General features: G+C 44.4%; 1 protein-coding gene across 1 annotated transcript; it reads left to right on the top strand.

Moving 5' to 3' along the window:
* The first annotated feature begins 47940 nt into the window (after positions 1 to 47940).
* Positions 47941 to 120573, top strand: TWIST2 (twist family bHLH transcription factor 2). The gene is made up of 2 exons (XM_039495305.1): positions 47941 to 48664; positions 119915 to 120573. Exon 1 carries the CDS (start codon positions 48144 to 48146, stop codon positions 48624 to 48626), a length of 483 nt encoding a protein of 160 aa, XP_039351239.1. The 5' UTR covers positions 47941 to 48143; the 3' UTR covers positions 48627 to 48664; positions 119915 to 120573.
* Positions 120574 to 144179: the final 23606 nt, after the last annotated feature.

The raw sequence follows: 144179 nt of genomic DNA, 5'->3' as shown, positions 1-144179 counted from the left end.
CCACCAAGACCCATGCATCTGCCCTGCATAACGTGACCTTCTTCAGCAAACATATTCTTAAGGATACAGGTCAGTCTGCAGTAAATCCTGGGCACATGGGTGGGAGATGGGCAACATAGTGCTGGCTTCTTTTTCACCTGGGGTCAAGTAATTAACGAAGACCACTGTGGTGGTATCAGTCTCTAAGTTCTTGTGCTTAGTCTCGCGTCAGTACCAGAAAGGCACTGATGCCTAGAGCTGCTGCAGCACATAGCATTTGTGGACAATGCTACTGTTCAACCTGAGCAAATTAATCACAGCCCAGGGTGTGAGCGCACACTGGAACTGCACACTACATTGCTGCACCACTTGTTAGAGCTAAATGGGGTCTTCACCACATATCTATGGAGCATGACCTAGGAATGCCAAGCCCCCAGCAGGGGATCTGGAGGGGGGATGCATCCTTGTAAAACACAGGGCATCACTGACACAAGTTTCCACTGCAGCGTGTATATGCTCAGATTGCCGCATCTCATTTTCTGAAGCGGGACTTTCTTCACTGACGCAACAGCCTCCTGACGACTGGCATCATGATTGTCTGTCTTTCTGGGAGAGCTGCTCTAGGAATGATTGTGGGGCAGGCAGTCAGACCAGATGATCACAGTCATCCCTTCTGGCCTTGGAAGCGAGGCATCGATGGATATTCCACCATGTCACCCAGAGCCATCCGGCCTTAGGAAGATGTTTCACTAGCTCCAGCCTTGACTCTAGAGCCCTCAATGTTGGCCTCCAGTTGTCTCTACCCAGAAGTATGAAGATTCCTTGGTAGGGCCTGTCCATCCAGCAATCTGCCCCTGTAACTTGGGTTGTCAGCCCTGCACACTCCGTCAGGTGGACCTGCAAAATCTTGCCTGCCTGCCCCCGACTCATGGGTCTCTGCAAATTGCACTCTCGGAGCCTGTGGGAGTGAATCAAATCTGCTATTTCCAAAGTGGGTTTCCTGGCAAAAACAGACTGAACAAGGAGTTCTTACAGTTTCCCTGGGCATACGGGTTCGATCAACGGAGGATGTTATTGAGCCTGCATATTGCCTGGGGTCTTTGTCCTGAGATCAGTGATCCAGCTCTCTCTCTCTTTCCGCAGGTCTCTCTGGGTATGTCTACACTACAATTAAACACCTGGGGCTGGCTTAGCAAGGGGGGCGAGGGGGGCATCTCTCCACTTTGTTTGTTTTGTAGTTGTATAAAGCAGCACATTGCCAGCCTTCATTAGGTGTGGTCCCTTTCCAAAAGCAGGCTCTTTATTTGCCCAGATGTCTCTGGTGGGGCACCAGTGCTGAGGTGAGTGGGAGGTCACATGGCTAGACACACACTGAATCTGGTTTATAGGATGGGATGGGGTTGTGTGCAGTGGGGGTGCTGCCTCTGCCGTGAGCCAACCACCATACCGTGTATTGTGTCTGGGCGCACCTGGCCCTTTCCCAACAGCTGACCTCAGTGGTAGATGGAACCAGATCAGTTCCATTCAATCAGTCCTCTGATGGGAAGTTATAACAATCTGGTGTCTGGTTATCCAGAGGGTGTGTCTCCCATACCCTTTTCCTCAGCCTCCCAGGTCACTTTGCTACACAAGTAGCCTGAGAAGGATGGAGCAGGAAGGAGGAAGGCTGGTGCATGGAAAGCCTCTGTCTGAGCCTGGTCAGTCATGACAGAGAGGTTTTAGAATTATAAAATCATAGAATATCAGGGTTGGAAGGGACCTCAGGAGGTCATCTAGTCCAACCCCCTGCTCAAAGCAGGACCAATCCCCAACTAAATCATCCCAGCCAGGGCTTCATCAAGCCTGACCTTAAAAACCTCTAAGGAAGGAGATTCCACCACCTCCCTAGGTAACCCATTCCAGTGCTTCCTAGTGAAAGTTTTTATCTCACATGCAGCAGCTGTGCAAGAAGATAAGGGGCTTGTTTGCTTCCAGTTTTGCATCCACAACATGCTGGTGATTGGATCTGCATTGAACTCGTCAAACCCTCACAGCCTCCAAGTAGATACACCGTCAAGGGTTTCACAGCAGTGAGGAGTTTTCAAGGTGTTTTGCAGAAACAATTGCTTGGGTTTGGACAGCAGGGGACAAAAGCAGGGGGTTCTCTGCTGGGGTTGCAGCCAGCGTCCCTCAGTGAAGTGCAGGGGAGCTTTAGGTGACTGCCTGGAAGCTGAACCTCATCCCTCCTGGTTGGTAAAGTCCACTGGCAAGTCAGCAGATCTGCTGCTGGACTATGCCACCTTTGTTCAGGAAGAGGGGTTAGAGCTCCACCCAAGAAACCATCCCTGGACTCTGCCTCTCTCACTCAGTGTCGCCAAGTCTCTGATTTCCTCTGGTGGGGAAGGGGCTAGGGGAGGTGGTGGTGAAGCCACTCTGGACATCTTGGAATTTCTCTGATTTCATCAACTTTGGTCCATCAGCCTGTAGGCCTCAGTGTGGTACAGACGTGGCCTGGTTTCACAGACGGATGGGCTCCTGTTAGCCCTGGATGAGAAACATACATCCTCGCTGACCTCGGTAGACCTACCAGCTGTCGTTGCTATGGGTGAGCATGGAGCATTTCTGGCATGGTGACTGTTCCTCCCTATGGTGGTTCACCTCTGCCAAGGGACCTCTCTTGCCAGCTACCACAAGGTTCCCCTCTGGCCCATCCATTCATCTGTGGGGTGGTTGGTTGAGGCAATGAGGCGAGATGATCTGTGTATTGGAGATACCACAGCCCAACAGCTTGCTCTGTCCCTCTAATGCATTGGACACCGAGGAGCCTCAATCCAGGAGTTACTGAGGTTAAGCTGATGGAGTGGGTGGAGCAGCCTCCACCACCCACTGGAGGAGTTTGCCTGCTGTTTGTTATCCACATTTCGAACCCATGGTCCTGTTGGCTCCATGGCTGCTCCTGGATGACCAGGCGGTGCAGTGATCAAGGTGGATGTTTGTCTTTTACGCTGGGCCAAGAGGTGACAGCCCTTCCTTTCAGATGCAGAGCTTTCAGCCGCGGTCCACATCCTTGTCACTTCTAGACTGGAGCGCTGTGAGGCACTCTCCAGGGGACCTGGCTCTGGAAGACCACTCAGAAAGCTCAGCTGGGGCAGAACACAGTAGCCTGTGTGCTGAGAGGTGTTTCTTGTAGGGCTGGCATTACACCAATGCTCTGTGATCTGCAATGGCTGTCAGTTTATTCCTGTGCACTATTGCAGTTATTGGTTTTAACCTATAAAGCCTATGGGGCAGAGGCAAGGAGTGAGGGGGGACTGGTGAGAAAGCTGCTCGCCTTGCATGACCCTACAAGAGCTTCCACTACCAAGCCCTACAGTACAGTGTGCAGACATCCTATTCTCCTTTGCTAAAGAGTCAGAGATGGAAGTTGGACAAGCTGGGCTTTGATATTAGGAAATTCTTGTGGATGGGAAGGTCAGTCCAACAGCGGTGCAGCTTGCGCAAGTAGGTAATTAGGGCACCGCTTCTCAGAGCTTTAAGGAGAACATTAAATGCATTGTTCCTGGAAAGATCATTACAGGATACTTCATGCTTGATGCAACAGGATGGAGCCGATGATCAAGAAACCCTCCTTTTCAAGCAGCTCCCTTCAATAATTTCATGCCTGGAAATCATAGGTGGGTTTCTGAATGTATATTCTGAAACCACAGCAACTTCTTCCATTAGATCATTTTACAATTGAATTAATTGTGTCTAATTTAAAGATAACCACACTTAACACTCAATGAGCTTGCTTGGGTCTCAGTGTATGCTTGAAAGAGGAACAACAAAGACGATCAAAGTCGGTGAGAGAATCTTTGAAGAAAAACAGACTGTTTTTGTACAAGGAAAGAAAACCATGGAAAGGTTAGACTGGCATGCTATGAATTGGAATGTTGATTGAAATCTAGTTGCAAGCACTGCCCTCTTGCGGTAAAAGGAGAAAGTGCTCTAATGTTGAGAAATAGAAAAGCGACAAGAGTCCTGTGGCATAACAGAAGTATTGGAGCATAAGCTCGTCTGAGGAAGTGGGTATCCACCCACGAAAGCTCATGCTCCAATACTTCTGTTAGTCTATAAGGTGTCACAGGACTCTTTGTCGCTTTTTACAGATCCAGACTAACACGGCTACCCCTCTGATACTTGAGAAATAGAAAGCGATTCACGAAATAGGATCAAAATTCCTCAGCCAGAAACTTGCAAATTTGTGAAAAGTGTCTTGTGTCCAAAAAATAAAGCATATAAAATATATCTCCATGCAATTAGACAGAGAAACAAAGAAGCACATATAACATAATAAACATAAGTTAATGTCTGTGTCCACACATACATATATCTAATTGCACAGAGCTAACCATGAGTTTGTATACTTTGTCTTTCTGATACAAGACACTTTTTATATAATCTCTTCCTCCTTTCCTATTCCACATATCCCATATTTTATATATAGTACACACACACACACACACACACACACATACACACACACACACTTAAAAGACCATTGAGGTTACAAAGTCAAGCATTCAAAAGTTAGAAAATGACAGAATGAAGGTTCCTGTGCAACCATCATTCAGCCCCCTTGTTTTAATTACATGATCACATACTATTTTTTCCACAGGACTCCTGCCTCACTGAGTGCAGAGAATGGTTGCTCACTTAATGAGTACCTGTTTAGTGTTTTATTTTCTTCTTCTTGTTCAATGCATGGCCCTGGGCCTTATTTACTGCATGCCTTTCAAACCCCGCTCTGAATACAAAATTATTAATTGCCTCCTGGGCTTTTCCCTGGTGCTTTGGCATTGGGGCACTTCACAAATATTAATGAACTTATTTTCACAGGACCCCCTGGGAAACTGAGGCACATGGGAAACTGAGGCACAAAGATGGCCACAAGCCTCCATTAAGCTTGAGTGTCCTTCAGACAGCAGACTCATTTACTACACAACCCTGATTCATTCTCAGAGAAGTCTATCCTATAGCAATGTATTTGTCCCTCATCTCATTCTCACAAATAGTTTAACCATTTTGGCTGAAACTTTCCAAAAATATTTAGCCGGAGGCAGACATCCAGCATGGAAAGTTTCAGCCAAAACAGTTATAATTTGGCAAAGTTATAAGTAACTAAAAACTGGGGTTTATAATGGGAACTGTCAGGCAATCTTACCAGCTCCATCTATTATGTATGCATGTGCATCAATCTCTAACTATATAGAGATACCATATATAAGCGAGAAGGGGTGGGAAAAAGAGGGAGGGACATGAGCTAGATATTTGTTATTATTGGACTTGGAGAATGGGTGAGGATTCTGTCAAGGTTTTCATGAGTGACTATAACCTCTTACTCTTAAAATGTTTCAATGTCTCTTTCTAATTATTCTCTTTCTTGCCTGGAGCTCTAATGACCTTTATCATCAGGAGGCCAAACTCAGGATTTCAGCACAGGATCCTTTTCCGTCTCCTTTGGAGTGAAAGATTTCAGTTCTGATTCCTAATTAGACATTTTTTTATTTTAATAAGGCTCCTTACCATGGAATCAGACCACAATAAACTAAACTAAACTAAAATGTATCATTTTTGGCTGCAGAAGAGACGTTTTTCCAAGCTAACCTTTACCCAAATCTCTGGAGGAAAACAAAACTAAATGACGTGGAGCAATCATTATTAGGCATTAGAGCACTAGACCCAGTTATAAGCTAACTTGAGACTTGGTTGTCAACAAATATCAAATTATCCCTTTATTTGTACTCATTCCATTTTGACCCTGTTTCCCCCTTTCTAATAAGGTTTTTGACTTCTGTCTTCCTTAAGTTTACCGTTCCTCACACTGACTGCTTTGTCCAGCATGCAGGAGATACTCCGGAGGGGTTGGTAATGATCAATAAAGTGTGCTGCTCTCCCCTCCCGTTTTTTCCTCTGGAAAATAAATCCAGTCTCCTTTACCCCATTTAGGAGTCTCAGCTGATGCAGTAACACCTGCACCTGCATTTTCAATGGCTAGCTAAGTGAGCCTTGAGCCGACTTTCTCCAATGCATCTTTTGTTCAAATTCTTTGCATCCATATTTTCAAACCCACCAGCTGGCTTGCAATGCCACAACAATAATTCTGCGATTTTAAATCACATTGTTTTCATTGCATAGCCTAGATTTTCCTTACTTTTAAAGTGCCTGACTCACATCCCACTGAAGTCAATGAGAAGACACCCATTGATTTCAATCACCTTTGGATCAGGCCCTAAAATACTTGGGGGCTCTGATTCAGGAAAGCATTTTACTTACGTCTCATCAACTTCATTGGGACTTAAGCATCTACTTATAGTTAAACTTATAGTTAAAGAATAAGAATATGCTTAAGTGTTTTCTAGAATTGGGGCTTCTATAGGGAAAACATTGTTGCCTCAAGTACAGTGGCTTATTAATTGACTCAGCAAGTCAATCCCAGATACTCTGTTTCTAATACTGTCTATACATGCCTTTTTTGGTGGTTATCGACTGTGATTTATGCCTAGAAGCAACGGTATGAAAACACGACTTGGCAACAGTGCAGAGGTCCAGCAGAACGACAATCTGCACATTAAAGCTGTGTCAGAAAAAGAAACAGAACAGGTTGTTCAGTAAATGATTTTTTCCTTCCCAAATTATTTGCTTTTACTGACTCTTAAGTATTCATGGCATGGAAAGATTAGCAGATTGTGCAGAGAATATCAAGGCAAAATATTAATATTTGGGGTAAATCCTTACAACACGCAACTCTGGCCTCACATTGAAGTTGAGTTCCTTCACAAAATGAAAGTAATGCACACTTGGTATCTTACCAAGGAACTGATTCAATAAAGTTGAAATGAAAAGTAACCCAACAATCCTATCAAACTGGTAAATTAAATCAGTGAAAGAAGCTTGGAAATATTTAAAAAAATGTTAGTAATAGAACAACTAGGTCAGATGTTACCAGTTTGAGACATATTTAAATGTGCACATACAAAATGTGCGATTGTTTGATAAACTGCACACTATCCAAATTATTTCTTATTAAAAACTTTCTCTCTCGATCCAGTAATTAACTGATTTCAGAATATGAGCAATTTTGTAGCAAACAGAATTTGTTTTCATTCTCTTTTGATTTATATACATTTTAAATTGTAAAAATGTTTACCACGTGGAGGGTCTACTGCTCTACTTCTGAGAACACTTAAAATATTTTTCAAAGAATGAGAGAGAGTTCATAACTTATATAAATATTGAGTTTTTCAAAACTAATAAAGAATTCAGTTAAAAAACTGCATAGAAGACTATTCAGTGAGCTCACCTGAATCCAAAACATTCTTTGCTATCATAGCAATTTTGTATAAGTATCTTTTAAGCCACTCTCTGTCACTGCTCGAATAAATTAAAGACCCCGAATAAATAGGGAGAAAAGTGATTTTTGGCTTAATTTCATTTGGCAATTTCTGTTATTTTGCCACCGATCTCTAGCACACGTCTTAGCTACGGCTTTTTTCCTGCTTTGCGGGCAGCTCTTCGCAGTGCAGATCTTTGTGGGGAATTTCATAGTTCTGAGCCAAATCTCTCTGCCTCAACAGATGAGAGAGACAACCACGTCCAATGTCCTTCGATAAAATATACCAGAGCTGATCAGTGCATTTCAATCTTGAATGAAAAAAGCCTCTGCCAAGTTCATAAACTCATCCAGATGCTTTTGATGGGCAAAGATCTAGTTCATCTTTAAGGAAAAGGTATAGAGAATAAAAACCTGGTTTTAATAAACAGCAGAAAAAATAGGACATTATCAGTTCAAGCCACTCTGTGGTGGAGAATTTATTTTTCATTGTATTTTTGGAATGTGGTGAATATCAGTCTAGATAAAATACATACTTCTATGTTTATACAAAGAGAATTCAGTACACATTTATATCAATGTATTTATCCACACAAAGGCATACACAGGGCCAAATCCTAAGCTGGTGAGGATCTGGCCTCGTTATGTTCAGTACATATTGGTGTCTGCTGTACCGTGTCTGTGTTCATAAGGGAAAACGTTCACACAAACGTTCACGAGCAAGCAGTTCGCAGCCACATTTTGCCTTTATTACACACCCTTGGAAACATGCAGTACTTTATTACTGTTACTGCAGCATTTAATACATTTCTAAAAATGTATTATTCTAGTAATAGTTTTCATTCTGCAATTGTTTTACCACTGACACAACAGAGCACTGTTTATGTGGCCGTGTGTTATTCCATAGAACAACTTAACTGATCCAAAGTCCACTGATGTTCATAGAAAGAATCCCCTTGACTTCAAATGGGCTTCGGATCAGATTCTATAAGCAGCTCACAGTGAACACTGCTACTCTGCATACATTGCAGTGCATTGAAATAACTTGGGGCTTACATTCTGCTACACTTACCATAGCAGAGTTCCCTCTATGGAGTGGAGAGGCTACCCCGTTATATATTATTATACTCTATAGTTTAGAGTGCACTTTTTTGTTATTAACAATCTTGCTCTTGAAGCTGTTATTCATTTCATGTGGTTAATAAATTATCTGGCTGGACTTAAAAAAAAAAAGAGAGAGAGAGAGAGAGAGAGACAGGGTGGGTTTAGCATGAAAGCTGGTCTCTCACCAGCAAAAGTTGCTCTAATAAAAGATTACCTCACCCACCTCGTCTATGTAATATCCTACAACACTAAATTGGCCCGAATTCTCCTCTCATTTCCAGTGATGTAAATCTGAAGTAAATCCATTGAAGTCAATGGAGTTATACCTGTGTAAAATCAGGTCCATTATTTTAGCATGGAGAGGTTATGTAAGTCTGTTACACATTTATTCTCCATTGTGTATCTAAATCGATAGCTGCATTTTCCAAATAGCCGAAATGATTTAGAAGTACAAGTCTCATTGGCTTTCATTCAGACTTGTGCTCCTATATCATTTGGGAACCTTAGAAAAACCCACCCAATTTCTTAAGTACTGTATGTATTTGCCTAGTATGCCATTTGCAACATCTGCAAAGCTGCTACTGTATTTTGAGGGAAAGCGAGTTTATGAACTTGTCTGGATTCATAGTAGGGTTAAGACTCTGGGCTTGTTTCCAACAGAATGGCACCTCAATCCAAGATCATGCCTGCTTGTAAAATAATGCAGGTGTGTTTGCTGTAATCATCTCAGCCAAAAAGAAACGGATTGAGGGATTTTAAATATAATTAGTATGGTTGACAGTCCTGCCTTTAATCAGTACTTCACTGTTTAATATAATCAAGAAGGTAAATAAACAAATTATATATATATATATATATATATATATATATATATATATATATATATATATTCTACTGGGAAACATGCACTATTTCTATTCATTGCAAAATAATTTCATTTCATTATACTGCTACCTGCGTCTGTTCCCTTTTGCATTATGAATTATTTTTAATACAAAAATATTTGAATTGAAGTAAGTCTCGATCACATATTTTTCTTGCATTTATTCTCCTGCTTTAGTTGACTAGATCTGATCAGCAACCACTAAATATGCCCTTTCTCCCTCTGCCTGTAAGCAGTATCTCAAAGCTATTCAATTTATTTTTCTTAAATATTGTCTTTATACAGTGCATAGTAATAACAATTTACATGCTTATAGAACCTTTCAGTTGAAGATCTCCAAGCCCTTTACAAAATTATTTCACGCATCAAATGAAAGTGTTCAAAGAACACACCTGATTTTTACTTATTCTTCCAAACTGTAAATTAGAGATGAGCATGAATTACAATACCAGGATCAAGCTCCTCAAATTGTTTCTATGTAGGAGATCTTTGTAGTGTCTATAATGGGTCAGAGCAAAAATCTGAATCCAAACCCCTCTGAATTTTTGGCCAATTCAGATACAGCTCAGAATCTGAATTTTGCAACTGAATCCTATGACCTCATACACCCCTTAGGAATCTGTTTTTTCTTTATTTAAAGCTAAAGATTAGTTGTAACTCACAATTTTTATAAGGGCAATCTTGCAATCAACATAACCATTCTAATCTCTCTCTCTCTCTCTCTCTTTTCCTCCTTCTTCTTCTTTGTATTTATCCAATCAAATGGGGTCTGAGCACAGAGTCTCCCCCCTCCAAAGTGCTCTGTTCAGTGTCACCCTCTCTCCATCCATCCAAATTAGGATTAGCGACATTGCTTATAAAGTTGCCCATATAAAATATTATACATACAGTGTGATATATTATATATATAATATTTTTATATGAACAACTTATATATATGTTACTATATTTACACTAATACATAGTAAATGTATCAGAGTAAATACCTCATTCATTTTCTACTTATCACTACACACACTAAGAACCCCCCCTCCCCTTTGTTCTATTGTAAAGGAAATCTTGGGAATTTCTCATAGATGGGTTTAAAAAAACTCCATCTCTTACTGAGAGGAGAAAGTCAACTCTACCAACTTGTTTATTGATACAGAATGTTAAATACATGACTGACATGCCTTTGCTTATAATAAAGATACTTTTTGTGCAAATTTCATGGAATGTGGCATGCTAGAGCTTAAAGGAAAGAAGAAGATTGCCATGGTAACAGCACATGGGGGCTGCGAATTGGAGGGGTCCCTCTGGGAACTAGAATACCAACAGAATTTTAAGCATCTGCAACTTTTTTAAAAAATTACTTCAGAGCTGTGCCAAAAACATCTAGAAAAATGTAAAATAACATAGTATTCTCCACTGCTTTGCAAATAAACGTACGTCCTTTACAATCTAAACCAGAAAGACAGCAAAGGGTGGGGCAGAGGGAAGATGTTGAAGAAAACTTTGAGGAGACCAGCAACACTGCTTTCACTTGATCATGTTTGAGAGAGAACTTATCAATATAGCTTAAAAAGGAGCTGGGTGTATAATGGCAATTAACTGAGACCATGATTCTGAAAAGTGTCACTCTTAGGACAGTACTTTAGCACATAGGCCCTGATCCTGCAAAGACTTATGTACATGCTTAACTTATGCAACATGCACTGTACGTTATTTGCCTGCATAAGGCTCTGCAGGTTAGCATGCTCAATAAGTCAGAAGTCAATGATTTAAGTACAAACTTGAAGTTCACCACATGCTTAAGTTTTGTCCTCAACTGGAATCATGATAAGTCAATGAATGAACAAGAGACCAAAGTGGCTTGAAAAAATTGCATTTTTTTTCTTGTGAATTTTTTTTCTCAAATAGAAAGTGAAAATTCCAAAAATTCAGTTTCCAAAAAACAAAAATTAATATTTTTACTGAAAACCAAAAATGTTTACTTAAAAACAGAATTTTTACTTTTTTGTTGTTTAGTTTTCAGTTTCGGGGGGGGGGGGTTGGGGGGAATGGAAAATTTCAACCACAAAGGATATTTTTGAGCAAAATTAAATTTTCCCTGGACAAATACATTTTTGCCAAAAAACATTTCTATAAAAATGTTACCACCTCTACATAAGATTCAACTATATAGAGAGATTAATGAGCTACAGGATAGGGCCCATTCCTGCATTTCTTAAACAATCCAAACTCCCATTGAAGTCAAGGAATGCAGGGGAATGTCTATTGTACTTAGCATAAATGTATCTTTATAACATCTGTCCAGAAACAGATTCCAACAGAGGAAACTCTTTTCCACGGTCACAGATTTACATGTTGAATGCCTTTTGAATGTAAACTCTTACAGTTAGGGAAAACAATGAAAAATTTGACAACTCCTCAACGGTAACTAAAATCCACTTTGAATGGGAAAAGCTCACACTATATTTTTTAATTAAAAAGGGAGAAAGTTTTTATATTAGAGGCTAATCAAATTAAATTCATTTTTAAAAAAAATACGGCAATCCTAAAGGGCTAGTTTCAGTTCCTGCGCTTTGAAAATTACTATGGGACTTGTGGACTTTTTCATGTGCTATGTAGGTTCTTGGTGATCTGGTTACTTGTGACAGCTCACTTTGTCGGAGACACAGTTTGTTTTTCTACTAAATTATTTATTATTGTATTTGAAAGGTTTCTTGCTGGGACAGACTTATAAGAGCCACGTCTCATATTCATGAGGGGCCCAGAAGAACAGCTGACATATTGTCTTAGTCCTTATGGCCTATTTCAGCACAGAACAACCAATATCATAATACTGGACTCTCGGGACCAGATACTCGGCTAATGTATAGCAGCGTAGCTCCATTGAAGTCAATGGGACTATCTTAATTTAACTGAGGATCTGACCTTCAGTCTTAAACAGTCTGAGGCAATGGCACAGCTGTGAAATACAGTATGCTCCCATTTATGCGAAACCTCTGCATTATCAACATCCCTTCCTTGCTCTCCAGCATGAGATACATGAGATACACCCCTTCTACAGCATGTATCTCATGCTGGGGAGCAAGGAAGGGGTTCGAACAATGCAGAGGATCAGATAACAGTGCTCGTTATAGCTTCACAAAGAATATCACCTCTCAAAGGGGGGTAACCTCATCTGTATTAATATCATGCTTTTTCCCTGAAAAGTCACTACACCATCTTGGGAGAGCTTACCAACTGATTCGCCCAAGCACAGAAGCATGTGGTTAACTCCCACTGGGACTTAAGAACGTGGTTGAAGCTGTGAATGTGTTTTGCTGTATTAATGCCTATTATGGGGTGACCGTACTTCCCAACATTTCAAGTGGCTAAAGCGGGACACAGCACCACTTAAATTTGGCCCATCTGCCCCTTCATAGATGGAGATGAAGGCGTGGATGGGCCAGCTTTGATTGCCATTGTAACCTAGCACATATTGTTGCAGAGCCATTCTGATCTGGTCTGGTCGCCCCTCTAAAAACAGAGGGGCCCTGCAACCCCATGTGCTCTCAGATTACACCACTACTTGGATTGGGGGCCCTCTTTGCCCCCCACACCAGCGCTGCCCTGAAAGCAGGAAATGTTCTGCTTCAGGACAGGAGTGTTGGGAGGATTCATGACTAAGTATCAGCTAGGCCTCGCTGATGTCCGACTTTGGGCATATAAAAAGGGTGTCATGGGTGCCTTGGCTTTGCGTAGGTCTCGGCATGGGGTGAATTACACCCAGGCAGATGATACACTCGGAAAAAGTTTACTTTACAGGAGGAAGCACATTCAATATTTTTCCTCATTGAGCTTCAGGCCAAGACAATGAATAGGAAAGTGTCCCTCCCCAAGCAGGAGCTTCTACACAGCTAGTTTTAGCTCCACAGTCCAAGCCAATTGACCAGGCTCTGAAACTGTGTGCCACAGGGTTTTTATTGCAGTGCAGACGTACCCTAAGGGCTAGTCTACACTTACCTGCCGGGTCGACTCAGTGAGTTCGACTTCTCGGAGTTCGAACTATCGCGTCTAATCTAGACGCGATAGTTCGAACTCCCCGCGCGCTCCGGTCGACTCCGGTACTCCACCACTGCAAACGGCGGTGGTGGAGTCGACCTTGGAGCTGCAGACTTCGATCCTGCGGCGTCTGGACGGGTAAGTAGTTCGAACTAGGGTACTTCGAGTTCAGCTACGCTATTCACATAGCTGAACTTGCGTACCCTAGTTCGACCCCTGCCCTTAGTGTAGACCTGCCCTAAGTGTGCAGCCTTACAGGGTTTGTTTACGCAGCAGCTGGGAGCAAGCCTCCTCGCCACATGGACATTTTGGTTTGGGCTGCGGCTCAGGCTCTGGAGTCAAGGGGATTGGGTGGGCTTTAGCACCTGAGCTGCAGCCCGAGGTGCAACAGCCCCACTGGTAATTATAGGGTGCTAGCTTGAGCCCTGTAAATGCAAGTCTGTCTATCGGGGGGGGGGGCAGACGCAGACACGGAGATCATGGAGGCAAAGAAGAGACTATGAGGCTGAAGTCACAAGCACAATGTTGGGATTATTGGTAAAAGAACATATAATTATAGTTTATTTGCATGTGAAGATATAAAGAGCAGGATTCAAATCTTTTATCTGCACAAACAGTTTTGAAAACAGGTATTTTGACATCTCTGAAGATGGTTCCATTCTGCAGGGTGTGTAAATGGACCGTTGTTTTATTTTTTTAAATTTCCACAATTTTTAATCAAATTTCTGTTTCAAATTTTGAAATGGAAAACTTTCATTTTCAATTTCTCCCCCCCCCCATTCTAAAGCATCCCCACAATGTGGTTTAATTGATCAATATTAGCAATGTAAAAAAAGTCCCAAGAAGCAGAAAATAAAAAGTGAACCAAAAAAAAGAGACAAAAAAGATTTTGTTGAAAAAAATTGAGAAAATCAAAATGTGTTTGTGAAAATTCCATTTTTAATAAAATTCCATTTTGACAAAAGATTTCAGATGAAAAATTCTCTAGTACAACTGTCTGTTTGTTGGGTGTTTGCTCAGAATTTAGCACTCTCGGGTCCTTTCCCAGAATTGGGCCCTTGAGCACTCCCACAATACCACTGAACGACAGTCATAACAATAACTATGATAATAATTCCTTCTATTATGGTACTGCCTAGCGGTACCAACAAAGAACAGGGCCCCATTGTGCTTTACAAACACATAGTGAGAGTTAAATATAGTCTCACTATTATTAGAAAACAGGAGCTCCTGGCTTGTGCAAAGATATTTAATTACCCACCAAAAATTGTAGGAAGCCAAATTTTCTCCCTTGATTCCTCTGTCCACTAGATTAAACCATCCAATTCTTCATTTCTGGGGTTTCTGTTTTCTGCTGTTCGTACCCAGAGTTTTACTTTCCTCCCTAACATCAATATCAGAGAAGAACATACAGAGATCCTAATCCCAGCAAGACTAGGAGATCTGTCTTGGCTCTTCACTGGCTCTTAAACCGTGTGAGTGTGGTTGGGGAGATGGAAAATAATATGAAATATTCAGTAACAGCATGTAGCATAGAAACTAAGAAAACCACTGTAGTCATTGACTCACAGATGGTCAAATGAACAAACATGTTTCTATTCCTGTATTTAATTAAATCTTAGCTATGCCACCAACCGGGTTCAAAACAGTATTATGAAACAGCTTGCATGACTACTGCAATATGATTGGCCAAAGAGACTTTGAACTCGTGTAATTATCTTCCAAAAAGTACACCCGTTGGGTCTATAAAGCGTCTTTGCGAGCCAACCCATTATGCCATAGCACATAATTAAAAGTAAATTAATATCAAATAAAGTCAGTTAAAGAAATTGATCAAATAAATCAAAATGTCTTTTTTCAAATTAATTGGGAGCCACATCCAAAGACCACTGAAATGAATGGGAGTCATTCCAGAATTCCAGTGGGCTTTGGATCAGGTCACTAGAGGGATCTTATCCCCCACTACACTGGTTTATGAGTGTAATGGATCATTAATACAATCAACCAGCTCTAATTTAATTTTTCCATCAGCTGATCTGGTTGAAATTTTTCTTTCTTTTTTTTTCTTTTTCTGAAAAATGGTCTTTTATTGAAAAAAAACCTATTATTTTCTGAGCACTTTTTCGGATATGTTTAAAACCCGTTTAATTATTTTTTAAACTGTTTTTTAGTTTTCTAATATTTGTTCCTAGCTCCCCTTTCCAGGGGTAAAATGAAAAAGAAAGTGGGGGAAGGGGGGGAGTGAGGAGAGACATGGAGGGGAAAATGAAAAACCAAAAAAATATTCAGTTTCTAAACTGAAAAAAAAATGTTTTGTGTTTTTTTCATTGAAAATGTTTGAAATTTCATCAGCTCTGGATAAAAATAGGATTGCCTCCATCTGCTGGACGCTGATGTGATGCTGCCATTTGCACACAGGTTAGGGTGACCTGACAGCAAATGTGAAAAATCGGGACAGGGTAGGGGAGTAATAGGAGCCTATATAAGAAAAAGACCCAAAAATCGGGACTGTCGCTATAAAATCGGGACATCTGGTCACCCTAGCACAGGTAGGAGCAGGAGGAGTTAAGCAAAGGGGTTCCAACTCAAAGTGACCTCTGCTTCCGCCACTACATTCAAATCAAGTGGCTGCTAGTCACTGCATCTTCATTCCTTCTCTGGGGGAAGTTCTGTGGCCTGTGTTGAGAAGATTAGACTATCTTTGTGGTCCCTTCTGTCCTCAAATTCTATGTATCTCTGGAATGGAAGAGATTTCTTAAACTGCTCCTAGCCACTTCTTCTACTTGTTTAAGCAGCTCCAAGCTGCTGCTCAATATTGCTGCCCTTCTCCCAGCTGGCCATGGCACAGGGCATGGCCACACTACACGAATTGGGGGTGAGAACACATGTGGCTTCATTTGGCATGTGCCTCCCCAGGCATGTCTGCACTGCAATAAAAGTCCAACAGCACGGCCGCAGCTGGCTCAGATCAGCTCAGTCGGGTTCATAGGCTGTGGGGCTATAAAACTGCAGTGTAGACGTTTGCACTTGGGCGGGAGCCTGGGCTCTCAGACCCCATGAGGGGGAGGGTATCAGAGCCCAGACTCTAGCTCAAGCCTGAGCAGCTACACTGCAGTTTTATAGCCCTGCAGCCAAAGCCCTATAAGCCTGAGTCAGCTGACCCCAGGGGTGAAAGGGAGCCTGTACGGACCGGTATTCCGTACCGGTAAGAACCCGCTACGGCCCATAACCAGCCCTGCCCCTTTTGCCTCCCCCGTCGGGGGCCCTGCTGGTATGGACCCTACTGGCAGGGCCACCGACGGCGGGCGGGGAAGGGGTATCAATGTTAAAGCGCTGCCGCAGCAGCACTTCAAGGACGGTCCTTTGCTGCAGCAGCGCTTTAACATTGCTGCGCATAGACTCACCATTTGCTGACAACCTGTATTAAAATGGCAACCTTCCTTATCAATAATAAACATACACATAAATCAATGGCCCATACCACAGGGAGATGGCTGAGATCCGACCTCGCCTTTATTTCTAAATCTCTCCCAAGCTGCAGGTAAAGGCTGAGTGTAACAGACTAGAAAAACATGTTTCAAACTTTTCAATGGACAGTGCTGAGGAAAGCTAAACAGTTACAAAAATGCAGCCTCTCCATCTGTCACACCGAGAGACCTCAACCATGACCTGGAGAGGTACTGCTTCTAACCAGAGCAGACTGAAAAGCAGGAAAAGAAATATTCTTTACATTTTTTTTCTGAAAATTCTCCCTCCACGCTTTTTTTTCATTGAAATTTGAAAAATTCCAACCAGTCTGTAGAAAAATGAGCAGGAAATTTATTTCCCATATTTCCTCAGTCCTCCATCTCTTCATATTGGTATTTCAATTCACTTGTCTCTTTTCATCTTCAAGAGAACTGTTCAGAAGAAAAAATCAGAGTTTTCTGCAGAAAATTATCACCAAACAAAACAAAAAACATTGTTGAAATTTTCCACAAAAAAACCCTGACTTCTGATCAAAAACCCCAAACTAAAAATTTTTTTGGCCAAAATCTTGTTGGTTTCCAGTTTTTTTGACAAAAACCTCACAATTTTCCATGGAAAGCAGATCCTTTTCATGAACAATTTCATTTAGTCAAAAACTCGGGTTGGGAAAAACCATTTAGAAGGAAAATTTTCAGCCACTGCTAATCTACAGCCATGCATCCTATATTCAACAGATTTTATCCTTGAAAGCACAAAGTTCTGGTCCAACAAAATTATCTCATGTACTTGTGATAATTGCACAGAAGAGATTTAAGGTCAAATTATCAAAGAACTCACAGCCTGGTTTGCCACTGCCTCACACCTTGCACAGGCATTGACATCTGTGCATGGCCTCTGGTTGAGAGGAAGGCACGTGACTCTTGCATGCCTGCTGAGGTCACCTCCCTGTGCCTTGCTCTGAGCAAAGCTGAGAGCCCTAAAGAACAGGAAAATCCTGGATGATGATTAGTCATCATCCTGCCTGTCAGAGCGAGGAAGAGGAACACAGCATGTGTGCTGTCTCAACCTTGCCACAGAAGCAGCTAATGGCTTGCTCCTGATCAGATGGGCTACATCCTATATGCTTTATACCACTCTGTATTCCCCTTAAGGGTGCCTATGTTTGGACATCAAAGCCATCTTCTCTACAGTGACTTTTATGAACTAATGAAAGTGGTTTGAGAAATGCACATCCAAGCTTTTACTCCCTTGAATTTTAACACAGTTTGTGTTGAATTCTAAAAAGAAATCTGAGACAGACACACATTAAATGGTTGCCAAGGCTCATGATTTCTATAAAAGTCCACCAAATGTGCTGAGAGGCTGTCTTTTCACGCCCTTTATGTGCACATTTTGATATTCACTCTAATTTGATTATTGATTAATTTTAAAGGAGTGGGGTTTTTTTCCCCACTACAGCCTATTCACTCACAGACTCTGAAATGTGAAAAATAGCCAGCACTGTTTGCTTCTCCAAGAATTTATGATCTTCCCCAGTAAGTTACAAGCTGCCAAGAAACCAATCAGGAGTCTATATTATAACAAGAGAAGTTATTGAACACTAATATATCCTGCTGTAGGCAGAACACTGGAAACTACCATGAAATGTGCATTATCAGAGATTCATTTGTTGATGGTTGCAATCGACTTATGTAGCAAATTTCCAGTTGATACGTAACATTCCATAGAACACAACAGAGGCTTAGCAACTGTGATGCAGCCAGTGTCTGTATTTTCTTGGCATTGGCCCTGGGACTTAATATCTTAATAATAACTTAGCCTCCTATGAGTCACTGTAGCAACAGAGCCAGAACTGCCTTTGTCACATTTGGGAAGAGAACTGAAATGTAGCCATGGCCAGCAAGCCATGGCCAATGCAATGACTCAAAATGGGGTTGGATGAAACATTGATACTACTGCTAAAGGACTGTCATCTGCAAGAGACCTAACTGGGATAATTAAACAAATACAACTGAATCTCCGTTGGTGACAGAAAAGATCATCAACCCCAAACTTCCTTTGTGAAACACAAGAGGCCTCCATGGAATCATGTCAGCAGTTTGGATTGACAGAGTATTTAATTTATAATACTGATACTAACACTACAAGAACAGAACCTAGTGGAATGGTAAGACTCTGGTACAGCTAGGGGACGCGGGAGGCCAGAATTCACCAGGGCCGGCTCCAGGCACCAGCATTCCAAGCAGATGCTTGGGGCAGCAATCTCCAAGGGGCAGCAGTCTGTGTGTTTTTGCCCCCAAGCAGCATGCCGAATTGCCGCCACAGACGGCGGGGGCAGTCTGTGTGCCGTTAGGGCAGCACGCGCATTTCCACAGCGGCAGCAATTCGGCGGCAGCTTCTATGTTCAGCTGTCCGCGGCGGCACAGCTTCTGTCTTCCAGCTGAAGACGGAAGCTGCCGCCGAATTGACGCCGCTGCGGAAATGCGCGTGCCACCCTAACAGCACACGGACTGCCCCCACCATCCGCGGTGGCAATTTGGCGCGCTACTTGGGGCGGCGAAAAAAGTAGAGCCGGCCCTGGAATCCACTGAGCGCAGGGAAACTGCAGCACAGCTAGACGAGCCTGTGGCCCAGGATCTGCTAGGAGTCACTGGTACAGCTAAGAAATGCTCTAGCCAGGACTGGGAGCAGGAGAAAACTGCTGGATGGGGTGAGACACTGACACAGCTAAGCATAGCTGTAGGCCAAAACTTCACTGGGAGCAGGGAAGACTCTGGCTGGTAAAGTGTCTGATTTCACACCTCTGGGGTGACAGAAGCTTTTACTGGTCTGGGTGACCCTGAGGGATGTGAGCCTAGCACTGAGGAAAGTATGGATGCTAAGAATGGGGAAAGGTGCCCCTGATTCTTTGTGATCAGAGGACTTTGAACAGACACCTTCAGAGTAGCCCTTGTCTAATCATTGTCAGGGGTCAGGTTTGACACAGAAGCCTGTTGATGGATCAATTATGTCAACAATTTTATCAGGCCGGACAAACTCACCACACCTAACACACTGCTGTCTTAGTGTTGGTCTGTAAAGAAAGTTGTGAGAGATATCAAATGAAAGCTCATATTATACTGGCCCTTATAGGCATTGCATGAGGCATGCACAGGGAATAATCAAGAAGTTGTATGTATGTTCTAAATGTACACTTAAGCCATGTAACCAGGCAAGGTTAAAAAACAAGTTTGACCTAGAGAAGGGTTAAAATCCATGTGCATTTTATATAACAACCTGGCATATGGATTGTGCCAGCTCTTTTCCAGACCCAAAGTCCAGAGTATGGTCAAGGGACCAGAGGCCTAGCAAGTAGTGATTAGCTAAGAGAAGCATAATAAACAAAAGATAACCTTGCTTTGCTAAAATAAGCCTAGGCAGCAAATTGCCAGGTGTTGGAGCTGAGAACTAAATAATTGTGTCTTGTTCAGAGTTGCAAATTGAATAAAGAATCCCTGTTCCTATTGCGTTAGTTTCTTCTGTAGGAAGATGTTCTTCCCACAGATCCAACCTTGAGTTTATGAAAGGTTGGCACATGTCATTATAAGATATGGCTTCCTCCCACCTCCCTTTCCCAGGGACCAATGCCTGCCTTAAAACACAAAGGAGACAATCTTTATTGCCATAGACTGTTTCTTTGTTTTAATCCTTAGGAATGTATCTGCTGAACAATCAGAGGAGCGACTTCATTCCTATGGACCCCCAAATCAGAATTCAACATATATATTTTATACTAATAACATTTTATCAAAGTATTAATTAAATGTTAACTTGCTAACTTGAGACCATGGGTGGAGCCATTATGTAGCCTGTTAACCATTGGTTAATGTGCTATCCTGTCTTGCGGCTAAATGTATCCCAGGGTGTGGAACTGCCTATCCCGTCACTTTCCCGTGTCCATGGAAAATCTATATATTCTATTGTAATCAATTAATTAACAGTGTCTCTGAGCCTAATAAGCGAGGTGACACTCCATCAGCCCTGTACGTAATAAACTCCTATGCTTGACTTCTACACTGTGTGGATTTATGTTCCTTCACCTAGGCAAAGGAATGTTGATTTACCTGCCTGCCTAGATCTCACATGTAAATCGAGTGTTGCAAAAGCCAAAACACAACAGGAGCTACATTTGCATGTGAGTTAACAAGAAAAGCCAGGCTGAAGGGGGATGTGAAACCAGGGATTACAGGCTAGCGTCTTGTCACTGGGGTCAAAACAATGAGTTTGGGGGAGATATAAAGAGGAGACATTTTGTTATACATTTCACTGAGGAACACTCTTAGCGCAAGGGAGTGATTCCGGACCATTATGGATCCTGGTTGTAACTGAAAACCAACAAGCTCTGCAGACAGACATTGAGAGTGAGAAAACTTCTCCAGCCCAAAGATTGTAACCTGCTAAAGTGATGTTTAGTCTCTTAGAAGAGTGTTATGCTTGGGTTTTATTTGTAACCAATTGTGTTTCCGCTATCCTTCCTCAGTATCACTTACATCTCTGTCTTTGTTAATAAGCTTTTCTTGGTTTTATCCTAAGTACATCGCCATGCTAGAATATTAAACAAAGTATGACTCCTTAGTTGAATCAAACAGGCTGAAGCGTATCTACATTGTCTCTTTGGAGACAGCGAACTTGGTAATTTCGGTGAGCATTCAGTGACAGAGACTGGCCGCTACAGAGGGATGCTTCTGGGAAGTCTGGGAACTGGGGTACACCAACCTGCAAGATGTAGTAAAGGCTGGCAGAATCCCGAGTAATTTGTCTGGGGTGGCTAACAGAACGGGTTGGGTGGGAGCTATCACCCAGTTTAGCACCAGCAAATCCTAAAGCAGGCGGGTAATATGGGTGACCTACAGTTCTGGGTGCCCTGAGAAAGCATCACACCTAGCTGCTGTTTTCTCTGTAAGTGGAGTCATGATATAGAGAACACTCCATCGATTGCCCCTGAGGGCCAATGTACATTCACCGTGGGAGTGTGTTGGATTTGCAGAGGGAAGGGATGAAGTTGTGTCACTCTCAGAGGACCCTGCCAGCTAAATAAAGATCAAGAAATAACTTGATTACAGTGAGATTGGTGAGAAAACACCAGGTACTAAAGGTCTCTTTCATCTGGCAGAGAAAGGTAGCACAAGAACCAATGGTTGGAATCAAAAGTCAGACAAATTCAAATTAGAAATATGCAATTTTTTAATAGTGAGGGTGATCAACTACTGGAACCAGCTACCAAGGGAACTGCTGGATTCTCTGTCTTTGGAGTCTTCAGATCAAGACTGGAGGCCTTTCTGGAATACTCTGTAGTCAAACACAGGGACAAAATGAAATTCTCTGACCTGTGCTATACAGGCATTCAGAGTGGATGATGTAATGGTCCCTTCTAGCCTTAAAATTCTCTGGATCTACGAATAAATCAGTGGGCAACACTGGTCATCATCCAGAGAACAGCCTAAGTTTCTCCATTTCCCCTAAACCAGAATCATTTTGCCCGTCCCTGATCCCTGGAGCAAGGGTGTTAACTTCACAGAGATTGAAAATACCAACCAAGCAACCGCTGTTTTTTCTAGCAGCTAGCCCTAAACGTGCAACCTGGGATCTGAACATTAAGGTGGTTTCTTTCCTTCCCCTCTTCTAAATCACCACCAGCACTAAAGGTTCTACAGCCCAAAATGTGGCCTCTTAGTTACTGCGCAAGCACATGACTGCCAGTCCATTTGCACTGGTTTATCTGAATGGAGCCTAGTAAAAAGAAGAAATAGAATCCAGCTGGTAGCCAGGATGAGATTTGTGAAAGGGCCCAAGGGAGTTGGGCACTGAACGCCAATTGAATTTCAATAAGTTTTGGGCCCCTAACTCCCTTAGTTCCTTTGAAAATCCCAGCATTCGTTTTGTTGACTCTGCAGTTCTAACAGGAATAATGAGGAGTTAAAAGGGAAGGAAGGTGACACCAGCGTGAACAAAAGCAGAGAACAGATCAAGATAACACCAACTGACACACTATTTTTGCAGAGTAGAACTGCACTCTACAGTGACTTTGTGATCAAAAGGTGTCTTCATTAAAAATGCAACTTCTTATTCATCAGATTGGCTCCCTATGTTCATCCATGGTCATATCTGCCAACTATAGCAACAAAAGTAGGGTTCACTGCTTTGTGCTCCTGTAGACACGGCACGGTCAGGACAGCTCAGAGAGTGAGCTACATCGTCTTCTGGCTCATGTGTCATCACAAGAATTGTTAACTAAGGCCACATCTACACTCCGTAGTTAAGTCAACCCAGCTGTCACTCAGGGGTGTGAAAAATCCACACCCCCTGAGCGACGTAGTTAAGCTGACTTAACCCTTGGTGTAGACAGAGCTAGGGCAATGGAAGACTTCTTCCGTCGACCTAGCTACCGCCTCTCTGGGAGGGAGATTACCTATGGCAATGGGAGAACTGTGCTGCTGTAGTGTTTCAAGTTAGACTAGCCCAGTGGTTCTCAATTTTTCCCGACCACTGCGGCGCTTTCAGGAGTCTGATTTGTCTTGCGTATCCCAAGTTTCACCTCACTTAAAAACGACTTGCTTAAAAATCAGACATAAAAATACAAAAGAGTCACAGCACACTATTACTGACAAATTGCTGACTTTCTCATCTTTACCATATAATTTATAAAATAAATCCATTGGAATATAAATATTGCTCTTACATTTCAGTGGATAGTATATAGAGCAGTATAAATAAGTCAATGTCTGTATGAAATTTTAGTTTGTACTGACTTTGCTAGGGTTTTTTATGTAGCCTGTTGTAAAACTAGGCAAATCTCTAGATGAGTCGATGTACGCCACAGAAAATCTCTATGTGTACCCATGGTTGAGAACTACAGAACTAGCCCACAGTTCTACTTCCAGAGTCTGATTACTGGCAAAGATGCAGGATGGACTAGAAGAAACCCAGTCTGATGTTCAGATTTCAGCTTGCATTGGGTGGGGGGAATAGAGCTGGTTGAAAAATATCAAACATTTTCCCCACAAAAGGTTGATTTGAAGCTATTCAATTAGTTCAAAATTCTTCTTGTGATTCCATTGCAAGAAATATTTTTAAAAAATTGGGGTGTTTTCCCACCACCTTTCCCACTTATTTATTCCCCTCATTTTCACTCCACTGTAAAAGGGGGAAAAGTGAAAAAGGAAGAAAAATTGAGGGAAAAATGGAAAGAAGGTCCCAAGTTTCTCTAAAAAAAAACAGGAGTACTTGTGGCACCTTAAAGACTAACAAATTTATTTTAGCATGAGCTTTCTGTGTGTTCCATTCTATGCATCCGAAGAAGTGAGCTGCAGCTCACGAAAGCTCATGCTAAAATAAATTTGTTAGTCTTTAAGGTGCCACAAGTACTCCTGTGTTTTTTTTTTTTTTTTGGCGGATACAGACTAACACGGCTGCTACTCTGAAACCAATTTTCTCTGCCTTTTCTACTTGGTCCCCTGTTGCAGTGGGAACAGTGGGAGTGTGGGAGGGGAGTAAATTAATGACAGAAAGTGTTTTCCCCTATTTTCTCCCCACTGGAAATGTGCACGTGAGGGGATTTGTTTTAAATTTAAAAAAATTCTCTCATTTTTTTAAACTGTTTTTTAAATGTTTCAAGTGGGAAACGTATCTTAAAAAGTGATTTTCCCCAATTCCTTTCAGTTTTTCATCTTTCCCCCCATTTTTCCAGTGGCAACAAAAAAGAAGAGGGAACCTGAGAGAAAGTGAGAATTGTACAAAAATTTCAAAACAAAACATCAAAAATATCAACATTTCAGTATTTTTCCATTTTTTTAAAAAGTGAAACATTCTTTTAAATGATTTGTTCAAAAAAATATTTTCAACTAAACCCTTTTTTTGATTAAAATATATCAAACAATTTTTGTTGAGCAGCCCTACTCCCCCAGAAAGGGTTTTTGTAAACTAAGGAAGTTGTATATGGATCAACTGTGTGATGATGAATGTGGATCCACCACAATGCATATTTACATAGTCACTTTTCAGATTAGAACTGCACTTACATTTTTTTTAAAGTTCTATATGGATCAGAGACTCGGCTGAGATTAAAGCCAATTCATATTCCAGCTGAATTGGTTTGCCCATCCCTAGTGACAATAGCTAGAATATCAAATATACTGCAAAACGGGCCAGTTTTCATGATATTTAAAACATATGGCATAACAATATAGTGTATATATTGTTGTGTGTGTTACTGATACATCTATGGCATTATAATGAAAATATAGTACATGTTGGATTTTCCCTTCTATAGGAGAGGATTTTACCATACATCTGTGCTGTAGTTTTCATTAATCTATACTGGGTGCTTAGGATTGCCAATTTTGGTTGGACGTATTCCTGGAGGTTTCATCACGTGAGCTAATCTTTAAAGATTAATCTTTAATTCCTGGAGACTCTAGGTCAATCCTGGAGGGTTGGCAACCTTATGGGTGCTTGACAGCCTTAGGGTGGGATTTTCAAAATCACTTAGTATTGGCCTAAGGGCTCCTACTGAATTCAATGGAAGTTTTACTATTGACTATACTGGGAGTGGAGTTAGGCCAATGCTTTGTGCTTTTGAAAATTCCACTCTCAGCCCATCTACTTCCCTCTCTTGCACATAGTAACTAAGTAGATGGGCATAGCTAAAGTGAGAAAAAACTGGAGGGCATGCAGTGGGAAAAGACTTCACAGTATAATTCCTACCACTTCGTAGCTGCCTCCTGCTACATGGCAAAATAAATGCACCAGAGTATGCACAGATTGATAAATTTTCAGGCCAGAAAGGACCATCTAGTCTGACCTCCTGTGTAACACAGGCCATATAATTTCAGCCAGTGATTTCTGCATCATGTCCATAGCTGGTGGTTTAAGCTAGAGCACATTTTTAGAAAGACAGATTAAATGTGGGTATTGGACAGGGAGAAGAGTGAAGAACCAGACTTACCTGACATGGACCCTCTCCCATTACTCATAGACACAAAAGACACTGCCAGCAATAACCCTGCAGGCATGCTCTGTGATCTCTTCTCTCAGCAACTGAGTATTTCCATTGTGGTGTGACAATGGAACAATCCATTCTCCCTGGATGGTAGAAATCTGACTGTCACAAGAAAGGACAACTATAAAACGTATCTGGGCTGGGATCCACTCAGTTTGGGAAATCTTTAACCATGGATTACCTTCTATGCAAATCTGACAGGCAATGCCCCCGACATGAAGTTTATAAGTAAATTCTCCCTTCATCCACTTCCACACAAAACAAAAACCTACACACAACCAGTCTTGTGCCACACTAACGCTCAATTTGGGGTCTGCAAATTATTTGACTCCACCAGAGAGACAAGGGGGAGGGGGATTAATAACTTTTATAGACCCAGCTTCTGTGGATAAGCTTTAGAGCTTATCTTGCTAATATCCTGGGACCGACGTCGCTACAACAACATTGTGTACAACAACACTGCGTACAACAATGAATTTAATCCACCAGGTCAGACTGAAGAATGGTGGTGAAATGAGTGAGCTTCCCAATCATGTTGTCTTATAGTGTAAATTGAGATGGTTGGGAAATAATATTTCTTCCCCCAACCCCATGAAAAATTCAGGAATTTAAAAAAAAAATAAATTTTCTGTCCCTTTTTTCCTGGTTTTCAATTAAAACAGATTTTCTTTCCCCATGCAAATTTTTTTTGTTTGTTTTGCTGAAAACCGAAGAATATTTGGCTTTTGATGAAAATCCATTTGTACAAAACCCACATTTTTAAAGAAAATTTCTGTTTTAATTTTAAAAAAGCCATTTTTTAAAAATGTGCCACATTGAGGTGGCTTTAAAAAAGCCATATTTAGGTTGCAGGAACAAACCATCCCGATGTGTAGGAAGAAAAGTAAATATGGCAGGCGACCAACTTGGCTTAACAGTGAAATCCTTGCTCGTCTTAAACACAAAAAAACAGCTTACAAGAAGTGGAAGATTGGACAAATAACCAGGGATGAGTATAAAAGTATTGCTCAGGCATGCAGGAGTGAAATTAGGAAGGCCAAATCACACTTGGAGTTGCAGCTAGTCGGAGATGTTAGGAGTAACAAGAAGGATTTCTTCAGGTATGTTAGCAACAAGAAGAAAGTCAAGGAAAGTGTGGGCCCCTTGCTAAATGAGGGAGGGAACCTAATGACAGAGGATGTGGAGAAAGCTAGTGTACTCAATGCTTTTTTTGCCTCTGTCTTCACAGACAAGGTCAGCTCCCAGACAGCTGCACTCTGCAGCACGGTATGGGGTGACCAGCTCTCTGTGGAGAAAGAAGTAGTTCGGGACTATTTAGAAAAGCTGGACGAGCACAAGTCCATGGGGCCGGATGCGCTGCATCCAAGGGTGCTAAAGGAGTTGGTTGATGAGATTGCAGAGCCATTGGCCATTATCTTTGAAAAATCATGGCGATCGGGGGAGATCCCGGATGACTGGAAAAAAGCTAATGTAGTGCCCATCTTTAAAAAAGGGAAGAAGGAAGATCCAGGGAACTACAGGCCAGTCAGTCTCACCTCAGTCCCTGGAAAAATCATGGAACAGGTCCTCAAGGAATCAATTCTGAACCACTTAAAGGAGGGGAAAGTGATCAGGAACAGTCAGCATGGATTCACCAAGGGCAAGTCATGCCTGGCTAACCTAATTGCCTTCTATGAGGAGATAACCGGTTCTGTGGATGAGGGGAAAGCAGTGGATGTGCTATTTCTGGACTTTAGCAAAGCTTTTCATACAGTCTCCCACAGTATTCTTGCCAGCAAGTTAAAGAAGTATGGGCAGGATGAATGGACAGAGTAAGGTGGATAGAAAACTGGCTAGATGGTCGGGCTCAACGGGTAGTGATCAATGGATCCATGTCTAGTTGGCAGCCGGTATCAAGTGGAGTGCCCCAAGGGTCGGTGCTGGGGCCTGTTTTGTTCAATATCTTCATTAACGATCTGGAGGATGGTGTGGACTGCACCCTTAGCAAGTTTGCAGATGACACTAAACTGGGAGGAGTGGTTGATACGCTGGAGGGTAGGGATAGGATACAGAGGGACCTAGACAAATTAGAGGATTGGGCCAAAAGAAATATGATGAGGTTCAACAAGGACAAGTGCAGAGACCTGCACTTAGGACGGAAGAATCCCATGCACTGCTACAGACTAGGGACCGAATGGCTGGGCAGCAGTTCTGCAGAAAAGGACCTAGGGGTTACGGTGGACGAAAAGCTGAATATGAGTCAACAGTGTGCCCTTGTTGCCAAGAAGGCTAATGGCATTTTGGGTTGTATAAGTAGGGGCATTTCCAGCAGATCATTCCCCTCAATTCAGCACTGGTGAGGCCTCATTTGGAGTACTGTGTCCAGTTTTGGTCCCCACACTACAAGAAGGATGTGGATAAATTGGAGAGAGTCCAGCGGAGGGCAACAAAAATGATTAGGGGGCTGGAGCACATGACTTATGAGGAGAGGCTGAGGGAACTGGGATTGTTTAGCCTGCAGAAGAGAAGAATGAGGGGGGATTTGATAGCTGCTTTCAACTACCTGAAAGGGGGTTCCAAAGAGGATGGATCTAGACTGTTCTCAGTGGTAGAAGATGACAGAAGAAGGAGTAATGGTCTCAAGTTGCAGAGGGGGAGGTTTAGGTTGGACATTAGGAAAAACTTTTTCACTAGTAGGGTGGTGAAGCACTGGAATGGATTACCTAGGGAGGTGTTGGAATCTCCTTCCTTAGAGGTTTTTAAGGTCAGGCTTGACAAAGCCCTGGCTGGGATGATTTAGTTGGGTTTGGTCCTGCTTTGAGCAGGGGGTTGGACTAGATGACCTCCTGAGGTCCCTTCCAACCCTGAGATTCTATGATTCTATGATTTTGCTTTGAATAAACATTTTGATGGAAAACTGTTGACCGGCTTTAGATGCAATGCGTCATGTGACACTAACTCCGCTACACTGAATTCCATTAAATTCCATTAGAACTTTACCTTTAAACTGAGATTTTCAATTGTACACTATTATGTACACACAGAGATTCAGAAATCACTTCCTGCCTAATGTGCGGCCAAAACAGCTAAGGAGCACTGGGGCCATCTCAGTTATCAATACTGGATATTCTGCTTTCCAAAGTCAGTGTCAGGGCAGTCTCAGTGTTTGGGACTTGATCCTTTCTATCCATCTGAACCTGGTTTTGGTAATCTTGGGACTAATTCAATGCATATTGAAGTCAATGGGAGTCTCTTGACTTCAGTGGGCATTGATATAGTATGCTTTTTTGTTCAATCAGGGTTTTGTAGAACATTATTTCTTCTTCTCTATTCTGTTTGGTTTTCCTTTTCTGCTGAGTTGATGTCTTGGCACAGGCAAGTTTTTATGTAGAGAAGGACTTTACTTGAACTATAATATTGTTGTTTGCAGGCTGTGCTGCACAAATAGATTTTCTACAGTCGTTTCTCTCGCTCCTGTATGTGGCATTACAGGCCAGTGACAAACCCTGATTCCCTTTCTCTCATGAGTAGGCCCATCAAAGGATTTAGCCCAAAATGTGTGGTGATGATTTTAATATTAATAGGCTACTTTCAATAAGAAAATATTTGCCCTTCAACTACCTTAAAAAATCAGTGTTGGCATCATATGGAAAGCAGGAGAGGTTATTGAACATTAATCTGCTTCTTGGCTTGATTCCATCAATGTATCATGGTTGCCTGGATGTGTTTCTGTGATTTCATAGCTGAATATTTGGGTCTGTGTGCTTTCTTTAACATTTAGTGTTTTCTTCCCATTTTCACTCAAATTTGGGGAAGTGGGGGGAGGGGCGGCTGGCTTAACTATTTTAAAATATATTTTAAACAAACTGATACATTTGAAGAGAAAATCTCCAATAAATAGTTAAGTAAACAAAATAATTTAAAAGTCTGTGTAGGTAGTAGGAACGAGTGATTTTGTCTGCAGGTGTCCAGTTTAAGATACCTTAAAGCAACCTGATTTTCAGGATGTACGGAGCACCAACCCTCTGACAATCCAGCCCTTTTAAGGCGTGGCAGTCTGGGCACCTCAAAATTAAGGGACCCAAAACTATTTGCCATTTTTAATATCTTGGCCAATGTTTGTCTCTGACAAAAGTCAGTCTATGAAAACACTTGTTTTTTCTGACGGAATTTTGATTTCTTTCCCATGCTCTCTTCCCCAAAGGTTTTCAGAGCGACAGTCACAAACTTGTGAGTTGAGAGTTTAACTTTAGCGACTGCTTGTGAAATTTGCTAAGTGTCTTCCACTCTGATCTCTACTCCCCCCCCCCTTAAGAAAATGGTCTATCTTTCCCTTTCATTCAGCTGTGGAATCTCGGGTACCTCCATTTTTCCCCCCGATCTTAGAATAATGACATTCCAGTGAGTATAGAACTGGAGAGGGGCTATGCCAAATTTCCACAAGGAACATATCTGATCTGAGCCAATGGCCATTTCTGTGCCTACATCCTCCTAATGCTAATTCTTTCTAAATGGAATACTGAACATTGAAGACTCTGCTTTGTCCATTGGATGCCAGGACATAACTCCCACTATCTTTTATTACTTTTTCAGATATTCTCTACTGTATCAAAATCAAACATATGGTTTTGTCACAAATACGCTCAATTTCTTGCCCATATACAAAATTTAAGCCAGTTCCTATGAAGCATCTCCCATTTTTATTTCCTGCAGGTATTGTTTCCAGTGAAATGCAACTGGAAAAATTTAATTTAATAAAAGTGGGATATGATTAGGTTTGGCAGAATTCTACTTTTTAAACAATTTTAATGGACAATATATATGTTTGTTTTTTAAGCATTTTCCCCAATTTTTATCAATTTAAATGTTCACAGTTGTGAAAATTATGGGACGGTCAGACAATTATTGAATTAGAGTAAATGTTGACATTCAGAAAGTTAAAGTTCTATAACCATTAAAACACAAAGTGTCAACATCACATCAAAATATGCAAAGTAAAAATCCTTAAATCAAACTCCAATAAGTTCTCAAGTAGCAGTTTTCTTTCTTTGACTATCTGTATATTTCAGTTGTCATCGATAGATATATTTTTTTTCAGTTTGTGTGGGTATGGTAAAATCAACGTTCACCGATATATACCAATACAAATTTAATCCTTCCAAGCCTAAATATGATGCACTATTAAGTCTTCAAGGAGATGAGTAAACAAATGTGTGGAATCAGAGGTCTAAAAGCAAATTGCAAAAACCAAGTGGTCCTTTAGGAACATGGTGCATAGACATGAAAAAGGCCTGTTAGAGCCTTCCTTGTGTCCCTATGCAAGTGCAAGATTAAAGTCCTGATCCAAAGTTCATGGAGATCAATTGAATGACTCCTATGGACTTCACTAGGCTTTCGATCAGACTCAGTCACCTGACAGAGGAATGTAGCAGCATGAGGCACAGGACTGGGTTATCAAGGCCATTTCCCTGCTATCGCAGACAACCCTGTCATATAATGCCATTCATAAACTTATCAACACAGTGAAACTGACAGTAAAGTGATAGTTCTCTTTCCCTTTTATCTAAGATAAAGTTAAGTAAATGAAACAGCAGCAGAAATGCTCCCCTCCCCCCCAAAAAAATCACTACATTTAATCAATATGAAAAATATGTGGCCCAGCTGAGGACAACCCTTCTGTTTGAACAATTAAATAGAAGAGCTAGAAGAACTCAAAGTAAAAACACACAAAAAATGTAATAACGACCCATATTTGAAATCTTGCAAATCCATTACTGACCAGATTCTGCCACCTTTACTCATGGTGAACACTACCTGTGTTATTCTTTGCATTAAAGCAATGAGCGCTTGCATTTAATGATATAGTTCCTATTCAAGCATTGCATAACACAGAAACTAAAGCCTGCGATAAGCTGCAGCCTGCTACTTTCTGATCTGCCCCTGCAATGCATAGCCCCATCTTCCAAAATGGAGGATGACTTCTGCTCTCTGCGGACACCCCACATCCTCAGGAAATGATGTCTGTTGCACATACTACCTCGTGAGTTGATTTCAGTGAGCCTACTCCCAGAACAAGGTATTACTAAATAGGAATAATGGCATCTGAACCTGGACACACCACATTCTACCAGAAAAGACAAAGTTGCTAAACAAAGAACATAGATTCTAACAGGGCACATAGGCCCCAATTCAACAAAGCACTCAAACATGTGCTTTGCAGAATCGGGACCAACATTCCTTGTATATATCAAACAATATTATTACATCCATCTCTTTGGGCATATTCCATATTCAGAGCCATGTAAAGGGGGTAGTTGAGAAGAGGGGTCTGGGTAGTCCCCATGCCATCATGCCTAATGGCTGCTTCAGAAAGAAACAATGTAAGTTCCCTCTTCTAGTTTGGGCTGCTGGTGGCAGCATGTGAATGGAAGGGATAGGAACTTGTCTTAAGTGCAAGTCAGCAGACGAGGCCTCTTTGGGGCCTGGTCTCTAAGGCCTGGTCTACACTAGGAGTTTATGTTGAATTTAGCAGCATTAATTCGACTTAACCATGCACCAGTCCACACCAGGAAGCTAATTAGTTCGACATAGAGGGCTCTTTAGTTCGAATTCTGTACTCCTCCCCGACGAGGGGAGTAGCGCTAAATTCGACATGGCTATGTCGAATTAGGCTATGTGTGGACGGAAATCGACCTTAGTAGCTCCGGGAGCTATCCCACAGTGCACCACTCTGTTGACGCTCTGGACAGCAGTCCAAGCTTGGATGTTCTGACCAGCCACACAGGAAATGCCCAGGGAAAATTTGACACGCTCCAGCGCCTTGTGGATGTTCTGCAGGACCACAGGCAGGAGGACAGAGCCCCCCTGCACTGTATCTGCAACCGCCCTCCACCGCCACAAAGTCCCAAACCCCCCTCACCCAAAGTAACAAGAAGGAGGGGCGACAGGGGCCGTGAAACCTGTCACTGCACCCCTGCAGAGTGCACAAATACAAGAAGGCTCTCATTCCCTAAATATTGAGAAGTCCTTCCCTTCCTGGCTCACCGAAGCCCCAATCCCAGTTTCATCCCCTAACTGTGTAGCTGATTATTAAAAGTAGTTTGCTGTTAATTACTATTTCCGTCAAGTTTTTCTACAGAAGACTGTCTGTGAAGGGGGGGGGGAGGGGGTTGTTAATTGCATAGGACAGTCACCTTTACCAGGGTACAGACACGGGGGCAGGATCAACAGGACTGCACACACACAGTGCAGTCAGTAGGCACCCTGGTCAGTCTGGGAGGTGTTTTCCATGTTCTGTGTGGGTGGGGGATACGTGACTTTGTGGCATGGGAGGCCGGTTACAAAACTTATGCAGCGGTCCTTGTCCCGGACCACAGAGCCACGCAGCAGGGGAATCTGTAACCGTCCTCCCCCACCACAAGGTCATGTAGCCCCCGCACACAGAGTCCCGAAAAGGAGGGATGGCAGGCTTTGTTGAAACAACCAGTCTGGCACTGCAGACCGCTCTAGGAGCAGGAGCCTATCATTCCTCGAGTGTAGAAGTGGTGTTAACATCACTGCACACCCTACCCACCACAGTCTGCGTCCCTGTTTCAACCCTTTAACGCGAATTCATTAATAAAGAAAACGTTGTTAATTAACAATGTTCCATTAACTTTATTTTTAAACGTGTGTTGGAAGGGGGGAAACATGGTGAACGGGGTATGTAACCGCAGAAGAAAGTCAACAGTAACTGAAGCAGGGGCAGGTTCAGCTTCTCTGTAAAGAAACTGAACAGTCACAGGTTACCCTGCTCCCTGAGGAACCTAGCTTTCAAAGCCTCCCGGATGCACAGCGCTTCCCGCTGGGCTCTTCTAATTGCACGACTGTCTGGCTGAGCGTAATCAGCAGCCAGGCGATTTGCCTCAACCTCCCATCCCGCCATAAAGGTCTCCCTCTTGCTCTCACAGAGATTGTGGAGCACACAGCAAGCTGCAATAGCAATGGGGATATTGGTTTCGCTGAGATCCGAGCGAGTCAGTAAGCTCCTCCATCTCCCCTTGAGACGTCCAAAAGCATGTTGAATGATGACAGTTACCCAAGACCACCCTCGACACATTTTTTCCCCCAGCATGCATTGTGGGGAAATCCCAGAATTCAAATGGGCAGCGGGGACTGCGGGAACTGTGGGATAGCTTCCCACAGTGCACCGCTTCCAATGTCGATGCTTGCCCCGTTAGTGTGGACTCACAAAGTCGAATTAGTGTCCTTAGTGTGGACACACAAATTCGACTTTGTAAGGTCGATTCCACAAATTCGAATTAAGTTAAATTGAACTAATCTGGTAGTGTAGACATACCCTAAGGAAAACAACATCCCCCTGCATCAGTCTTACCCACATGTGTTTGTAAATGTTGGCCAACATGCTCATCCCTTTAAGCAAAGGGGAGTTGGGGCTTGCCAGTCCAGCCCGGGAATATGCAGAAGAGGAGAGTGCTGACTTTTCAGCTTCTCCATCCTCTGCCCGGGGGAAGCCACTCTGTGGTGCTCCAAAGTACTCAGGCTTTGCAGAGCCAGGAGTAGGTGGGTCAATGAGGTAAAGCTGCTGCAGCATCTCCCTCCTCCCAACAGCCACCTAGCACAAGATAAATGTTGAGCAAGTCTGAAAGCTTTATCCCTTCAAGGGTTGGAACCCTGCATACATCTGAAGGGAGGGCAGCAGCTAATGGAGGAGCACCAGGAGCAGCTGGAAGTGTTGAACAGAAGCCAGCGTGGAGTACAGAGTACCCTGTGCAGAACACCCTGGCTCAGGCAGGTCTTAAGGGATCCAGGGACTTCCAGGGCTGAGCCCCCTGCCCTTTCCACAGAGCAGGGGCCAAACCCGACCCAACAGAAGAATTTTATATCAATTCTACAAAGGCAAACTTTGGAATCAGGAATCAGGGCCTGCAGCAGAGCCAGTCTCCAGGCCACCTAATGCGCACAGCTGGGCCTGGCCTGTAGTGGGCTGCCTAATTGGTTACACCGCCTGATTGGGTGGAAGACTTAGGAGCCCAGCAGCAGTCATCAGCTACTCAAAGCATTTGCCCATGGCTGTGTTAGTCCCTGCTTGCTCCCAGTCTTGTCCCAGATATTAACAGAGACAAACAAAACAGAAACGTTTTACTCAGTCTGAGTAACAGTAATTTCCCTTCTTAGAATTAGGTTTAGTTGTATAGCTTCTCTGATGTCACACATATAGCTAGTCATAACAACTCCTTTTTGTCATCCAATGGAAAATGTGACTTCTCAGCAAAAAATCAAGTACCAAAACCCTTCAGTCTTTTTTGGCCAAAAGCTGAAAATTTCAATTTGGAAATGCTTTGGGGAGTTAACCTCACTGTGCTGGACTCCCTGCTGGACAACATCTCCCATAATGCACCACAGTCTCTCCACTTGTTGAGATGCTGTGGTGCATCACCGGAGTCTGTAGATGCCTGTAGTAGAGAATGGAGACATGAGGCAGCTGAACAACAATGCCCATGAATTGAGTTTAAATCAAAACTTGGTGGTTTTCACTTACTCAGGTTTGGACAAAAAATAGAAATTTTCCATGGAAAGTGGGCACTTTTCATGACAAAAATTGTTTAGCTGAAAATCCAATTTTCCATGAAAAATAATAGTGATGGAAATTTTTTGACCAGCTCCAGTCGTAAGTTTTCCAGTCATCCATAGTTCTTTCAGGAGCAGAACCCCAGTCAGGCCTCCTTATACATCACAAAGCAGCGAAAGAAGGGTACCTACCCACTGATTTTCCTTTGCAGTTGAGGGCCAGAGATTCATGATCAGATTACACTATTTGAAAAGGTAAACCCCAGATTACTTGGTTTTAAATTCCACTGAGATGCTAAATCAGTATCCACGGAATAAACAGGAATCTTTCCACTGATTTCAATGGGCTTTGTATCAGTCCCAAAGTATATAGACTTAAAAAAACAAACACAAAACCTTATGTATACCAAATGATTGCACCTTAAAACAAAAATACCGTATTTAAAAATCAGCACTTTAGCCCGCTCTTAACTAACAAGGTTTGAGTCCAGGATACTGTATTATTCCACAAGAGCTGGTGATGGCACTAATACTTAAAGCTGTGCAGTGAGCACAGAGAAATGCAAGAAGGAAGATAAAAATAGAATGGGAAAGTATTTTTAAATAAAGAAAATACGTTAAAGAGATGAATGGGGAAGGAAGGGTGAGCATGAGAATCTCCCCAAATGCATGCTTTTGAAGATAGTGTTTCCGTCACTGTAATGCACCTAGGTAAGAGAAGACAAATGATAATGTGTTTTTTTCACTGAGCTATGAAGCCTTGCAAAAGTACAGAGTAACAGCTGTAACTTGGTTCTCCATGGCCTTGAGGTTTTTTTTCTGTTATGTGTCTCTGAATAGTGAGGCAAATCACATGGAGATGTAAGCCAATCTCTTGAGTTAGTGCAGTGATCTATCCGATAGGCAGTGCTCTTAAATTCTGGGCAGGAAACTAAGATTCCATTTATGGTCTCTTACTACACCGGCCAGTGGGATTTGGGCACACTTTGGAGGAAGCACTGTCGACCCCAGGGACATGGGATAAATGACTTGTCACTTAGTAGGGACGCATCTGACCAATCAATGAATGAGTAACCCTAATGAGCTGTGCAGACTTTGTTAGCTAGAAGAATGGAACGTGATATGCGGCCTCAAGTGTGGATTAAACCATGAGAGAACTGGTTAGAGAATTAAGTTCTGTGGGAAGAGGAGAGAAAGATGCTGTGGTGTCATTACAGCTCTAGTTGACTAAAAAATGGGGAACATTTTTGTCCAAAATTGTCCCATTTATAATCTGAATTCTGTCATCTTTAAATCGAAAAAAATTGAAACTAGCGTTAGTGAAATTCTTGTTGAGCTCTTTTTGCTAGAGCTATTTACAACACATACTGACACTGTGAACCAGATTCTACTCTTAGGTTCTCCCATCTACTCTAAATACCACTGTAGTCTAAAAATTAAAAGGAATTAAATTAAGCTGCTTCTGACCCTGCCTTTGTTTACATCACACATTCATATTTCAGGTCATTTCCCTCAGTGACGAACTCAAGGCACCACAAACAGTAGGAGACTGACCTGTTGTTGATGACATGCATCTTCCTGAAGTGGTCTTGAAATTGGTTTAATTGCTAGTGTTGGCACAACTGGTTTTAACACCATCTCAAAAAGCATGGTCACACTTCTATGGCTACTGCAATGTGAATGTAGTTTTGCCTACACTAGCGATTAAACCAGTTTCAACACTACTTCAGGAAGATGCATGGCAACAGGGCTTTATTTTTCAGTATATAATTACTACTAATTCACATAACCAGAAGGCTGACTACAAGACTCATTTACTTACTGTTCTTTTGTTGCTTTATTTAATCCTTAATACTATTAGCATTAACTAAATTGTATTCACACTAATTATTCCCAGTGAACTTTAAAGTTACATCAATTAGTGGTGATTACAGGTATCAAAAGGAGTTACCAATTTAATTGCACTGTAACTACACTGTAATCACAGAACCCTTATTATAATATGTGATCAAAAGGCTGATTGAATCCAAATTTAGGTGTTTATGTGCTCTTGTACCATTAAAGTCAACAGAAGTTTAATCTCAAGAGCATGGTTTGAGTTCATTGTGGAGTAGGGTGACCACCCCTCCCGAATTGGACGGGACAGTCCTGAAATGCAGAGTTCAAGTCCCAGTTCTGGGCTGAATGACTCTGGGACAGCATTTGTCCTGGATTCCCTGTGGCACTACTCTGCAGCTGCCAAAGGCTCAGGGGTGGCGCCAGCCTCTTCCCAGTGGCTGTAGAGATTGAGATGGCCCTTAGCCCCACCCCCACTCCATGAGGCATCCTTTTCCCCCTGGACAGGCCAGAACCAGAAGCTGGAGCCGGGTAGTAGTAAGAGCTGCCCAGGGAACCTGGGTTGCTGTGGGAAGCCCTAGATCCTCCACCTGCCCTGAACAGCGCACCTAGGGGTGGCGACAGGGGCTGGAAGCTGCTCTCGGATATCCTGGCCCTCCACCCAGGGCAGGTAGAGGGTCAGGGGCTCCCCACAGAACCCTGAGCTCTCTGGGCAGCTCTTACCTCTGCCTGGCTCCAGCTTCCAGCCTTGCCAGGGGGCGGCGCATCAGGGGAAAGAGGACCAGGGGATGGGGCCACAGAGGGGGCAGGGCTTCTGCATGTGTCATGCTTTTGCCTTTTGAAAAGGTGGTCACCCTATTGTGGAGGGATGTTCTCCTTCTTCTGAAGTAGCAAGCATTGCCCACGGCCAGAGGCACGATACTCAGTTTAATGGCTCAGTGCTCCTATTTATATATACTTGCACTAAATAATGAGGTTTACTTATTGTTTCAATCCAAAAATTGATGTAAGCCAGGCTGTCACCCCACAGTATCCCCCCTCCCATTTTAATCAGAAAAAAAATCAAGGAAAACTAAATACTTTGCATACTTTGCTTTTTCAGCTCATGAAATAATATTTTCATTTTTTCCAGCCAAGTTTTTAGCTACCGTACTCTCAATGTTGCAGCCATAATTAATATTCTACATGCCAGAAAAAGAGGAAAAAAGTTGTCTTCCCTGTGGATTTTCAGAGAGGCATTCAGTTTTGATCTGCAGCTTGTAGTAGGCTAAGGTAAATGATCTGTAATAGAAGGGTTATTTTTGGAATTGTGATCATTTCTACTTTTTGTCCCACAAATACTGGTTATACTTTTTGTTTTGCACAACCATTAAAAAGCATGATTCCAGAGTCAAAGTGACACATTGCATCCCCACGTGGTAGAGAGAGAAACGGTCTTCCCAATGTTACTGGGATAGGGAATTATATGGATTTCAGACAGCGAGGCTTGAACTACGGCCCTAAAGATCTAAAGGCAAATCTGCAGCTGGAGTAAATTGTAATAGCTCCATTAACAACTGAGCTATGATAATTCATACCAACTGACGATCTGACCTTTGTCCAGTAGATTGATAGGCTAAGGCCTGATCCAAAGCCCATTGAAATCAACCTCGCTCTTTCCACCAACTTCAGGGAGCTCTGGATCATGTATTTGGACCCTGATTTAGTACAGCACTTGAGCATGTGCTTAACTTCAAACACCTGCTTAAATCCTATTGAAGTCAATGAGACATATTTCACTTTAAGCACATGCATATGTGCTTTACTGAATCGGGGCCTGATTTAGTGAAGCCATTATACATACAATATGTTACCCATTTAATTCGATTGTACTCTTTTGAGAATGTTATTTACAATTTACATTTATCACTATTTACATTGGCAACAATATGTTCAGCATCCGTTGTACAAGGTAAATAAGTGAAGGCAGTCACTGCCCCCAAAGATTTTATAATGAAAAAGAGAGAAACAGAGAAGGTGTGTCTTAGGAATCACGAGGAAGAGTGCCTTGGAAGAATGTATCCATTTGCTAACATTTGGTTTAGGTCACTTCTTGTGGGTATCATAGTATCTTTAGGACGGATTTGAAGTCAGATCTATGGTTCATTAAATCTTTCCTTTTAAAAATAATGTATTCTGGGGAAAAATATCCTCAGCAAATTACTTGCTCTATCAAGATTTTGGGTAAAGCTGGATCATGAAGAATAAATCTGTCTGAACAAAAACAAAGGGTCCGTTTTTAAAGTCACCAGTTTCTAATATCAGGTGGGAGAATTGGTAGCCACTCCTGTGAAGTTCTGCAAGTAAAGGGTTTGCATTCTGGATTAGCAGAGCTCCTGTAAATATCCACAAGGTGGGAAGATACCTCCCATAATCTCACATGGGAATGAGCCAAACAAAGAGAGGGCAGAGAATTCATCAGGCAATATACAGAGTTATAACTAGGAGACAGGTATAAATCAGGAGTTATGGGGATAAGAACAGGAGTAATGGGCCTGGGCCTACACTGGGGGAGGGGGCGGAATTGAGCTAAATTATGCAACTTCAGCTACGTGAATAACGTAGCTGAAGTCGACGGACTTAGATCAACTTACCATGCTGTCTTCACTGCGGTGAGTCGACTGCTGCCACTCCCCCATCATCTCTGCCTGCACATCTCATGGCACTGGAGTACAGGAGTCGACGGGAGAGTGCTCGGGGGTTGATCTATCATGTCTAGACTGGACGTGATAAAATCGATCCTCGCTGGATCAATCGCTACCCGCCGATCCGGCGGGTAGTGAAGACATAGCCTAAATGCTCCCTTTCTTAGGGTATCAGACAAATCTTGATAATGAGATGTATAATTAAACTGTAGAATATACTCCTTAGGAATGTGATAGACACCCCTTCACTTAGGACTTTGCACTAGCACAGTGGATTTCAACCTATCATCTGCAGACCCATGGAGGTCCGCAGACTATGTCTAAGGGGTCCGCGAAAGGTGACAATGAAAATAAAGTTTCAGATCCCAGGCAAGGCATTCCGTTTTTCTGCTCAGTCAAAAGTATGTGAATACCCTCACCTGAAGATCAAAACCCAGAAGTGTTGGCATTACCATAGAAGCCCGCAGTTTAGCACCCTTTCTCATGCTGCATCAAATGCCGTGCCGAGCATGTGTAACATGGATAGTTGAATTCTGTTCAGTCAGTTTTCAGTCTAAGACTTCTATGGCAGGGGCCTGAGGAACGAAGTTTGAATTCCCAAAGAGGTCTGCACCTCCAGTCAAAAATTTTTAGGGGTCTGCAAATGAAAAAAGGTTTAAAACCACAGCACTAGAATATGTATTTACAAGGAACAATTCTGCACTAGCAGGGAGATGGTTTGGATGATCTAATGCATCGTTTCCATGTTTAATTTCTATGATTCTCTTGTAATGATTATTTCTCTGTGTTACCTTCCAGAATCTTTACACCCAAGTCTGGGAGAACCGAGAGCAGCAATCAAGCCAAACACAGACTCTCTACAGCAGCAGCAGCAGAGAATTGGCAGGGAAAACACCTGTCTTCCCTCTGGAGCCTGATTTTGCCATCTTGAACTAGACTGCATTATTATCAGAGCAACTAATGCAACTCAGGATAGTCTCTTTCTGCTTCAGCCTCTACATAAGATTTATTTGTATGCACTAGTTTTCTGCTCTGAGGGTTTATGTTGCTAGAGTAGAAAGGAAGAGCAGGAGCCTCAGTTGATAACATGTCAGAAACAGACACTCCTGTAGAAAACTATGTTTACTTTGAAACGCTCACGTGTGAGAATTATCTTACTACTGTAGTACTGTCCTCCCTACCCATTGCCTGCTATTGTGCATTACACAAACACACTGCGTCTTGTCTTGGACTGTAAACTGTTCAGGGCAAGGACTATGCTTTGCCAGGTGTTTGTACAATGCCTAGTCTGAGTGAAACCTTTGGGTGCAATTGAAATACAAATAAGAATCAAACCAAATCAATAAGCCAAGACTATAGAACATGCCAGTCTTGCAAAGTAAAAGTGCAAAAAAATTCACAAAAAACTACAGCAAAAGGGTTAGTGGTTCTTAAGCAAGCAATAGAGAGTGCTTCACCCTCCTAGTGAAATAGTGTTTCCTGATATGCAACCTAAACCTCCCACACTGCAACTTGAGACCATTGCTTCTTGTTCTGTCATCTGCCACCATTGAGAACAGCCTAGCTCCATCCTCTTTGGAACCCCCTTTCAGGTAGCTGAAGGCTGCTATCAAATCTCCCCTCACTCTTGTCTTCTGCAGACTAAATAATCCCAGTTCCCTCAGACTCTCCTCATAAGTTATGTGCTCCAGCCCCCTAATCGTTTTTGTTGCCCTCCGCTGGACTCTTTCCAGTTTTTTCCACATCCTTCTTGTAGTGTGGGGCCCAAAACTGGACACAGTACTCCAGATGAGGCCTCACCAACACCAAATAGAGAGGAATGATCACGTCCCTTGATCTGCTGGCAATGCCCCTACTTGTACAGCCCAAAATGCCGTTAGCCTTCTTGGCAACAAGGGCACACTGTTGACTCATATCCAGCTTCTCGTCCACTGTAACCCCTAGGTCCTTTTCTGCAGAACTGCCACTTAGCCAGTTGGTCCCCAGCCTTTCTTCAAAAGGGACCAAACCCAGTGATCTTTTAACTGCAGAAACAAACATCCAGCAATGTCCCATACGATCATATCCCAGTGGTATCTCTGCCATCCACTCCATGTCACTAGATGCAATCAAGTGGCTCACCAACCTAGACTGGGACATCTAACACTGCTGATTGTAAGCCATACAGAAGAAGAATATTGCATACCTTATATATACACCTATCCTTATTATTGAGGGACCAGATTACATTTCACCAGTACCAGGGGACCCGTTGCCTGAACATTCAGTCTGTTCTAAGGGAAGGTATCCACAGTATTGTCAACACTGTAGTTAACTCTGGCACTAAGCACTGCTAGGGGGCTTTGTGGCTGTAAAGTGTATACGTATACACTGAGTCTTCCCAGTGATTCTGATCAGAGCTGGGTGTGTTTACACTGTTGGTAGTTACAATACAGCCTTGTTATACCATAAATCTCCTCTAATAAAGACTGCCATGAAAATGAAGAGCTTCAAAAGGAAATTAGGTAGATAACTTAGAGGATATGCGCTATGCTGGTCCAAGTTTTTTAAAATAACATCCATTTAGGGCCAGATCCTGCCTGTGTTTTTCAGGCAAACTGTCCCTTGCATGAGTAAGGCAAGCAGGATTTGTTATTGGTTATTTACATTACATTAGTGTCTCTGGGCTCCAAGTGAGATCATGGCCCCATTGTGCTAGGGAGGCATTGTGCAGTCACAAAGCGAGAAAGTCCCTGCTCCAAAGACCTCACAGAGCAGGCAAGTGGCAGACCCAGGAATAGAAATTGATCCCCCGACTCCCAGTCCAGTGTCCTACCCACTAGACAATGCTGCCTCGCAGATTTGGCACCTGGTATGAAAACACAGTCATTTGCCGCCAGCTTCTACCATCCTTATTGATGATAATGAGGAGTACCTTGCTCCAGGTAGTCCAATTTCAATCAGGGAAATAAGATACTACTCAGCATGAGGAAAGGTGTCAAAACACAGCCATCTATCAGCAATTGTTGCAAGAAGACAGAAGAAAGTGGTGTCACAGAGTCCTCGGGCGATGCTCTGGAACCGCTCCCCACAAAGCCAGTCAGGACTCTGGGGAACCTCCTCTCTCGGAGCAGACTGTCTTCAGGCCAAGAAGCTCACACGGCTTCACCTCCTGGGTCTGACCTTGGAGCATTCAGCATCCTCTGCCCCTCCATGCGCTTCCCACAGCAAGTCCACCCAGGTGGGGTCCTGGGGAAGCCACAGGGTCCTGCACCCCCACTTTGCTGTCAGTCGTGACTCTCAGCCAGCCAGTAAAACAGAGGTTTATTAGATGACAGGAACACGGTCTAAAACAGAGCTTATAGGTACAGAGAACAGGACCCCTCAGACAGGTCCATTTTAGGCGGGGGGCGGGGGACAGCAAGCCAGACAACCCCGTCTGCACTCACTCCCCGTCCCCAGCTAGCTCCAAACTGAAACCCCCTCCAGTCCCTCCTTTCTGGCCTTTGTCTCTTTCCCGGCCCATGAGGTCACCTGATCTCTTTGTTCACCTTTAGCCATCCCCTTGCAGGGGGAAGGGCCCCAGCCATTTGTTGCCAAGAGACAGAGTGTCGGCCACTTATGCACACTGGAGACTTAAGAAACGCATAGGGGAAACTGAGACACTCACACAGTATTCAGAGAAAACATTAAGAACAGTCCCACTTCGTCACAAGTAGATTATAAATATCATCCACTCGCCACACCTCCTCACCGACCTGCTCTGGGAGGGCAGCAAGCAGGAATGCGTGCCCTCTTATTCTTGTAGACTCCAACCATAATCCAGGTTGGCCATATCCCTCCTCTCATGCCTGTGTATTATTCCAAATCACAACCAGGCTTTCCTCTCCCACCAGTCCTTGAAGGACTTTCAGTGATGTGTCTATGTATTCTGACAACACATTTGGTCCACACCGATCTAATCACATCACTCTCACAATGTAATTGGTTTTAGTGACCAACCTTGCACACCAGGAATAGCTCCACTGAGGTTAACAGGGTTATATCACTGCAAATCCAGCATAAGAAATAGAAGAATCAGGTCCCTTCATTGCTAACCTGCTCACTCTGATCTAATCTTGCTCTTAGAGGTTAGACAAAGGGACTTTTCTGTGGAATTTTCACTGCTGGTTTCCCTGGGTCACTCTGTGCATTATGATTCTGTTTCTGTTTATACTGAGAAATCACCCGAAAAACTGAGACTAAAAGATTTCTAAACTCATTAGCTACATAATGAATACAATTTATGGGAGCATTTCTGGTCTCTGTAAAGCTGGTTTCACATTGGAGTAACTCCATTGACTTTGTAGCTTCAACAATTATGACCATGCAGTTCACTCACCTGCATAATGTAGGCCATGGAATTTCACCCGCTGATTCCTCCATTGAGCTCAGTAACTTGTGACTGAACTAGAGCATACATTCTGCAAAGGCTTCAATAGAGTTACTTCCAATGGCACCAGAATGGCATAGTAACTATCAACTAGCACACCAAAATTCATCACTATTAACTTCTCACTGTATGTTCCATTTGTCCTTAATGAAGGGCAAAATTCTTCTCCAGATCTACACAGTGTTAAGAATCACCATCTGCTCTGGCTCTCCCATGGAATTTAGCAAGTGAGGCCAGATTTTCAAAAGAGCTCAGAATAGTGGGGTATATTGGGTGCCGAGCCCTTGTGAAAATCTGGCCCCAGCTGCAGATGCTGAGCCTTTACAGCCAGGCCTTGAACTCTTTTGCAAACCTGGCCTTAGAATTCAACCTACAGTAGGAGGCATCCCTCACATTTGACTCCACAGGGTTTTCAACTGGATTAAAAGTCTATTTGCAAAACTGCCTCGGCTCTCAGACTTCTGTGCTGCACCTGAAAACCTTTCCTTTGGAAAACAAACACAGGCTTTCCCCGGGGAAGTCTTTCCACTATAAACATTACCTACCACTAGTCAAGTGAGTTCCAGGCATTCCTTCACCCAGCAAAGGGCTTTCCAATCAAACCAGACATTATTTTTCCATTAATAAGTGTTGATGCTCACTGGAAAACTCTGCAAAGAAATTTGTTCAGAAACAATTCTTCTGATATAATTTTTTCCTGGTTTTTTTTCCTTTCCTTTTCTTTTAAATTATTATAACTGAAAACATGATCTTTGCTGCTTAGGAATTCATCTGTTCCTGCTATTTATTCTCCAACTGAAGTCACAGGGCCAAATCCTGTTCTCATTTGACTTGGGATTATCTCCAGTGAACCTAACAGGGATACTCCAGATTTATGCTACTGTAACTGAGAGCAGGACTGGGCCCTTTCTCATTGGTTTGATGCATCATAATCATTATGGCAACTACTATCCTTTTTAAATCACAAACCGAGCAGCATGGTTTCAAGAGAGGAAAAAACTGGAGGAGCAGATATCAAGGCTCCTGTTTTCATGGCAGCGCCATGGATATTAACAACCGGAGCAGGACACAGGGCGAAATGCCAACCTGATACAGTATCTAACCAGCACTGTCTCTCCAGGGAGCACTCTCCAGGGTTTTCCATAAGGCATCACCTGCTCTTTCAGTGAGCCATTGTTCAGGTTGTGATGGGTTTGTCTGGGAGTGTCTGTCACCTCCGTCTCTCATATCTAGCCAAGAGAGTGCTCCTGCTCCTGCTCCTGAGGTCTTCTCCACACCTCCTGCCTCCCCGGCTCGCCACTCAGCCCCACCGGTCTCTGCTTCTCCCTGTCCCCTGCTCCTCCTTTGTCTCCCCTGTACCTATGTCCCCTGAGCTTGACTCCACGCTATGACCCTTCACCCTCTGGCACCTCCGACTGAGACTCAACCCCCACATTTCCTGCCTCCTCCTGGTCCCAAAATAGTCCTCTCAAGCAACCCCCCTCATCACCCAATCTCTGCTCCCCCAATTCCGTCCTCCGTCTCCCCAGCCTCTGCCCCCCCAGGCTTCTCCTGTCATTTCCTCCCCCAGCCTCTGCCCCTCCTCCAGCATCTGCACCCCAAGACTCCCTGCTCCATTCCCTGCCTCCCAGGCTCCCTTTTCCATCCACTCTCCGGCCTCTGCCTTCCCCTCTCCACCCCACCCCACCCCGCCCCCCGCAGATGCCCCTTCTTGCTGGCTGTGCAGGGGAGGGAAGGGGAGGCTGGGTTGCCTCAGCACAGCTCTGGCAGCCGGGGCCTACTCTGCAGCAGCCTCCTGCCTGGCGTGGGTGGGGGGAGCCAAGCAGCCAGCACTCCGGTACTGGGCGCTTCCCCCTGCGCTCCCCAGCAACCACAAGCCAGGTGGGGACAAAGGTGCTGTTGTTCCCCGGCCCAAAGGGGAAAGTTGAGTCCTTGGGTCTCCCCATCTCCCAGTGAATACCTGGGACCCCATTCCCCCATCACCACCCCATTGTTCACCCCATAAATACCTGGCATCTGATCCCCAGCTTTCAGTAATTATCCCTATTACCGTCCCATTACCCTGGCATTACCCCACTGCTCTTCCCACCTCCTAGAATTAACCCCATGCTGCACCAAAGGATTCCCATCCCTCTCTACAGACCCACCCCCATTGTTCCTCCTCATCCCTCTGTAACCCCCCTCATTTTCACCCCTCAGCTAACCCTGCACCCAAAGAAGGACTCTGCTTCTGGCTTTTGCTTTTCCCGATGGAGTTTCTGTTTATGGGACTTGACTTGTATGGGGAAACATGAGGGGAAACCGAATTTGTTTCCAGTCATTTGTTTCCAGTCATTATTTTAGAGATCTATAACTCCCCTTGACAGAAATCCTTCTAGTTCAAGCTCTGAGTTTTAAAACATATCCCCTCTCCATTATGTTTCTGTCGCCTAGGGAGATCCCTCCTGTTTGTAAGGTGTGAGAGAGAGTAGTGCAAAGGAAATCTGCACCCATGCTTTTAACAAACAATTTGCATACTATTTTAAAAAAATCAAATAGGATATTGATACACCCATAAAAAGTGCACCCAGCACGCTTTCAAAATACTCATTGCTTCTTTCAAAATTCACTACTTTGGTTCCACACTGTGCTATATATTATAGCTCGCAACGATGTATTTAGCTCCTTTTGGTTCTGTAAAAATAATAAATACTAATAATAATAATCCTGATCAGTTCAGATCATTGTGTTGTAAATTGCAGGAGTTGCTCTCATTTTGCATTAAAATAAAATCATTGACTTTCATCACTTTGATCACGGTTGAAACTTTGGGACTTAGCCAATGATTTCTTCCCATCAGCCTAGCACAGCACAAAGGTATGAGCTACTTCCCTAAGCTACTGTTAAAGAAGTGGCAGAATGAATGTCCTAAAGGCCGAAAAAATTAGGTGTTCTGTGTATTATAAGAAGACAGAGAAGCTGTTAAACTGAGCAAAGTAGTGTAAACCTTATTAGCAAGATTGTCATTACTGTGTGCACTCAAACAGGGAGGTGTAAGGGGGTATCTATCTGTTATTCCACCCTCATTAAATTTTAGATCAGAGGGTTGACATGAGTATTTAAGCAGAGCTCATTTGCAAGACTCATTCCAGGTACCAATAAAATGCTTGTGTCATAATCTCTTGCAGAATCTATAGCTTGGTGATGCAGCCTGAAGTTTTGTCTTTCGGGTTGAAAATAAACAGTGACATTGTCCTAATGCATTATCAGTGGGGGCTGCACTGGATACTTTAATGACACAGTGTTGCATGCCTGTTCAGAACCTAGGCACTTTGCAAAGTTTACAAACAAAATAACCCCCACTGAATTAGCACGTGAGGGCTTCCCACAGCTGCAAATATATATAGAAAGGGGGAGAGAGGAGCGGTGGTTGCAAACTGTCTTTTATTGGAGGTGCATTCCCAAGATTTTAGTTAAGTGTAACATAAAACTGTGAAAGTTTAGCAGGAGAAAAGTTTTCCTCCCACTGGCCTGGCTGTCCAATCAGAAAGGAGCCCTGCACCTCCCTCACTTCTGACAACTATTTAGCAACCGAGCCCAGCTAAAGTTTCCAAAAAAGTTAGAATAACTTCCTCTCTCCAAGACCTCAGTTTTTGCACAACCCCGTCCTTGAAATAAGAGCCCTTCAAGCAACCTGGAAAACGTTTGGTCAGCAAAAAACTTCTGTTTTTTTCCAAAGGATCTGTCTCAGGAATTTAAAACACATTTAAGACACACTCACACCATATCAGGAGGGGGGAAAAGTCTCTTCCCCTCCCCTTCTCACAGAAAGAATGGAAGAAAGTTCCAGTTCTCCTGTTTCCCCTGTGGATAGCTTGGGGACCAGTGAAGAGGAGCTGGAAAGGCAGCCAAAGAGATTTGGCAGGAAGCGGAGATACAGTAAGAAATCCAGCGAAGATGGCAGCCCCAACCCAGGCAAGAGGGGGAAAAAGTCCAGTCCCAGCTCCCAATCTTATGAAGAACTCCAAAGCCAGAGGATCTTGGCCAATGTCAGAGAGAGGCAGAGGACTCAGTCCCTCAATGAAGCCTTCGCAGCCCTGAGGAAAATCATCCCTACGTTGCCCTCTGACAAACTCAGTAAAATCCAGACTCTCAAACTCGCAGCCAGGTACATAGACTTCCTCTACCAGGTCCTACAGAGCGACGAGATGGACAATAAGATGACAAGCTGCAGCTATGTGGCCCATGAGCGGCTTAGTTATGCCTTTTCAGTGTGGAGGATGGAAGGAGCTTGGTCCATGTCTGCCTCCCACTAGCCAGTACCTGGGCAAAAGCAAATACAACTGCCAAAGGGGTAGGTACCTGGTTCTTTCTTTTTACTTCTAACTGCATCTTATTGAATTCAGCCACAGGTCTCCTTGTTTTAGTGATAAAGCTTCACGTTGTCTATGCTATAATGTAAATATTAAGCTTGCTTTAAATGGGGAGCCCAAAATGTTATAGCCCTTTGAAAATCCAGCAGCCATCCAGAAAGGATTCAGATGATAATCTAGACAGGGGAGAAAACATTTCTCTCCATCACAATGTCTCAATGATTCTCTTGTGTAGGCCACAAACAACTAGATTAAAGATCAAGATTACATTTGTTCACCCTTCCACTCACTCCAATCTAAAAATACGAGAAACTTCTAGTAAGTAAAACATATGATATGTCCAGATTTAAAATCAATCTGTTTATACACTGCTGCTGTCTTTTAAAACGTTTGCTACCAAGAGGGGAGCTGTAACATTGAATGGGGAATGGTGTGAAATTTGCAAGAGTACTTCTCTTAGAGAAGAATTTCAAAAGAGAGGAAAAAGACAGCCAGTAAAACACACTGACAAGACCTGAAACAGCTGCTTGTTGGATTTGGTGTATATCTGTGCTCTAAAAAAACCAGCACTTACAAAATAGGCTTTAAGTGTTTTTACAATTTTGCCATTTTGGGAAGGGGGGCTCAGCTGATCCTGTGAAGAATAATTTCTGCTCTGATCTTAGTAACATTTTTGTATGATCAGCAGATGTTCTGTACTTGTTTATCTGTGCTGTGTCCACTTCCCTTCCCCCCCCCATACAAACAAAAGGCAAACAAAGATAGAACAAACCCATTGTCAAGTACATATTCAGTTTCCCTTCCCTAGAGTAAAGTTACGGCTGGTATCAAACTCTTATGGACTTGAATGTAGTTTCTTATTTATTCGGAGCACGGAACTCGTCCTCATCAGATTCCATTACCAGAAAACAGCTTCCTCTTATCTTTCCTTTTTAATTGTGTTGGGGTTTTTGAGGGATAGAGGAGTCCAGAGGGCAGAAGGGGGAGAGGAGGTGTGCTTAGGCAACCCCCCTAAATTATTCTAAATGATGTCACAACTTTACATTAATTAAGAAACACCTCACAGTCATCTATAAATCATGCAGTATTTCAGAGTTTACATATATTCCTATTGTTTGCATGCCTCGTACAGAACATCCACAGATAAAATACAGAACAAAAGACAGATAAGATAATCATACAATTAAAAATATTTATCAGTAAACAAGGAAATGAAAGTAAGGGGACATTCACATTTTGTAGTACAACATGCAGCACTGTGAATGAAATTGGTTAATTATCCAGATGACATCAACTCCTTAAAAGAATAAAAAAAGCTCAGGTTGGTCCATTAGCCAGAATTTTTTTTATACAAATCCATATTTGTTTTATCAATAACTAGGACACAGACAAGAAACTTGATGCAACTGGCAACATTTAATCTGAAATAGGCAATATTTAGGCAATAATAGGCAAAGGAGTAAAATGTAGATTTTAAACATTTTATACAGCATTTTAACAACTTCATGATTCATTTGTGTTTGAAATACTCTGTATTTTAATATCTTCAATAGAGTTTCTATCACCCCTTCATGAAGACCTAGAAAGAAGATAGTTTCATTATTCTAAGTCTATCCATCCCACACTAACAGGCAATTTAAATCTTTAAAGTTAACTACTTTTGTTATCACAGCCAGAAAAAAGACAGGTCTGCCCTGATACATATGTGGCTTTGCTGCAGCTTCAGCTGCAAACAACTGAAAAAGTAGCTTTTTCAAACAAACTCTAAACTTCGGTTTATAAAATGCATTGCCTTTCCCTTGGTTAATATGGTTTTTAAAAGTCTAAGGCAATAAGAAGGGTGGGGGGTGTCCTTTATGGGAATCTTCTGTTGTCTTTGTCAAAAACAGATGTAAAATGTCTCAAACACATATTTCTCCAGAAGTTTAGATTGGCCGAATTCTAAACCTCTCCAATGGAACAATGCATTTATTCTGTTGTTTCCTAAATTATGTGCTGTCATTATCAATTTGTTTTAATCTCTTATCTACTGTATATCCTTCCCTCTGCCTTCTACAGTACATTAGGGGCAAATAATAGTATTTCAACTTTTTTCTTAAAAAACAACAACATTTCAAGTGCAGTGTCAACAGAATTAGAGTTCAGATTGGTCTGATGAGAAAGATACTGAATGTGAACACTAGGAGATAGTCCCTATATGGAGGAATTAGACTGTGAAGTTCAGGATTTCATTAATAACAATGAAATAGCTAAATCTAGAGTTGAAAATTATTTGTATCCAAATAGAGCTTTGAAGAACACATTTAAGCGTATACAGTACACATTCATCTGGTTCATGCTTAACTGGTATACGGTATCTTTTCTGTAACTTGGCCTCCTAGCAAATGTTGGAAGTGGTCTATTTGTTTCTTATTTTCCCTTACATGCTTAACAATTATTTCCTTTCATATAAAATAAACCCAAACCTTCCATTTTAAAAAAGGTGGTTTTTTGTGGTGGCACATTATTGCCAAAGAGCAGTGTGGCAAGTGTCTCGGTCAATCATTTATGGGCAGAAACAATTGTTTCTGCCATCCAACACTACAAGCGCCTCAAGAAACCTGGTGAAATTTGCAAGTGTGGCTTATCGTTTTAGCACGGACTCCTGTGTGCATTTGTCCATCTGAGGAAACTTTGATGCACAAAAAGAACATTTGCTACATTGGCTGGCTGGAAGAAAAAACATAGGAAATGGCTAAACAAATTTGGGGCCTGATCCTCTATTTTGTAGGAATTCTGCAAATCTGAGGATTGTCACTACGAGACAGAATGAGGGATCAGGCGCTTGTTACTAATTATATTACCCAAATTTCTTTGCTTTAGCCTGGGTTTTGAAAAGAAACCGGCAAGAAATGATTTCTCTTTGAAGAAGCTAAAGAGCCTGTTCCACAGAAAAATCAGAGGCTCTTTTTGATTAGAAAAATCAGAGCCCTGGGAACTGGGGAAATGCCACCTGGCATTTGAGAATGCCAGTAAGTAGGTGACCATTGCTGACTTATCCAGCAATCAGAGATTTTTCTGTTCTGTTCCATGTAATTAAAGAAAACATACTCCTGTTAATTTCACATGAAACAGCCACAACTTTTTCACTTCAATTAGCATATCAAGCTATAGGATGCTTAAACAAACATACAAATTCAGGCAACACACACACACCCGAGCACTCCAGCTGTTTACTACCTAGCGCCTGCATACCTCACCTCACCCCACTCAGTTATTTTTTTGGAAGCTAGAATGTCTGAGATGTTCCAAACAGTAGACAGTTTCAGAAAAAAAGATTCTTTTCCATTATTTCTTTTGGTAAGAAGCGTGGAAATATAGTACCTAATCAGAGGTGTCGGTAGGACAAGAATAAAAGCCAGAACTAAAGCAGTGTAACCTTGCAAGCACCAGCCAAATACACCTCTACCCCGATATAACTTTGTCCTCGGGAGCCAAAAAATCTTACCGCATTATAGGTGAAACCACGTTATATCAAACTTGCTTTGATCCGCTGGCGCGCGGAGCCCCGCCCCTCCGGAGCGCTGCTTTACTGTGTTGTATCCGAATTCGTGTTATATCGGGTCGCGTTATATAGGGGTAGAGGTGTACTAATGATGATATAGTTCTACACCAGCATGTTAGTAAGATCTGTTTGTCAGCATTACTTTTTACATTTGAGTTACCAGTAAGGACTGTGGCAGGATTATATTTTTATAAAAGGCTGTATACGCTACATGAATTGATCCTTATATTATGAAAGCATTTGCCAACCTTGTTCATTTTGGGAGGAAGAAGTTTTAGTAAATGGGTATATTTTATAACATCCTGGGGATTGTTCCTTAAGATTTGACTATGACTTTAGGAGTTTCTTCAATGGAAAAAGTGAGTAGATTGGTTAGCATCTCTATTTTGTTTTGTCCTTATAGAAACAAAACAATTTCTTCTGGAAACCACTCAAAGTGTAGAGCTGGTTAACTGTTTTTAACTGGTTGTATCATGATACTGTAACTAAATCTTTTTTTTTTCAAAAGCCCCAATTTTTTTTAAATGCACCACTACAAATGTAAACATACTTATTTGACAGGAAAGTTTTTAAAGTTGGTATTTACATTAATAGGTTTATTTTTTACATGCTGGTATATTTAAAAGCCCTGCAAAATGCATTCTAGATGGTCTGTTTATGTTTGTGTCTTTTCTTGGGAGAGAATAAATCTGCTACACAGTATCAACCAAATACATAGCAGTCAACCAGCCAAAGCTAATGTGAGACAAACCACCCAAATAAAGACACAAGAAAAAATACTGAAGAAAGCATGAAATGGTGTAAGAAGCCAATGTACTATGTATTATACATACAGTCACACCCACATTATACATATTCATATCCACATTCATACATGCATTCACACATACATGAAAGACCATTTTCTATCACCCATAATTCATGCTTCAGAATCCCAGATGTACATTTCTTGATCATATGAAGTTAGAAAATATCAAGTCTGTGCACGATAGAGACATATTTTGGCCTGAAACAGAAGGACACTTTAGAACAATGACAAACATTTTGTTATTCAACCTACTGAAGTCAATTCTGCTTTGAAAGTCCTGCCATGAAGGAGACACAAGGAAGGATCATTAAGGAGAAATATCAGTGCATACACTTTAGCTAAGTAGACCTAATTTGGTGGTCATCTGTACTGCATAGAGAATTTAGAGAATACAGAAATTTAGAGAATACAGACTTCTATTTGTTAAAAATATAAATATGCAGATTGCAACAAGGAACTGCGGATCGTCCTCATATTCTTTTTCTATATCTTCCTTCCTGTAGCTTTTGTTAGGCTTATTTCATACATATAGCAAAAGATGAAATAGTAAAACACGCTTGCTGGTCATTGCAATGGGACAAGGATGGCTTCTATAACTGCAGCTGAAATCTCTTTTGGTGACATATTGTGTGACTCTACGTTTATAGCTGTAGTCTGTGACGCATTTCTGCATGGCTTTGAAATCTCCACATCTAAAGTTTGTATGTCTCAGTTCAAGCAGAAGGACTATTTTGATGAGTCGGGGACCAGGTCAGAAAACACTACAGAACTCCAGAGTACAAATAGATCAGTGCACACGAGCAGGGAATTAAGTTGCCTTTTAGTGAAAGCATAGATTCTTTTGTAACTTTTTGAGTAGGCACCAAGTAAGAGCAGAACGCAATTTAATCGTAAAAAACCAGCTGTGCTGTTAGAAAGAAAACCCCAGAATAGCAGGCCAGATTCTCAGCTGGTGTAAATCGACATAATCGATAAACACCAGTTGAGAATCTAGCTGAACATCTCCATGGATTACTCTAAGTGACTGGAGAGTACTATATGCCAACGCTTATGATTTACTTCTTAAGGAAATTTAGAAGTGAGGAATAATGGGATGTTCTTCAGCTGACGAACGTCATCATAGTCATTAATTATTATCATGCTAGATTCAAACAGTAAAAAGTCCACCCAAAAAAACTCTAGACCCCCCCATCAATGAATTGGACTTACAGCTGAAGGTGATGACCACTCAGCAGTGAAAACTAATACCTACAAATAATGAATTAACTCAGGTAGTCAATAAATCCCCGAGATTCTCACACCCCCACACATGTACCCTCAACTTCTCTCCCCCCCCCCCAAACCCCATCAAACATATTGGATAAAATGATCATAAACACGTCAGTCAGGATTTTTGAAAGCTCTAACCAACAAATCAGGGAGCCAACCTTAGGCAGCCGAATTTTATGACTCTTTACTGCATTAGATGCTAACGGGGCTTTTCCATTTTCATGGTGACCTATTCTCTGCTTCTCACTTTATTCTGATGTTGGCCCCAATCCTGCATTCAGGCTTCAATTAGGTTCCACAAGGAACTCCCTGAGCAGTTACAATTGCAGGATTAAGGGCCTTCATTTGTAACACATTTGCTCCACTCTCGGACATCAATTTATCTGCGGCTCTGCGCTGAATCCTGTCCTTTATTTGACTTTTGTAGGAGCTTGACTTGAATACTGAAAGGCAGAGCCCTTGCTGAGCCTTTTATGTAGATGGCAAATGTATGGGTCAAATTGTGCTCTTGATTACACACACATATAACCCAGCTGGTGTCAACAGGGTTGCATGGATTCAAGAGAGTAGCCCTTGGCCCGTGATCTTCACTTTTAGTGGGGAGGAATTAAAATGGCTCTTCAGTGTACATTTTTCCTCCTTTATATTAAACCAGGGCTTTCTTCTGGAAAATAGTGCAAGCCACTTGAACTTCCATGCAAATCACCAGCTTAGAGTCTGCTGACTCCAACATTTTGCCTTGTAAATAGAGCCTATTCCTGATCACATTAACACTGGGAAAAGCCAGAACAATCCTTTGAAATGTAGATTTGCATCCATGTAAGTGAGGTTAGAGCATAAAAGAAGTGTTGTTATATCCTGTGCGGCAATGGATTCAAATACATGTACAGTGTCTAGCAAAATGGGGCTCTAATCCCTGATTGGGCCTTCTTGGCAGTACTGACGTGCAAATCTGAAACAATCATAATAATAATATTGCTGGTAAGTGTTACTTATAAATATATACCTGGGATTTTCAAAGGAGCTGAAGGGAACTATAGGCCCAACTACCACTGACTTTCTTTAGAAGTCAGAGCCTATATTTTTAAACTTTGGAGACATGCTTCTGAGAGCAAGGACTTTTTTGTTTAATAATTTTTATCTAGTCCAGTCAAGAGGCCAGACTGTATCTATTATAATGCTGTTGCAAATCAACTCCCCAAAGGACAACGTATGTTTTTCAACACAACAACGTTTGACAGTATGTTTCCTTCTTTCACATAGCCTAGAGAAAGCAGAGCATTTGTACGTTGCTCGGTAACGCATTCGATAGAAGATGTCTGTGTTATCTGTAGAAAAGATGATAGATCAAAATAAGTTGCAATGTGCGATGACCCTGTTATATAGTCTAACTGAGTCTGTGGAAAGGAAAGAGCAGCAGGTAGTTTGACTGCAGTTCTGTTGCTCTCAAAAGAAAAAGTTACTGGAGTTCTTCCTTTTGGGGAGCTATTTTGTAAACATGAAAACATAAGTCTACAATTTAGAGTTGCATTTCTGCTTCTAGAGGGGGACTTTTTGCATGTTCTGTTTTAATTTTGTAAGTTTCAATGCCAAAGGCACCCTGATATCGAACACGTTTAACTCAACAAGTTATGTAAAGGCAGCGGCTATGCAGATCTGGTTCTGCGGGGCACGCAGAAGTGATCAGAACAAAAAGAGAATTGCCCATTGGCTGCTTCTGCATACATACAACTAGAAATGAGCGACAGCCCCACCTCCATGTCTTTCTCTTCTCTGCCTTTAAACTGCAGCTCGGAAAATAAAAAGGGGGCAGATGTCTGCTAGTTCAGTTTGTTTTACATTTACTGGACTAGTTCCAGTGAGCCTGTGCAAGCTTTAATTGAATTTTTAACAAGATAATTTTGTCTTGATAACCACCACCCCCAAGAAAAAGTTTAGCATTTCCTTAAAAGATACAAGATCTGCCAAACATGTGCTCTAAAATGTGAAATTAAGTTTCTGATCAATCTGACCACCAAAATTCTGTATGCCGTAATTTATGTGATCATTCTTTTGCTTTAAGCTGTTTGGATATACTTTAAAAATCAAATGTTTGTGTTTAAAATACAAGCAAACCTAATTGCATAGCCAGGACAGACAGAGGGATCAAGTCTTTAACAGCACTCCTGTTACAAGTCAGCTGACCCATCATGGAAAATTCTGGAGAGTGAGTGAATTTAATTAAGAGAAATGGAAAGGAGACATTTCACACTGTCACAGGGGACTCCCTGGGTTCTCCTCATCCAGATACTCATCCAACCAATGGAAAGTGATTGCATGTTGCTTTTTACACACCAGACATCACCAAGATCCGAGACTGGCAAGCTAATCCCTGGGGCTGGATCACTGCTCCAATGCAGAGCCGTGCTGACTTCAGCAGGGCTCTGCCCACATGCACTAGCTGGCAGGATTGGGACCAAAATGTACTCAAACATTCTCAAACTGTGCTGGACAATAGGACGATCATTCAGTACATGCGCACACACACACGCACGCATGCACACACACACGACTTTTCCTGTGTCTGGCTTCAGAGCCCAACACTCTAATCACAGCTATATCACAGCTCACAAATGACTCCAACAGCCTGTTGACTAAAAACACAGTAGTACCCCATTCTGGGAGGCAGTCTTCTCTCTCTTCACTCCCATCCCCTTCACATACATCCCACACACCTCCCAAGAGTGAGCTTAATTCAAGGTATAAATGGCAGCTAGGAAATGTATTACTGTATTATGGACCACAAAACAAATTCCTACACCAAAGATATGCATAAGTAAAAGAGGAGAACTATGGAATAGTTAAAAAAAATCACAGATCAGGTTAGAAAATATCATGATCAATTAAAAAAGAAAGCATGGTCTTAGCAGACTCATGAGACAGACTTAAGAAAAACGTATTCAACTATGCAGCTGTATATATAGTACTACAAACACAAGCCTTCCTAGGGGCATGTAGATATCACATAACATCGCTATCCTTTGCATCAACTCTTAACAATTGTGTACTAAGTCAATAATGTCCCTGTTCCCAATATGCCTGCTGTTTGTGTGCCCACTGAAATGGAACAACTCTGCATTTGAATCTATGCAACAACTTGGATAATAACTGTATTGCGGCATGTACAGTGCAGGAATTGTTTAGATCCTTTGGTGATCAGTGCTGTAGAAAACCTTATGATAGATATACTAGTAAGCATATCTGTGACTTGCCCCTTGAAACACAAATGTCTGACTCTCATTTGTGATGCTAATACAGGGGTCAGAAACCTATGGCACGAATGCCAAAGGCGAGCTGATTTTCAGTGGCACTCTGCTGCCGGCCTGGGGTCCCAGCCGCCGGCTCTGGGGGCTCTGCTGCTGGCCTGGGGTACTGGCCGCCGGCCCCACTCAGCCTGCTGCCAGTCCGGGATTCAGTCTGACAACCCCGGTACATGTAAAATGTATTACACATGAAACCTTAAATTACAGTGACTAAATGAAAGAACAGAAGTACTTGTGGCACCTTAAAGACTAACAAATTTATTGTAGCATGAGCTTTCGTGAGCTACAGCTCACTTCTTCGGATGCATAGAATGGAACACACAGACAGGAGATATTTATACATACAGAGAACATGAAAAGGTGGAAGTATGCATACCAACAGGAAAAGTCTAATCAATTGAGATGAGCTCTTATCAGCAGGAGGAAAAAAAACTTTTTGAAGTGATAATTAAGATGGCCAATAGAAGGTGTGAGGAGAACTTAACATAGGGAAATAGATTCAATTAGTGTAATGACCCAACCATTCCCAGTCTTTGTTTAGGCCAGAGTTAATTGTATCTAATTTGCATATTAATTCGAGTTCAGCAGTTTCTCTTTGGAGTCTGTTTTTGAAGTTTTTTTGTTGCAAAATTGCCACCTTCAAGTCTGTCACTGAGTGGTTAGAGAGGTTGAAGTGTTCTCCCACTGGTTTTTGAATGTTATGATTCCTGATGTCAGATGTGTCCATTTATTCTTTTGCGTAGAGACTGTCTGGTTTGGCCAATGTACATGGCAGAGGGGCATTGCTGGCACATGATGGCATATATCACCTTGGTAGATGTGCAGGTGTACGAGCCCCTGATGGTGTGTCTGATGTGATTAGGTCCTGTGATGGTGTCACTTGAATGGATACGTGGACAGAGCTGGCATCGGGCTTTGTTGCAAGGATAGGTTCCTGGGTTAGTGTTTATGTTGTATGGTGTGCGGTTGCTGGTGAGTATTTGCTTCAGGTTGGGAGGCTGTCTGTAAGCGAGGACTGGCCTGTCTCCCAAGATCTGAGAGTGTGAGGGATCATCTTTAAGACTAACACAGCTGCTACTCTGAAACAGTGACTAAATGAAGACTTGGCACACCACTTCTGAAAGGTTGCCGACCCCTGTGCTAATGATATTACAAATCTTTGTCACTTAACAATGAATCAACTCCTGCTGCCTTCTCCTTACCTGCTGGTCATGCACTTTGGTTTGTGACATCATAACCTTCTCTACAGCAACCAATTGCAGGGCCGCCCAGAGGATTCAGGGGGTCTGGGGCAAAGCGGGGGAGCTGCAGCGCTTGTACTCAGCCGGTGGCGGTCCGGGTCTTCGGCAGCATTTCAGCAGTGTGGGGCCCTTCAGTTGCTCCACATCTTCAGCAGCACTGAAGGGCCCCCCGCTGCCAAAATGGTGCTGAAGACCCGGACCGCCGCAGGGCCAGGGGCCTGGGGCAAATTGCCCCACTTGCCCACCCCTCTGGGCAGCCCTGACCACTTGTGATGTGATATACTGAGTCTGAAGGGCAAAATAAGCTCTTAAAACAAAAATCCTCTTCTGGCAATAAAAAAGGGGGAAAGGACTATAAGAAAATAGAATGACAGATAAGCAGACTTCTCTCTAAAGCTAATGTCAGGCGTCAACTAGTCTTTAAGCTCTCTAAACATTAAGGGCCATATTCTGCCATTCTTCCTCAACCCTTCATCCTCAAGCAGCCTCATTAAAAGCAGCGGGTTACTCAAGGTACAAGACACTACCTAACCTGAGTAAGAGAGGCAGAATCAGGCTCCAAACGATGCACCACATTTATGATGATATAAAGACTAGCACCTGGAACGTTGTTACTGGATCCCAGCTCTTCTTCTAGAGCATTCATTCTGGTTTAAATCCAGTGCACTAGTTCAGATTGTGCAATAATTACAACAGGATTGAATCTCAACAGCAAATTATTTCTCCAGGGATTGTGGATGCTATGCATCCGAAGAAGTGAGCTGTAGCTCACGAAAGCTCATGCTTGAATAAATTTGTTAGTCTTTAAGGTGCCACAAGTACTCCTGGTTTTTTTGCGGATACAGACTAACACGGCTGCTACTCTGAAACCTGGCATTCTCTAGGATCTGTTGTAGCTGACTGGCTGTAAAACTATCAGTAAAGCACGCGGCGGTTTTGATAATGAATCCTGAACTCAGGCATGAACCCGAAAAAAAAGTTTTAATTCAGAAGTTGCCACCTATCTACTAATAATTTAGGGTCAGATTTTTAAAAGTGTTTAGGTGCCTAAAGGTGAAGAGAAGCAGCTGGTGGGAATGTCAGTAGTGCCTAAATGAATTAGGCAACTAACTCCTATTGAAATCTATGGCAATTAGGCACCTAACTTGCCTAGGCATTTTTGAAAATCCCAGTAGGTGTCTAAATATCTTTTAATATCTGTCCGTTAAGCATTTCACTGCTGGTTCTCTGTGCTGTGTATTGTACGGTATACCCCTTTGAGATCCCAATGAAACATTGGGCCAGGTTCAGAAAAGCATCCTTATTCAGTGAGGTCGCTCATGTACATGCCTCAGTGCTTTCCTGAATCGGGGCCATTATTATTACGTAATATTTATAGGGCAGCAGCCACAGCTGCAGGCCCCAGTCAGTCTCAGGTCAGACAGTCCCATTCACTCCAGTGACATGAGAACGGTCATGCCACAGGGCAGCCTGTTTGTTTCTGGGGGTGCAATGATTTTCTAGAATAATTGCTGCCACTTGACGAGAGACTCTGATTTGATAGGGCATGACAAGATCAGGGTTGGGGGATCAGATTCATGTTTGTGGGGACATGGTCTGTGACTGGCGCCCCCTAGGTGCTGACACAATAGAAATAATAATGATCATCAAGGCATACTTAGTGGCAGCATAGGAGGTACACACTTGGGTCTTCTCTACACTCCGATATTGTACCACTGCAATTATACAGCTAATGCAGTGCGAACCACCTGGTGGGGACACAGTTGTACAGTATAAAGGTGTCCTATATCTGTATAGCTTATCCCTGTATATAAGACATACCCGTACAATGCACGTTATAATGGTATGATGACTGTGACCACACTTGGGATTGTACCAGTATAACTATTGTGGTGGGCAAAAAAGAAAATTACATGATATTGTTATATCTGTACAAAAAAATGTGGGTACACCAGGCTTCAGCATGTTAAAACAGCATTAACCCCCTCACTTTTACACACACACATGCACACACACACACACACACACACACACACACACACCCCTACCATGACACAGTCATTATGGACCTAGTCTAAAAAACTACAGAAGTCATTGCATGTATTTCTGTTCATTTCATTGGACTTGCGAGTTCTTGCAAACCTCTTATCCTCTCCCTGCCAAACACACTGCAGAGCTGAACTTCTTCCAATACAGCATTAACCTAACAATTTGTCAGCATGCCATACACACTGGAGGCTACTCATGCAAACAACTGATGAAGATCAGACCAATGAAATAATATTTCTACCCAACTAAAATTTTGGTCATATGCTGTACCAGCAGCCACGGTATTTATGATGCCAGCATATACCACCGTGAAGAAAAAAAATCTCAGAAAGATTCCAGTACATAAAACAAAAATATAGTATAAAAATAGATCAAATGCAATACACCATACATCGCATTAAACACTGTTACTAGAGATTTGAGGTGTCAGCTTTTAAGATGACTATTTATATAGTTTTGTCTGATTAGGTAAGGAAACATCTAATACTGTCAGTTCATCTTAATCCCTCTATTTTTTTAGAGTACCATATTTTAGAGTAACAATCCCTCTACTTTTTAGAGTAACAATACTGCAGTCTGTCTGCACTCAGAGCTCCCAGCTTTCTCAGTGGGGTTTTATGAATATTTTACTGTTTTCACATCCTTTGCAATGAAAAGGGCTATTTAAATCTAAGATTCTATTATTATTAATACTGACACTAAATAATACAAGGGCTTCTATCATGCATTGAACTTTCACGTGTCCAAAATGTTTCATTTTTCAAAGGAACTGTAGTACCTGTGTGTGGCTGCACTTTCTGACGGCATTTCAAGAAGAGGAGAAATTAAATTACACTTATGCTTTGACTGAGGGAGGGCTAGGTGGTGCTGCAGTTCAAAACACTGGTCTTTGAACTGTAGCGACCTGGGCTCATGATCCAGTTTAAGTCACAAGTGAAAGCGAGTTTTAAGGATATCTTCCTCATGATCAGCCACCCTTATTAGAAAACTCATTGCACAAGGCAGTATTTTGAAAGGGCCCCAGATTTGTTCTGAGAGATGCAACAGCCTGATGTACTGCGAGGGCACCTGAAGGCTGTGACACCCACACACCATCCTGAACCGAGGCAATAGAATGCAAACATCATAACAGAGAACGTCGCAAAACAATCGTTTTGTCCAATAGGATAAATCCAAATAGATGCCCACTCTGTTAGGTTTAAGTATTTACCTGAACTATACACAGAGGATAAATGACATTGGATTTTCAAAATTGAATTAGATATGTAAGTTCCATTTTCAAAAGTGGCTTAGAATCATAGAATATCAGAGTTGGAAGGGACCTCAGGAGGTCATCTAGTCCAATCCCCTGCTCAAAGCAGGACCAATCCCCAGACAGATTTTTGCCCCAGATCCCTAAATGGCCCCCTCAAGGATTGAATTTACAAGTACTTAGGTACTTAAGCGCCCAAGACCCATTGACTTTCAATGAGACACAGAAAAATGTTCAAGAGTGCCTAAGTCCCTTAGGTGCTATTGAAATATAACCCCTAGCCTAAGTTCCTTTTGACAAAGGGACCAAGGCATTTTTGAAAATTTTACCTATTTAACACTTCACTGTAAACTATGTAAGAACTGAACTACTGCCTGCATTTTAAAAAAACAATGCTATCATTTATTTTTCTTTTATTGGCATTTGGTTGATTGTTTTCAAATATCAGTACTGAACCGTGTTTATTATAGTTTAAAACTTCATGAATCATTTTCTCCATATTTTAAATTAAGTATAACCGATGGCATATTTACAAAGTAATTAGTAATTCCCTATCCATGCTGGCTCCCTCCCTTTGTGTGTGCTGCTATATATTGTGTGCCTATTTCCCAATATTTTAAACTCACACACAGCACAACTCAGCTGTCATACAGTTGTATCTACCCAAATGGATTCCATATCTTTTCAAATTCTTCCATTTTATCCTCTGCTACACAGAAAACTGATTTATGAGATGTAGTTTTAATTAAATCTGATTAAAACTTCCTTTTTTAGCGAGAAGACCTATTGCACCCTAGTAAAACTCTTTTCACCACCACTCAACTGATCAGTCTGCCCCTTTAGGTTCCCCTTTTACCTCTTATTTCAGGCACATTGATCAATGGCATACACGGCTGAAAGATTTCAGAACCATTGACTGCAGTTATTTCAGATGCGCCATTCCAATACATTCTGTTTGACAGCCACCAAACATAAGCTTGTAAGATCTTCAGGGGAGAGATTCTACCTTCACATATGTTTGTACAGCACCTAGCACTCCCTCTGGGAGCTGCCCTAGTATAAATAACTGCAATCTCTTACATTCTATCTAACATCCTCAAATTTCTTACACTACACCTTATTCACATGCCCTCAAAAGTCTGCTTTTCTCTGTCTGCAGCATTATGTAAGTCATCTATTATTGTTATTAATAACAACTTGCAATTCGTAAGCCCAAGGCCCCATAGCTCAGATGTGCTTTTTCAATGAAGTATTGTTCCCTAACTGAATTTTCTAGCGGGGCTTATTGAGATCCAAGAAAAGGAAAAGGCTGCAGTTCCACTGACTTCAGTAATGCTTCATCAATTTATACCAGAAGAGATTTTGGCCCATTATTTCACTGCTTCTACTGAACCATTTTTGGTGGCTTATAAAAATGTTAAAACTATTAGGGAAGAAATCACAGCTAAGGAGAAAGACCTGTCGAGCAGAAGGAAGCCTAGCGGAGTTCCGGGGGATTGGGTTCAGTGGAGGAGCAGAGCAAGAGAGAACTCCTAAAACGTTAGTTGTTTGCAGGGTTGTTGTAGCCATGTCGGTGCCAGGATCCTAGAGAGACAAGGTAGGTGAGATCTTATCTTTTATTGAACCAACTTCTGTTGATGAAAGAGACAAGCTCTCAAGCTTTCAAGACTGAAAAGCTCTGGATAGATCCAAAGCATGTCTCTTTCACCAACAGAAGTTGGTCCTATAAAATATATGATCTCCTCCACCTTGTGTCTCTCTTGAAACATCAGTGTCGGTTCCAGACAATAGTTAGTAGAGCTGGTTGGAAAATGCTATTTATTTTCTGCAAACAATTTTGAACGAAAGGAAACATTTTTTGTTTTGTTTTGTTCACATTTTCTCATTTTTTTAGACAAAACAAAAACTGAAAATTGAAACATTTTTCAGGAAAAACCCATCCATTTTCACTTTGTTTCTCTCTCCCCTTCCTTGCACCAGAATATCATCCAGTTTAGTGCTTCATTGAAAGGGGGAAGGAGAGAATAAAATTTCAACCAATTGTTGAAAAATCAGTTTTCCTCAAAATAAACCTATCAATGTAAATTTGTTGATCAGCTCTGACTAGGATGGTGTTTTATCTTCCAAATACCAATGGGAACAGGACAGGTCCGTTTATAGGATAAGTGGTTACTTGATATCCTCTCTGACAGTCTGAAAGGGGTTTTCTTGACTATCCTCCCCCTGAGGCACAAATATAATTAAACAATATTCCTTCATTTTCCAGCAGGTTAATATTCTACAGCCTCACATGCTCACCATTTAAAGGTGGCCAAATATCCCAGCAACAGCACATCCTTAAAGAGAATACAGAAAACAATAGCAGAGAGTCCACACGGTCTGTCTTTGTGGCTCCACATTTCATGCTGTCTCAGCTTTCGCTGCCTACTTTATGCCACACCTAGCACTAGAGGGCAGAGTGCATTGTCCGAATGGATGGCACAGACTTTATTATTGCCCAGGCAAAGGACACATTTGTTGCAAGTATATCAAGAAACCATTCGTTACCCCCACCTGAAATACATTGCTTAGCTCTGTGATCAAGATCTCCTTTACTGCACAGCAAGCTGAACCTAAATTCTGCAACCAGGTGCCTACATCCTGCAGCAAAGGCAATCAGTCCAGTAGCTTCCTGTGTTCTTTATTTTGGGGTGGTGGAGTTAAGATGAGTGGGAGAAGTTTATACTTCTCAGAGATACAATTAGAAGCTGCCTGTTACTCAGGAAGGCAACACTACAACAATTCAAGTCTGAAACGTTTTCTTTGCAAGCCAGAAGGGCTAGAAACAATATTTGTCTGTTTGCTTTTTAAATTAAAACATAGATTTAGTAGCACAATTCTACAGCAAGGCGTGAATTCTATTGCAAATGCCACAGCCACAAAATCATAGAAGACATGGGATTCTGCGTATAATGGAAAATAACACTCTCCTCCTCTGTGCTTGGATAGCAAATAGAAATCAACCTTCTCAACAATTTCCTCTGATCACAATCAGCGCAGGTGCTTAATTGAGACAAATTCTTACAGCCTGCCCTCCTGGTCTAATTTACACCAGGGTACAATGGAAGTAATTCCACTGAACGCCAAACCAGTCTAAGTCTGGCAGAAGTAAGATGAGCACTGGGCCCTACAGGACTACCAAGAATCTAATAAGAAAAGCGTGCCCTCATTTTGAAGCATGTCAGTACACTAACATAGGGTTACAAAAAATGGGTTCAAGTCATGTCACATGACTAAAGTAAAAGTATCTAATGGGTCAGGTATTAAAAAATGAACTACAAGTGACAAATTCAGGTTATACATAAGCAACATATCTTGTTTGTGAACATCTGCTCTTGTGATGTGCTGTAGTAACTAAGCAGATCAGATGACCACAAGAAATAAGCTATGCTCTCATAGTGAACACCTCACAAGAGCCTACACAGGTCTCAGGCTCCTTTATAGTACAGCCGGATACTGCTAACCCGGAGCCTGGTGAAAGAATTTTAGCTCCATAGTTTGTTTCTGAGATTAGTCACATTTTCTTCCACTCTAGATGACAGATCCTCATTCTTTCTAAGCAAAAAAGAAGGAAACCGTTTCTTTCTGTGCCCCTTACACCTAAAGTTGTAATGGTGCATACCACAAAGTGCAGTGCATCCTCTCACGACATCCATTCTTATCTAGGGTGATCAGATATCCCGTTTTTATAGGGACAGTCCTGGTTTTGGGGACTTTTTCTTATATAGACGCCTATTATCCCCACCCCCCGCCCCATTTTTTCACAGTTGCTATCTGGTCACCCTATTCTTATCACAATCCTGAGACTTGTGCGTGTGAATGATAGATGCTGAAATGTGCTTATGCTCTGGAAATACAACCCCCTTTGGATGGTGCCATATTTTGTCTGTCTTAACACACTCACTGCACATGTAACCCTTCTATCTAGTGTCATCAATTTTCTAGGGGCTCCTTCTAAAGACTTAAACACCACCGCTTAAGACCCTACCCAAAAACCTGGGAAGCTGTGTATGCTCCTCGCAGGTCCTTGACAGGCAATGCGTCCCTACTCACATGCAGTGAGCTCAGGGGGTTAAAACAGAATTTGATTTGGGAGAGGGGCAACAGAATAAACTTGGCAAAGCCAGCAATTAATAAACTAATAAGACTTCTCCTCCACCCCAGGAGCCCCAGCCTCAATCATCCTCTGGCAATTATAAGTGGCTGATATATTCTAGCCCCTTCACTCCTCCCCACTCATAGTTTGTTAATAATAATTGGAGCTATACCTATCTCCTAGAACTGGAAGGGACCTCAAAAGGTCATCGAGTCCAGCCCCCTGCCTTCACTAGCAGAACCAAGTACTGATTTTTGCCCGAGATCCCTAAGTGGCCCCCTCAAGGATTGAACTCACAACCCTGTTGCCCAGAGTTTGTGGGGTCAAAGGATGCTGGCTGGTCCTGGGACCCCACCACAAGACCCAGCTGAGGTGATTACAGCTTTAATTCCAGGGTACAGAGGCAGGTGCCCTCTCTGCAGCTGAAGTCCAAGTCACCTCAGCTCAGCACCATTTGTCACTTTGAAACTACCTCAACTCTGCACCACCCACTGTTTTGTAGCAGTCTCAGCTCAGCAGAGAGGGAGATCAGTCACATTTAGGATTCTCAAGTAGCCTGGCTCTCTGACCCAACTGTGCCCGAAAGCAGGCACAGTCAGGGTGACCAAAGACACATTTTTGTAGATCTCTTATCCCTTCATTTCTCAACAGGGTCAACTGCAAGTCAAGTGCCCCCAAACTCAAAACTTCACCCTATTGTAATCCAAACGCCCCAAACTGTCATGTAACTGAAATGCAAACATTCAGTCATTTACTCTGGCTCACCAACAGATGGCAGCAGAGAGCTCCCTGCCCACTAAATCCCCTGCCCATGCAGAGTTCTCAAGCAGCTATGGGCTGCTTTTCTCTGTTCACCAACAGGTGTCAATAGCGAGCTCCCAACTCTCTAGGGCTTCAGGCCTGTCAGGGTATCCACAACCTGTCAGCAGGATGAGTCAATTTTTTTTTTGCCAGAACTGTTTTTAAATAGAAAATTGGGTTTTTGACTAAATTAAAATGAAAAACTGAGCACCTGAAAACTGAATTTTGGCTGAAAAACAGATGATTTCAATTTGGAAATGCTGCAGCCACATCACTCCCATGATGCAGTGGGGCAGCTAACCAAGAGGGGACATTATGGTGCATCACTGGAGATGTATTCTGGCCAGGCAGCCCCGCTCATTGAGGAGAACCGGGCCATGAGGCACCCAAAAATACCACTCCCATAAGTTAGTCTATAAGGTGCCACAGGATTCTTTGCTACTCCCATAAGGCACTGCAGCAACATTTCAGAATCAAAATGTCTGATTTCCTGCTGGAATTTTTCCATCGTGAATTTCTTGCCAAAATTAATTTTCATTTTGTCATCATTTTCCACAGAGAAAAAAATGCTTTGTCCGACCAGTGCTGTCAGCCCAGCAAATTCAATCTGGGCTGAGAGTCAAACTGAGTTCTTTTCCTCTCACATCTCATCACCTGTTGTAACAATCTAAAAGCCAAATTCTCCTCTGGGTAAATCTCTGAAGCCCTTATTGCCTTCAAACTGTGCCCTCACTTCTATCTTTACGAGAGTGGCTGTGGAATCTAGACTGAGAATTTCATAGTGTTTCAGGCCAGAAGAGACCACTAGATCATCTAATCTGACCTCCTGTATAGCACAGGCTACCCAGCACCTGCCCCGGAACCCAACAACCGTAATGAGGCCAAAATATTACAGCCCTCCCCTCAAGAGACTAGACTATGATGTGCCACAGACGGAGAACAGGGGGGATCAAGGTGCGCCAGTGCTCGAGGCCCCACAGTGGTTAAGTGAGATATACCCAGATAATCCTAGCGAGTGACCCACACCCCCACACTGCAGATGAAGGTGAAAAATCCCCAATGTCACTGCCAATCTGACCTGGGAAAATTCCTTCTCACTCACACATATGGTGATCAGTTACACCCTGCGCATGTGAGCAAGAACCAGCCAGCCAAGCATCTAAGAGGGAAAATGCTCAGTGCCACCTCAGAGACCCAGCCACGGCCATCTTGATGGTCTGCAGAGTCTTGATTACTGGTGATGGGAAGAACCCAGCTTGAATCTGAGTCCATATAAAGTATGCAGGGCTGGCAAAATTTTCAGAGTAATCTTTTAAAAGAAATGAATTTTTTTTCATTTTATTCAAAAATTGTGGAAACATTTCTTCTTCCAATACAAAATGAACATTTCAAAAATGGACTTCATTTTTCAGCTGAAAAAAATCACACAATTTGGAAGAAAATGAAAAATGGTGTTTAGTTGAAAACCCACTTTCAAATGTTTTGACCGTCCAAGCACGGTTCTTGTGAGATCATCGAGAGGTGCTTGGAACCGCACAATAGAGGCACTGTTCAGAGTAGAACTGCACTTCAGTGGGCAGCTTTTCAAAACAGGCCCCTGGAATGGAAAAGTGGGGTAAGGCAACAGGCATAAATTGCCAAGCATGTCCCTGGCTCCAATGAACGAACGTGGCTAGCTGGCCAAACTACCAGGGAAGGCAATTCACTCACATCAGCTTGGCACTAGACCCAGAGCACTACATGGCTTGAAAAATGAGGGAGCACCTTGGAAGATGGCAGTCAGAAAAACAGCTATGGCGCCACTGTCCTGCTTTGCCTATGATGCTTCAGGCTGCTAGGCAATGCTGCCTCTGTGTGTGTTTGTTTGATTCCCCTGAGGGCCACTTAGGGATTTCCTGCTGGCTTTGCTCTTGCCATCCAGCTGTTATCAGCTGTAGCATGCAGGCTCGTGTCCAATGTTCTACTGCTTTGTACATATCATCCCTCTTCTGCTTTTTCCATCCTGGTGACCTGGTGGTTACTTCCTGCTGTGGTGCTGCACACTCCCCACCGCTGCTTTCTGGTCAGGACCAGCTTCCACCTAGCACTGTAGTTGGTACAGTTATCCAAAGAAGGCTAATATTGCTCGGAAAAGTCTCCTGGCTTGGATGTCAAACAAGACATTGCTCAAGACATTGAACCCCCATGCCTCAGTTTCCCTATCTGTAAAAGAGGAATGATAACACTTCCTTTGTCCCATCTTTTGTCTGTCCACTTTGTAAGATCTTTGGGGCAGGACAAACACAGAGAGATTAAGTGACAAGGTCACACAGACCGTCTGTACAGAGCTGAACCCAGCCCGCCTAGGTCTGACCTAGAAGACCATCCTTCCCCCACCCACTAGTTATGCTTTTCGGGTGCCAAACTTACATTTGTCTAATGTTTTAAGTTGCTTTTTAAAGCTGGTCAGGATTTGACCCTTTGGCTCCAAATAAACAATTACTCTCTGCATGTATTTTAGTCTCCAGCTAATATAGCTGCATCTGTTTAGATGCATTTAACAGCTTTTCATTTCATAAATCTAAATTACAGATGTTCATTTCAAATTTGGAGAGAGATAAAAGCGAACAATGAGGTTAAACAGCTCAATGTGAGTCACTCTAATAAGAGTTATTGCTGGTTTAGAAATGTACTTGGGCCGCGAATGCTGAATGAAGGTTTCAAAGCCATTTACTTTTTGTATTCTAGCTCCTAAAACAAAGGTTTGAATCCGAAAAGCAAGAATCTGAAAACACTGCCGAGCAGCTAGTAAAAAAACGACCCAAAAGGGGTGACCTAGAGAGGAGAAAAACCAAGCAAACATGAAAGGCAAAAGACAGACACACAAATTAACAAAGCAGATAGCAAAGAAAATGAGGATTGTAGGCTGTGCTGATCTCTGGGAACCGATCCAAAGAGCTCAGTACAACAAACAGCATGAGCAAGGGCTTTCCAAACAAACAGGAAGATGGATTGCATGGGGCAAAGTGTTTGTCATTTACAGTGTAATGACAAAAGCAAAGATGGGCCTGCCTGGGCCTGCTCCCACTAGAGTCGACAGCAAAAGTCTCACTGGCAAGGGGTCCGGCTCTGGAGGTGTGGTTTCCATTTAACAAACCCTTGGTCATGTTGCAGAGTTACACACTGAGGGGGGAATTCCTTGATGTGCTGATAGTGTCTGTTTCATTAACCACTGTGTCAGACACAAACCAGATCAGAGTCTCCATCGAGTGGGGACCCAGCTGCTGCTTGCTATGCTAGTGCATAGGCCCAGCCTTGGCAACAGCAATTACACATAGTACTTTGCATCTTCAAACCGGTAAACATTAGCAAAGTGGCCCTTGTGCACATGCACAAGCAGGGCCGGCTCTAGGTTTTTTGCCGCCCCAAGCAAAAAAAAAAAAAGAAGAAGAAGCAGCAGCCTCCAAGAGCACCCAGAATGCCACCCCTGAAATTGTGCTGCCTCAAGCACATGCTTGGTTTGCTGGTGCCTAGAGCCAGTCCTGTGCACAAGGGCGTTGCATAAGGAGACCATGTAAGGGGCATCATTGCAGCCCCTGTGCATGGCAGAGCACAGAGAATCCTCTGCCCTTACTATCGTGGGAGTGCATGGCAGATCTGAACGGTTTGGAAGGGGGCTACAGCTCTGCCACTTTTACACACCCACTACAAAATGGAGGAGCGACTCACTGCGCCCAGGATCTGCAATTCCACACCTGCTCCCTCCATTATGAACTATACCCAAATGGTACATGTAGCCCCAAGTAATTTACTAATTCACTTCAGTTACGTGTTCAGTACATACTGGAAGCACAAGGCTGAAAGCGAATCCTGGATAAATGGCGTAACTCAGGAAAAGCATCCATGTCATTGCTAATACACACAACATACATGTACAGTGTCAATGTATGAACTAACTTTGCAATATGCACACGAGCTAGGCTTCACACGCATGTTGGGTGAATATATGTCTCTATGTTAAAGATAGAATATGCATGCTTGTGTGTATCTGTCACTCATCTTTGCTATTAAAGCCACTTCAACTTATGAAGACATTTGAAATATACGAACCTTGATTTCAAGACAGAGTTTGTGCAATCTGTCTCTCTTCAAAGTACCAGGGGTGTAGCAACAGAAGGACTGGCTTACCTGGGATTTGAGTCAAGGAGTGGGAGTTTATAAGAAGGTCAGCATCTGCAGATCTCAGGGCACAACCCAGAGCCATCTGAGGTCTCACACTGAAGCAGAATTTCACTAAAAAGTCTGTGTAAAGTGTCCCAAGGAGTTAGATGGACTTTAAATTTCAAATGCTTTGGCATTCAGATCAGTGTGTTAAGAAAATGTCTAGTTCCCTTAAAATTGGCCAAATATATTCCACCATTACATTGCATAAAAAGAAAGCTCAAATTCTCACATTATCACCTGATTCCAGGACCTGGGGCTTGAAGAAAAACACTAAATGTGAGGCTTGTGATAAAATTGAAAGCACTGATAACACTGACTAAATAATGACACAGCAGGTCATTCTTTACTGGAATAGTGTGAGGGGAGAACAAGGGAGAATCATCTGGAGGTCTATTATTAAAAGTGTCTATTGGCACTGACCCTCCTCACTTCACACCTGGTATTTACAGGAGACAGAATACACATAACAGAAGTGGGACACTACATTCATCCTAATGTATGATGAGCGCTTGGGAAAGATGAGCCTTTCTACAGAATCCATACAAGACACCATGGCTGGGATTTGCAAAGATGCCTCAGGGAATTAGACACCTGATTCCTACTGAAAATCATTGGAAGCCAATTGGATATGGGCACCTCACTCCCACAGACACCTTTAAAAAAACCAGTCTATACTGCCTACTTTGGGGTAGTGTGGTAAATTTCTCCAGCAGATCCTCATGCTTTTGAAAAGAGGGAGCTCTTTGAAAAAAGCAATTAGCAATACTATAAATGTTTCATTGACACACACCCAGCAAAATCCTTGTTCATATGGACCAGAGCTGAGTTGAGGCATAATGTGAGCAAGAGACACACAATTAAAATCGGAGGAGGAGGATGTAAGGACCAAAAGTGCATCTGACCTGTCTTCATCTACCTCTCCTAGATGGGGACTGTCAGCTTACAAAGTGGAGCTGACTATAATATTTTCACCAATATGTTTCCAACAAAAAAATATTTTTCAACCAAAGCAAAAATGTTCATGACAAAATCTTCACTGGAGTTGAAATGTTCTATTTTTGCCATGATAAACCAAAAAATGGAAAGTGAAAAAGGTTGGGATTTTTGGTTAAAAATGTCAGGCTTTGGTTAAAAAAAAAATTGGTGTTTGAAAAATTGTCCTGAAAACTGGTTTTGAAAACCAAAAATTTGGGGAATTTTTGTTTGACAAAACAAGTTATATATTATGGCTAAATATAGAGTCAGATCCTCAATTGGTGTAAATCTGCATTACTCCTTTGACTTCAGTGCAGCCACACCCACTTTCTCCCGCTGACATCTAGCCCACACTCCTGTGCGTTCAGTATGATTTTTCAAAGTCTCCTACATCAGCCAAATCAAAGCCAATTGTAACAAGAACCATCAAAGGCATTTCTCCTCAGTGAGGACTATCTGCCTATCAGCATTTCAACCTTCTGCTCCCAGCTCCTCTGGCTGCAGAGCTTTTTTATTGGCGAGATTATTTTGAATGGGTTACGTATTAGGTTATTTATTCCCCCCACCCCAAATCCTAAAGTAGCTGAGCTATTTTTATTCAATCTTTCCAAAAATATAACACCTTGGGCAGAGTTCAGGGATAGAACATTTCATACTGAGGGCTAGTCTACACTTACCTGCCGGGTCGACACGGTGAGTTCGACTTCTCGGAGTTCGAACTATCGCATCTAATCTGGACGCGATAGTTCGAACTCCGGAAGCGCCACGGTCGACTCCGGTACTCCACCACTGCAAACGGCGGTGGCGGAGTCGACCTTGGAGCTGCGGACTTCGATTCCGCGGTGTCTGGACGGGTGAGTAGTTCGAACTAGGGTACTTCGAATTCAGCTACGCTATTCACGTAGCTGAATTTGCGTACCCTAGTTCGACCCCGCTTCTTAGTGTGGCCCAGCCCTGAGTGATGCAAGTTATGGAAAGTTATATGGAACTGAAAATAAGGAGCGTAATGGAGATTTTTTTAGACAACCTCAAAGATAATTATCACCAGTGTTGCAGTTATAATACGGACACAGAGACAAAAGTATATTTGCACGTTTAAATTTCAACTCTTTATATGGCACACAAGGTACATCAACATAAGCAGATATAGACAAACATGATAATATATGGTGTGACTTGGAAGTGTAGTTTAAAAATCAAGATGATAGAGCCTTGCTACAAGGTCATGGGCATAGCCCTATCTTTACTGCCAGGAGAGACCCAGGTTCTGATCCAGGTCTCTCCTGCCCTTGGGAGAATGGTTTGTGTTGCTTCAAAGTGAACCTGCTGACGAGTTAAGGGGAAGCTTTGACAGTCTCTGAGCAGAGTCCCACCCAGTCCTGCTCAGCTAGAAGCAGCGGTGCTGAAACAATTTGTATAGTGGGGGGTGCTGAGAGCCATTGAACCAAACTGTAAACCCTGGATATAATGGAAACCACTTCAAGCCAAGGGGTGCGGCAGCACCCCCAGCACTCCTAGTTCTAGTACCTCTGGTTGGAAGTACTGGAGTGTCTGCAGTGCAAAGCCTCAAAGATAGGGTGGGTTCCCCAAGGGGAGTTCTTGGATGGTTTATCACAGTAAGACTGTAGACTGGCATTTCTAAGGAAACCAAACTATGCAGCTTTCTCTGTCCTCTCCAGATGGAGTTCAATTAAAAAAAAAGCTTTGGTCAAGTATGTGCAAACAAATTGTAAATGTCAATGAGCATTCTGGTGGGCAGCCTCCAAGCAGGCCAAGGAGAAGGAAGCTGGACAGCCATCAAATGCAACAGAGACTAAGTCCATAAATCCTGCCCATCTAGCTCTGCAATACAACTGGAACTGAGAGGTTTCCAAAGGCCAACATGCATGCGCACCAGGAGATACACACGAGTAGAGTGAGAGAGAAGGAGAGGGACGTACAGAGTGTTCCAGAAAAATCACTGCAGACTAGGAGCAAATGTAAGGACACAAACACCTCTGAACTCAAAACAGAGCTTTGTTGAAACCAAGTTTCACCAGCTTTTCTCTCAGAATCCCCCTATCAACCCGGCTAGCTCAGTCCAGCCTCACTAGCTTTGTGGACTTCAGCAAAGTTAGTCCACATTTTAAGTTTGTTACAAAATCTTGCACCCAGGGAGTTTTGGGAAGTTTCACATTGTACTGTGAATATTTCACACACTGCTGCATCCTTTGAGTGGGCATCCCTGTGGAGGATGGACCTCACACAGCCATAGGGGAAAAAAGTTGCTTCTGAAAACGGATGAAAGAAAAAGTCCACAGAAGGAAAAAACAAGTGAGTGATTGGCACCAACACAAAACTATTTCCATATAGCACAGTGCACCTGATCCCCACAGTGGAGCAGCCTCACATACATGCCACTAGCTTCCTGATGAAATAGTTCCACCAATGCTCAGTGGAACTATTCTGATTTGTAATTATAATGACTATGGTTTCTGATATACAGTGAGAAGTGACGGCAAACCTAAGGGGTTTGGAGGTCCAGTTCGAAGAGGGGCCACTGAAGTCCAGGGCAAGTATTTGTGAAGGTATCCAACTCTTTTGGGTTCCTAACTCCTGTACCCCTGGAAAAAATACCAGCCCAGATGCAGATCTGAGGCTTCTTAGGGCACAATAGGGCTCAAAGAGGCTCTCCCAAAATTTCAGACACTTAGTACTTCTGGTCTGACTGAAGATATTCAACACCAACTTTAATCACCATACTTTACCATTTCAGCTTCTAATATTATCTGTAACCCAGAAAAGCAGGAAATTCACACCAAAAAAAAAAAAAAAAGATCTGACCCAGTTTTGTCCCTCCTGCTTGAGCTGCAGTGCCTGCATATAAGAGCATCCAGTAGGATAAAACAGTAAGACAAAGTGGTGGTAGCCAAGGGGAGAGAGAGCTTTGAGTCCAAAAGGAGAAAGATCGCTGCCAATGATGCTGCAAAGTGCCAAGAGAGTCCCTCAGCTAACGTCCCTGTTCTGCAACAGTTCCCGCTACCACTGAGTTCTGAGGCTGCCCTCCCTGGACTTTAGCTTCAGAGCAGGACTGTTCCTTATAGAAGGAAGAAGGGCAGCTGCTCTGGTTTTTGGAAAAACCCCTCAGTGTCCCATCTGAGCTTTTCCCCCTCCTCTCAGCACACCAAACAGGGGGAAAGACCATTTAATAATCAAAATTCCCATTCTTTAAAAATTCATTGGTTATTATTTCAGCTGTGTGACCTCCTGATGGGACTTTCTAAAGGCCCACTTTGTGCTGTCGATCGAAAAAAAAAAACACACCAGAAAAGACACAACCTGCTTTGTTCTGCGGGCTGTACAGGGATTAAATGGCTGTAGTCTGGGTTTGTGCATGCAAATACACACACACATGCATGGGGGAAGAGTGTGATCTGAAATCTTCACCAGCTCTTGCAGATCACCTGTCTTGATGCTGAGCGTGGCATGGGAGAATGCACGATCATTGTCATTTGTGTGACGGCAGCTGAGTTCCATGAACTTTCTGTGAGTTCCTACGGGTGAAAGGGGGGTTCTTCTGCAGTTCAAGTGGATTGAAACTCCAAATATATTTCAAAAACAAGGAGGAGTTAGAGACTAACAAATTTATTTGGGCATAAGCTTTCGTGGGCTAAAACCCACTTAAGCTCCAGCCAATCATTGTGCTTTGGTTAAGGGTCTTTATCATTCCTAGCTGAATGTCTGACATCTTTGCCACCTGCTAGCTAACTTGCCTACCCTTTCTCTGCTGGTTTCCTCCATCTTTGAGGTAAGAGCCTTTTCTTCAAGAATCAGCCCCTGTGCCTGACCCCATTTTCCTGTTAGTCTGACTGCACTAAAGACTCCCTTGTACTTTGAGGCTGTTTGAAATGAAGGTTCCTAAAAGGGCCAATATAATTTGTTATCATGGAGAGCAGTTATGTGGAACAATAATCCCTGGAAGCACAACTTGTCTACGTGGCCCACTCGGCAAAATTAACTTTTAAAGTGGATTCGTTAAACCCCATTAAATCCCCATGTGGATTCTCTTACTCAGAATTAAGGTGGCCTCAGTTCAGTTTACTTTAGTTTAAATCACTTTCAAAATGAATTAAACAAAATTGAGGCCATTTTAATTGTGAATAAGAGTGCACACATAGATACAATACAGTTTAATTAATCCACTTTAAATTCACTCCTTTAGTTAATTGGGATTAATTTTCCTGAGGGTTCCCATGTAGATAAACCCTTACTGGAGCTTTTCAAGTGTGGAAGTGATAAATGCAGCTAACCACATGTGCAAATAACTGAATGAGCTGTTCAGGAAATGATTTCTTTCCCCACCAAAGATTTCAGGTTTAAAACAGGATAATGTTGGTTTTCATTTTTCAAACACACAAAAAAAATCAGGTTTTGACACAAATGAAAACTTTTTGAATAAATTGGCATTGAAAAAGTCATTTTCTGTTGGAATAACATTAATAGAAAGTTTTCAACTCAACCTGCTAAGTTTATTCCAAGTCCCACTTAGAATAAAGTTAACCCATAAGGAATGCCTTACTGAAGCCAGAGCTTTAGAGCCCAAACCTGCCATCCTCACTCCCACTGCTATTGAGAGCGAGACTTGATCTAGAGCAGTGGACTTCTCTGTCCAGAGGGTGGCCACGGTCAGGGAGCCACAATCAACACTGTGAACTACAGTCAGTTGGTGCAATGGGAGCAGTAACTGCCTGCACAGCCCCTGCTGGGTGTAGAGCAGGGGACCTGGTAGGCCAGGGAGACAGAAGGACTGCAGTGTGCTGTGCGTCTCTCCCCAGGAGGACCATAGCCAGCTGAAGCAGGCTAGAGCAACCTCCAGGCTGCTGTAACCTGCATCAGAAAGGATGGGCTGGGCAAAGAACAAGGGAGCCCTGCCTGGTTTTCAGTTTTCAGCTTCTCTGCTTCTTCCATTCTCCTGTGCTGCCAGGGGTCGCTGTATGGGAGGGAGGAGCTGTTCTTTGCTAAGTGCCTTGTCCGCCAAGCTCAGCTCCTGCTCTCCCGTGGCTCCCACAGCCTGGCAGCAATGCAGCCCTCAGAAGTACTTTCCTCTCCCTCCCCTGCAATGCAGCAGGTGACCAGTAGATGAGCTGCAGCAGGAAAGGAACAGCAGCTGCTCTGTGCAGGAGTCCTGGCTCATGCCAGAGCCAGAGGGGTAACAGTGGGAGGCAGTTGAGAAGGCAGCACTAGTCGACCGCTTAGCTACAAGGCTGATTAAACACTTCGGTTTAAACATCACAAGGCACAATCTGGGGAGAACGTTTTCAATCCATAATCAAACTCACATTTTCTTCTTGTCGGGGTTACCCTGAAGGAACATGATCTAGGGGCCACAGGTTAGACACTGAGGATTTGCACACATACCTAAAGAGTCAGCTATATCCATGCAGCTGCGCGTGCAGCAAAGGTTATCCACTATACCCCACAGAGCCCCCAACCTCTAGTGCACTGGGGGCCGTTTTGCATCTGTCCCTGCTGCAAACCTGCCATAGCACCAGCACATCCAGCCACCAGAGGATTCATTGGCTCATACAGTGATCCAGGATGGTGCTGTGGGCTCGGATCAGGACCCCTAGTCCTGGCTCTACCATTGAGCCAGGGACTAGATTGGCACCAGGACAGCCACTGGAGCAAGGGAGGGGGGAATAAATGTGACTTATGGACACCTTTGCACTTCTCCACTCCTGAACACTCTCCACCTACAGTTCAGTATATGAGACAGGAGGGTTTCTATTTTTCATGGCATTTTTACATACTTGAGTGAAAAGAACTAGCAGCAGCACTTTGTAAAACCACTGTTTTATTCCCATTTCATCTGAGCTGTGGACACCCCGGAGAGCACAGGCTGGTGGAGAGCTTAACACGTGGGTGTCATTTTAGCATTAATTGAATCTAAGGTGTATGCCATGTTAAAGGAAGTTAGAGGACTTCTCATCACTACTAGGTGGAAACTCTCTCTTTAAGGTGATAATGGGCAGTGAGTAAATCGCTTCCATCCAGGTGTGAAGAGGCAGCATAATAAACTTTTTACTGCTTACACCTAGATCGCATCACTAGACCTGCCTGTTATTGTTACAGTCTGTTCCCAAGCAACTGAACATCTGGTAGATAGGTACACGTATAAAGACACACACTATATTACATATATGGCCATACAGTAACTCCTCACTTAAAGTCGTCCCGGTTAATCTTGTTACGTTGCTGATCAATTAGGGAACATGCTCATTTAAAGTTGTGCAATGCTCCCTTCTAACGTCATTTGGCAGCCGCCTGCTTTGTCTACTGCTTGCAGGAAGAGCAGCCCATTGCAGCTAGCTGGTGGGGGCTTGGAACCAGGGTGCATCGGCAGCACCCCTATCAGCTCCCCCTATGAGCTCCCTGCTCCCCTAAGTTTCCTGTGCAGCAGCTGCCCAGCAGGCTATCAATTGCCAGCAGTTCAGCTGTCCCTCCCCCCACTGCCATGTGCTGCTCCTGCCCTCTGCCTTGGAGCTGCTCCCTGAGACTCCTGCTTACTGTGGGGGGGGGAGGGAAAGGAAGGAAGAGGGGGGCTGTCAGGGGTGTCCCCCTCCCTCCTGCTCCTGCACACTGCTTACCCCATCTTCCATAGAGCAGCGGGACACAGGACAGGGCTCAGGATGGAGGGAGCTTGCTGGCAGCAGCTGCGGTCTCAGCAAGCCGATCTAATTAACAAGGCAGTGTACTTACGAGTCACGTCAGCGTACTTAAAGGGGAAATGTGCTTCTCTCTCTCTCACACACAGTGTGCATTTCTGTCTCTGTTTACAATGCTGCCTTGTAGAGTGTGAGAGTTAACCCTTGAGGGTTCAGCCAATTGCTAGTTCACCATTTAGCAGTAAGGCATTCCCTGGGAAAGATCCCACCCTCTGACTCCTCCACCTCAACCAAGCTTCACAATCATCATCACTGTGAATCAGTATTAAATTGTTTGTTTAAAACTTATACTCTCTCTGTGTGTGTATATAGTCTTATCTGGTGAAAAAAATTTCCCTGGAACCTAAGCCCCTCATTTACATTAATTCTTATGGGGAAATTGGATTCGCTTAACATCGTTTCGCTTAAAGTGGCATTTTTCAGGAACAAAACTACAACATTAAGTGAGGAGTTACTTTATGTGTGTATGCACTCTCACAGACATATGCATATACCTACGTGTATGCATGTACATCTGTACAGATATTTGCCTATATGCACACTCCCAGAGGGGCAACTGGAAAGTTTTCTTTTATCTTTTTAGTGCTACATAAGATATTACCAGTTCTGAGAACTAGAACTGGACTACCTGATCAGACCTGGTACTGGTTTTTATTTACCGGTAACAATGTAAAAGAATAAAGGAAAACTTTTTAATTACATCCGCTATGTGTATTTTATATGCTACATATGGCTAAGCATATGTCTATAGCTGTAGACAAACATATGTAATTGTGTACACATTATATCCATACATCACACAGGCATATACGTGATGTATGCACCCAAACATTTTAATGTCGTGACTTTAACTTGGGGGAATGGCAGTGTATATATAAGTGGTTTACATTTATATTTTACATGTGTAAACTGCATGTAAAAGGAGCAGGCTGTGTCCAGGGTAGAGGCTGTTCTGCATCTCTCAGAAAGGCAGGCAGGCAGGTAGGACTGGGAACCACACAAGCGGTAACTTGAGTGGAGTCCTCGATCAGCAAGAGCACAAGTTTAGGTGGATATTAACCAAGAACATGGTCTGAGAACATCCGAAAGTACTTGTAAATCAGCTGAATAATTGCATGGATCAGAATGGAGATTTGGACAGAAGGAGGAAAAAAAAGGGGGGGGGTGGGTTAGAAGAGGTATGGGATACTGTAGAGTTGACAGCAATACAGACAAATAGCTCAGCAGGAGCATAGCAGGGTTCAGACTCAAAAGTTCAAACATGTCTAGCTTGCAGATGGCAATCCTAAACAAGACAAACCAGCTGGTGATGAATTTAGTCATCCCAACAGTAATTTGGTTCAAAGTGTAGATTTAACTCATTCAGTACAAAAAAATCTAAAGACCAGAGGCAAGAAAATCTATGTCTGGTTTTTACAGCATGACAACCTGGAAAAGACCATGGAAACCAATTTTCCAGAGCTTTCACAAACTTATCGCACATATGTTACATCAAGCTGGACTTCTAAGCTCCCTTTCAGCAGTCCCGCCTTATTCAGCAAAGCACATGCTTTGAGGCATATTAATCATGTGTTTAAGTGCTTAACTGGATAGGGATGAGTCAAGCATGTGCTTAAGTTCATGCATCCAAAATTAGGAAAGGCTGAATTATCAAAACAAATTGGGTAACAGTGTAGTATAATGCTAGGATACTGACCTGAGACTCATGAACTCTAGACACAATTACTGGCTCAGTCATTGACCTGCTCTGTGACTTTTCGCAAGTCCTTTCACCCCTGTATCCCCTGCCATCTTTAGTACATCTTATCTATTTAGACTGTGAGCTCTTGGGGGCAGGGACTGCCTCCTGTATATATATATATATATATATATATATGGTCATACAACAGGGCCCTAATCTCAGTCTATGTATTTGTGTGATGCACATAATGAATAATATAATCTTAGTCATATCCTGGGACAATGTTTTATCTTGGGTCATTTGTACTCTGTTGCCTAAGATATGTAACAGATATACACATATGGAATATATGTAACAGGATCTTTGGTCTACGTTATGAGGTCAGACTCAATCATAATGGTCCTTTCTGGCCTTAGGGCTTGTCTTCACTATGGGCTAAGCTGACCTAAGTTACGCTATTCCAGCTATATGAATAACGTAGCTTAGGTCGATTTATCCCCAGCGTCTTCACTGCGTTGCGTCGACGGGAGATGCTATCTGTTCGACTTCCCTTACTCGTCTCAGAGAGGTGGAGTACCTGGGGTCGAACGGAAAGCGCTCTGCCATCAATTTAGCGGGTCTTCACTAGACCCAATAAATCAACCCCTGCTGCATCGATTGCAGCAGCATCAATCTCCCTATAGTAAAGACCAGCCCTTAAGATCTATGAATCCAAATTCTAAATACTCTGTAAAAAGTCCTCATTGGTTTTCTAGTCTCAGGTCATTAGACTATAACTGTCTCTCAAGTATTGTTTAACCAGGCAGTCACTACCACCATTTGCATAGTGTATTAAAACTGCTTTGATCGCACAATATGAGTTTTAAAGAGAGCCACATAGGACAAACAGTACATGAAGATTTGGAGGTAATTCAAGGGAATCAGGCAGTTACTCATGAGCCAGATTGTCTTATCCTTACACTGAGTAGTAACTTGCTCCACAGCTCATCCTGTTGATGGGATGACTCGGTGTGTAAGGTATTTTCATTGTGCCCAAGGGTAACACAGTACAGCCCTGTGGATCCTACTCCAGCAATGCTGAATTGGCCATTACTGATAGAAAAATGGCGGGCCAGACTCTAAATGGGTGTACATTGTACTAGTTCTGTTGGAGCTATGCAGATTTACAGCACTTGGGCTCTGGACCATTGACTCCACCGGAGCTGTGCCAATTGACACCAGCGAGGGGTTGGATGGGAGGTTCTGAAGTTCCAACAGATGAGTAACATCTCCACTGACTTACTCAGAGCTCTGTGGTCATCAAAAAGGCTGCACCTGCTCGTGTCTAACACACACATTGGATTAGGCCTAACAAATCAAATTTCTGATATAATGGAGCAGGGTGTGGTCAAGAAAGGCCACATTCTTAAAACGTTGCCTCATGTAAAGAGGAGCTGGGCCAAGCTACCACTTCTCTCTTTGCTATTACTCACAAATTTGACGAAGGGGGCAAGGTTCCCATCTCTGCCAGAAAACAGAGGTATGGAGACAAGCAGCCCTCTGAGCAAAAGGTCAAGGGTCCAATTCTGGTTTACATGAAGTTCCCTTTACTCTGCTCTTGCAGTTTAAAGGGGCCTTAGTGTAATGAGAATTAGACCTCAGGTATTTTAGGGACTTTACACTGGTAAGATTTCGGCACTTCCTGGGGAGAACTGCTTTTTATAATCATTTTCTTCCTGTAAAAATTGCTTTCCCCGTCCCTCCCCCATTTTCTGCCATGGATCAGAATGGCTCTTCAAAATCACACATCCTCCCATTTTATATATATAAAAAAGTGCAGCCCCATCTCCTGTGAAGTGATGCCATTGGAAAAAAGACTTGATTCTCATTTGCATTAAGGGGCCTCACATCACTCTCTGGCAGTGCAAAAGGCTCTAAGAATAGGGATAAATACCCACTTCAAGGCCCCTTAAAGGGGCTTTAGTGTATATGAGACTGAGGCCCATAAAGAGCATGTAGACACGAATTCAACATCAATGAAACAACAAATACATAGCACCATCCGTGGTGCCACAGAGCCTATCTCCAGATGGCCCCACGTTTACAAGCTGCAGTAGTCAGCGAGTCATGCTTTCCTAACTGGTTGAGAGAGGAGATTGCCACACAGACCCTGCACACTTTGTAGCTTCTGAACACGTGGGTCATCACATAGATAATTTGGAGAGGGAAGGAAATAGAAAGTGCTGTCGGAAAAGCTGAGCGCGCCCCTCTGGCAATCACTCAAGGTCATTGACAGGATACAGGGACAGGAGTCACCTTCTTTCACCTTCTCTTGTCTTTGTCAGCAGTTACAGAGGGATGCTAATTAAAAAAAAAAAAAAAAAAACCAGAACAAAGAACAAAACAAATGTGTATATTGTAATGTGAGGGAGGTAGAAGGAGAACCAGGAGAGAGAGACCAAGATTTTCATTTTTTTACTTTGGTAGCTCAGAACACACACACGGTGTGAACTAAGCACTAAAGAACATTTTGGTCTGTGGTCCTCCGCTGGCTTGTGCAACCATGCTGATACGGATGTTGATACGTGCTCATTTCCTACCCACCCACTTTGCCAAGGTGTAAATGATTACCCAACAGATAGGGCAGAAGAAAATCAGGGCCAAATCCACTCTTTACAAGGGTTGATTGTGATAACCTTCAGTGTGAAGGCGTGAAATGCAGAGTGACTACAAAATCAAATAGACAACTGCAGTACGTGCTGTCCCTTTCTAATTCATAGTGCACACACCAATAGCCCCTCCGGTTAGTGGAATATTAGAGTAGAGACTTTTAGAGATGCAGAAATCCAGGATTGCCAGTCCCATTTTTATTTTTTGTAATCTTGGTTGTCTTAAAATCATGACATTTAAAAAACAAGCAAAAAAATGTTGGATCCTTTTCATTTTCTTTCTGGTTTTTGTGCCTGTAGGATCCATGGGGGTCACACTTTCATGCTATTCTCTGCAACCACGAGAGCTAGAAACTTATTTTTTTTTAAATTCAAGGGTGTGATTCACATGACTCCAGCAGCTGAGGCTTTAAGAAAAACACCAATTATTATGAAACTCACAAGAGTTGACAAGCAGAGAGTCTTTACAATGTATGTTGCTTCTCACCCTGTTGCCAACTAGAACGTTAGAATACAACAGAGAAAGCAGAACAATATGTTTCATTCACAGACTAGTCAGCCCAGAGAATAAGATGAGAAAGCAATTGATTTTAGATGAGTTCAGAGACAGCTAGCCCTTTTTAAAGCAGCTGTGAGGAGACAGAGATGGAAGATACACTAACACTGAAGGAAAAGGGCAGTGAGAGATTTTAAAAGGGAAGAAGTCTATTAGGCCAAATGGCCTTTTCCTGTCCAGCACTGTGTCCAGATCAAAATGTGGGCTGTTAGTCAGAATGGATGCCTTAATATTGTCCTTTGTGATACAAGCTGATGGGCAAGATGTGGAAGGTGTTAAATTTGGCCTGAAACATACAAGATGAACAGCAGTGTTTCCAATAATTAAGCATTCCCCTGCCTTGACCGCAACCCAAACATTGCAGGACTGTGTTAGTACATAAGAACCTGAAAGTGAAGTGTGCTAGAAATGGACTACAAACAAGAGTGAAAGCTAGCTGGTTTAATTCTCATGGCCCCTCCATGAAGGGCCAAAAGAACAAGGAACAAATTAGATTGTAAAGATTCTCTTCTCTTCTATCATCTGAGGTGTTACTAGTAACACTGATAAGGAAATAAAATAGGGTTTTCCTTCTGATAGCACCCCTTTAACCAGTTAGCCTTGCTATCATTGTCCTCTTTAACCCTCTTAGAGGAAGGAGAAATAATGTAAATTCTTTATTTTTAAGAACAATTTGGGATAAAATTCCCAGTTATGTAAAAAAGGAGGAACTCCATTCAGGAGCGGCACCAGAGTTTCTGGCGCCCTAGGCAGAATTCGGGGGTGGGCATTTTGTGTGCTCCCCATGGGGCGTGCGGGAGCTTCCGGTTCCGCTCCCATTGCGCCGCCGAAGAAGGACCCTCCACCAAAATGCCGCAGGTGACAGTGGCAGTCATTGAGCTGCTCAATTGCCTGCCGCTGTTTTCCGCAGCACGTCGGCAGAAGGTCCTTTTTCGGCGGCACAACAGGAGCGGAACCGGAAGCTCCCGTGAGCCCCATGGGGAGCGCACAAAATGCTGCCCCCCCAATCCTGGCGCCCTAGGTGACCGCCTAGGGTCGCCTAATGGAAGCGCCGGCCCTGGCTCCATTTAAGTCACTGGAACTATGCTAATTTACCCCAATGGAGAATTTGGCCCTTTATGTTAAGGAAAACCTTGTATAACTACTCAGAGACAATTGCTGTCTTTCATTTATCCGTCCTCTCCGCTTGACTATATTAATTGTAGCAGTTGAACTGTACCACGGAAAAGCTACTATGAGGAATCAGATGGGCTCATGAATAATATTATCTCTAGCATCTGACTTACATAAGTTCTTTCACACTGTTACTTGTTATTAAATTAGGCCCAAATCCTGCCTCAAGCTCCATTAGCATGAACTATTGCACCTAATGGGAGGCAGTATGGCTCAGGGCCGCCCAGAGGGGGGGGCAAGTGGGGCAATTTGCCCCAGGCCCCGCAGGGACCCAGCGAGCCCTGGCCCGGCAGGGGTCCGGGTCTTCGGTCGGCATTTCGACAGCAGGGGGCCCTTCAGTGCTGCCAAAGGTGAGGAGCGACCGAAGGGCTCCCCGCTGCCAAAATGCCCTGCGAGCCCTGGCCTGGCGGCGGTCCGGGTCTTTGGCGGTGGGGGGCCCTTCAGTCGCTCCGGGTCTTCGGCAGAATTTCGGCGGTGGGGCCGAAGACGCAGAGTGACTGAAGGGCTCCCCGCCACCGAAATGCCGCTGAAGACCCAGACCGCCACTGGGTACAAGCGCCGCAGCTCCCTCGCTTTACCCCAGGCCCCCTGAATCCTCTGGGCAGCCCTGGTACGGCTTAGTGGATAGCACACTGCACTAGGAGTCAGAAGTTATGGGCTCCGTTCTTGGCTTTGCCATTGGCCTGCTGGGTGACCTTATCCATAGATACTAAGGCAGGAAGGGACCACTGTGATCATCTAGTCCAATCTACTTTATAGCACAGGCCAGAGACCTTTCACAAAATAATTTCTAGAGCAGATGTTTTAGAAAAACATCCAATCTTCATTTAAAAATTTTCAATGATGGAGAATCCACGATGACCCTTGATAAGCTGTTCCAGTGGTTAATTACTTTCACCATTAAACATGTACACCTTATTTCCGGTCTGAATTTGTCTAGCTTCAACCTCCAGCCATGGTCCTGGGTTAGCCCTTTCTCTGCTTGATGGAAGAGGCCATTATTAAATCTTTGTTTACCATGGTACTTATAGACTAAACAAGTCACCTCTTAACCTTCTCTTTGTTATGCCAAATAGATTGAGCTCCTTGACTCTATCACTATAAGGCGTGTTTTCTAATCCTTTAATCACTCTCATTGCCCTCTCGAATTTCTTAACATCTGCCTTAAATTGTGGGCACCGGAACTGGACACAATATTCCAACTGTGGTCACATCAATGCCAAATACAGAGGTAAATTAACCTCTCTTCTCTTAGTCAATATTCCCTTGTTTATGCATCCTGGGATCTCACTAGTTCCTTTGGCCACTGCATCACATAGGGAGCTCCTGTTCAGCTGATTAGTCACCTTTCCCTCCAAATCTTTCTTGGAGTCACTGCTTCCCAGGATAGAGTCCCTCATCCTCTAAGTACAGCCTACATTCTTTGTTCCCACATGTATAAATTTACATTTAGCCATATTAACAATTATTTATATTGTTTGCTTGTGCCCAACTTACCAAATGATCTAGATCACTTTGAATCAGTGACCCGTCCTCTTCATTATCTACCGCTCCCCCAATTTTTGTATCATCTACAATCTTTATCACACATGATTTTATGTTTTCTTCCTGGTTATTGATAAAACTCTTAAATAGAGTAGGATCAAGAACAGATCCCTGCGGGACCTCAGTGGAAACAAACCTGCTTGATGATGATTCTCCATTTACAGTTACATTTTGAGACCGATCAGTTAGCCAGTTTTCAGTCCATTTAAGGTGTGCCATGTTCATTTGATATCGTTCTCATTTAGTAATCAAAGTGTTGTGTGATATCAAGGCAAACACTCAGAGTAGTCTACATCTATTTAATCAATACTGTTACCTTTATCAACCAAACGTGTAATCTAATACAAAAATATCAAGATAGATCCTGTCAAACTATTTTCCATAAACCCATGTATATTTGCATTAATTATATTACCCTCCTTTTGTTCTTTATTAATCGAGTCCCATCTGAGCCACTCCATCATCTTGCTTGGGATTGATGTTAGACTGACAGGCCTATAATTAGTTGGGTCATCCCGTTTACCCTTTCTAAAAATTGGTACAATATTAACTTTTCTTCCAGTCTTTGCTCTAAGACTTATTGAAAGTCAGCATTAATGGTTGAGCAAGCTACTCAGCCAGCTCTTTTTACACTCTCAGATGCCAGTTACCTGGACCTGCTAATTTAGACAAGTCCTTTCATTTCTGTGTACCTCAATTTCCTCATCTGGACAATGGGGATAGGATATTGAGATCCTTCTTTGTAAAGTGCTTTAAGATCTATTGATGGAAAGCCCTGTATAAGAGCTGGATAATGTTATTATTACTACTACTCCTGGCTTCAATGGGATTTTTTATGGGACTTTTGGAAGCTGCTGACACACAAATAAATAAATGTGAGAAATCCTGATCTCAAGGCTGATTTGCAGCTAAAGTGGGTTTTCACAGATTATTCTTGATATAATCACATCTTTTTGAGAGCCTAAATAATATGTGCTGGGCACTTCCCGAAAGCTAAGTGGTAGACATGGCCCTAGCCTCCATTAGTATACAGGTGAAACCTGACCTGACAACAATTTGAGGTCAAAACCGTACAGCAGTGGCTGGGGATTTGAGGGAGGAGGAGGAGAGGGAGGAGGGAACACTACTATGATTGTTGTTGTTGGTTTTACTCTAATTAATAAATAAAAATAAAGTCCATATATATGCCACTGGGGCCAGGCAAGAGCAAAAAGACATAATTAAAAAAAAAAAAACATTTATTTATACACACAAACACAACAGTTTTTCAGTCACCAGACACAAAACAACTTGCAACCCCTTCCACACCACAGGGAAGGGGAAGATTGACCCCCCCCCCAGCCCTCTCTCACTCTCTCTCCTCACTACTCACTTCTACAATCATATCATCATAAAATCAAAGGAAAAAAGTCTCTTCTCTCTCTATTTTCTTTTTTTCTTTTATATAATCAGATTCAGATAGAATCAGAGAAGAGAGGGGAGGAGGTCATCTAGTCATCTAGTCTCAAAAAAGGACCAACAAACAACCAACACCAACTAAATCATTCCAGCCAGGGCTTTGTCCTTAAAAAAAGAAAAAAATCCACCAGATTCCACTCCACCAGGTAACCCAGTTCCAGTGCATTCCCTACTCCTAGTGTGTATCCTAATATCCAGTATATCCTAATATCCATCCTAATTCCTGTGGATGTGGGATGTGATGATGAGATGTTTTAGTTCTTAATAGAAATGGCTGGATATTATACCTTGGACCTACTAATGAAATAATGAATAATCTGAATAATCTAATAGACTAAAAGACTAAAAAAAAGGAAAAAAAAGTTGTGTGTGTGTTTTTTTGTTCCTCAAAAAAAGTAAAAATGACTAGTAAAGCACAATCAATTTTTCTTTTTTCCCCTTCAGCCTTCACATCCATCTCACAGACTTAAGAGAGAAAAAACTGGTGATGAAGAGAGAGAGAGAAAGAAAAGAGAACAAAATGAAAGTGATATGATGATGATGTCTTCTCTCTCTGAGATGTCCCCCCCCCATTCTTCAAGTTGAGATGGAGATTGGGGATTGCTGATTGATCAGCAGCATGCTCATCAGCATATACATCTGGCATACAGGTGTTTTGCTCTGGTTTTGGTCGGCAATAAGGCTGTAAGATGGGGAAAATACCAGTTCAAAAATGAAATGTGAAAAATGATGGATGGAACAAAAAACAACAAATTCCTCCTCCCCCCCCCCGCTTTTTAATTTAACTCCCCTCCTGTTCTTAACTAGTTTCTCTTAGAGTTTACTCCTGCCGCGACTTAGCTTGCCGCCGTTTTGGTTCGATGGGGTGAGTCGATGCTCTCCTCGTAGCGAGTCATCACTCCAGAGCCACTGCACGCTGCACTGTAGAACAGCTGCTGTGTAGTTTAAGTCGTTGTTGTAAGTGTTTTGTGTTTAGTGACATGACATCCACGATATTACGATATGGTGCATTTTTTAGTGTAAAACTAAATTAATTTTATTTGTTAATTAAATTTGAGTTTGCCAAGAAAGACTGGCACCCCACTGTCAGAGGCACACACATACAGGCACAGGACATCAGTCAGTCCTGAGTTTACACCACAGCGGAGAGAGAAGAGGAGAAAGGAGGAGAAGAGAAAGGAAAAAAAGTCAGAGAAGGTCACCAAGTCACCTGAAACCTACCCAGTAGTCACCCCACCCCTGCCACCTGCCCCACTAACCCTGCCAACAAATACACACAATATAGGCTCCACAATGCCACAGCAATAGACAGAAGAAAAGACATAAGAACACAGTCCAAAGGTCGCAGCTCAGCATCTATCTACAGTGGCCAAGTAGCCATGAGTGCCAGAGAGAGTGAAGGCCAAGGAGAGGAGGAACCAGACTCTGCCTTCATCCTCCATCTCCCTCTGATCATCCATCCCCAGGGACACCATTCTTTACCCATCCTGGCCATCAGGATTATTCATTCTTTACCCATCATTTTATATAGCCTCTCTTTTACTTTATTTATAGTGTCTTAAACACACTTTTCCCTCAGGTAAGCATTCAACCTCCTCCTCACAAGTTGAGATGAAGAAGAACTTCCAATTATTTGAAGAACTTCTATTTATTGTTTTTTTTCTGGTATTAATTTTTTTTGTTTTAGTTTCTTAGTTCTAATGATAACTTTTAAGTAATTTCTTTTTCCTATTTCTCAACATCATCATCATCATTTATTCTCTCCTATACTCATTTCTCTTCCCTCCTCTTTTTCCTTTTCTGAAGAGTCCTAGCCTCCTCATCTCTTTCCTCTCCCTTTTAGCTCTCCCCTTTCTTTTTTTTTTTCTTTTGCTAGAATTTTTTTTTGCCTTTTACCCTTTTTAGTGCCTTTTTGTATGACAGAGTATGGGGCATTACATATGTAGTATATATTCATATTTATATAATGATTCTATATATATTTTATTTATATTATTCTCTCCTTCCTATTTTCCTTTTGACCACCTCTTAACATCCTGTGTGTTTTTTCTGACTTTCTCCACACTGTGACCTAAATTAGCTCCTCCTCTCTCTTTTCCTTTTTCAACTTTTTATCAGCTCATTCAAACAGACAGGGAACAGTAATTTTTGGTCAAGGTGGTCAAACAATATAAGATCTTCCCGAAAAACATCTGCAGTCCCTTTCTCAGAGAAACAGTCTACCCCAGCAGAATGTTTCCCTGAAAAGTCTTCACCCTTACTAGGTGAATAAAAGATGGCTCAAACTTACCATATACTCTGTGTCCCTCAGAAATGGTATAGACACACAAACTATTTGTATTGCTGTCATTGGCACCAGATTACCTGTTAATTTCACAAATCTAGGTTGCGTTCTTCCCTGCAGAGATGGCCCCAGACCAAAACCACATTCCAAATCTCAGTCTACCTCGATAAATGGCCAAATCTGAATACCCAGACATTTGAAAAGGCCTGGATCTGGAGTTGGATCTGGATTGGAAATTCCCAGCTTTGAGAGTTTCTGATTATAAGGGTTTGGTTCTGCCCATTAGAAGACACAAATTTCTGGCCCAATGTGCCTATTCTGGCCCATGGCTAATCCCCTGGTTCTGCACATTAAGATTTCACCATTGTAGTGTAGTTTCTAAAAGATCTGCTTTAGGAAATATTTGGGGCAAGTCCTCTGGCCTGTGTTATACAGGACGACAGACTAGATTATCACAGTGGTTCCTTCTGGCCTTGAAATCTATGAAAGTGTGCAGAGCTCGTGGGGCATGACAGGTAGCCCTCAGTTCTTTATTAGAGCTCCTATCAGTAATCTTTGGGGCAAATCGTGCTTTCACTTCCTCTCTCACCAACAGAAGTTGGTTCAATAAAAGATATTAGCTCACCCACATTGTCTCTTGAGCAATTTTGTATCATCTGCAAATTTTGCCCACCTCTTTTACCTACTTTTCTAGATCTTTTATGAATAGGTTGGACAGTACTGGTCCCAGTACAGATCCTCGGGGGACCCCACTAATTACCTCTCTCCATTGTGAAAACGGACCTTTTATTCCTGCCCTCTGTTTCCTGTCTTTTAACCAGTTACTGAGCCCTCTTATCCCAGGGCAGCTTACTTTACTTAAGAGCGTTTGGTGTGGAACTTTGTCAAAGGCTTTCTGAAAGTCCAAGTACACTATATCCACTGGATCTCAGTGATTGTGAACTTTGGGACCAACACAACTACAACAACACTGCATACAACAATAGAAAATTACTCAAGATAGTTAAGTCCAAAAATGAGCGTGAAGAGTTACAAAGGGATCTCACTAAACTGAGTGACTGAGCAACAAAATGACAAATGAAATTCAGAGGTGGTAGGCAGAAGATAATGCACATTGGAAAACATAATCCCAACTACACATACAAAATTATGGGGTCTAAATTAGCTGTTACTACTCAAGAAAGAGACTGTGGAGTTGTCATGGTCTTTTGAGACAACTTAGTTGGTGTTAAAACTCTATAACTGAACTAGATGTGTTGCACATAGATTTCATCATAAGCATTTCACGCAGCACGGCTCAACCCATTCTTGATCCACATGTGACAACGCTAGCTCTCCTCATTTAATTTTAAATGTCACATTGCCATGAATTACAATTATTTATTATGATTTTAAGTCCACAAAATGTGGTGGGTGCAATTCAGGCAGAAAATAAGGTAGATGCCTGCCCCAGATTGCTTTCAGTCTACTGCCCTGATCCTACATTGAAGCAGGAGTCGTGCAAAATAAAGAAAATCAGATAAAGAAAAGGATAGGGAGGGAGGCATGGATGCAACCTATAAGCAAAATGACTGAGCTCATGTTTGGCGCATACTTTGTTAATGTCAGTGTCATTCCTTAACTATGCACGCATATGAGTCTGTGTGTGCATGTATGTGTATATATATAGATTCCATCCTCTTTCTTGCTCATCCACCTTTCCCTATCAGTCTTACTGCTCTGATTTACACACTTTCCTGGAACAACTCAAAATTGCAATCTTATTTTCCATCTTCCCCACCCGTACATACCCTTATTCACCCTTCTGCATAAAGTGTCACAAAGCCATGGACATGTTGTTGTTAGTTGGATTTGTCTGTCTGTTTTTAAAGAAACACGTCCATAAAAAAGAGAATCCACCAAAAGAAAGAAAGAAAGATAGAAAGAAAGAAAAATCCAATTGCATGGATGAGCTGCAGCTGCATATATATTATGATTTGCTGCAAATGACATTAAACAGCAATGTTTGTCCCTTTCTCAACTCTGCGTTGCTCTTATTCCAATCTCGTGTGCATCAGGGAGTCGCTGTAGACTTGCTGTCCATGGCCTCTAGCATCGTAAGCAGTTTCTGTTGCCAGAAGACTTGGGTGTTGCTCTTTGAGTTTTGATTCTTAGGAATGCTGCTCAAGAACAAGGTGGGTGGGTACAGCTGGGGAGCAAATTCAGATGGTCCTCTAGAGTTCGGAAACAGCCCTGCTTTTTCCTGCTCCAACTTCTCATTAGCAGTTTCCGCCTTTTGGCAATTTCTAGCCTTGCTTTCAGTGATGTGCTGCCAATATTTTAACAAGGGGCTCCCACTAAAAAGTCTTCCCTTTGCCTGCAACAAACCCCCTGTCCCATGCAAGCAGGGAAGGGGGGGGTGGGGTGAAGAATCCTCTATTCATTTCTTTTTCCATTAAAGCAAAAGGCTTTCTCACACTTATACCCATGAGGCCAGGCAGTGCCTTGGAGTAGACATATTAAGGGCCCACCTCTGGGGATGGTTGAAAAGTAGACTGAGTACATAGCTAGTGTAGGACAGTGTTCAGCTTGTTTAATTTGAAGTATAGTGGGGCAAGGGATTGTGGGAAGGGAAATCTGTTGATATTTGGTTCGGTGTGGTCCAAACTAAAGGCTAAATAAATGGCTTTTCAGAAGTTTGTTATGAGCCACAAGGGAAGTCCCCTCTCTCAAGAACATCCAAAGACCTCCACCAGACTCTCAGAAATTACCTCATCCACAGTGGAGATCAGCAGAGCTCTCCCCAGCCATGCTGATCAGGCATCAAGTGGGGAGCTGTCCCTCTATTTGGTGTCAGCTTTAACATAGGGATACTTGTTCTTTTGGCTTCCATGCATTTTGCAATTTTTAGAGCCCTGATTATTCAGTCACTTAAGCATGTTCTTGACTTTTGCACTGTCAGCAGACCATTGACTTGAGTGGGATTCCTGACATGCATGGAGTTGACCATGTGTGTAAGTATTTGCAGGTGCAGGGCCTAAAATGTGTATGTAAAGCCACAGCCTGGGATTCGTGGGAGAGGGGGTGTGAACCTTCAGATTGCAAAACAAAAACTACTCTATGTGCAGAGGTGATAAAGAATCTCATTTGATTGGGCAGTATTTGGAAATTCATGCAGGTGTATGGGAAAACCTATGAACGCCCTAAAGCCTAGCTTGTGTTCTTTGCTGTCATGGTGTAACACTGACAAACCCTGGTTGTCAGCAGGCAGGATCAAACCGGGGACCTTGGGAGTTTAATGCATGGGCCTCTAAGAGCCAACTTGTGCTTAGCTAAGGCTGTAGAGTAGACTCATTTTCTCTCTCACTAAGTGGTCTCAGTGCCACTAGATGGGACACATCACCACACCCAGGAGGTTTGTGGGTTACAATGACACCTCCAACTATGATGATGGCAGCTCCCTGCTCTGAATTACGAGCTTGTACTGCTACAGAGTGTCATGGGAAATTCCCCACCCACCTCCCACAAAAAAACAACAGGGCTGGATCCCAGAGAGCATAGGTGCCAACTTCCCCTCTGCCCAGTGGGTGCTCGACCCCTCCCTGCCCCTGCCCCTGCCTCTTCCCACCTCTTCCTGCCCCTGCACCGCCCTCACCCCACCCCCATTCCACCCCCTTCCCCTAAGTCCCCGCCCCTGCCCCACCTCACCTCTTCTCCACCTCCTCCCCTGAGCATGCGGCGTCTCCACTCCTCTCCCTCCCTCCCTCCCAAAAGTCCTAAATGCTGCCAAACAGCTGTTGGGGGGGGCAGGAAGCGCTGGGAGGGAGGGGGAGTAGCGGGGATGCAGCGCACTCGGGAGGCGGAGAAGAGGCGGGGCAGGGGCAGCGGGAGCTTGGCTGCTGGTGGGTGCGGAGCTCCCGCTAATTTTTCCCCGTGGGTACTCCAGCCCCGGAGCACTCACAGAATCGGTGCCTATTCCAGAGAGTCTTCCATTACCTTCAGTGAAAGCTGGAGGTTTCACTTGTATCATTAAGGTGTAATCCACCAGTGAGTGTTTGCTACCCTCTATGCCCAATTTGCAGTTGTGAGTGTGTTATTGTGCTTTAACTCAAGCTGTAGCAGCTTGTGCTTTGTCAGCTCTGATGGTCCCTGGTGTGTCAGCCAAGACAGGGGCCATCACAAAGACACATCCTTTGGTAAGGGGTGGTGTGAACTTGCCTGGCCCCATGGTACTTCAGGCAGCCTTAAGCAGGGCTTCACCACCTGTCCTTTCAGGATTTGTTAAGGCCAACCTGCCTACCACTCTAACAGCAAAACCATGCCAGGAAAGCGGCCACCGCTAAGTTGTGCTTTGCTGCCACAGACTGAGGCATGGCATCCATATGTGTACATCGAATACTTAGGATTCACAGGCCTTGATTCCTATGAACACTAAGATCCCATTTACTCTGCCCCATGAAGGAACCTTAAAGTGAGTCTCCGTGTCATCTGTGCGCACTTTCCACTGCAAGAGGGGTGTGAAAGGGGCCTGGCTGCAAAGGTAAACCAGACCAACCAAATCAAAGAGGGAAAGACGATAAAGGAATGGGGAAAGGCAGAAAAAGAAGGGCAGGTGAGACAGACCCTGGATGAGGGGGGGTGGAAATGCTCATTGCTAGAAGACCCAGCAGAAACAAAATTGGCTCAAGGTGTCCTTTCTGGCTGGGGTTGTGTTTCCCATAGGAAGTACTGCCACAAGGCTGAGGAGGAATCATGATTTTTCCATGGGCAAAGGAGTTGGGGTTTTTAAAAGGGCTATTTGTTATTGCTGTTTTTCCAGGGCAGTTAGGCCTGGGTGAGCCCACATCCTGCCCCAGTGGGCAGCATTTAACTTAAATCAGCTTTTCTTGACAGTGAACAGGAGCGGAAGCAGGTATGGGGCAGGGGCGAGGACCATGGGGTTTACATCTAGTGAAGGGGGAGTAGACTGTTCTCTCCCTCGCCGTAAGCTGCCTCTGAGTCGTACATTATCCGGTGCCATTAACGGGAGTGCAGCCTCCAGGAGAGCTTGATGACACACACTGAGGAGATTTTCCATTACTCCTGAATGGGGGCAGATAAATCCTCCAAGATCTGAAATGCCTGAGGTAAATTAAGATTATAGGATTAATTCTTGTCTGCAAAGAATGTTTGGAGAAGACCAAGGGAGCAGGGGAGAGTTTGGTGATAGTGCAAAGGGATCACTGTTCGGGAATCAGAGGCTGGAAGGGATATGTTGTTTAATGGTTTCCCAGCTGTAAGAGGCACATAATTGTGGTTTGCTTTTTTTCATCTGCAAGACTTCAGTAGTGGACAGTCGATAAGAGTTCATACCAGTGGAAGCAGAAAAACATGAGCAAGTGGTATCTGTTTTCAGTCTATCCTCACTCACGGCATTGGATCTGATTTGGTCTCTTTTTTTCCCCTCATTTTTATGATTATCTGAATTCCTTTCTCCACTTGCTTCCTCACGCCTGAACCTCGCAGGCAATCTCTGGGCATTTATGCAAGTGTAGAGAAAGCGGCTCTGCTTTCGGAGCTGCTGCTCAGCTACTTTCTGTCCAGCTAGGACCACATTTTTAAATAAGCAGGTGCCCAAATTGTGCCTGCAACATAATGCGCATGTGGGCAAATGAGTAAGGGAAAATGGGCATGAAAATTGGATAATTGTGTACACACACACACACACACAGCCTCCCTGTATATACTGTAACCTAGAGGAAAGAGCACTGAGCCACCATTCAATAGACCTGGGGGGGGTCTATGCCCATCTCTGCTACTGGTTTGATAGGTGACCACGGGCAAGTCACTTCATCCCCCTCTGTAAAATAGAGATAATGATACTGACCTCCTTTGTAAAGTGCTTGGAGATCTACTGATGAAAATGCTATATAGAAGCTAAGTATTATGTATAATTACCTCTTCTTGGTCCAGTGAACCTACAAATCAGAAGACCTGGATTCTGTTCCTGGCTCCCCCATGTGATCCCCATGTGTCTCAGTTGCCCCTTCCACCTTTGTCTGTTCAGACCGTAAGTTTTTTGGGGTAGGGACTGTCTTTCACTATATGTCTGCACAGTGTCTGGAGTGGTGGGGCCATTGGGTATAACTGTGATGTGAACAACAACAGTCAGGTTCCTGTACATAAAATTATCTGTTTGCCTGCAAAATATACATGTGCAAGGACACAAGTGAGATATCCATTTTTTGCTCCTCATCATTCTCTCATTCCCCCTTCAGCTGTGTGTAACCTAGAGTGCATAGTCATTCCCTTTCTGAAATGCTCCAGGTGTTAAATGCATATGGCTACCCTAAATTTGTTCCTCATTAGTTTTCTCCTACTGTAACACACTGCCATTTCTGTGCATCACATACCAGTGTGATATTGCCCTCTAGTGCTGCCCGCAGTGGGGTTAAAGAGTTGCTACTGCTATGAGATACGGGAATTTTCCGTAGAGACCAGTGATGTGGGAGCAGAAGGACAAATGGTTCTAGATCTCGGATGCACGTGTGATTTATACAGTAAGTGTGTCTGTTGTCTGAACATATGGATTTGTTATATACTACCTACCTTGACTCTTTCATGAGAACTAAGAAACTCTGCTCTTCGAGGCTAACCTGAACACAACCCCGGCATGATTGTTTAAATGAACTCTGAAAGCATGAGGCAGGCAGCCATCAAATGCTGAGACATCAAGCAGAGTGTGGTCTGTGTAGATAGTGTTGTGTACATATCCCAGCACGCACACAATGTTTGTGTATCAGGAGCTATGCAAACATTTTGGATAGAGGTAGGTGGGAAATGCTTTTCCCATCCTGCAAGGAAACTTTGAATGTGCCCCAAACCCAGCAAGTAGCATGAGATTCCAGTCCAGATCTGTTTGCCTCAACGCCACCAGAACATCACTCACACACCCTTTGGAAAGGCTAAAGGAAGGAGCCCTCTGCAGCAGATTTAAGCCTGGATTCAGCAAGGCACCTAAGCACCTGCCTAACTTTACACACGTCAGTGGGACTATGCACATAGTGAACGGTAGGTATGTGACCTGCAGGGGCGGCTCTAGGATTTGCGCCGCCCCAAGCACAGCGGCACACCGCGAAGGGCGCTCTGGCGGTTGCCGGTCCCGCGGCTCCAGTGGACCTCCCGCAGGCGTGCCTGCGGATGCTCCACCGGAGCCGCGGGACCAGCGGACCCTCCGCAGGCACGTCTGCGGGAGGTCCACTGGAGCAGCCTGCCGCCCTCCCGCAGGACGCCGCCCCAAGCGCGCACTTGGCGCGCTGGGGTCTGGAGCCGGCCCTGGTGACCTGAGATCTTAAAGAGCTCCACCGAGGAGATTCTCTTCTCCGAAAACGTGAGGTGTTCTGCGGCTGAGGACGACAGGACGGGCATCCGCAGTTGTGGGGCTCTTAGGGAATACAGCTAGAAATGAGCCTCAAAGCCTCGGTAGAGAGACTCATGCTAGCCTGCAAACAATAGCACGCCATCTTGAGCCCTCCTAGTAGTGGCCAGGATGGGAGACTTGCTCCCAGCTGCAGAGTAGACATGCACTTCATTAGAACCTGCACTTCATCCCTTCCCAGCTGTACGCACTTTTCCTAATCCCATGTTACAGAAATTAGTACATGCCTGCAATGCATCCCCAGCCAGCCTCACCCAGCATGTCCTAAAAGGCATAGGAGTGAGTCCCACTCTGGGTCATTTTAGCAACTGCCACAGAAACTCCTCCTCACCTTACAGGGCATCTAGAAACCTATTCCCCTAGCCTCCGATGGCCCTTCTTAAGTCACAGCAGCAGTTTTTGACTGGCTATGGCAGTGCCAGCTCAGATACAGCACGAGCCAAAACAGTACCACATGCTGCCTTCCTTGGGTGCATGCTTCAAAGTCTTAATAAAAAATTGCTACTGGGCCTGCTCAGAAGCAGGACTGTGGAAGGTTCATAAGTAGATCAAAACAAAATCAATTTCCTCCTGTCAGGTCAGACTCTGTGCCTCAGTGTGCGCTATTTCCTTACCCAATTACAGCTTTCAGTTCCCAGCCATGGCAGCCCTAAGGATGTTCAAAACATGGTTGGAAGGAACGTTTGAGGATAAAGTGTGCTTTCCAGTCCCCTCGTGCTCAAAAACAGCTGGACCATTTTTGCTCAGACTTTAAAAACAAAAACAAATCACCTTCAGGCATGGAAAATTCCAGCCCAAAGATAGCATGTCTCACCAAGCGACGATAAGCACGGAGTTAGGATGGAAACTGTTGTGCAACCCTGCGGCTGCAATTGTTACAGCTCTGTACAATATGCCTAGCTAAAGCAACCATCGCCACAGCAGCTGGGTTTGCTGCCACGCCAAGGACTGAACCAGAGATTTCCAGAGGTACAAGCATGTGCAGCTACAACTAAAAAGCCAATGTGAGAGCTGTGGGACAAATAACCTCTGGGTTAGCCGTAGAAAGCTCATCCAGGGTATCTGAGTCACCCAATCACCGGAATCACCCCCACCCCCACCTACACGCTTACATGCTGTCCACCAGCAGGGGAGGAACTGGAGACCTCCAGAGATCACAGAATCATAGAATCTCAGGGTTGGAAGAGACCTCAGGAGGTCATCTAGTCCAACCCCCTGCTCAAAGCAGGACCAACACCAACTAAATCATCCCAGCCAAGGCCTTGTAAAGCCGGGCCTTAAAAACCTCTAAGGATGGAGATTCCACCACCTCCCTAGGTAACCCATTCCAGTGCTTCATCACCCTTCTACTGAAATAGTGTTTCCTAATATCCAACCTAGACCCCCCACATTGCAACTTGAGACCATTGCTTCTTGTTCTGTCATCTGCCACCACTGAGAACAGCCCAGCTCCATCCTCTTTGGAACCTCCCTTCAGGTAGTTGAAGGCTGCTATCAAATCCCCCCTCATTCTTCTCTTCTGCAAACTAAATAACCCCAGTTCCCTCAGCCTCTCCTCCTAAGTCATGTGCCCCAGCTCCCTAATCATTTTCGTTGCCCTCCACTGGATTCTCCAATTTGTCCACATCCTTTCTGTATTGAGGGGCACAAAACTGGATACAATACTCCAGATGTGGCCGCACCAGTGCCGAATAGAGGGGAATAATCACTTCCCTCAATCTGCTGGCAATGCTCCTACTAATTCAGCCCAATATGCCATTTGCCTTCTTGGCAACAAGGGCACACTGCTGACTCATATCCAGCTTCTTGTCCACTGTAATCCCCAAGTCCTTTTCTGCAGAACTGCTTCCTAGCCATTCGGTCCCTAGTCTGTAGCAGTGCATGGGATTCTTCCTTCCTAAGTGCAGGACTCTGCACTTGTCCTAGTTGAGCCTCATCAGATTTCTTTTGGCCCAATCCTCCAATTTGTCAAGCTAAAGTTGCTACAGCTTGAGCTGAAGAGTTCCAGTCCAGAGGTGACGGCTGTATATCCCCTGTGGATCGGACACATGTAACGCACACGGGTTATACAGGCACAGGTGACAGAGACCAGTAAACAAAAGCTGAGTTATTTCCACGTAGATCTGAAGGGAGGATTTTGCCCTCACCCCTTATATCTCCATTCTGACTGAGTCTGGGCAGCCAGGCCACAGAGACATGATTGCCCCAGCCTCCAGACAGCCATGCAGTCCAGGCGTGGGGAGGAGTATGGGGCTGCATGTCCAGTATCTATGCAGGCAGCAGGAGGGAGCAGACAGAGTCTCCGCTGGCTGGCTGTGAGGTGTGCAGTATGCTAGCTTGGGGTCTGGGCCAATGCAGCACAGAACAGCAGCCATGGGTGCCCTGTGAGGCTGGGGAGCATCCCCCAGTCAGGCAGCATCTCAGGCTGGTCCCTAGCAGGTGGGACATTAGTTCTGTAATGGTCTGTAGTTAGTGCTGTGGGACTTTGCTCTTATATTCGTAATGGTTCCTGGACCTCGTTCTCTCTTGTGCCCTAAGCTGCCCCTCTTCTCCGGCAGCAATGCTCTTCTCCACCCTATTGCAGGATGGGGAGAGCCACTGGTGCTTCTCACGCCCCCACAATGTGCTCTGTGGGAGACAACAGCACGTGGGAGCAGGAATAGATTAAGGGATAGGCTCTATGGGCCTGTGCCTAGGGCCCAAGACTTCCAGCGTCACACAGCTAGATCAGAGTCCCAGCTTTTTAAAAACAGTAATGGCCAAATCTTCAAAGGTATTTAGGTTCCTAATTCCAATGGAAACACTGGGTTAGACCCATGGTCCAGCTAGCCCAGTATCCTGTCTCCAGCAATGGCCAGTGCTACAGGGGGAGTGTACAAAACACAGCTATTTTGGAGAGAGCCACCCCTGTCTTCCCCTCCTTGTTTGTGGCAGTCAGAGGTTTAGGGACATGCAGTTGCATCCCTGACCACCTTGGCTAATAGCCACTGATGAACCTATCCTCCATGAACTTACATAGTTCTTTTAAATCCATTTATACTTCTGGCCTTCACAACATCCCATGGCAATAAATTCCACAGGTTAATTGTACATTGTGTGAAAAAAAGTATTTCCTCTTGTTTGTATTAATCCTGCTGCCTGTTCATTTCATTTTAGTATTGTAGAAAAGAGTATAGCAGAGAAGAGTGCAGCAGGCATGACTCATTCAAGCAGTCACACCACAGCAGTGAAGCAAGTACCGCTGCTCCTGAGTGGAAGTGGCCCTGATGTTTTCCTGGGGGGCAAAATGGACCTCATGCTACTGCCTTGCCTCTCTGATAGGGGAAGAGCTCTCAGCAAATCTCACACTAGGGACATAGCCTGCGGGTAGGGCCTTGGGAAATCCTGTTTCTGTAGCACCTGGCATGATGGGACCCTCTAGGGATTATGATGATAATCTGAACACCTTGTTGTCTTGGGTTCTCCTGCTTTTCTCCCTTTGGGATTTTTGTTTCCCTTTTATTTATGGATTTTCACGGTGGACTGGGGAAATTTGATTCTGATCTTTTGATTTGATTCAGTGGCTCTCTCTTTTCCCCCTTGCCCTTTATTTTTTTAATATTAATTTCTTCCACGTGTGTTTTGTTTCAGGGAGAGGAAGAGGGTTTTAGGGCAAATGGAAAACATTCATATGAATAGTATTGGTTGTTGGGTTTTTTTGGTGGTGCTTTTGTGTGATGCCAAATCCTATCTAATCAGCAGGCAACACTGTCACTCGAAAGTTAGATGAGCGGCTGAAAGTACAGCTCACAGTTCCAAGCCCCAGAGTTAGTAAAAATTAGCTTTGAAGTAAAGATACCATTAAAATGAATAGCATCTTCGAGAGCAGAGACAGTCTGAGAAGGGAAACGTACAAAGGAGGGAAACACAAAACAACAGCTTAGATTCTGCAGGATGCAGCAACACCTTGAGGAACCATAGACTTTCTGCACTGGTGGATTTCTGTGACCCCTGCTCATACAGACAGCAGCAGATGGGGTTTGGTTCAAAATACACTCTGTGATTGTGTAATGGGAACTCTGTTTTAAGTCAAACGCAGTCTGGCAATGAAGGATGTTTGGTCAGAAACCACATCCCTTCGGAATAGCCTCAAAGGTAAATGCTCCGATTTCCATTGCTCCCATCACCAGGCTGCCACTGGACAGAATGGGAACTCCTCTCTGGCTTCTCTCACCGATGGTGAAGCATAGGGGTTTTCTGCCTCTGGCCTGCATAGTATTTTACTTCCCCAAGATTACGGGCAGGGGGAGGAAACAGGCTATAAACTTCTCAGTGGCTGCAAAAATCAATAACATCTGCTGCAGCTGTGAGCAGCTGGTTCGGAGAAATACACAGCAGAGGTGTCTCAGTTTGTTGCCCGGTGCTCCTCCTCTCCCAGGGGCTGTCACTTGGGCAGCATGGGACCTGAGAGCCGCCCTGTAGCAGGGTGACCCCCTGCTTCGGCCCAGAGGGGTTTAAAAGTGGCCTGGCAGGGCTCGAGAGCGGCGGTTCTCAAGACTGGGCTAATGGAGGAAGTGGCTGCAGGTGAGGCCACGCCCCAAACTGAACCACAGCTGGCCCCTATAAAAGGCCAGGGAGCCAAAGGCAAGTGGGAGCTGCATATCTGCTATCTTATCAAACTGGTAGAAGGGGAACAAGGGCATCCCATGGCTCAGGGTGTTCCGAGGCCTCCTTCCACAGGGGAGATGAGTCTATTACAGGACACAGGTCCAGAACCTGCCTGTTTAGTGCAGGCTACACAGGGGGCAGGGGGAGGGGTTGTCAGGTCTGGGAAAGGATCTGTGATGCTCAGAGCACTTCTCCCTACCTGAAGAAAAACTCTGCATGGCTCGAAAGCTTGTGTCTCGCACCAACAGAAGTTGATCCAGTACAAGACATTACCTCACCCACCTTGTCTCTCTAATATTCCAGGACTGACACGGCTACAACAATACTGCACACAATAATTTACTGCTGATAGAGACCAGTAAATTACCACTCCTTCTGCCTGGAGCAAGGAGGTACAATTCTCTCCTGGCAAAGCTATGCATTGCCCTGTGCTCAGGGCTCTGCCACAAATCTAGTCCCATGCAACCAAGTTACATCTCAGTGTAACCCTCCTGCCCGTCAGAGTTGGCAGCAACAAGGCCTGGGTTCAGTATCTAGGGGTTCCGTTACAATGCAAAAGCACCTCGAGCCCCCACCCAGTGACCTGGGACAATTACATACCCCCCACCCCCCGGGCACCTCTATGAGGCCATACTTCCCCTCTCTCAAGCACAGGGTCTGAGTGTAGCAAAAACTTTTTAATAAAGGAGGGAAACACCACAAACAGGATTCATAACAAAAATCATGAGCAAAAGACCCACCCCCAAGTAAGTGTCCTTTTCCCCTAAGGGTCTTAAGTCCAGCAACCCCACAGTGCACCACCCATCCAAAGCAAGTGTGATGCTTAAGCCCAGGTATCAGTGATTGCAGCTCTGCAGCATGTAACAAGACTCCAAATGGAGTTTTAAAAAGCTCTATTATTGCACACTGGAGAGAGGCAGGGTAAAAGTGAGGGTTCAGGCCCACACTGCTAGGCAAAAATACTCCTACCCCTACCTCACTCCGCTGGTGTTTGGAACCCATGTCCCTTGCCTAGTGAGTGCTACTTAGGTGAGGGCGAGTCCCTCTGTCATAAAATGTCAAGTACAGCTCTACTGTCCTTGATTCGCATAACCAGGATAACAACCCTTTATTACTCCTGCCCCAATAACAAAGAGACTGGGGATCCCACAGCAGCCAAAGTGACCATTTGGGCAAGCAGTCCATCATGCTAGGCAGGGTGGGTGTGCCCATGCAAACGAGATCAGCCCCTGAAGTCCGTTTCCACAGCTCACCACCAGATATCAGGGGAGAGCTCATTCTGACTCTGCTTACATCAGTAAAGGCCTGATCCTGCTGCACTGATTTTCCGAGAGGTGTGCTGCTTGCCAGGAGCTAGGATTCACGATGTGATGGAGAGACTGCTGAGACTCATCAAGCCCTTGGATCGCTACCCCTTCCTGCTTCTCCATGTGGGCACCAATGATACTGCCAAGAATAACCTTGAGCGGATCACTGCAGACTATGTGGCTCTGGGAGTTTGAGGCGCAAGTGGTGTTCTCGTCCATCCTCCCTGTGGAAGAAAAGGGCCCAGGTAGAGACCATTGAATCGTGGAAGTCAACGAATGGCTACGCAGGTGGTGTCAGAGAGAAGGCTTTGGATTCTTTGACCATGGGATGGTGTTCAAAGAAGAAGGAGTGCTAGGCAGAGATGGGCTCCACCTAACAAAGAGAGGGAAGAGCATCTTCGCAAGTAGGCTGGCTAACCTAGTGAGGAGGGCTTTAAACTAGGCTCACCGGGGGAAGGAGACCAAAGCCCTGAGGTAAATGGGGAAGTGGGATACCAGGAGGAAGCACAAGCAGGAGAGAGCAAGAGGGGAGAACTCCTGCCTCATACTGAGAAAGCAGGATGATCAACAAGTCATTTAAGTGCCTATACACAAATGCAAGAAGCCTGGGAAACAAGCAGGGAGAACTAGAAGTCCTAGCACAGTCAGGGAATTATGATGTGATTGGAATAACAGAGACTTGGTGGGATAACTCACATGACTGGCGTACTGTCATGGATGGATATAAACTGTTCAGGAAGGACAGGCAGGGTAGAAAAGGTGGGGGAGTTGCATTGTATGTAAGAGAGCAGTATGACTGCTCAGAGCTCCGGTATGAAACTGCAGAAAAACCAGAGAGTCTCTGGATTAAGTTTAGAAGTGTGAGCAACAAAGGTGATGTCGTGGTGGGAGTCTGCTATAGACCACCAGACCAGGGGGATGAGGTGGACAAGGCTTTCTTCCGGCAACTAGCAGAAGTTACTAGATCATAGGCCCTGGTTCTCATGGGAGACTTCAATCACCCCAATTCTGCTGGGAGAGCAATACAGCAGTACACAGATAATCCAGAAAGTTTTTGGAAAGTGTAGGGGACAATTTCCTGGTGCAAGTGCTGGAGGAACCAACTAGGGGCAGAGCTCTTCTTGACCTGCTACTCACAAACAGGGAAGAATTAGTAGGGGAAGCAAAAGTGGATGGGAACCTGGGAGACAGTGACCATGAGATGGTCGAGTTCAGGATCCTGACACAAGGAAGAAAGGAGAGCAGCAGAATATGGACCCTGTACTTCAGAAAAGCAGACTTTGACGCCCTCAGGGAACTGATGGGCAGGATCCCCTGGGAGAATAATATCAGGGGCAAAGTTGTCCAGGAGAGCTGGCTGTATTTTAAAGAATCCTTATTGAGGTTTCAGGAACAAACCATCACAATGTGTAGAAAGAATAGTAAATATGGCAGGCAACCAGCTTGGCTTAACAGTGAAATCCTTGCTGATCTTAAACACAAAAAAGAAGCTTACAAGAAGTGGAAGCTTGGACAAATGACCAGAGAGGAGTATAAAAATATTGCTCAGGCATGCAGGAGTGAAATCAGGAAGGCCAAATCACAATTGGAATTGCATTTAGCAAGAGATGTTAAGAGTAACAAGAAGGGTTTTCTACAGGTATGTTAGCAACAAGGGAAAGTGTGGGCCCCTTATTGAATGGGAGAGGCAACCTAGTAACAGGGGATGTGGAAAAAGCTAATGTACTCAATGCTTTTTTGCCTCTGTCTTCAAGAACAACGTCAGCTCCCAGTCTGCTGCACTGGGCAGCACAGTATGGATGGAGAGAAGTTGACCAGCCTTCTGTGGAGAAAGAAGTGGTTCAGGACTATTTAGAAAAGCTGGACGAGCACAAGTCCATGGGGCCGGATGCACTGCATCTGAGAGTGCTAAAGGAGTTGGTGGATGTGATTGCAAAGCCATTGGCCATTATCTTTGAAAACTCATGGTGATTAGGGGAGGTCCCGGATTACTCAAAAAAGGCTACTGTAGTGCCCATCTTTAAAAAAGGGAAGGAGGAGGATCTGGGGAACTATAGGCCAGTCAGCCTCACCTCAGTCCCTGGAAAAATCATGGATCAGGTCCTCAAGGAATCAATTTTGAAGCACTTAGAAGAGAGGAAAGTGATCAGGAACAGTCAACATGGATTCACCAAGGGCAAGTCAGGCCTGACTAACCTAATTGCCTTCTATAATGAGATAACTGGCTCTGTGGATGAGGGGAAAGCAGTGGACGTGTTATTCCTTGGCTTTAGCAAAGCTTTTGATACGGTCTCCCACAGTATTCTTGCCAGCAAGTTAAAGAAGTATGGGCTGGATGAATGGACTATAAGGTGGATAGAAAGCTGGCTAGATCATCGGGCTCAACGGGTAGTGATCAATGATTCCATGTCTAGTTGGCAGCAGATATCAAGTGGAGTGCCCCAAGGGTCAGTCCTGGGGACGGTTTTGTTCAATATCTTCATTAATGATCTGGAGAATAGCATGGATTGCACCCTCAGCAAGTTTGCTGATGACAGTAAACTGGGAGGAGTGGTAGATACGCTGGAGGGTAGGGATAGCTTACAGAGGGACCTAGACAAATTAGAGTATTGGGCCAAAAGAAATCTGATGAGGTTCAACAAGGACAAGTGCAAAGTCCTGAACTTAGGACGGAAGAATCCCATGCACTGCTACAGACTAGGGACCGAATGGCTGGGCAGCAGTTCTGCAGAAAAGGACCTAGGGGTTACAGTGGACAAGAAGTGTGCCATTGTTGCCAAGAAGGCTAACGGCATTTTGGGCTGTGTAAATAGGAGCATTGCCAGCAGATCAAGAGATGGGATCATTCTCTTCTATTCAGCATTGATGATGCCTCATCTGGAGTACTGTGTCCAGTTTTGGGCCCCACACTACAAGAAGGGATGTGGAAAAATTGGAAAGAGTCCAGTGGAGGGCAACAAAAATGATTGGGGGCTGGAGCACATGACTTACGATGAGAGGCTGAGGAAGTGGGATTATTTAGCCTGCAGAAGAGAAGAATCAGGGGGGATTTGATAGCTGCTTTCATTTACCTGAAAGGGGGTTCCAAAGAGGATGGATCTAGACTGTTCTCAGTGGTACCGGATGACAGAACAAGGAGTAATGGTCTCAAGTCGCAGTGGGGGAGGTTTAGGTTGGATACTAGGAGGGTGGTGAAGCACTGGAATGGGTTAACTAGGGAGGTAGTGGAATCATCTTCCTTAGATGTTTTTAAGGTCAGGCTTGACAAAGCCCTGGCTGGGATGAATTAGTTGGGGATTGGTCCTGCTTTGAGCAAGGGTTTGGACTAGATGACCTCCTGAGGTCCCTTCCAACCCTGATATTCTATGATTCTATGTGCAGCAGCATAAAACCCTAAGAAAAATAGTTGGATGGACCGGTTTACAATGAGCTTGGTAAGCAGCAGGCTGTGCAGAGTTTCTGAAGGCAATACACACTTATACTGCCATTTCAGAGAGCTACACTGAAACAGTAGGCAGCTGAAGCAGGCTCTTATTACTCCGTACTGCCACACATGAGATCAGGGTCTGCCGGTTTCCCCAGGGCCAGCAGGAGTTAGGGAAGCTGTGTAAGCGATGCAGTCAGGAAGGGAGCAGATGAGTCCCTCAAAAGCAACCACCAGCTGAATCCATTAACAGGCTTTGAAGAGTGCCTTCCTCAGTCCCTCCTGGGTAAAATGATCATAAATGTGTAGAAGCACCTTGCGTGGGTAAGTGAAAGGTGTGGGAGACACCACAGAAAAGTTGGTAAAACTTAATGAAGCCAGTAGGAGTCTATAGAAATTAAACAAAGTCCGATAGAAAACTCTGAAAACACTCAAAGACTCTGAATCATGGCTGATGTAAACCAATTCAATGAGACTAAGCCGATTTACACCAGTTGATGATTTGGCCCTATAGCATTTCACAGATTATACCGGCCTATAGTTCTGCTACACACAAAAACTGTTAAAAAGTGTTGAGGGCAAAAAGGGTAGGAAATGGCAGGATTAAGGTGGCTTGCACATCCTTAACTCAGCCCCCTAGTGTATATGCAGTAGGAGGCAGTCTTTAATTACATGATCACATATTGTTTTCTCACAAGACCCCTGCCTCTTTCAGTGCCCAGGACAGACAGTGCTCAGGGAATGAGCAGCCATTCAATATTGTGTTTTATCCTCATTGCTCAGGGTTCCGCCCTAGGCCTTATTTACTGCATACTATTCAAAGCCTGCTCTGAAGGCAGAATTACTACTCTCCTTATGTGCGTTTCTATGCTCCGCACTGTAGGACCCGAGTGCTTCACAAGCACGGATGAATTTATATCACAACACCCCTGAGAGATGAGGGGCTAATATTATCCCCATTTTACAGATGGGGAACTGAGACACCGAGGTATGTCTACACTGCAATTAAAAACCCGCAGCTGGCCCATGTCAGCTGACTCAGGCTGTGGGGCTGTTTCTTTGCAGTGTAGATTTCTGGTCTCAGGCTGAAGTCTGAGCTCTGGGATCACAGGTGCTGACTTTCATTTTTCCCTTTGGTGCTCCATGCCCACTCCTCCCCTTTTCCCAAGGCCTCCCCTCAATCCACCTCTTCCTGGCCCAGCCCCGCTTCACCCCTCCCCCCAGCAGCTCCTGCCCGCTGATGAACAGCTGATCGGTGATTGGCTGGTGGGCACTGAGCACCCACTATTTTTTTCCCATGGGTGCTCCAGCCCCAGAGCACCCACAGAGTCAGTGCCTATGTCTAGGACTCTCCCACTTCACAGGGTCCTAGAGCCTCTAGGCTCCAGCCCAAGCCCAGAAGTCTACAGTGCAATGAAACAGCCCCACAAGCCCAGGTCCCATGAGCCCGAGTCAGCTGGCAGAGGCCAGCCATGACTTTTTAATTACAGTGTAGACAGACCCAGAGAGATTAAGGTCAAAAGTATCCACTAATTTTGGATGCTGATTTGAGATACTTAGGACCTGTTTTTTCATATAGCAATTTGTGTGTCCAATTCACAGCTCCCATTGACTTCACTTGTAGCTGTGAGTGCTCAGCACATCTGCAAATAAGCCCCTGGGGTCTGAAGTTGGATACTTAGAAAATGAGAAACAGTTAGTGGCCACATGTTAAAAAATTGGTTTAAGCAACTTACCCAGCCACACACAGCAACTCAGTGGCAGAGGTAGAATTCAGTTCTCCAGGGCAGCTTTCAATCGCCTTAACCACAAGACCATTCTTCCTTTTCCTGCAATCCCCCTCCTCATACTGCACACCTTCCAACTACGGCAACACCCGAGGCCGGTGTCTGACAGACAACAGTCTCCTGCATTACAAAACCCCGATTCACTTACTGAGCAGGTCTATCCTGTGCACTGAATACGACAGGAGTCCAATGGAGAAAAAAATAGCATGTGATCATGTAACGAAAGATTGTATCATACTGCAGACCCACAAAGGGGCTCAATTAAGGTTTCACAAGCAAAAATTCTGGCATTTCCTAACTTTTGAGTGCTTAATTTTGCAACCTCCCTAATGTTCTTTTAATGTATTTTTTGTGTATAATTTCCTAGGTAATTTAAAAAGCAAACTGAAAATACAGAAATTCCCTCATGTGGAATCACATTAACACCCACATGGGTCATTAGCAGGGTTGGACTCTTTAGATCCCAGCACAGGCCTCTGCCCCTTGAACCAATTAAGTAACTGACAGCAGTAATAGGTTGTCATCCTCTATATAATGAAACTGACCTCCTTTATAATGCGGTTTGAGGTCTATGAATGAAAAGCACTATATAAGAGCTAGGTATTATTGTTATATGGACCAGCCACTGTAGGGGCATGAGACACACACTTTGCCAGTGGATTTCAGACATCGTTATTGACGGTTGAGGAATGGTGAGACTCAGAAATCTTGGTTCCATTCCAGGTCTTGAGGGCAGTGTTCTCTAGTAGCCACCATTCTTCTGTTCCTGTTTCCCCTAAGCCTGACCTCTGTTACCCATTCCCTCCAGCCTGTCTTTCTCCTAGTCCTGTCTCCCTCCCTACCCCCAGCCCAGTCTCCACGCACCAGATTTTCAAAATAGCTCAGCACTCAGCAGTTCCCATTTTGATATTGATGACCAGCTTCTCAAAAAAGTTCAGCATCTAACAGTACAACAGAAAAGAACAGCATTATCCCAAAGGTTTATCACTGCCTCTTCCTCTAGTAAGTTGGGTACTGTAATGTTCTTGGAAGTCCCTAGGTGGTGCTATTGCTGATGGCCTTACTAAATATATCTTGAATGCATAGCTGCATCATGTAATGTATCACAGACAAATGCTTTTTTGTCAGTTGTGGTGCACTTTGTTTGGAAGCTGAGAATATCCCTAGTATATCTCTCTCTCCCCTCTTCTGACTGATTTATTTTCTTACATTTAGATACTGCCTAGAGTTTTTACCCATGCAAACAAACAAAATAGCACATAGTACCAAAACACTGCAGGTACTTCTGAATAAAGAGGCAACAATTGCAGTTAACACATGGATCTATTGCTGCCAGTCAGACTTGCTTCCTTGTGGTGCTGATTGTTGTTTCTGGAAGCATCGCCAACCCATCCAATAAAATGACATTTTGGTTTAGGATATAAGAGAAGATACAGGCACCTGAGAGTAGGACTATTTTGTTACTTTTATGTCTCAGATAAATAAATAACACCGGAGGCATGGGGAAATGCACTCTCTTCTGAATGACACACTGGTTTTGCCCTATTCCTTTGAAATTAGACCCCCAGGAAGGTTTCAAGGCAAGCATTAATAGGTAGCTAATGCTGACCAGGTGCTCCTTGTGGAAAACATTTCCGTCCCAACAACAAACAAGGAGCTGTGGGAGGGATGGGGGGTGGAAATCACAATTTTTAAAACATTTTCCTGTTGAAATGCTAGCGAAAAGGCAAATCAGATTCCATGGGGGGAGCAAAGCATGTTCAAGGTGGAAGTTGCCACAGTTCTATCAGTAGCAACTTTGTAATTTTACTCAGAGGGCTGAATTCCCTCGTTGTATGTACGTTTCCACCCTGGCTCAGATTCCCAAGGACCCCTGGAGCTATATAAGTAAAGGATGGGTTCATGAATATAAAGGCACTGGAATGGGATTCGAAAGCCACGTATTCAATTCCTGGTTCCCTCACAGACTTTTTGTGGGACCTTGGGCCAGTCACTTAATCTACCCTATACTTCCATCTCCCCATCTGTAAATGGGGAGCAATATTCACTACCTCACTGAGGTGAGAATGACGTCCACTGGGAGTTGCTCAGACACCACAGTGAGGAAGGCTAGCTGGAACCAGAGTGCAAGCTCGTAGTTCCGCACAGCTGTCTGCTTGACAGCCATAGGCCACCCTGGTGTAAGGGTACGGCTCCACTTCCTCAATTAAGCTGCTCTTACTTAGGTACCTAACTCCCATGGGGGTGGGGCCCCGGGAATCCTGTTTGCACAGCACTTTAAGGAGGATCTGGGCCACAGTTACTCTATTAGTATCCATGGGCCAGAAGACTGTGTGGTCAAGTTCCCCACTGGCACACTCAAAAAGGCAGCCACTCCAATGCAGAGCTGAGGGGAGATGCGATCTCTCAGAGGTGCCGTTCACCTGACCCCAGGTGAAAGTCTGGGTCTCACAGCAAGTATTGAAAAGAGCAGGGGCTAGTCCTGTGATCCAGACAAAGATGGTTCTGATCATAGCCTGTGCGTGAGCCATGGCTAAGTGCATAGCAGCTGCCCCATCTGCCCACACAGTCACTGCGTTATCCGTCCAATTTCTCTCTCATCCAGGGCCGGCGCTTCCATTAGGTGACCCTAGGCAGTCGCCTAGGGCGCCAGGATTCAGGAGGTGGCATTTTGTGCGCTCCCCACGGGGCGCACAGGAGCTTCCGGTTCCGCTCCCGTTGCGCCGCTGAAGAAGGACCTTCTGCCGACGTGCCGCGGAAAACAGCGGCAAGCAATTGAGCAGCTCAGTGACTGCTGCTGTCGCCTGCGGCATTTCGGCGGAGGGTCCTTCTTCGGCGGTGCAATGGGAGTGGAACCGGAAGCTCCAGCGCGCCCCGTGGGGAGCGCACAAAATGCCGCCCACCCAAATTCTGCCTAGGGCGCCAGAAACCCTGGCACCGCTCCTGCTCTCATCCCTTTCCAAAGCACTCCATGCCCTGTGAAACCAAATCCTACACCTAGGGCCAAGCTTAGCTGCTGTTTGCCAGGTAGGCCAGTCTCCCTGCACTCAGTCTTGCACACTGTAAGGCAAGATGGGACCATCATGATCATCTAGTCTGATCTTCTGCAGATTACAGGCCACAGCACCTCACCCAACCACTCCTGTGATAGGCCCCTCACCTCTGGCTGAGTTTACTGAGGTCCTCAAATCATAGTTTAAAGTTCCACCATTTATTCTAGTTAAAACCAGCAAGGAACCCGTGCCCCATGCTGAAGAGGAAGGCAAAAATCCACAGCATTTCTGCCAATCTGATCTGGGGGGGGGGGTTCCTTCCCAACCCCAAATATGGCGATCAGTTAGAGCCTGAGCATGTGGGTGAGACCCACCAGCCAGATACCTGGAAACAATTCTCTGCAGTAACTCAGAGCCCTCCCCATCTAGTGTCCCATCACCGGCCGATGGTGATATTTGCTAATAGCAGTTGCAGATGGGCCACATGCTATTATAGGCAATCTTATCACACCATCCCCTCCATAAACTTATCAAGCTCAGTCTTAAAGCCAGTTAGGGCGGTTTTTTTGCACCCACTGCTCCCCTTGGAAGGCTGTTCCAGAATTTCACTCCTCTGATGGTTAGAAACCTTCATCTAATTTCAAACCTAAACTTGTTGATGGCCAGTGTATACCTATTTGTTCTTGTATCCATACTGGCCCTTAACTTAAATAACTCCTCTCCTTCCCTGGTATTTATCCCTCTGATGTATTTATAGAGAGCAATCACATCTCCCCTCAGCCTTCGTTTGGTTAGGCTAAACAAGCCAAGCTCTTTGAGTCTCCTCTCATAAGGTAGGTTCTCCATTCCTCGGATCATCCCAGTAGCCCTTCTCTGCACCTTTTCCAATTGGAAGTCATACTGTCAAAGGAAAGATCTTGTAAATTAAAAAGTCGATACCAGGGTTACGGCAGGGGTGGCACCCCAGTACTCAGATTCAAACAAAGCTGGGCCTGGGGGTTTCTGCTTTTTTACATACTATATAGTTGTATCATCCAGTCTGATGCATGGTAATAATCCCTAGCTCTTACAGAGCACTTTTCCTCCATAGCTCTCTCAAAGTGTTTTACAAAGGAGGTCAGCATCATGATCCCCATTTTACAGATGGGGAGACTGAGGCACAAGGAGGGGAAGTGACTTGTCCCAGGTGACACAGCAGGCCAGTGGCCCAGCCTGGAATTAAATCCCAATCTCTTGCTCTATCCCCTTGGTCCTAACCCCTTCTCCTCAACCTCCTTGCCACACTTCTGTTCTCCCAATGCACTCCAGCCACTGCCTGAAGGGGGAGACCTGGTACGGTAGCCCTGTGCATACTCTCCTCCATCACTGTAGAGGGAAGGGAACAGTGGGCCCAACACCCCATTCCCAGTCTGTGAAGGGTCAGCGAGTGAGGCACAATGCCTCCCCAAATCCACCTTCAAGGTAGCTTGTGACATGCCCATTTCCCCCCACCAGCCCTTATGCCTCAGTTTCCCCTTATGGGAGACAGGTCTAATGCTCACCTACCTGAGAGGTGTATTGGGAGGCTTATTTCATTAATGTTCAATTAAAGTGCTATGAGATCTACTGATGCAAAGTGCTGTAATTCTGGACAGCCAGCTGAGATCCCAGGACTCCCCAGGTTCCAGATCACTTCCATTCCCAAGGTTTAGCCAAACCTCTAAGGCCAGATTCTGTGCTACACCATGCAGGAGGCACAGCACGGGCACCCAGGGACAGTGGTGGCTCTGCACCCACCTAATGCTGGGCTTGCTGGGGACTTAAATCCCTAGTGTAATTTACAGCAGCCCCATGGCCTCTATCTTGCTAAATTCAACTGCCCAAACTAGCTGGAATAGAGAGCATTCTAGCCACGCCTCCAGCCACTCCTACACCAGGTGCTGTGCAGGAAAGCAGAGTACGGCTGCCTATACCTCCCCAATATCAGCCTGAACCACTTTCATCTCTACACCCAGTATATGGCTGATCTTGGGCTCCCTGCCATCTTCCCCTCCCCGTGCCTCAGTTTCCCCATGAATAAAATGAGGTTAATGATACAGACCTCCTTTGTAAAGCCCCTTGAGACCTACTGATGCTAAGTGCTGCATAAAAGGTAGGAGTAGTACCATAGCATTTCCCCTGGACACATGACACAGGGATTTAAGGAAGTGCAGTGTTTAACATTTGCTCCACCCCAAGCAAGAGACTATCCTGTGGTGTCTTTCTCCTTCCTCTGCTTCATTATTCCCCACCCCCCCACACACACACACCCAAACAACAGGGCTGTAGCAGCACAAGTGCAAAGGAAAGCCTTGTCTGTCATCCACCAGCACACCCCCCAACACATACAAGCCACTTCTGTCAGTGCACGCCCAACATGTAAGCTTTTCTAAGTGGCCCTGGGCAGTCAGTCAAGTCCTGAACTCTTCTGCAGAATGTGGGTGTAATTAGATAATTAATAACTTGTTTAAAAGGCTAAATGGAAGCTTTCCTTAGAGAGAGGAAATAATTATATATCATTTTTGATATGTGAGCTGAGTCAGCCCTCAGAGGGGAGATACAGTGTCTTCCATGAAAAGCCAAAAAATTACGCGGGACGTCCCCTGGGCAGTCGTGGCTTACAGGGCTTGCCTCGTTAGTCTGAGCTGGGCAAATGAACAGCAGCATGTTCATTATTCTTCCTGCACAGGAAGGCGTCTGCTGGCACAAAAGCCCCCAGTTGTACTGCAGCGTGACCCAGTCGTGCTTAAGCGAGATGAGCTCAGTACCCCTTGGTGAGATTTAACCTGTGTGGCGCTTGAGCCTAAAGGGTGTTTTAGAGACATTCTGGGTTGGATGGAGCCGTGGAGCTAGGCTGAAGTGGAGCTACAGCTGGATTGAAATGATGAGCTTATCTGTATGTGTTAAAAGGCCCTAGAGCCCTGGCTCTTTGGATTCTCCCAGGGACATCTAGCTGAAATTTGCTGACTGGCTGGAATGGCAAAGGTTAAACAACACAGTCAGTCCAGCACCTAATGGCAGATACTGATTGGCTTTGAAGAATGATAGCCCTGCGGCTTCCCTAGGATCCAGGAAAGTGGTGCATGCACCCGGACCCGGGATTGCACAGGCTGCATGATGAGGGTGTTGCGTCCATCTCTGGATTTAACCCTTTCGTTGCCATCATACCATACACCCTGGAGAGGCTGTAGAACTACAGACTAGATTTAAGCTATGCAGCCTACGGTGGCATAAAAATCAGTGGAATTGTTTTTTAAATGCATGGAAGCCTGAGGCGCGCACCCAGACTAGTGCTCCCCGAGGGTGGGGAGTAAATGTGTGTATTTGCAACAGGGTCAGCTTCATCGTACAGGGAGAACAGGTAGTCACTGAAAGGGGGTGCTCGGCATTGGCCTGCCCCCACTCCCATGGAAGTCAATGGCAGTTTTACATTATTTTGCTTTAAAATGTAACATAAAATAGGCAAACTCACCTGAGCAGAGCATCAGATCTTCACATGTTGTTTGATTAACGGGTCCCGTGCAGGGTTTCTGGTACTTTGAATTTTCCAGGCTGGATGGGCAAATTCCATCTGTCATTTAACATTCCAAATATGCAACCATCTGCACAAGATAAAGTGAAGGCATTTTGCTTTTGTACAGTATTCCTTGACTAGCCCACATAGCAACAACAACAACAACAACAACAAAAAAGGGATGTGCCAGGTACTCAATGTGTAACACTGACATTGGCCTGATTTCATAATGCAATACATAATGTGACACACACTTTAAACATGTAATTAAAATAGGTATTGAATTACATACAGTGGGTCACTGAGTCTCTTTCTCAGGCAAAACTATCCTGGGTAGTTCTTTGTTTGGAAAAGGTTTCTAAGGAATTAAAGGGTTTGGGTTGAGTTAAAAGTGCTGGGAATAAATGCTACCAGGTGCACGCTGGTGTCACGGATGTTCAGGTAGCAGAAATCTTGCTTCTGGGCCAGAAGGCTGGGAGGGTTCGAGTTCTGCACCACAACTTGTCTTGAGGGCCCTACTCCCCTAGTCTCAGGGCCTTGTTGCCCATCTCAATTCTCATATGTCAGGGTACGCTCATCGCCCCGTGCATGCCCTAGGGATTGGTCGTGGAGCCCAGATCCACTCACTCCATGGGGTTCCAATTCACAGCCCTGGAGCAGGTGGCTACGATCTGCGCCCAAGGTTTCTGTACGGCTGCTTCCCTGAATTGCTACCTCCCAGCCCCCTTCTCCCAACGGGCAAAGTACAGCCATGAAAGAATATAAATCAAAGCTCAATCTCAGACCGTCTGAGTCCTTTGTCTCAAGTGGTCTGGCAGAGTCACAATAGGCAGAGGTCCCAGGTAGTGCTGCCTCCATGGAGCTAAAAGCATAGGTGGATTCACTTCCCCGGCCACCTACTACTGAGCTGGCCTGGTCTCCTTAGGAGCTCCTCCTCCAACCAGGGTGGGGTGCCTGGACCCAAAGTACCTCATTAACCCCTTCCTTTCCAGCACAGAGCTTGTACTCCCCATCACAGCAGCCTAGAGCAAGGTGTAAAGGTGAGGGTGAAAGAACATAGGACTTGCCAGACTGAACCATTCCTGAGGTCCATCTGTACAGTAGTCTCCCACACTGGCCAATGCCAGACGCTTCTTCACAGTCAAGTACTAACCTCCCATGATAGCATATATAAGCAGGAAGTGTCTTCCTAACTTTGGGTAGTTAAGCACAGATCCTCCAGGGTATTTAGGCTCCTAACCTCCATTGATTTCAGTGAAAGTTAGAGGCTAAATAACTGTGGATCTGGGCCTTAGTGTTTCTAAACCCATGGTTTATGACTTGAAGATGCCAACTAACAGAAGTTTCCAGATCACAGGCCCTGGTTCTCATGAGGGGCTTCAATCACCCTGACGTCTGCTGGGAGAGTAATACAGCAACACACAGACAATCCAGGAAGTTTTTGGAGAGAGTTGGGGACAACTTCCTGGTGCAAGTGCTGGAGGAACCAACTAGGGGCCATGCTACTCTTAACCTGCTGCTCACAAACAGGGAAGAATTGGTAGGGGAAGTAGAAGTGGGTGGCAGCCTGAGCAGCAGTGACCATGAGATGGTTGAGGTCAGGATCCTGACACAAGGAAGAAAGGAGAGCAGCAGAATACGGACCCTGGACTTCAGAAAAGCAGACTTTGACTCCCTCAGGGACCTGATGGGCAGGATCCCCTGGGAGGCTAATATGAGGGGGAAAGGAGTCCAGGAGAGCTGGCTGTATTTTAAAGAAGCCTTATTGAGGGCTCAGGAACAAACCATCCCGATGTGCAAAAAGAATAGCAAATATGGCAGGCAACCAGCTTGGCTTAACAGAGACATCTTTGGTGAGATTAAACACAGAAAGGAAGCTTACAAGAAGTGGAAACTTGGGCAGATGACTAGGTAGGAGTATAAAAATATTGCTCGAGCATACAGGGGTGTAATCAGGAAGGCCAAAGCACAATTGGAGCTGTGGCTAGCAAGGGACGTGAAGGGTAACAAGAAGGGTTTCTACAGGTATGTTAGCAACAAGAAGGTCAGGGAAAGTGTGGGACCCTTACTGAATGGGGGAGGCAACCTAGTGACAGATGATGTGGAAAAAACTGAAGTACTCAATGCTTTTTTTGCCTCGGTCTTCGTAGACAAGGTCAGCTCCCACACTGCTGCACTGGGCAGCACAGTATGGGGAGGAGGAGAGCAGCCCTCAGTGGTGAAAGAACAGGTTAAGGACTATTTAGAAAAGCTGGACATGCACAAGTGCATGGGGCCGCATCTAATGCATCTGAGGGAGTTGGCTGATGTGATTGCAGAGCCATAGGCCATTATCTTTGAAAACTCATGGCGATCAGAGGAGGTCCTAGATGATTGGAAAAAGGCTAATGTAGTGCCCGTCTTTTAAAATGGGAAGAGGGAGAATCTGGGGACATACAGCCTCATCTCAGGCCCTGGAAAAATCATGGAGCAGGTCCTCAAGGAATCCATTTTGAAGCACTTGGAGAAGAAGGTGATCAGGAACAGTCAACATGGATTCACCAAGGGCAAATCATACCTGACCAAACTGATTGCCTTCTATGATGAGATAACTGGCTCTGTGGATGAGGGGAAAGCAGTGTACGTGATATATCTTGACTTTAGCAAAGCTTTTGATATGGTCTCCCACAGTATTCTTGCCAGCAAGTTAAAAAAGTATGGACTGGATGAATGGACTATAAGGTGGATAGAAAGCTGGCTAGAGCGTCAGGCTCAATGGGTAGTGATCAGTGGCTTGATGTCTAGTTGGCAGCTGGTATCAAGCCCCAGGGGTCGGTCCCAAGGCTTGGTCCTGGGGCCGGTTTTGTTCAACATCTTCATTAATGATCTGGATGATGGGATGGATGGCACCTTCAGCAAGTTCACGGATGACACTAAGCTGGGGGAGAGGTAAATACACTGAAGGGTAGGAATAGGGTCCACAGTGACCTAGACAAATTGGAGGATTGGGCTAAAGGAAATCTGATACGGTTCAATAAGGACAAGTGCAGAGTCCAACACTTAGGACAGAAAAATCGCATGCACTGCTACAGGCTGGGGACCGACTGGCTAAGTGGCATTTCTGCAGAAAAGGACCTGGGGATTACAGTAGACGAGAAGCTGGATATGAGTCGACAGTGTGTCCTTGTTGACAAGAAGCCTAACGGGATATTGGGCTGCATTAGTAGGAGCATTGTCTGCAGATTGAGGGAAGTGATTATTCCCCTCTATTCGGCACTGCTGAGGCCACATCTGGAGTATTGTGTCCAGTTTTGGGCCCCCCACTACAGAAAGGAGGTGGACAAATTGGAGAGAATCCAGTGGAGGGCAACAAAAATGATTAGGGGGCTGGAGCACATGACTTAGGAGGAGACGCTGAGGGAACTGGGGTTATTTAGTTTGCAGAAGAGAATAGTGAGGGGGGGATTTGATAGCAACCTTCAACTACCTGAAGGGGGGTTCCAAAGAGAATGAGATGGGCTGTTCTCAGTGGTGGCAGATGACAGAACAAGGATCAATGGTCTCAAGTTGCAGAGCGGGAGGTCTAGGTTGGATATTAGGAAACGCTATTTCAGTAGAAGGGTGGTGAAGCACTGGAATGGGTTTCCTAAGGAGGTATTGGAATCTCCATCCTTAGAGGTTTTTAAGGCCCGGCTTGATAAAGTCCTGGCTGGAATGATTTAGTTGGGGTTGGCACTGCTTTGAGCAAGGGGTTGGACTACATGACCTCCTGAGGTCTCTTCTAGCCCTAATCTTCTATGAGTCTATGGCAAGTTTATATCCAGCATAAAATGCACCCTAATTAGCACAACTGAGCATAGCATGATAGTATCATCATTCATGGAAACATCTAACCTTCTTTTTGACTCCTGCTAAACTCTTGGCATTCAAAATCTCCTGTGACAGGGAGTTCCACTGGTTAGTCCTGCCAACATTTTTCCTTTCAGTAGTTTTAAGATGTATTGTCATTTCATGTCTCTAGGTGGCACCTAGGTGTGTTATGAGAGAAGGTAAACAGGAGCATCTGAATGACATTCTCTACACCATCTATTTCTACTATGTTAGCTCTTGTTTGTGTCCTCACTAAACTAAATAATTCTGAACTAATCCTAAAGTTCCCCTCCGCAGATGTCAGGAAGTCTATCACATCTGGAAGCCTTTCCATGCCTCTATGGGTGCTTGTGTAGGTATGAATCTTGATTCATGAAAGTAGCTCTGTTCAGGATAGCACTGTAACACATGCTTAACTTTAAGCCTATGTAGAAATCAGCGGACTTGTTTTTAAAATGGATGGAGGCCTAAAAGACTGCTGGTGGAGTGAGGAGTAAACATTGGGTGTGCGTCATTTTAGGCTTAAGTATAATCCTGAACAAGAATAGATCTAGGCATATGTTGCCCTGAATCATTGCCTTGATTTGTAAGAGAAAAGGGCTTATCAGAGAACATGCACAGGAAGATGTCCAATATGACATGTTTTTTTCCCCTCTCTTTTATTCTAGACTGTCCAGTGTCTGAGACTGAAGAGGAATTGGATGTATCCAAGTTTGTAGCTTCTGAAACCTTAACAACCTCAAGTAAACTGGTCCAAAAGACCCCTCTAGACCTCCCTAGCTCTGAACTCTTGCAGAGCACTTAGACTGAGTGGAAAAACAGCACTGAAGGGAATGGGCTGAAATTTTATAACATTTCTCCCCAAGAGACTGACCCAAAAGGAAAGAAAAGAAAAGAAAACCACGTTGATTGTGTAGTGTCATTGGGTTTTTGTTTGTGGGTGTGTTTGGTTTTATTTTATTTTTTTCTGAACATCTTAATTCAGGAATACATTTATGAGAAATCTTTTGGGCTGGATTTTATCTCCCCTTTGCTGTATTCTTTTTTTTTAAATGTATATTTTTAACTCAAAATGATTTCTTGTACAGTGACATCAAAACTGGACCAAGGCACTCAGAAAAAAAACCATCATGGATTCACCAAATCCTGCATGATTTGTTTCAAGTAAAGTCTGGATTACAGATTCTGCTCTCCACACACTCATCACCTCTTCCAATTGCTCCATGATGTGCTACAGCTAAACCCTTTGTCAATGTTTCATTTTCTGTTCCAGTGTATATGTTGCTTATTTGTTTTATTTATTGAGATATTTTTTAACAAGCTACGAGACTGCAATGTGGCTGTGTATACTGCTTCTCTTGCCACTAAAAATAAAGTTGTCCTGCAGCTACTGGAAGTATTTGATTTACTTTGTGATTTCACCATCCAACACTTAAGCAAAAAGGACACTAAGTTCTTTATTTGTTCCTTTCACCATGTCTCCATTTAAACAGACACACCAGTAACTAAAATCAGTTTCACAGGTTATAGGGCTTACTACAGCGGTAATAGGGTAAAATTCTACTCCTTGTGTTATGCAGGTCAGATTAGATTATCTAATGGTGCCTTCTGATCCTGGAATCAACTAAACCTCTAGTTTAGTTTAATTGATTTCAACCTGGCTTATATTTGGTTACTAACTGACTTAAGCTAAATGGATATAAGCCAAATTTAAATCAGTTTTAGAGTGTCCTTCCAGGGGTTTGCACTAGTTTAACTGAACTGATTTTAAATCATACCTTTGGTGCAACTTTTATTAAAATCAAAGTCTTAATTCAATAAAATGTAATGCCACTTAACCGTGTATCTATTTCTGAATTGCTCTCTCTAATAATGAGCACTTCTTTTATTATTATGTACTATCTATATGATGGTAGTACCTGAAGGATTCTGTCAGCTAGGGGCTGTAAATAGTGGGCGAAAGTCCCCGCCCCAAAGAGCTTACAACAGAACACGGAGAGAAGTGAATTGCCCTGGGTCACAGAACATATTAGTAGATAAAGTAGGTCTGTTAACTGCCAGAGCAGTGGATTATCTACCAAACCTCTGAAGTCTTCATGAACTGTGTGTGGAAAAAAATTCACTTCTTTTCACTTTTTTCTCTCTACAGTAAATGATAAAAATGTGAAAGAAAGTGTTTTTTCTCCATCAAAACACATTGAATTACATTACAATATTCAACATTTTTCACTTTTTTTGTTAAAAATTCAAACATTCTGAGCAAAATAATATTTTCTGAATTTTTTTTGCTTTGATCAAAAAGGTATTTTTCCATCAAATTTCAACCAGCTCTACTGAACGCCTATATTTAAAATAAAAAGGTATGTAGGAAAATTACAATAAAGTCACCTAGTTTGGCTTTGGAATCATCATTCATCCATTCACATATACTCTATCCCAGGACCGAGAACTTTCTAGCCCAATTCATGTTATCTACTTATAGGACTCACATCATTATAGTATCTCAGCATCTCACAATCTTTGAATGAAACCCCCTGCAAAGTAGGGAAGTGTTGTTATCTCATTTTACAGATAGGAAACTGAGGCACAGGAAGGCTAAATGACTTGCCCAATATTCCACAGGAAGTCTGTGGCAGAGCAGCGACTTGACTACAGGTCTTCCAACTTCTAGATTAGTGCCTATTTGAGAGCATCAGGATTGAAATATTCAGAGACAACACAGGTGCCTGAGAAAAATTATTTTAGATTGATTAAACGGAGGGTCTCTAACAAAGGCAATGTCTGAGTCTCAGTACTCAGTGATCGCAGTATCAATTCATCTTTGCAAAGAGAGAAAATATAGCCTCATAAGAAAGATTGTGTTGGAAATAGACAACGTGTCCAAAAAAGATAGAAAAGGACGTTTTACTATGGAAAAATAATTCTGTGATGGCTTAAAGTTATTTCAACCAGAAATAAAATGAGTCCATGTAAACTTGCTTCAGAGAAAAGTGTTTCAACACCCTGGACAGAGAACATACATACACCTCTACCTCGATATAACGCTGTCTTTGGGAGCCAAAAAAATCTTACCGCATTATAGGTGAAACCGTGTTATATCGAACTTACTTTGATCTGCCGGAGTGTGCAGCCCCGCCCCACCGGAGCACTGCTTTACCGTGTTATATCCAAATTCGTGTTATATTGGGTCGCGTTATATCGGGGTAGGGGTGTATGTGCATCAAATGCATTATTTGCTTGGTAGGTTTTAAAACTGTAATCCCAAACGTTTCCAGTTGCATGGAATAAAACAAACCAAACAATTAAGAGTCTTTATTGCCTCAAAAGGTAATTGACATCTCCATCTGGGTTCCTGTACCATTCAATAAGGTGTATTTAACATAGGTCACGCAACAGTGCGGTGGGTAGATTTTCACAGTGGGTGTCTGGTCTTAGATTTCTCACAATCCATGCAACACTCACCCTTCCTTTCGCAGCTGCTCTTTTAATGATGCTCAAAGATAAGTTGAGTCCAAATCTCAATGAAGCAAAATGTTAGCCTGATTTTCACAAGTGCCTCAACATTGAGCTACAGGGAACACAGCTCGGAGTAAGAGGGTAATTTATTCTCTGTACACATCCAGGCCATTAAACAGCCAAACACCCAAGCACAGGCTTGACTTCAGTGAGACTTAAGCATACACTGTAGTTATTAACCCCGTGAGTAAATGCTTCACTGAATCATGGCCTCAAACCTACCCTCTCTGCTAAGTTTGCCATCTAATGTTAGCTTAGCTAATGTTACCAAGGGGCACAAGTGCCCAATCCATAGCTCATGGAACCCAGTGGAATGAAAGGTTCTGTATTCTGCAGTGGGAAAAGATTTTTTAAATTAAATCATCAACATGTTTTGCTATTTTTTTCTGATGCTCTGGACTCCTCGTTTCACAGTGATGTGCTCAAGTACACCGAATGACGGATTAAAGCTCTCTCTTTTGTAGGACATACCAATTTTAAAAATCTATTGTAACTAGAGCTGGGCAAATAGTGAAAATAAATACTCACAAACACCCATCGGTATGGACTTTTCATGAATTTTTGGTCAAGCAAAGGTTTATTCATGTCAATATTCATAGAAAGCAAATTTGGGGCCTGTAGCCAATATTTATTTAAATCATGAAACTAAATCAATATAATGGTTAAACAAAATTATAAAGACCTTTTTCTGCCTGAAACTAATGGTTTGGTCATTCAATGAGAAAACAGAAGAATGCCATGTGATTTAAGTCACCAATCACAGATCCCTGATATTGAGTCGTGAATATCAAACATCCCAAGAAATACTGCCAGTTTTTGAGCAGAAATGTGTTAATGTAAAACAATTCTGAATAGCAAATACATTTGAAAATTAACTGTCAAAAGACAGTTATTTTGATAAACAGAGAAAAAGGGCTACATTTGTCGAAGAAATTGTTCATTATGAATTGTAGCTATTCAGTCAGCACCATGTATCAATTAAATACAAGTAAGCAGAAGCAACAGTCAAGGTGAAATAATGAACCAACAATGCAGCTTTGTCCTAATGCACTATAACTAACTACTCACATATTTTGTGTTCATTTTTATTTATAGTTTGTTTATGGTGTTCACTGCCACAGTCCCTGCTCCAATCACAAACACCCCTGTGTGGTGGAAAACAAGGCAGAGAGAGAGATCGAGACCTAGATCCTTGAAAGCATTTAGGCACCTAACTCCCATTGAAATCAGTGCAAGCTAGAATCCTAAATACCTTTGAGGATCTCGGCCTAAGTGACTTGTTCAAGACGAAATCTATAGCAGAACATGGAGTAAAATCCACATCCCATAATGCATTAGGGGCTAAGCCACAAGACCATCCTTTTTCACAAGAGTAAGTCCTTCAAGCCACCACACACGCACATCCAGGGACTATCTAAATATTATAGCCAAACTGGTCACACACAAATGCAGGACTACAGAAAACATACCCTGTAATGAGCTGCAAGTCTACAAAACTGCAAAGAAACCTTTATTTAAAAGCTGCCTTTCAACAAAGATTTACTGAGTTTTTTCTCAAACCTTACTCAGGCAAAGGCCAACCAAAGCCTGATTTTCCAAAGGGAAAAGAGTTTTCAGACTCAAGTTCTCAGCTCCAAACCAAAAAAAAAAATAAAACCTAACAGACTTTCTCTCAAAAGCAAAATCTCCTAACCCCCTCCCAGCCTGAGTCTTGACAGCATGAAGGAAGTAGGAAGGGAGTGCTCACAATTGCTCAGAGATAAATGTCTAGCCCTTGCTCTGCGGGGACCACTCAAGTGACATTTCTGGAAAACAAAATCAATCCCCATTAATATTTGAACATGAATAGAAATAGTCCATTTGCTGTTTATAACAAATGGTTAGCATTATTTATACAGCACCAACAACGTACTAAGCACTTCAAAGGCACAGGGGAAGATGAAGCATCTGGTCTGAACAGCTTACAATCTAAGGCCGTCATCCTGAAAGTGAGGGCAGGTTGAGCTGCACTGATTTCAATAGAACTGCAGGCAGATGAAGTGGCACCCCTGCAGGCAGCCAGTTGCATGATCGGGTCCTAAGGGTAAAACTCCCATTTACTTGAAGCCTTGGATGAATTGAAAGCTCATTGAAATTAAAACCCAACCAAAAGGAGAAAATTAAGGTGTATTCTGCTGTGCAGCTACATACTGGCCCTTGCTCAGGGCTGGACGTAAAGGCTTAATCTAGTCTTAAATCAGCAAGCAGAGCAGGGGAACGTAGGTGTGGTATCGCTCACCGCTGAGCAGAAACTTTGCACCCAGGTCTCAGGTAAGAAGCCTGGCAGTTGATTTGAAATCTCAGATCATTTTTAAATCACATTGCAGTTTTGATTAAAAAAACATAGAAAGCTTGAATTCCTGTTCTTTCAGGTAGTTATTGTAATCACATGCTTACTTAAGAGGGAATCACAGGCATATGCTCTGTCACCCCATGGAACTCATCAGCAGGCTCTGAACCCACTGCCTCCAGAGTCCACAAGAGACCTCTTCCACCTCAGCTACAGTAGCATCCTGGCATACACTCAACCCCTGTCCTACCAATAGTATAGTAGCAACCAGCGGCATAAATGGGATGTTATCCATTCTGTGAGACAGCCCATAGAGGGAAATAATGCAGCCCTTCCCCGCAAGGTGTTGGTTTAGCCCAGGGGTAGGCAACCTAAGCTGATTTTCAGTGGCACTCACACTGCTCGGGTCATGGCCACCAGTCTGGGGGGCTCTGGATTTTAGTTTAATTTTAAATGAAGCTTCTTAAACATTTTAAAAACCTTATTTACTTTACATACAACAATAGTTTAGTTATATATTATAGACTCATAGAAAAAGACCTTCTAAAAACGTTAAAATGTATGACTGGCACGTGAGACCTTAAATTAGAGTGAATAAATGAAGATTCGGCACAGCACTTCTGAAAGGTTGCTGTCCCCTGGTTTAGCCTTTTCCCTTTTCTCTCCCAGATGCCTGCGATCACCAGTCTTTGGAGTGCCTCTCCTCTCTCCTTGCATACAGCAGGTCCTGAGTACACCTGGTGCCTCCGCACAAAGCATCTTCCCACTGTGCCAGATACCAAGGGGTTGTGGCCTTGAGAATACTACAAGCTGACTAGGAGTGTAAAGCCCAGTACACGGGGGACAATACATTAAACAAAGCAAACCCCTGCAAAGGAATAAAATAACTGGACAACAGAGGGAGAGACTTTACTGGGAACAAGAACATAGGATCTGGGGAAGTAAAGGGCTACAGTTAATTAATATTTAACCAATATCTATAAATGAGTTAATTCCCACCTCTTAACATGTTCAAACTCCTCTTACCCCAGCTGCCTTCCTGGGGTGGATGGCACTGTTGAGGTGGCATGTCCTGAGACAGAGTGTTGCAGCAGTGTGGTATCAACTGGCTTAATCAAAAGCTACCTTATTTTTTCTTCAGGCCGGAGTCCTCTTCTGACTCCAGCCAGGCTCTTGGGTTTCCTGGTCTGGAATGTTCCTGGGGTTCCTGGCTCTTGGTAGCCGGTGCTAGGTGGGCTCTCTCCTTCTCTGTGTGGAAGCAGGGAAAGCTTCAATAAGGATTTGAAGGGGGTTTTAATGCATGTTAGTCAGTTAGCAAGAGTCAGGCTATACTGTAACCCTAATGACGTGAGACTTGTAGGAGCAAAGATAGTGCGAGGCGACAGGACAGGAACTGTGTACAAAGTTATTACGACCTTGCAATCACTAACCAAAATGCAGGCTTGCTTTTCTTAGGAGTGAGACAATAAGATAAGCCTTTCTGCTATGTATAAACAAAATGTATTTGTTGCTTTTTACTGTCTCCATGATTGCTAGAAATGGTCTGTAACAAAGGTATAAAGGCTTGATGTAATTGTTTACCAGTTGAGAGACCTGTCCAGGACTGGGGCGACCCTGTGTCCTATGGCACTCTCTCCCTCCATTGTAATTACTGGAGAAATAATAAAGTATTTGATTTTGCTGCACCCAAACAAAAAGCGAGAACTGGGGGCTCGTCCGGGATGGCAACGCCCACGGACCCACAGACGGCTACTACGGATCATTCCCCTTTGAACCCCATGGCGCCACATGAGAGGTATGAGACCTTTTGAAATCTCTATTGGGGTATCGGAGGAGGACTTTCCGTGAGGACGTCTGTCTCTGTTGGGCTCACGCCATCTGAACTTATTGACTGTGCAGCAGGATCAGATGCAAAGTGGTATTGGGGAGAGGCCCCAATAAGGTTAGGTTATAGCAGTACTGGGAACTGCTGAGTTGGCCAAGGAAATGCATAAGGTAATGCATAAGGTAATGCATAGGTAAATGCATTAGAATGCACCGGTGCTGAGGGGTTTTTACCGCCTCAAGAGGGGTTGTCATACCGCCTCATGGTATTGGTCCGGACCAGGTAAAGATGCATCGTGGTTAAAAAAAAAAAAAAATTTAAAGAGAGAGAAAAAGGTTAAAAAAGGGTTAAAAAAAAGAAAAGAAAAGAAAAGAAAAGAAAAGAGGCCTTGGTGTGTGTGTGTGTGTACACCAGTGTGAGTGATCGTTATCGGAAGACGCCCAGAGTACCCGGTGAAGCGGAAGCTAATGATCAGGACTGCTCTAACGCAAGCCCGGTAACTAGTGGATCTTTAGGAGATCCGACCCACGGTGGGCTGACTCAGCCTGGGCATAGTCTGGCCAGGAAGCTGCCTGGGTCTAGGGGTGTGTGAACCCATCTTCCCTCCCCTTTCCCTTCCGTGTGGGCTACTGACAGTCTGATCATCTCCTTAGTTTTTGAGCCGCTAGCGCGGACAGGGCACCCTCTCTGTGTGTGTAAGTGGAAAATGGGTAAGGGACAGTCTAAATATTCCACCTTACCCCCTCAGGGTACCCCAGCATATTACATGTACGTACATTATGGTCCTAAAACCTGCAGGTATTTAAATGATTGGAATCTGTACACACGTGAAAATCCATCTAAACAATGCCCATTAGAAGGTATCTTCAATCTAGATAAGATCATATATCTCAGAGGAGCTTTTAATCACGAAAGAAAAGCCTCTGACACAGTGTGAGCAATTTGTCTAGGAATGGGTTAATTTGAAATTCGGCTTCACCCAGAGATAGGAGAACTTGTTTTGTGTTCAAGGTCAAGAATCAGTGCGGACTATGCTAAGTGCAAAGAAAAACTGCTTTCAGCCCCAGCTGCTTGTGGAAAAACAGAGACACAGGCAAACCAAAGGCAGTACAAGTTACAGAATTGGAATTATATTTGCAAAGCTTAACTTTCCAGTGGGACATGTGTGAGTATTAAAGTGGCTTAAGGCTTGGGGCATTCATATTTTTCCTGTGTGAGGTGGGAGCGTTTCCAACACTCTCCATTGTTGTTTTATTATTTTTAATGAAGCTTTAAAATTTGATTATATGCTCTGTCAGTCTGATCACCTGACATGGGGGATAAATTAGTAACAGGAATTTATCACATTTTGGTGGGCAATTATGTATGGGGGAGCCCTGCAGAATTTACACCATCTATCTGTTTTACCCTTGTTATTTTATGTTTGCTTTGTTTGGTATTGTTGGTGTTATATGATAAGGATTGCATGATTATAGGTGAGCCCTAATAGAATAAGGAAACACTATTTAGTTTTGTTCTGTTTTGTTTAACCGGTTACTGTTGTTTTTCTGCTCTGTTCATTTGGGCGTTGGGTGTGTGAGCGGAACTGAACTTCTCGTTCGTAATTCCTCAGAGTGAAAGCCATGTGTGCGATGAAGCTCTGAGGTTGTATTGAGATCTTTCTGTCCCGCCCCCTGTGACGGACAATGTAATAGAAGTGGAAAAATCTGGCTTAGACTGTAATTTTCTCTGCTCTCTGTGTAATTTTCTTTTCTGTTTAAGTGTCAGCAGACAAATGGGTTGGTCTCTGGGTAGACCCCCTAAAGTGGTTTGGATTATGTGTTAAGTAAATGGCCTTTACCCAATGGCCATGTATTTTTGCTCAGGTGGCAAGCCTTACTAGGGAGGACTCGAGTAGTCTTGTATGTAAAAATGTTTTAGGGAAAAGACCAGAAGGATGGGGGCTAGTTGTGAAGCCCACCCTCCTAGCTAAACTGGTAGTGGAACAAGTTGTGCCTAGGATAGGGACGGTTCAGCGAGAAAAAAAGGATCGGACCCAGGCGGGCAGGCAACAGACAAAGAGGTTGGAAACTTTTGAGGGCGTAGTGGAAAGAAGGAGTAAGTGAATATAAGCATGAGGATTTCAAATACTCAGGAGGATATTTGGAATGGTGATTTGCATTGATAAAAGTGACTGTTGGGAGACAAGCAAGTGATTTTTAAGGAAAGTGAAAAGTTGACTCTATAGTTGCTGGAGGGAACAGCAGTTGAACTTTGTAAAAAATGCTAAAGTGAAAAGTTTTTGGTGTCTTTGAAATGTTTGTAGATAAATTCGGGCAAAGAAATTATTAGATTGCAATCGTTTGGCTATGAACAATTTTGTTAAATCAGTTGAAGAATGTATACAGTGCTATGTAATGAAACTTTTATTAGGCTCTAAAGGCACTATAAGTGGTGATGTTTTCTTTCAGTGTTTAAAAGCAGGAGTTAAGAGAAAAAAAGCAAGCCAGAAAGCATCTGTGTTAATGCAAATTAACTAACTGATAAGGTAGAGGCCGCTGAACCAGGGCTGTCTAAGAAGCACATACGAGAAATATGGGGTAATTCCTCTGTTTTACCTAAAATTAACAAGAGTATTTGTATATTTTAAGTAATGATTGACTGCCCAGAAGGGGTAGACTTTTGTTTTTGTCTTTCAGATGATCAAAGAGAAAACTAATGCCAGCTGAACAGCATTCAATATATCATGCATTTACTGACAGAGTAACAATTATGTTGTGTGTTCTATGTTCTGTCTTGTGGTGTTTGTCTCGTGGCCAGAATTGTTGTGTTTAATATTTTCATGAGATGGTCTGATTTGAAATCAAGCGGAAGTGTTGGATTGAAATGCAGATACTTGTTTTGTTCAACTTAGAATACAAAGTGTTTGGTTACATCAGAAAAATGTGATATACTAAAGTCTAATACATTTTCTTAAGTAAGAGAAAGAAACTACATTGGCCAAATCTTTTAATTGAGAATTGTTGTTAAAATTTGCATACTGACAGTCTTTGGAAGCAAGGACATGAAAAGTTAACCCACTCCCCATATTGTACAAGGGATCCTTCTGGCTACCTCAGACTTTTAGCCAGAGGGCTGGGGATGGTGGAAAGCTATTGGACTAGAGGTTATATTAAGTGAACTTCTCAAAGTGGGTGTGCTTGTCCTGGCTTGTTGTTCCAAAGTTCTGTAATAAGGTTATTTTAGTGAAAGGGTATATGTGGCATACATTGAATAATAAGAGTAATGTACTGTATAACAGTAATATTTATGTGTTCATGGTATAAAAGAAGGTGTATAAGTAAAGAGTAAAAGTTTCCTTTGTATGTTAATGGGAAAAAAAAGCCAAGAAGGGAGGAAAAAGAGAATAGCTAACATGCTAAAAATAAACTGGCCAAGATTTGTGTTGAGACAAACTTGAAGTGGCCAGATGCCCTTCCTTTGGCACTGATGAGTATGAGAGCCATTCCCAATCGAATGACTGGACTCAGCCCTCATGAAATTTTGACAGGACACCCGATGTGACTACCAACTGCACCCCCACTAACCCCAGTTCAGATGGACATTCATTTGATGGATAACATAATGCTTAAGTATTGTCAGGCACTAATGAAATGTGTTAAGTCTTTTTATACACAGGTGATGGAAGTACTAACGAAGGATCCTGTGCAACCTTGCCACTCGTTGGAACCAGGAGACTGGGTCTACATAAAAATCCATCCACGGAAGACTGCCTTGGCTCCACACTGGAAAGGCCCTTTCCAAGTCCTGCTGTCTACCGACACTGCTGTGAAGTGCCACAGACTGACTGCCTGGACCCAGGATTTTCACTGCAAAAAGACCCCTCCACATCAGGAGAATTTTCCTACTGATGATTAGCCTATTTCTTCTTCTAGCTCTACTGTGCTTCTGGACAGCAGGGAAAAAGGACAAGGTGATGTACTAGCGACCTCTCCCTTGTCCACTGACAAACCAACTGTGCCTTTAGACTTTTCTAGAAAAAGCAAAGCCATTACAGGGTGATATGTGCTGGCAACCTCTCCCCTGTAGGATGCTAAACCACAATTGTTTTGGGAAAGAAGAAACACTCACTCCACTGACATTGCCAAAGTCCAGGAATTCCTGACTGAAAAGGACATTGAGAACTGACCCTGGTGGAGAAACTAAGAATTACATACTGGCAGGAAGAAATTTGTGGGACCCATGCTTGGGACTGTGGTATTAATTGGATTTTGGGGTTTATTCTACAGGCTGCGCCCTGTGTTCTGGATAAATCCTTCAGTATGTATTGCCCTCCCTAATTGGATTTTCAATGACATTGCCCTTATCAGGTTTTCAGATCACTTCTACATAACCAGATTGCTCACAAGGGGCTGCCATTAGATTAGCACAACAGAGGGCCTGGGTTATTTCCTCTGGAAAGAAAGAGAATTGAGCAGCTCCCTGTGGGCTAGGGCCAATATCTTAAAAGCCAAGACCATGATAAGAAATTGGGCCAACTGGAAAAGGCTACTAGCCTTATTCTTGAAACTCAGCTATCTTAATTACAGGCTGGAGTTGGTGAGTTACATGTCATTTCCACCCTTAGTTCTATGACCCAGAAATTACTGACAGAGATGGTATTGAATATCACTGAGGCTGGGAAGGCATTGCAGGGGGATCTAGACCAGACTTGGCCCACTGCCCTTACAGACGTCAGGAGTACCATCTGATCTGTGGTCATGAAGACATACTTGGACACTTTCTGGATGGAAGTGTGGACATTCACAGTGCTCCTTCCAAGCATATGGACCGGTTAGGGTGGGTGTGGGCTCCCACATACCGAATCCTGCTGGGTCCATGGGGAGGATGCATGTGGGACTGAATTATTTACCGAGACATCTGGGAAATTAGACCACCTGGTATACCTACCTGATTTATTGACAGTACCCCTAGAATAACACCTGACAAGATATACATATTGATCTTACCACTGCTGCAGGCAATTATATCATTTACTGGCCTGCAGATAGAATGCAGATAGAATGTTGCAAGTAGCTCTTAGATTTCAGGTATATTTTGATTGGACTAGAGTAGTGCCTGATCGGTTTCAAAATTTGCTTTCATTGTTCCCAAAGGTTCAAAGAATCTCTGAATTGCAAGGGCAAATTCACATGCTTTAGAATATATATCAAGCTGAAAAGAATGCCTTTCATACAGCTTACAGAGTGTTTACTTTGTGTACTAAGTATGATGTTTTGTGCTTTGTAACCAAAATTGTACGACAGCCCCATTATATTATTCCTCTGGGAATGTTATTGTTTGTAGTGTTGTTAGTTAGCTTAGGATTATATTATTGTTGTTGTTGTTGTAAAAAACGTACGAATAGCACTACCTTTCATGTTCATGCTAATCATGCTTTGTCATTACATCCCTTGACAACCCCTAAGGTTGACATATCTGCTGTAGAATTTGAACTCCACGAATTAATGCAAATGGAGATTTGAAAATATTTGTTGTACTAGAAGTACAAAAGGGGGGAGTGTGGAAGCAGGGAAAGCTTCAATAAGGATTTGAAGGGGATTTAAATGCATGTTAGTCAGTTAGCAAGAGTCAGGCCATACTGTAACCCTAATGACGTGAGACTTGTAGGAGCAAAGATAGTGCGAGGTGACAGGACAGGAACTGTATACAAAGTTATTACGACCTTGCAATCACTAACCAAAATGCAGGCTTGCTTTTCTTAGGAGTGAGACAATAAGATAAGCCTTTCTGCTATGTATAAACAAAATGTATTTGTTGCTTTTTACTGTCTCCATGATTGCTAGAAATTGTCTGTAACAAAGGTATAAAGGCTTGATGTAATTGTTTACCAGTTGAGAGACCTGCCCAGGACTGGGGCGACCCTGTGTCCTATGGCACTCTCTCCCTCCATTGTAATTACTGGAGAAATAATAAAGTATTTGATTTTGCTGCACCCAAACAAAAAGCGAGAACTGAGTTTTTCTTCGACATCTGGCTACTGGTCACTGCAATGCTGGAGCTAGAGTCTCAGAGCACTGTGAGAACTTCCTTTGGAGGCAGTAGGCGCATAGCTGGGATGCCACATGCCACATTGTCTCTCTCCCAGCTTCCAAACCAAAACTGAAGCAAAACTCTCTCTCCTTTGTGTAGTCAGGCTGTCCCCTAGCAGGAAGGGGGTCTGCACAGCCCTGTCTTATTGGTCCAGTGGACATTTCATCCAGCTCAAACCATGAAGAAGATTCCTTATCAGCCCCAGCAGGGTTTTCTAGTTCCTTCTGTCACCAACCCTGATTCCAAGCATGCTGGGAATGGAGTCAGACACTTTGGCAGCCATCTTAATTGGATTCCTTTTGGTAAGGCTCCCTACATTCTCAGATGGGAGCTTCAGGAGCTGGGATTCAGAAAAACCCCCGGAGGGATTACAATGACATACAACTTGCCAGTGGGTTACACTGCAACTGGTGAGCCAACACTGGAATGTTGTGTTTCAGACTTCCTGGCCCTGGAAGCAGAGTGTGGTCGAGTGGTTACAGATAACTCTGCCAAGCACATACTTTGATACATGCCTTCTTCAGAACAACGTGACAAAGCGAGGCCCAGGCTTGTCTCTGCCATGTTAGCGGCTGGGGTTCTAATCAGAGTGCTGCTTAACATGACCTGCAACTTCTCAGTTGTTGTAGCTGCAGGTGAATGCCTACTCTCAAATAAGAGAGAAGGCCTTACTTAATAAGTGTAGCCTCCAGGGAGATTACCGTATTTTTCCGTGTATAAGACTATACTTTTTTCTAAAATCCTTAGCCTAAAAATTGAGGGTAGTCTTATACAAGTAGCCCCTGCCCCCCTGCTCCCCCCCCCCCCCCCCCCCCCCCCCCCCCCCCCCCCCTCTCTCCCCTCTCCTCTCTCCACCCCCCTGCCCCCCCCTGCTGCCTGCTGCCTGGCGGCTGGCTCAGCGCTCCATCCATCGCTGGCTGGAGAGGGCGGGCCAGTGGCGGGGCGGGCATCGGGGGGGGGGGGGTCGCTGCCCGCGGCCCCGGCCCGCGCCGGACCGGACCGCAGGCGGGGGGGGGGCGCTGGGGCGGGGAGAGGGAGAGCTGAGCCGCCCGGCGTCTCCGGCCCCGCCGCGGCGGCCCGGGGATCCCGGGACGGCTGGCGGCTGGGGGGGGGGGGGCTGGGGACTGGGCAGGGGGTGGGGGGGGGGCGGGGGGGGGGGGGGCGGGGGAGGGAGGGGGGGGCCCCGGCCGGAGCCAGCCGCTCCCGCCCCCCGCCCAGCTCTCCGGCTTCCCCCGCCGGGCGGCGGGGGGGGAGACGGCGGGGGAACAGGGGGGCTGGGGGGGGGCGGAGGGAGCGGCTGGGGGGGGGGGGAGGGCGGGGCCGGCTCCCGGCCGCCCCGCCCCCAGCCTGCCAGCTGCCGGCCTCCCTCCCCGGCGCTGGGGCCAGCGGGGGGCGGGACGGGGGGGGCGGCGGCAGGGGGGGGGGGGGGGGGAGAGCCGGGGGGAGGGGGGGGGGCGGCGGGCGGCGGGGCCAGGGGGCCGCTCCCCGCCCCCCCGCCCCCAGCCCCCTGGCCCCAGCGGCCGGGCTCCGGCCCGCGCTCGGCGGCGGACTGGGCGGGGGCCGAGGGGGGGGGGGCGGGGGGGGGGGGGGGGGGGGGGGGGGGGGGGGCGGCTGGGAGCCGCGCGGCTCCGGGCCGGCTCCCGCCGGCCCCAGCTGCCCCCGGCGTCCCAGCTGGCCGGCTGCCGGCTGCCCGGGCGCGGCGGCTGGGCGAGGGGGGGCTGGGAGGGGGGGGCGAGGGGGGGGGGAGGGGGGGGGACCGGGGGGACGGGGGAGGGGGGGGGGGGGAGGGGGGAGGGGGGGAGGGGAGGGAGGGGGGGCGGGGGGGAGGCCGGGGCCGCGGCGGGGAGCCCGGCCCCGGCTGCCTGGCTCGGGCGCGCGGCGCGGGGCGGGGCGGCGGGGGGGGGGGGGCTGGGGGCGGGAGGCGAGCGGGGGGCGAGGCGGGGAGGGGAGGGGGGAGAGGCGGGGGGGGGGGGGGGGAGGGGGGGGGGGGGGGAGCGGGGAGCCGGGGGGAGGGGGGGGAGGGGGGGAGCCAGCGAGGAGGCGGGCCGGGGGCGGCGGCCGGGGGGGGGCGCGGGAGCCGCTGAGGGGAGCGGCAGCGCCCCAGCCGGGCAGCCCTCCGGCCTCCCCTCCGTCCTGTTCCTCCCCTCCTCAGCCTCCAGCCGCTGGAAAAGTGTGTGTGTGGGGAAGCTGCAAAGCTGGAAAAAAAAAAAAAAACTGGGGGAGGGGAAAAAAAAAAGGGGGCGTCTAATTATGGAAAAAAGGGGCAATGGGGTACCTAGATTCCTGGAGCTCTGTCTGCTGGCCACTCAGGGAGGAGGAACCAAGGCAAACTCAGAGTCTGCCCAGCAACCAACAGGGAGTGAGATGCCCCTCCCAAGGAGTTGAGGAGAGGGGAGAAGCCATTTTGGAGAGGCTGGAGCCAGCCAGGGCAAGGGCAGGACTGGCTCTGTGTGGGGAGCTGGTGGGTCCCAGGCCTGCAAGCAGGGTTCCCCCTGAGAACTGGCCTCTAGGGACCTGACAGCAGATCCCCCAGTTGTGTTTTCCTTCTCCACGGATAAGTCCCAATTGGTAGCGTTTGCTGAGAAATTTCCCCAGCCAGGCTGGGTTCACCTCCAGCTCCTTAGGTGAGACCAGTCCCCCACATGGTCAGCGCTGCTAGTCCAGGGAAGCTGCCTGCGGAGTGTGTGACTGGAGGCTGGGCTAGGAGGCTACAGTTTGGATGTGAGGGCAGTTGTATAACCAACACCTTGAGCCCTGCACCCCTTTGTGGTGAGGGGAAATCCTGGGACCGACGCAGCCTGATTCCTGCCTGAGGAGGATCCCTGACAGCAGACAGCAGCCAACCTGCAGTGACTGAGGAGTCCAGCATCATCCTCAACCCTGAAGGTCATTCATGGAGTTCGTGAGTGCACAGTCTTCAGTTAGTCAGTCAGGGAATTTGTTTTGGGGACCCCCTACTCCCTAAACTGTGTCCTCAAGCCAGGGAGTGCGGGTTTGAGGATTTTATAACCTGCTGCATATTACACCTGTGGAGGGATTCACCACCTCCTCTCACTTGTGGGTCCTTTGGGCTGTACTGAACCCAGTCAGCCACATGGCTAAACCACTGCAGTGAATTGTATAGGTCATCAAGGGCCCCAGCAAAGTACACGTACCAACAGGACACTAATTGTACACTTGTTACATCAAGTCACGGGTATTTTCAGTGTGGGCACCGGTGACCCTAAAAATAGTGTTTCACCCTGTTATGTTGTATTTGTTGCCTGTTTAATATAATTATTGTGTTGAATATATTTTTATGTGTTGTGTTATTTCTTGGAAGTCTCCAACTATCTGGCAAGTAAGTGGGGATTCCTCTGTAGTTAGAATTTTCGGCCCAAGCTGCCCTGGTGACCCTGCCAGGAAGGAGTGAAGGGGGTGGAGGCACCACCAAATAATTTCATAGAAAAAAGAAAAAAGATTCACCCTGCTGAGTGGGTGGCGGGATCCAAAAGAACCCAGACCTGTCCATCAGAACCTGTAAGCGGATTGCCATTAAAGGAGGTAACCAGGTGGAGAGGGGCGCTACATAAGCATTGTGGATAGATGCATTAACAGCAATCAACATAGAAGCTGGGACTAGAGTGCTTAGCCTTCTGGCTTGAAGCTCACCGAATACTCCCCTAGGCTACAGGGCATTGCATTATGGAGGAGCTCTCCCAATGTCTTAAAAATCTGACATTTTCCCTGAGAAGCAGGCCAATATGACAGACCTGCCAACTGCATAAGTGTCAAGTGAGATGTGTGATGCTTAACAGGTCATCCTGGGGAGTGGGGGGATCCAACACTCCCCCTCCCTCTGCCCTTTTCCTGCAATACACGGGTCTATAGTGGTGAGCCACCACACAGTAGCAAGTAATCTGTGCTAGAGGTTTTTATGCTCAGCCAGGCCTACCTACATTCTCTCCTATGCATGTCTCCCAAATTAGGGCCCCCAAACATAGTATCCAGTTTTGAAAATTTGGGCCTAGGTTCCTTGAATTTTGGTGACTGCTCTTCAAAATGTCAAACAAGAGCAGCAATTTACATTTTTGGTCATGAATTATACAGAGTGGCACACCCCGATGAAGTGTTGCCATTGACTTCAGTGAATCCAGAGCAGGCTCCACGGGATTGGCCAACGTAAGCAGTGATGCATACCCATGAATCTCAGTGGAGAATCAACCCCTACAATGCTAACTGACCTCCTGCTGCACAATGTTCAGATAAACCTAGTTTAAAACTGTTCTGATTCTTTCAGCAAGTGCCCGAAATGAGAAATTCTACCACAAAGTACAATGAGCCAGAGGATAGGTTAAGTGCAGAGAGCTGTGAAACTACCAGAAGACTCTATTCCAGACCAGTACACTTTATTATTTACATATGCAGCCCTCACAAGGTGGTAAGAGCTGCCATATAATCTCTCATCAGTAATCATTTCTGCCACGTTATAGCACAACAGGAGACAACTGTTTTGTAAGCAGAGTGAAAGGAGAAAATTGCATGTTGCACCAACTGTTTGTTCAGAATTCGAATGCAATCATTCCAGCTTAGGCAGGGATTCAGCCATGTCTTTACACCAGGGCCGCCCAGAGGATTCCGGGGGCCCGGGGTCTTCGGCGGCGGGGGGCCCTTCCGTTCCGGGACCCGCCGCCAAAGTGCCCCGAAGACCCGTGGCGGGAGCCCCCCGCCGCCGAATTACCGCCGAAGCGGGACCCCGCCCGGTCTTCGGCGGTAATTCGGTGGCAGGGGGGGTCCCCGCCGCGGGCCTTCAGGGCACTTCGGCGGCGGGTCCCGGAACAGAAGGGGCCCCCCGCCGCCGAAGACCGGGCTGCGCTTCGACGGCGGCGGGTCCCGCTTCTCCCCCCCCCGGCCCCGGCCCCGGCTTCGGCTTCTCCCCGGCCTCGGCCTCTTACCGAGCGCGTCGCCGGCAGGGCCTGAGCGCCGTCCCGCTCAGAGCCGCGGGGTGAGGGGGCGGGGCTGGGAGCTCCACGAGCGGAGGCAGCTACCCCGCCCCCTCCCCACGGCGCTCTGAGCGGGACGGGGCTCAGGCCCCATTGGAGCTCCCAGCCCCGCCCCGCTCACCACGCGGATCGGGGCGGGGCTCAGGGGCTCGGCCGGAGTCTCGGCGCTTGATGCGCTGAGGCTCCAGGAGAGGGGCGGAGGCGGGAGCCTCCGCTCTTCTCTTGGGGGCCCCTGCGGAGCCCGGGGCCCGGGGCAAATTGGCCCCTTTGCCCCCCCCTCTGGGCAGCCCTGCTTTACACTGTGACTTCAATGCCCTTTCAGCCTCAGTCTCGTAGTCTCAGAATTTGTTTTGAATATAGTAAAGCGCACTAAGCCTTTTTATGATTTCCTGTAGTATTTCAGAGCCTTGGAGTGAAAGTGCCTTCTAAATCTTTTTCCAGGACTCTCCTGTCACTTTAAATATGTGCAAGTATGTTGCCAGTTTCAAGGTAAACCTTGAAAGAAAATGATGCAGTTAAGAGTAAGATAGGTGCTCTATTCATGTTTAAATACAGAGCTATCCGTTCAGCTTTGGTTTCTGTGGCAAAAGATCCAGAGCAGAGATGAGCTCTTTAAAGTTCTTACTCTGGGTGAGACCAGATTTCAACTAATGAGCACCCACATTTGGGGTCAGACTCTCAAAAAAACTCAGCACCCAAGAGCTCCCGCTGTGCACCCGATGTGCTGAGCTCTGTGGAAAACCTGGCTAAATATTTTAGTGCATAAATGGGAGTTGGGCTGTTTTGTCTTTGAAAATTGTGCCATTTAAGAATAAAAGCTACGATTTGGGAATTGGTCCTGCTTTGAGCAGGGGGTTGGACTAGATACCTCCCGAGGTCCCTTCCAGCCCTGAAATTCTATGATTCTATGATTGCTAGAGACTACCTAGATTTAGGAGCCCAACTCCAACTGAAAACTCAAAGGTCTTAGGTCCCATTGAAAATGTCAGCCACTGAGACTTTCATGGGTTCTCTGGTGTCATTAGAGTGGAAAGATGTTCCTGTGGTTGGGGCATTAACCAGGGTTTAAAAGATCTCTGTTCTGCTCCTGGCTCAGCCACAGATTCCACGTGTGATGGTGGGAAAGTCACTTAATGTACCTTGTTCCACAGTGTTCTGTCTGAACATGGGGATAATACCTCTCCCTCAAAGGCAGTTGTGAGGCTAAAATCCATTCGTGGTCATGAGGTGCTCAGATTTGGTGGAGGTGATGGTCACATAATTCCCTAGCTAGACAGTACAATGTGTGGTATCTGAGTTGTCCCAGATTTATGTAGTAAGGGGTGACAAAAAAGAACCAGGAACTGGACAGAGGTCTTCACGGGATTTGTAAATTGTCTAAAAGGGTATATAGATGTATTCCCGTGTTGAATACTCATCACAGGCAGGTTAGCAGGAGCATTCTGGCCATACATCCTTGCTTGGCTCAGTTTTGGGGTTTCCTTTGCTGTTCACCTTTAAAGTGTGAATCCTGTTCCAGTAGAGACCTCATAGACTGACTCAGTTGTAGAGTATATACTTAAATATATTATATACTTTCATTTTTGTCTTTTCCTACTCACGTGCCAGTTATCATGAGTGGGAAACGCCTGCTAATGCCAAAGGCTTTGAATTTGCCAAGACTCAAAACAAAACAAATATCTTTCTGCATGAAGCATTTGCTGGAAAATGATTCATTTCTCTAAGACAGTAACATGGCCAACATTTTAAAAAATGTTAGACTTTTAAATCTATATTTAGGCCCTGATACTCAAAAGGCTCACTAAATAAGTGAGGTACTAAATCTTTATGTTTCAGAGGCTGAGGATCTTGCATTGGCTCTCAAGCAATGGGGGGTTCATTGGTAACTTGCAGTTTGTGATATCTTCGATTTGTTTGCTTAGTTATTTGAAGAATCTGTCCAGTTTAAAATGTGGCCTCCAGATATGGATGAAATTCCTGGTGCCCCATATTCTCTCTAACAGCCTTTCAGATCCAGGCAGTGACAGGACATAGGGCTAGGTTGTGACTTGAACCACACTTCCACACAAGGAAGAGGTGGGCAGGGAGTGTGTGGAGAGGGTTGGCAAATGGGCAGAGCCTTGGCTCCACATTCCTGTACTCACTGGCCAGGGCAGCCGAGCTAGCACGGGCACATACTCTGATGTGCTGTTGGTATAGGTCAGCAGGAATCAGGGAGAGAATTGTGATTCAGTGGTGTGTCTAGTTACAGCATCTCCTTGGCCACTTCCTAGGATGAGGGGGCTTAGACCCCACCCCTTGCTCAGCACTAGCCCAGAGTCATCCTTTTGCGATAGCATGTACTGAAAGTGAGGCTTCCAATCTCCCTATTTGTTTCTGTTCATAATTTTTCCCTTTCCCCTTCCTTCATTCCCTCTCCTAGATCAAAACTCCTCACAGTTTCTGTATACTAGCTCCAGTCGCACTCATACCTGCAGCACTTCCAACTCAGTCACTGAATGAGCCCAGCTTCTGCTTTTGCCCTGCACATAGACAGGGGCACTGTTGAAATCCTACTGCGGTGACAGTGCTCTTATAGAGAATGGATGCATTTTGTGCTGAGAGGCTCCTTCGGGCTTGTTAGCATCTGCTGGAGATGGATGGCATGCTCCAACGGGTTCCCAATACACAGGCGACCAGGAAGTCTGCCTGGTGGGCTGTTTTCTGCGTCATCCAAGACCACTGAGTTGGATGCTGCAAAGATGCTTAAAGGATTTGAGAACCAGAGCTGAAATGCTGTGTCTTGGCAACAAGGGAGGGGAGAGAAATTGGCTTTCATCTCCCCTCCTGCCACAAAAGACAATAAATAACCAGGAGGCTTCAAATGAATTTCAGACTGAAGAATTTCTGCATCCTCCCAGTCCAGGAACATTTCAGGGATTTCTCCTGCAAGACCTCTCTCTCTCATGTACTCTCTGGGAAGGTCTTTTCCCTGCTTTTTATAATAATGGGTCGATCTGCTTTTCTAGAACCTTGGGTGCCTGGCCTGAGTCTTGGTCATCTCAGCCATAAAGGAATATTCATTTCATTCCAATCTGTTTGTTTTGTATGCGGATGATAAATTATGTCGGGGGAAGTGATTGGGGAACCATTTTTCATGAACTATCAGCTAGTGTTTCCATCTGACTATCCAGGTTTGGCTCACTCAGATAGGCCTCACCTTCCTGTTCTCCACCGTAAGAACAGCAAGGAAGAGGCCTTTTGTAAGGGCCATGTTATAATCTCATTCTGTGAGGAGCTCTCCTTGATATTGACCATAAGCCCAACTCCCTTAGGCCCAGCTCAGCCAGACTCAGAAAATCCGCCTCAGATTCTACTTCCTGTGTGACCTTTGGCCAGTTACCTAGGGTGATGTTTTCACAGGAGCCTCAGAGACTTAGCTGACCAAGTCCCATTGACTTTCAGTCTCATTTCTCTGCCCCAGATCCTCAAAGGTATTTAAGTACCTAATTTCCACTGAAATTTAGGCCTCACTTGCCCATCTGCACAATGGGGGCAATACTCCCTGTCTGATTGGTGTGTGGTAAGCTGTTCAGATACCACACGGATAAGCACCTCGGCAAAGCAAAAAAATCAATAGATTTCACAGCAGAGCTCTTTGTTGTTACTGCATCTGGGCAATAAATATTGCACAAGTAGGCCCAGAACATGGAACCCCCAAATATTGCCCTTCCCGTGAGAGGGGGGACAACTTACATAAGGTTCTCCTGATAGTGTTACACTGTAATCATCCTATGGGGATGGGAGGGTTGTCCCTTTGGAGGAATAAACTATGGGCCATGCCTCAAAATCCTTGCAGAGCCTGGGGGATCCACAGGAGGCATAGAGCTATCTGCATGGAGGCCCTCACAGCTGCTTTGGTTCCTGGCAGGTTCCTCCTCCAGATCCCTTGCACTGTGGGTCCACTGGATTTTCTGACCTCCAGGACCCCTGGGCAGAAAAGATAATACAGGCTACATTACCCCCCAGCCATTCTTGTCATAGACCTACTCAGTCTCTGCCCCTTCTCCCAGGGCTTCTGGCAACATGGCAACACATTCTGCATTGGCTTCCAGGCTAGAGGAAATGGTGCCACAGAGGCATGGAGGGGACCCTTGGCAAACTGAGCAATGATCCTACCCCTTAGTAATATGACTAGATGGCATTCACCTCCCTCGCATAACTCTTCCACTGCCTACTTTAATATGAAGTACCACTAATTACGTGGTGGCTGAGTGCTAATTGTTTTTGCCATCAAAACAGAAACATGTGTCTTTTGTGCATAAAGCAAAATAAGGAGTGTGGAGGAAGAAAAAAAGTAACATCCAAGCCAGACAGGAGGGTAAACGAAACTAAACAGACAAGTAATATCGTCAGACCCATTTAACTAAAGAGTCACTGTCAGGTTATAAAAATCACAGGCCAAATTCTCTGCTGGGGTAAATTAGCATTGTTCCATTGACTTCAACAGAGCAACACCGATTGACACCACTGGAGTATGTGCACTCATATTTTTTAAAATAGCCCTTACCTGTGGGTAATAACAATAACCTCAGATTATCCCAACAAAAATATTGCTTAGACTCTGGGTTTTATTGCAAACGCTGCAGAGAAGTGGTTCAACTGAGGGCGTAATACATTTTTAAACGACTCTTGCGAACCACTGGGAGCCTGTGACCAGTGATGGATACAGAGACTAGACAGCCTTCTTAAACCCAAGGATTGTTTAATCTTAACAGTAGGAACGAGGCAAAACATAAGAGGAAAATAATTTTAACCCAATAAACAGTCTAAATGCATGTCTATCATACAGGAGACTTACCCCACCTGTGAAGGGAGCCTATGAAAACCTAGCTCCTTCTGACACCATGGTGGGTGTCTGTGGGTATCAGCATGTTTCCCCCAACATCTTACTGACCCCTGGCCAGAGAGAATCCTTTTAACCTGCCAGAAGTCCCTCAGACTCTGAGTTTGGGACCTGCTGCCTAACACCAGTTTGGTGAGCACTGTACGGGGTTGAGCCATCCTCATCGAGGCTGTTGCTCTCCCATTCTCTTGTAGCACCCCTCCACAGTTTGGTAGATGGGCCGCTATCTAGGGTGACCAGATGTCCTGATTTTATAGGGACAGTCCCAATATTTGGGTCTTTTTCTTATATAGGCTCCTATTACCCCCCACTTGTCCCTATTTTTCACATTTGCTGTCTGGTCACCCTATCACTATCTGGAGTTGTTGTACTCTTTCCTGCCAGCCAGCCTCTCCTTGAAGTAACCCCCTGTATCTGTAACCCTTCTGCCAAGTGTTGTTGGCAGCAAAATGGGCCAGACTGAATTTTCTAAGTATTCCATCTCAAAACTTAATCAACACTCACTTGAGCCTCCCTGCCCTTGAAACTATATATATGACCATGGGCACCACTGATAGGCAATATTTCCCCACTCACAAGCACTGAGACCAGAGGTTACAACAAAGTGAACTTTCCTGGATGGGGGAGAGCAGACTAAACCTGGGAAACTCAGCAATTAATCACTTAGCAATGAGATATGACTCCCATCCCCACAGGGTGTCTTTGCGATAGCCCCAACCTCAATCCTCCTCTGGCTGTGGTGAGCAGCTGAATCATTCTAGCGACTTCCCTCCTCCCCAGTTCCCCACTCACAGTTTGTTGCCCTGGATTGGTGGAGCCCACTGACTCCACAGGTCAGGGCTGCCTGGGCTGCTCCAGGGGCTCTACCACCTGAGCCAGATGAAGTGATGTTAGCTTTGATTGCAGGGTAGGGCTAGCCTGTCCCTCAGGTAAGCTACTGCTCTCTCTGCAGCTTCAGCCCCAGCCACCTTAGCTCTGTGCCATCCTTTGTCTCACAACCACATGAGCTCAACACAGTCCACATTTTCAGAGTAATCTCAGCTCAGCTCTTTAGAGAAGAATCCATAATATCCAGAGCCCTTAACAGAGCCCTTACCACCAGCGAGGCACTGCTAACATAAAGCAGGAACCTCCTTCATTCCCTCTCCTTTTTTAGGAATGCCCAGGCACCCTTAATCCAATTGTACCGGACTTTAGACCCCTCACCTCAGACATATTTGGTATAAATCTCTCACCCCTTCATTTCTCAACAGGGTCAATAGCATTTTATTGCTCCCAAACTCAGAATTTATCGATATGTTAACCAAAATGCCCCAAACTGTCA

Source organism: Mauremys reevesii, linkage group 11 (assembly GCF_016161935.1).
Source record: "Mauremys reevesii isolate NIE-2019 linkage group 11, ASM1616193v1, whole genome shotgun sequence".
Lineage (NCBI taxonomy): Eukaryota > Metazoa > Chordata > Testudines > Geoemydidae > Mauremys > Mauremys reevesii.
This window is presented reverse-complemented; position numbering and strand designations above follow the sequence as displayed.

Bases quoted from the DNA above. Each gene is read 5' to 3' on its own strand.
- TWIST2 (XM_039495305.1), top strand. From the start codon at position 48,144: ATGGAAGAAAGTTCCAGTTCTCCTGTTTCCCCTGTGGATAGCTTGGGG.